The following is a 119,835-nucleotide window of genomic DNA, read 5'->3' on the forward strand; positions in this document are numbered from 1 at the left end:
TTCATAATCTAAATTGCATGAACATGGTTAAATATTACAAATTTCCAAGAATTAAAAGGGGTGATTAATTTTCGTAATTGTTAATTAATTGCAAATTGCGTTTATTTAATTATACGTACGCAGTTTTTCGGCAGTTTCTTCGTTACTCATCCAAATCGAGTGATTTTTGTGTCAATTCCGCATGTAAAAGGCATTCTAAAATTTTGACAAAATTAATATTTTTCGGCCGAACCCAGAATTCTCAAATTCGAAGCCTAACTATGACTTTTCGGAGGTTTTAGTTTTTCGAATGCAAAATTTCGTAAATTTAAGATGTTAAATTAAATATTTGCGATTCTTGTTGATAAATCTTGAATTTTTGATTGACCTACTGTATATGTTTAACAAGTTTGAATGCCTAGCCTTGTTAATTATGCAATCTAATTTGTAATTATGATTAATTTGTTGAAAATTGGAATAATTTAGAATTAATTTGATTTTCATAATTAGTTATAATTTAATTAGATACCTATGATTAAAAACCACCATAAAAATTGTAAATTTATGTTAAAATTTAAATTTTTATGACCTAGACTTGAATCCATGTTAATCGGAAATCAATTAAATAATAAATTTTCGATTTTTTCGCCCTAAAATTATGAAATTAATATTATTTATTAATTTGTCATTAATTTTGAAAATAAATTCTAAATTTTTATGCGATTCGCTCATATAACTTGCACGCACAAAGCAATGGACGCTACGTGTTACCCTTAAGGGGTGTTGTATAGTGCGGGCATGCGACGACGAGCAAGGGAGCTCGTCGCCCATGCGGTACGAATGCAGCGAGCAAGGGCATGGTGCACGAGCACAAGGCAGCAGCCCTGCCTTGTGTCGTGGGCTGTGAGCAATGGGCGCATGGGCAAGGGCGAGAGCAAGGCACGAGCAGTCGCGTGTGTGCAGCAAGCGTGCTGCGCCACAGCGCGCACTGCCTCGCGCAAGCGTGCGGAGCCTCGCGCGCAGCGAGCGCAAGTGCTTCTTGCGACGTGCGACGAGAGTTGCGCCCAGCGATGACGTGCAGCGTGCTTGTTGCGACGTACGACGAGCGCTGCGCCCAGCGATGGCGTGCAGCGTGCTTGTTGCGACGTGCGACGGGCGCTGCGCCCAGCGATGGTCAGCAGGATGCTTGTTGCGACGAGCGTTGGCGCGCACCTTGCGATGGGGAGCAGCAGCGATGCGACGCAGCGCATGGGCTGCGCGCACATGGCCAGCGATGGCTGTGTGCGTGTGGCCCATGGGCGTGCGTTGCGTGGGGTTGTTGCGTTGCGATTAGATCGTTTTGAAATTTTAATTTGAAATTTTCAGTTTACATAATTTTAATTAATTTTAAAATTAATAATTTAAATTATTTTCTTGGATTTTAATTTTGAATATTGTAATTATAATAAATAATTTAATTTTATTTATTCTAATTATTTTACTAAAATTAAAATCATGAATTAATTTAAATACGACTGAAATTAAATTAAATTTATGGATTCAATTATAAATTTATATGAGCTTTAAATTTTAATTAAATTTGTATGTTTCCGGTTAGACTAGAAATACATTTTTATGTTTAAAATTAGTAAAGCATATGAATTTATTGGTTTAAGGGGGAGCCCTTTTAGTCATATACTCTTGATTAGGTCTACAAATCCTTAAGGTTAAAACAACTTGATTAGAATTAATAAGGACTGAATAATTTGTAGATTATTGGTGCCCTTGATTAATTGCTGCAAATGTTTATGTGATGCATAATGTGTTTTACTAACCAGCTATGTGGGCCATTCATGATAATGAATGGGTGAATGGTATATATTGTATATGTACTGTTTTGCAGGTTATGAAGTGACTAGTATGGCCCAAATAGGATAGAAAATATGGTCTGCGTACCATTAATTTGAATATAATTGGTCTAAAGTACCAAAATTGTTTTTCAATTCAAATATGGTCTGCGTACCATCAAATAGTTGTAATTAGTTTTAATTATAGCTTATTCTATTTGAAGAAAATGGTGCCTCCCACAGAGATTTTCAAGACGGACTTTGAAGTTAAAGCTTCAAGATGAAGTCGGGCCATACTAGATCACATTTATCTTATGCATGCTTTAAGTTATTTATTGCTTTAAATATGTCTTAATTATGCATGAGATTATGGCTTGATTATGTTGCATGATTAAGGATTTTAGTTCACTTAAAATCTAACCAACATAGTAAGATCCTTAAGTTCCAAACTTAAAAATTGAGTTAAAAGGTGCCATGCCAAAATAACACTTACTTGGTTATCCTTTACATCGATATTAGTAATAGTTTTCCGCCATAGCGAGGTGTTACTTATCGATACTAAAGGGGTAAGGTACACAAATAATTGTGAGTACATGTTAGTTTTGGTCAAACTCAACGATATAAGTAAGGAGTCCTTTTATGTCGTGGAAAAATCGATAGGTTTACCTAATAAGTTCTTAGACGTGCCTATCAACCAAGAATAGTTTCTAGACTATTAGCAAAAGGTTTTTGCTTACCTAAGATGTTTTAGGATTGAGTCGACAAACTGTGCTTAATTCTTCAATGGTTTTAGGATCTTGGAATCATTTTATTCACACCTGCCGGAACAATAAATTCGAATAAAATGTAATAACTTGTTTGAAATTGCATGATTGCTTTAATTTTCAAGTTATTATTCATGATAAATGTTTAGACTTTGCATGCTTCAATGTATGTTTTAATTATTGTTTATAATTAAATATCTTGCACTGCAGTAAATCCTTTTAGAAAGGTAACAGTAAATTTCCTCGATTGGTAGTGAATCCAAGAACGATTCACGGAAATGAGAGAAAATGAGCTATTTAAAATGTACGTTTCTTTTAGCAACTTTTATGGTTGTTTTCGAGTATCAAAGTCGAATGGCAACCCGATTGGTGCTTGTGAATTTAAAATACAATGTAGTTTTGAGATCATAAAGCATTGAGTTTAAACACTCAGCTTTACCAATGGTTAACAACCTAATATCTTTGTCCATTTAATTCTCGAATGAGTCTAGTCCCTAGACATTCGAATAGATTGATGCTTAAAGAACTTTAGAAGCTTCTGGTAAGATCATCTAGTTGAAACAGAATATTCAACATAAATAAAATGGTAAGAACTCTGTTGGAATGACATCGGACATGTCTAACAAAGTATAAAAGTCAACACTATAGAATTCAATTCTTAAGACTATAAGAAAGGGTACAAGAAATAGGAAAACAAGGAACAAATGAAAGGAATTTACGATTCTGTTTCTACCTATAAGTTTATGCTTAAAGAGAAGTGACCTAGCAATCAAACTTCCTTGGTATCATATACCGCTTGAGGTTCTTACTTCGGTAATAACTCAAACAATGGAAGCTAGGCTACACTAATGACCTACAAGTGGGAAATGAAGCATGGCAATGCTAAATTAGTTGTAGGGTCATCTAGTTTGTTTTAAGTCCTTTCAAGGCTGGAACTTAATGGCTATTTTGTTCCATAATCAGCATACCTAAATTTCTGCTTCAAACACAGAAAGACTCACATTCAGAAGAACAAAAACAATGCTTGTTTGTTTGTTTATTTGAATAAAATGGTCATTTACGGGTTGAGTCAATATGCTTGATTAAAACAAACAACTCTTAAAAGCACTTTACTAGGTTCAAATCAACCCCTTGATTTGAGTTCCACTAATCTTTGGCATTGTTGCTTAGACCATATCAATAAGTTAACATTCAAAAGCTCTATTTTGATGGACTTTTGAAAGTTCATTGATTTCTAAATCAATTTAAGACAACTAGTCTTACTTGTTGAAAGTAACAAAAGATATGAACTATTGTTAGAACGCCTAGACAATAGAGTTCAAAGCTAAAGAATGATTTTATGACTTTATTATTTCACATGGATTTGAGTGAATATAGGTTTATTAACTCAAATGTGATATAAGTTGAATCTGTTTGGCTAGTTCAAAGATTCAGAAGTATAAAATCTACTTGGCAAGAAATCGTAAAGATCTAGGTTAGATCATGTTGATGATTACTTGAGACCAAATATGATCATCAATAATTGTGTGTTGTAATTTCACAATCTAGGTCCATAAGATATGGCATATCTTAGTTGGAATAATCGAAGTCAATTAGTACTTGATTCGATTAATGATGAATCATAAAGACTTTTCCTATAATTTCTAAAACAAAATGCTCAACTACCACCAAACTAAACCAAATTCGTCAAAGCTATTGAAAACTAATTTCAGAATAACTTTTCATAAAATATATCTAGAGAGTTGCAAAACTCAGTGGGAGCTTAGTGTTTGTCATTCGACAAACTAAGGCCCAAGTATAGATATATGTTTCATTGTGATTTATTCAAATGAGACACAAGGGTATTGTTTCTACCACGAATTTTTGAGAACATAATGTTTGTTTTCTCGAAATAATTTCCTTTTGGAGATTCATTTCCAAAATGACAAGTGGGAGAAAATAGACCTCGAAAGTTTTCGAGGTGAACAACAAACATAAACGGACAATCCGGAGGCTTTTCGAAGTTCTTTAGAAAATCCGAACACTTATTCTTTAAGGACTTTAGAAGTGGATTTTAAAGAATAGACATCTCTTAGAAGAATTTACAAGTGCTTCAAGGAGAACAGAATATTCAAAGGACTTTTAAGTGGCTATTGATATTCTATTGTTTGATGTTCTATACCCAAGTAGGCATAGAGTTCGGTCACTGAAGCTATGCGATTCTTCTATTAGATAGCGAAGAAACCTACAACCTGCAGTCAAAATATTATCATGTAGATTAATGAGTTTGTGACCTGTAAGAAAGCTATGACGAAACCCAGATTCCCTAAAATGGTTAGAGGCCATATATAGACTCAAATGTTTTAAATGGTTAGAGGCCATAAAACATACTCAATGTTTTGATGACAAAATTGAAATTTTGTTAATTTGCAAGAATAGTTTCACACCTATTGGTTGCAAGTTTGTTTTAAGGATAAAAACCATCAAACATGAAATTGTGTTCACACACAAAGCTAGATTAGTTGCTAAAGGTTACAAGCAAATTCACGATGTGGATTGTGTTGAAACCTCATGCAAAATCGTAATGCTTAAGTCTATAATTCAAGCAATGATTGCATATTGGTACATATGGCAATTGGATGACAAAACATCTTCCTCAGTCAAATGTTGGAATAAACTATGTACATGGTATGTCATAGGATTTGTGGATCCAAATAAATGCTTGAAAAGAAAAGCTAGTTTATAAAATCTAAGTACAGATTTAAGCAAGCAATTGGGAATTAGAACTATATTTTAGTGAAGCTAATAAGTATTTTAGTTTCATAAAATGTACATGATTCTTATAGATATATAAGAAGTTTAGTGGGAGTACATAAAACTTAATTGGTCCTATTTGTATCACACACATATCTCTCTATTGTGAAATAACATTCAAATGCTAATGACTTAGATTTGAAATTATTCATCAATGATGGACCAAGGCGAAACTTAGTACATACTGGGTATTAAGATCTATTTACAAAGATCTTATATTAATATTTTAGATTAAGTAATGGCATTTACTAAAACACGAAAGACTCCATTGGAGATATTCGACCCATGTGAATAAATCTAAGTAAAGAATGTTTGAACTATGTATAAGCATTTACTAAGTTAAACATCAAAGGATCTAAGTAAGATTCTTAACCTATATTATATGTCAAAGAATTTAGCTGGATTTAGTATCTACTGAAACTAGATGAGCTAAACTTACATGAATAGAATTCAATTGGGAATTATTCTGCAAAAGAATTTATCATGTATGATATAACATGAGGATCGCCAAAAACGTATCGTATGACTTTAGGCATGACGAACATATACCAATCTCTATTGATCTAAGTGAAGATCAACTAGATTGAGATCAAGAATACTTATGGTACTTGAAAAGGTACATAGGAATAGTTCTCGATTCAAGGAAATAAAGATATGCTAAATATTGATGCTACACGCATAAACACTGGCAAAAGATCAAGCAAGACCCTTTGGAGTTAACCATTGATAAGGACGAGCTATAGAGCATCGTGTTTTGAAATGGCAACATGGATTGGAGACCATGAGTTGTTGCGTGGGATATTAAAATATTAATTTCTATGTTCTAAGATACAGCTGGAAAGTCTTCCACGTATCTGTGAACTGCTTGGATAAGTAAATCCAACCAAAGCATAACTAGCAACCTATACAGTTGAAGTAAAAGTAATTATTCCCTAAGAAGCAATGAAACAGGGTTGTTTAAGTTAAAGAGTTCTTCACTGAACTTGTGTAGATCACATGTCTGCTGACTTAATAGTCCTTCATTGGAAAATGCGTAGAACCACTATTGTAGCAAGAAAGACTAGATCACAAAATAAACATACTCAAAAGATCTTATCATCTATCTCGAAGAACATTCGATGAAAAGAATATTAAGATTGGCAAAGCATGATAACTAAACCTATGCAACAAGTGAGAAACAACACTCACATTGTGGCACTGGAAATCAAGCATAGCTTTGAATTCCATGAACTGTTTTAAAGATGGGTTTGAGGCCCATGGTTGTAAAACATTGGGGTTGAACATTTATCATATATGAAATGAATTTTCATATTCCATTTAATCTTGGTTTAGTATTAAATGATGAGTCCCTTCAATTTGACAATATATTCAAGATAGACTGTCAGGACCAGTCCTGTGACTAAGAAATGTCTATCAAGTGAACTTGAATGTCAAAAGTTGAAAATGGTCCATAGTCGGAGTTTTCTATAAAATTGGACGCATAGAAAACGTTAGACGACTAGAATGCAAGATGACTAGTAGTTCTGTTTCTTGAACTATGTGGACATGGCAATGTCATAATTATTTGCATAGATACTTACTTTGGGAAGACTAGTATCGGACAGACCTATGAAACTTTACTGTAAGAGATAAAAATCTGTCATAAGTAAATTTCATTAAAATTATTAGACACTAAATCCTCAATACCTGAGTGATTTGAGATTACTTGTTTGAGAACTGGTTACTTTGACGTTGACCAACCGTCGCACCGTAAAAGGAGGCTATAAAGGCAATGCTCAGGTAATCACCTATCAAACGAAGTCTAATCTCAAGATCGCAAGATTGGGATTGTCCTCCCATGAATCGGGATGAGATGCTTAAAAGTTGTACAAGGCCACTCGGAGAGCTAAAAACTGTGAATGCATGGCCGTGCTCAGATGAATCATAGGTTATGATTATCTGTTTATTTGATCAGTTGAACTCTGAAATAGAGAAACACTTCTGGACATAATAAGGATGACAACTCTTACCTTATGTTCAAGAGCAAGCATCGAGCGACAAAGGAATTAGGAAATGCACACTTGTCCCTAAGGACAAGTGGGAGACTGAAGGAAATAATGCCCTTGGTCCAAGTATGCATTCTATGTTAAGTCTAATAAGTGCGGTTCAGTATTAGTTAACAAGTAAATAATTCAGTGAGATCAAGTGAGCTGAATGCCTAGCTAGAGGCCGCTTCAGTTCAAGTGGAATTAATGATATTAATCCACAGCTTACTCTTGACTGAACCCGTAGGGTCACACAAATAGTACGTAAACGGATCAAGTATTTAATGGCATTAAATACTCTATCTATGGATATTCGGAATCGACGGATCTTGGTTTCAGTGGGAGCTGAGATCGTCACAAGCAAGAAATGAATACTCCGGAAACGATGATATTGCCGGAAACGGAAATATGGATCGTATCGGAAATATAAATATTATCCAAATCGTAGATGTTGCCGGAAACGGAAACATGGTACATATCGGAAAATATTATCGGAAATGGAAATATTGCCGGAATCGGAAATATTGCCGGAAACGGAAATATTGTCAGAATCGGAAATATTATCGGAATCGGAAAATAATTCCGGAAACGGAAATATTAAATATTTGTTCGAAACGGAAATTAATTCCGGAATCGGAAATATTAAATATTGTTCGTATCGGAAATGAATTCCGGAACCGGGAATTTAATCGGAAGCGTATCGTACGAATAAGCATCGGACGAGGCCTGCCGGACGAGGGCCCAACACGAAGCCAGGCCATCGCCCAGCAAGCCAAGCACGCCACACGAACAGCCAAGGCCACGCCAGGCCCAGCGCAAGGCCAGGCCCAGCAGGGCATGGCAGCGCGCACAGCGCGCGCAGCAATGGGCTGCGAGCTGTGCTGCTGCTCGCGTAGGCTTGCAGCTCGCGTGGGCCGAGCGGCCGTGTGGGCTGTGCGCGGGCATGGCCTGCACGCTCGTGGGTCATGCTCGTGTAGAGTTTGTGTTCACATACGAAACCTAAATTGTATAGGATTTGTTTGATGATTAAATTCCTAATCCTAAAAGGATAAAATTAATAAATTAGAGTCCTACTAGGATTCTAGTTTAATTAATTAGTATCCTAATAGGATTCCAGTTCCTTTTCCATACCTCTATAAATAAGGGCCTAGGGTCATTATTTGCAGGTACGATTGAAGTATTCAAAGGGTAAGTTTTTGAAAGAAAAATCAGCCATACACTTGCAAACACATAGCCGAAATTCCTAGTAACCTTAAGGGCGATTCTAGTTGGTCTAACTTGAGGCGGATCCGGACGTACTGTGGACTATCTACGGAGGGACGACATTTGGGGTCCTAAAGACTTGTTCTTGTTCGGTTCGGGCGCAGCTAGGGAAGGCACGCTACAACATGTATGCATCTATTCTATGCTAAATGATTATATGAAAATAATATGCTTTCCTGGCTTTATGGTTTTTCCGCATGATTTATGAATTGTCATATGTATCATAACCTAACAGCATCATGGCATGACCTAATGCTATTTTGCCATAAGGAAGTATATTATGTTATTAACCCTAGAATTCGTCAATGGATTGTTGTTCCACCTCCACCATCCACCAAACCACAAACAGATATGAATTTCAATTTCAAAACTGGGTTGTTGTGTGATTACGATGACCTACAGCAATCCCATATTTTCTCTCCTCCCTCGTTTGTTTCCTTTCACTCCATCAAACAAAAGCGACGAAAGCGATGAAGTCCTTTGTAGAAATCGATCAAACTCGCAGGGTTTCATGAAATTCCTCAACAAAATCGAGCTTTTCAATTTTAATTAGTCTAATTAAGCTACAAATTAGAGACTATTTGAATCAAAATCGAGTGGTATTAAGTTTTATTTCCGGATGCAAGTTAATTAGGTGTTTTTTCCTCCAGATTCGAGTATTATCAGGCATTAATCTCTCTTTCATGGTCGTTTTTTTCTTGCAATTCAATTCTTAGTTTCTTAATTCTTGCTCTTGTTTTGTTGTTGATTGTTCTTCAATTCCTTAAATTCTTGAATTCTTGTTTTCATTGATTGAAGTTACTTTGATTCCTAAAAGGGGTTTGAGACAAGGTGATCCCATGTCACCTTTGCTGTTTGTTATATGCATGGAGTATTTATCCAGCATATTGCATAAGTTGATTGATTTGCCTCAATTTCAGTTTCATCCAAGGTGTAAAGATGTAAATCTCACCCACCTTTGTTTTGCTGATGATCTTATCCTGTGTTGTAAACGGGAATATCCTTCCATTTATTCCTTGCTCCAGGCTTTTGCTTTATTCTCCAAGACTTCTGGTTTGATGGCTAACAAGAGTAAGTCTGCTATTTATTGCCATGGCATGCCTGAGTGTGATGTGAAAAGAGTAGTGGATGCATCTGGTTTTACTAGGAGTACTTTGCCATTCAAGTACCTAGGAGTGTCAATCTGTGCTAAAAGGATCTCAGCAAGTCAGTGTGATGTTTTAGTGGACAAGATGACAGCAAGAATTAAAATATGGAGCACTAGAAATTTGTCCTACACTGCTAGAATGCAACTGGTAAATTCAGTTCTTTTAATCCTGCGTATGTACTGGGCTCAAATTCTCATCCTTCCTAAGAGTGTTCTGCATGATATTGCTAAGATCTGTAGAGCTTTCTTGTGGAGTGGGCAGGCATATAGTTCTAAACCAAGCTCTGTTGCCTGGGATAGAGTTTGTTCACCTAAACAGGTTGGTGGTTTGGGTTTTAGGGATGTGGTCACTTGGAATATTGCTAGTTTGGGGAAATATGTGTGGGCTATCACCACTAAGCAGGATAACATCTGGATTAAGTGGATTAATTCAGTTTACATCAAAGATGGGGACTGGTGGGAGTACCAACCTAATGCCTCTGCAAGTTGGTATTGGAAAAGGATATGTGCAACAAGAGATCAGCTGAAGCAAGTTTTCTCCTATGCTGAATTTAGGAATATAGCTCAATATTCTGTTAAGCAGGTTTACAACAAGTTGGTGGGTGATAAACCTCATGTTCAATGGGATAAGGTGGTTTGGAACAGATTGAATGTGCCAAAGCATAGGTTTATATGCTGGCTTGCAGTACAGAATAGGTTACAGACTACAGCCAAGTTAGCAAAAATAGGGGTGAGCACCTCAGCTGATTGTTTAATTTGTAAGAAAGCTGCTAAAGTTCATGAGCATATGTTCTTCAGCTGTCAGTACAGCCAATTGTGTTTTCAAGATCTGGCAACATGGCTTAACATTAGAAAAACCAATACAGGTCTGCAAAATGTCATCAATACCATCAGGAGAGGGAAGCATTCCAAGTTCAGGAATCAAGTATGCTATGCAGGGGTAGCAGCTCTGGTTTACTTGATTTGGGAAAGTAGGAATCAGAGTTTTTGGGAAGGGTCAGTTCCAACAGTTGATTATGTTATGAGTAATCTGAAACGAATTGTAAAAGATAGAATTAAATCAGTCATGTGTAAGAAAGTAAGTAGAAGAGATAATACTTGGTTCTTGAGTCTGTAGTAGTTTGTGGTTCCTAGAGCCTGCTGGCTGTTAGGTGTTGGTGCTTTCTGCTGTTGGCAGTTAGTAGTAGTGTGTGTTCATCTCTGTGTGAGATGATTAAGCTGTATTGTTTTGGTTGGTAATAATTATAATAGCTTGCTTACCAAAAAAGAAAAATTTACTTTGATTCTCAATTTTCTAGTTGATTGTGCAATTAATTGTTTAATTCTTTGATTCTCTCTTTCCCATCCTTCAATTTCATGCTTGCTAGCCTAGAATTAATGGATTGCTTAATTTCTAGAATGATTAGTGAGTAGAATTAGGTTAGGGAAAGGGGAGAATCTAGGGGCTTAATTAGGGGAAATTGTTGATTGATTGTTGGTTGATTCATGTGATTAAATATGATTTGATGATAGGACATCCATGCTAGTTGAGTGGTAGTTGCAAATGCGATTAGGTTCAATGGGAAGCATAGGTTAGGTTTGGCAAGAGATGGTGGGCCTATCTTGTGTAATCAAATAGTGGTGCCTATTATATGCAAGTTAGTTTAATCTAGGATTAGACGAAAGCTCTTCCGTGGGTTAGACGCTTAGCGTTTCCTATCCGAGAAGTGGCGGGTTCGTCATTAGATGCTATTTGCCTATTCGTCATGTCGTTGCATGATCATCATTTCTAGATAGTTGAATTCATTTCCCCCGATTTCCCTAGCCTATCCCGACTCCCTAACGTTTCCTTTTCTTGATTCAAATTCGCATAATTGTTAGTTTTAGTTTCTTGGTGACAATTCAAACCAAATTCTTGTTCGAACTAGCTTGACATCTAAACTCGATAACCACCGTTTCTTTGGGACGATCCCTTTACTTGCCGCTAGCCGGTTAGTTTAGTGGTTTTATAAATTTTGTTTGATTAGGTTGTTTTCTATCAACGACGGAAAATACACCTATCACGCACGCGCGGGGATATAACCGTATACGGGATTGTTAGATTAATCAGTTTGTACGGTTGAGATCACTTCTCACCTTCTCACGATAAGTGTACTTCTCACCGGATCCCGACCCTGTATATAATGATTAGAGCATCACGTAGCAAATATTATGATTTCGACAAATGAAAAATAAGATTTCTAATTTACTATTGAATTATAAAAGTCGAGTGCCACATAGATAAATAATTAGGTAATAATTAATCTAATCTAATATATATATTATATATATAAAGGAGGCATATTTGCTGAAATATTAGAGTGCCACCTAGGATTACTATTGGTTTCGGCCAATGAAAAATAAGATTTCTAATTTATTTTTGAATTAAAAAAATCAAGTGCCACGTAGATAATTAATTATGTGCCACGTAGATATTTTAATAAATTAATTAATTTAATTAATTACTAATATATATAACTCCATCCAAAACTCTAACAATTAAAAAAAATCTAAAATAAAATAAAATTCAATCTAAAATTATACGTATTCTTATAAGTGGGGTTTATATACAAGTCCATCGAAAATCAAATACTCTAATAATTAAAAAAATAAATCTAAAATAAAATTTAATTCAAAATAAAAAACTAATCTAAAATAAAATTCTATCAAAAATCAAATTACACTAATACAATATTATCATCAATAAATAAATAATAAGCGTTTGAATTGAACTTAATCATAATATGTGGAGGATAGTTTAGGTTTATATATAAACAGGGGACACCAAAAGTTCCATAACCCCAAACCTAAAGTAAGCCCCCAGACCATTAACACTGGGTATACATGGAGATAAAGGCGTGCAAGAAGGCGGCGGCGGCGGCTGAAAGCGAGTCATTGAGCAACGTTCCAGACGAGATTTTAACAGAAGTCCTAATCCGGCTACCCAACAACAAACACACGGTTCGGTGCAAATTGGTATGCAAGCGTTGGAATTCTGTAATCTCAAGCAACTACTTCATTCGCTATTGCTGCGCCTATCATAAACCTCTGAAATCCTTCACCCTACTTGCTCAATGGTTGTCCGAAACACCGAGCGGAAGGGTTTCGCCTATATTCAAAATTTCAAACGGTAGGAAGTTCATTAATAAGTATCATCTTAAATTAGATTACATTCCAGAAGTTTCGCATGATATAGTGAATAATATCGAAGCATCATGCCATGACCTAATGCTATTTTGCCATAAGGAAGTATATTATGTTATTAACCCTAGAATTCGTCAATGGATTGCTGTTCCACCTCCACCATCCACCAAACCACAAACAGATATGAATTTCAATTTCAAAACTGGGTTGTTGTGTGATTACGATGACTATTTTAAGTTAAGGTTGAGTGTGATTCGGGTTGTTTATTATGTTCCAAAAAGTGTGAGTGAAAAAAGGGAGCTTGCTCACCCAATCCCAAGTTCAGATACCGATATCGATATGCAATTAATACAAATATTTAGTTCGGAATCGAATACATGGAGTGAGTATTTTGTTGATTGGTATCAGTTTAAATTATCACATTTTCTGTTGAAATCACAGATAATTCCTCACGATGGAATGCTCAACTGGGTTAGCGGTTCATCTCTTGTGTCGTTGAATCCGTTTAGTATTGTTGTTGAGGACGGGAGACTGAGACCAAACCGGGTTATTGAATTGCCTGTAAAGAAGACGCTTGCCTTTTGTGTTGGTCATAATTCTGACATCACAAATTCTTATTTACAATGGGTGCACAATAAATATTGTACACCGGAGTAAAAGTTGACTCAAAATGCTTAAAAGTTACATTTATATATGTAAAAGTTATCTATTTTTTAATGATAAATTTTTTCATTTGAATAAAAATTATTTCTTCAAAATCACTAATAATGTATAAATTAATCGTTTGACCCTTTAAAATGTTTATCTAACTTTATAATATAAAAGTTACAGAAAAATAGGTTAAAGTTACGAAAATTTGCATAAAAGTTATCTTGGTGTACAATAAATTTATTGTACACCTTGTACGCGCAAGACCTTTTGTTCTGACATCATGTTGGGATTAGGAATTACACAAGGCCACCTTCGTCTGATCACACGCCATTTTAGTGGTGGTGGTAAGATTAAAATCTGGCAACTAAATCATGAAAATGAAAATCTGAATTGGAGTTTGGTGTATAAAATCTCAATTCAAGAGTCTCGATACATAACAAGGTTTGATGGCTCAACATTCATGGCTTTTCATCCCTATTTAGAACATGTCTATTACATCTATATATTGAATTGCATTCGCCGGATAAATTTGCGTACCAAATCATCTCCAGCAATAATAAAACAGAAGCGTACTAAAAATGTACGACCCTTGTGGCTGCACAGTGTCATCCCTCCACTCATGCACCAGTGGTTCCCTACTCAATTAACATTACTGTCTATGTGACCTACTTTACAGTTTTTCGATACAGTTATTTATGTTATATTTCATTGTTATTGGTTATTTTTGAGGAATGTTATATACTTACATATATATTTGTATGGTATTATAATATATATGTTGTTATGATTGTTTATCAACAGAAATCCGAAAAGCTTGGACTTGTACATGGTTTTAGTTTAAGACTTTAAGGGAAGACTACTGAAAATTTATGGGCGTGTTCGGCAGTAGCGTTTGAAGTAGCGGGTAGCGTATTGACCTAGTCAAGACGCTACTTGTAAAATTTGTGAGTGTTTCGCAAGGTAGCGGTTAGCGATAGATGTAGCGTTTGGGTAGCTTTTGTCAAACGTTAAAATTAGTAGTTTTTAAAGTAGCGGGTAGTTTTGAAAATTTTATAATAACACAAATTCTTATTTACATGGGGTGTACGATAAATATTGTACACCGAAATTAAAGTTAACGTAAAATGCTTAAAAGTTACCATTATATATGTAAAAGTTATCTATTTTTTAATGATAAAATGTTTCAATTTAATAAAAAATATTTCTTCAAAATTACTAATAATGTATAAAATTAATCACTTAACACTTTAAAATGTTTATCGATCAACTTTTTCTTTTAATAATATAAAAGTTGGAGAAAACTGGATAAAAGTTAGAGAAAACTGGGTAAAAGTTAGATTGGTGTACAATAAATTTATTGTACACACTACAAGAATTTGTATCTTTAACGACAACCTAATTACGACGGGTTAAAAATCCCGTCGCAAAAGCCTTTTGCGACGGGGCTAACAACCAAACAATGACGGGAATAACCGTCGCAAATGTCTTTTACGACGGGTTTACGACGGATTTACGACGGGATTTTCTATTAACGACGGCCCCCTTTTATGACGGGTTCGCGACAGGAAATTCCGTCGTTAATCAACAATTATTGGCCTTTCGCGACGGGATTTTCCGTCGTTAATATTACAATTTCTTGTAGTGACACCTTGTGCATGCAAGACCTTTTGTTATAACAAAGTGTTAAAAAATATTCTACCTATTATTTTATTTTATTTTAGAATATCAACCGCTACTATTACCGAAACACATATCAGTTAGCCGCTATTTTGACAGCTAACCGTTACCCGCTACCATTCACCTCTACCCGCTACTCAACCGTTAACCGCTACTCGCTACCGCTAATTTTACCGAACAGGGCAATATCTTATATTATATTCTATTTTGATAAGAGCTCAATGGCGCAAATGACCATCTACTATCAATTGTCTTTGTATAAAAAATCTAACCACTAAAGATCTATGCAGCTATTGTACGTCTTTAATTAGATCAAGCTGCTGAACTTTATAGTTTTAGGTTGAGCAACTTGCAGCCGGCAGTAAAGATGGCACTGTAGCTATTGAGTTACATAGAAAGACTACTTTTGTAGTGGCATGCTCTGTAGAAAGCTGGTGCAATGACACAGATATCAATGCTACCCACGACCCACCCAACCCACCATGTTGGCCATCTCTAGGAGCAAGCAACACTAACTCGAAGGACGGAGGGGAAAAACATACGGGTTAGATGATGATTATGATGATGATGATGGGTTATATGGATCGATGTCGTGTTGTACTATGTGTGTAATTTGTTCATTGTTGACATCTCGCGATTTCACAATGCGGAAACAACACGTGGTTTATGTTTATATAAATATATTGGGTGATTTTAATTTGAAATTTGAAGTTTTCGGGAACAATAAAACCTTTGATGTAGATGAAACTAGTCCTTTTAGGATGTCTATTGAGTACTCCCTCCTTCCCTCTTTGTTTACCTGATAGAAAAATGTGATTTATTAGGTTTGGACTAAAAATTTGTAAAGAATAGGATGATATTATATCTTTAACTTTTATGAACGTAGGGTAAATGGAGAAGACGTATTACTATATATATGGAAATGGGACAAACAAATATGAACAAATGCAATATATTTGTAACATCTTGAACAAAGTACATACACTACAAGAAATTGTATTATTAACGACCGGAAATTCCGTCGCGAAAGGCCAATAATCATTGATTAACGACGGGATTTCCTGTCGCGAACCCGTCATAAAAGGGGGCCGTCGTTAATAGAAAATCCCGTCGTAAACCCTTCGTAAAAAACATTTGCGACGGTTATTCCCGTCATTGTTTGGTTGTTAGCCCCGTCGCAAAAGACTTTTGCGACGGGATTTTTGACCCGTCGTAATTAGGTTGTCGTTAAAGATACAAATTCTTGTAGTGATAGTACAATTTTTATATTACGTCAAGGATGTATATGTGATTTATTAGGAGATTGTTTTGTCTTTGGTGAGTGTCTATTTTGTTCTCTTTGTTGGTTTTTTTGTGTGTGAATGGGTCAAAGGGCAATACAAAGTATTAATGGGTGTTAGGAATACGACTGTGAGACCTATCATGTACAAATCCTCAACCTTAGCCAATACACCACGACCTCATTGAGTTGTTTTCTTCGTTTGTAAGTAAAGCGACGTTTGTTTTAAGACTTACGAGGCTTCCTTCTATTTAGAATATTTAAGATTGAAACATTGCTTTATATTGGTGTTGTTAAGGTAAATGTTTTCATGTGCCAAGATCGAGCTATCGAGGATTTGCATCAATGGGAGGTCGTGTAGACATTCTAATTGTTGCATGCATGTCTAAAGTATTGTAAATTAGATGGACTCCCACTACTACAAAAGGCGTGTTTTCTAGACGCCTTGGGCTCGACGCCTGTAATGCAGCGTTAGAGTAAAATTTTCTTGTCCGTGTTTTCTCGACGCTTTTAGGGGTCAAACTAGTTGTAGTCACCTTTCAGCGTCGAGGGATTTAGAAAAATGTCACGTGCAAAGCACATGGTCTCAATTAGCAGGCTCTGTGTTACATTTTGGGGGAAAAAACCCGTCCCACCCCTTTCTTTCTCTCTCTTAATCGTCTTCTGATCTCCCCTCAACCTCAACCTCAACCCTTGCCTCTTCTACTCTCTCACTTCTCATCCTCTAAATTTCTAGATCTACTCCAGCCTTGAAGATTCTGCCCCAATTTCAAGAAATACGACAAAATGTGAACGAAATTTAAAGACTTTGAGGTATTAATTTGTCTCTGATGTTCTGAATTTGTTGGATATTCAGGTTCTTGCCTCAAGTTGAAATTTTTGTTCGATTCTGTGAATTTAATGTCCGTTTTCTGTCAATTCTTTCTCCTGACTTCATATTCGACTCGATTAATGTATGTTTTGATCTGGGTACATTTAGGTTTTCTACACTTACTATTTTTTTTGGTCGTTATCTTTTACTAATATGAATTTCTCCCATTTGTGTTCATTCGAATGATATGTCCAATTAGGGTTTTCAATTTTTTTCCCATTTCGATCTTTTTCAGCTTAGGAAATTTGGGAAAGAAAATATTGTGTAGATTCGAACTTGAAACCCTCCAATTGCCGGTTAGTTTAGGGATAAAATCATGCTTGGATTTGTATGTGATTTGACTCAGGGGCCGTTTTTTTAGTTTCAAGGTCTACCAGGATAACTAGAAGATAGTTTCCCCTTCACACTGTCTCCTTTATTGATCCAGGTCTTACCAATTTCACCATCTCTGTTTGATGAAGATAGGTTGGCAACAGAACATTTGGATGTAAACAGTCTTCTTGTGTCTTCTGAATTCTGGGAGGGGGGGGTGTTAGGCAGCTTTGTCGTGGTCTCATTTGTGGTGAGCTACAAACAGTGGTGGATGGAGGAGTTATGTAGAAGGCCAAAAACAATTAAGACATATACTTGAAGGATTTTGTTTTACTTTATATGGTTTGTGATGGCAGATTTTTTTTTTGTTTTTTTTGCTTAAATGCTTATGGTATCTCATACTCTAAGACCTTTCCTGACGTGGAGATACGTTTAGACCTTTCCCCGCTCTAATAAACAAACTTGTAGTGCATAAAGGGGGGTCAAAGGCTCCAAGCACACACTATAAATTTTTCATATGCTTTTAAAATCATTTGGAAAGGCATTAAAACAGTTTGTCGGTATGCGTTTGATTGGGCTGGATGATGTTGATGTGCAGATTTAGTTGTAGACTTCTTTTAATTTTAGGGGAATTATATGGAACGCCTATTCTTGAATTACATTGACTGATTTCTGAGGTGATTGTAAAAAACTCAGTTTGCAGCTAGATATTTACCGTGCCTTGTTTTTCTTCACTCCATGTGAAGCTGTTTAGAACTTTATTCTGGGCTTTAGGTAATCACTTTTGGCTCTTAGATTAATGTCACTGATTAAGATCCTATGATTATTGTGGTTCTTGGGGGTACTTGATGATTAGTGGCTTTCGGAATTTTGGGTGTTTCAAAGACTTAGTTAATCACTCTTTAAGTTTTTCTTTAGGTTGTAGTATCTTTCAAATCTTATTGAATCCATGCTTATTTTTCATTAGTTAGCATATATGGTGAATTAAATTTCACAAGATATGCTAATATGTTTATTGATTACATTGCTAAAAAATAGTCTGGTTGAATTTTCATTAGTTTAATGTGGTGACTCAGTGAGCAATGTGCAAGTTATGAATGTATATATTCTGGCACTAGTGGAAAAAGGGTCATTTGCATCGCACTTTTAAGCACATTTGCGTCGCACATCGTGCGTGGCAAAAGCTCTCGACGCAAATGACTAAAAGTCATTTGCGTCGCACATTTGTGCGACGCAAATGAACCTTATTTGCGTCGCACATTTAGCAAATGTGCGTTGCAAATGACTTTTCAGCACCATGCCTGAAAAGTCATTTGCAACGCACATTAGCTAAATGTGCGACGCAAATGACTTTTAGGCGAAAAAAAAAGTCATTTGCCACGCACATTAGCTAAATGTGCGTTGCAAATGACTTTTTTTTTTTAAAAAAAAATTCGTTTTTTAATATTTTAGTTACAACCCAATAAAAGGCAAATTCACCATAGATCACCCAACATGTTGATAACCTAACTACACTTTTAACATAAAAGTTTAAGTGAACCATAAACGAATGAGGCCCAAGATATCATTCAAGCAGATGAAAAAGAAAGTGGAGATGGAAACAATAGCCATGAGATGAGTAACTTGAATATGGAGCTGAGTAAAAACAGCAACAATCTCTAGGAAGTTGATGACCAAGTTGCAAAGACAGAGAAACTTGGACTGCAACAGACTGCAGCCATAAAGTTAGTACAAGAAGCACTTAATGCAAATATGATGCAGAGTCATTTCATCAACAGCCAAATCCAGTCCAAGAAATGGCTAATAGTTCTGTCAGAGAGAGAATTTCAACTCCTACAACCTCCATCGAAAAAAATTGCAGCTAAGGTGGTGAAATAGATGGAAAAGTGACTGGTAGATCAGCAGAAAAGCAACAGCAAACAGGTAAAAGATCCTACAAAAAGAACCAGATGAACATAAGAGTTCATGAAAACAAATGTCCAAGAGTTTCAGCAAGCTCAAAAAATTGTTTGTGCGTGCAAAATTCATCAAGGCGATGGAAAAACTGAAGAAAATAAACCCACGCAAACCACAATACTTATCTGATGTACAAACTCATAATTCTAGTTTACAAACTTTTAATAAACTTCGCCCGTATTACATTGGAGTTGTAAGCTCCTACAACAGTTGAAGCAATAGAAACTCACCGAAAGACACCTTAAAACATTCTTCATGATAGCCATAGTACAACCTACGCAACCTGCTCTCTGTTTCATTAGAATAAACAACTTCCCAACTGATCATCACAAACCTCAGGATACTTGCAAGTTTCATTAATAATAAAACAACCATAGCAAGCAGGCATATATACACTTCCCAACTGATCATCACAAAGACTACCAACCAGAAACAACCAAAAATAAAGGTTATCCAACATCCAAGTTAGATATGGTTACATATGAAGCACCCATAATAACCAAGGTTATCCTACGTCTTCCTGACAGTCACAATATATAAAAGGAAAGATATGCCAATACAATCAAACATCCAACACGGTCAGAAAACAAACTTTTCTAGCAAGTAGAGAGCTTACTTATTGATGATTTCAATGAACAGCATAACTAAACCACCACTACCCCGAGTAGCATTAGCCATCTGTTGAGCGGCATTTGCGATTTTTAGAGCCCGCTTTAAGCAAAGTAGAACCCTGCATAAAGGAAAACCAATTAAATACACGATAAGGAATTCCAAACCCCAGATCAACAAAAAACTAACAACTTAAAAAAAAAAATCAAAATCCTCAATTTAAAAGTTCAAAATACTCGAATTGACAAACTAACCAACACGATCAAACCCTATATTTATAATAAAACAACTTCAATCCTGCTGTGAGAAACCGGTTACAGTAATTGGCTAAGCTGAAACTGTCATTCGACAGACCGATAGTAATGCGTTGAATAGAAAAAACATTTCCTTATTTTACTAATTGAATAGAGGCCTCACCTTGGGAGAAAACCAATGGCACTGACCCTCACTCAGTGGAGTATCCGAACTACTATAACTGCAGTTGAAGAATACAAATTGGTTGTATCCTCCTACATTCACTAAATCATATTAGAACAACACAACAAGCATCAAACTGATGTTTAAATTTGTGTGAGCACAATGTAAGCAACAAAAATATCAAAACAACTAAAAATATGAAAGAAAATAGTTTAACTTCCAAAGAACTATTGATTTTAAAAATTGAATACTCACCAAGACCAGGACTATCTCTGAGCTCATACTTGATATGAGGCTGCCTCCCAACAAACCCATCACCCTCTACAATATCAGGCACCATCTGAAATCAAAATCCTCAATCAAAAGTTCAAATAATTGCTAAAAATGTTCGAATTTACAAACTAACTAACACAATTCATCAAAACAATATAAAAAGTAAAAATTAATTGAAGTTGGATTCATGGTAAAGAGGGGGGAAATACCTAAGAAATAAGGTAATCAATGACGGCGGCGACGTTAACCGAAGATCCAGCTCCAACGGTTTGGCGTTTCACCCAACCTTAAAAACCCTAGAAATAGGCTGATAAACAAGAACCCTTGAAATCTTCTATACACCGTAGGCTGATAAACAAGAACCCTAATTAACATAAATTGCACTGTACCTAAATCGCCGACGAACTAATTCGCAGAATTGGATCGGAGACTCGCTAGCAATCGAGCTGCACTGCTTTGAAATGTCTCCTTCTTCGCGGCGGAATCTAGGATTTTTCTCTTCGAGCCGTGTTTTCGCAAATCTTGATTTTTCCGGGTAAATTAAAGGCAAAATACGTATAGTGGTTAGAGGAGATTTCAAATGAATGAAAGATTGAGAGGTATTGACATCTCATGAATGGAGTTCTGGAAAGAAGAAGAGAGAGAAAAAGAGGGGAGAAGGAATAATTAAAAACTTCCGAATTTTTTTTACCTCCTCTGCGTCGCAGAATTACTAATCTGCGACGCAGGTGACTTAAAGAGTCATTTGCGTCGCAGATTAGTAATTCTGCGACGCAAAGGAGGTAATATTTTGCGTCGCATTATTACTAATCTGCGACGCAAATGACTCTGAGAACATTTTAGAGTCATTTGCGTCGTAGATTAATAATTCTGCGACGCAAATGACTAATTTTAAAGCTTAGAACTGTCAATTGCGTCACATGTTTAAATGTGCGAGGCAAATGTGGTGATGCAAATGATTGTTTTTCCACTAGTGTGGTGTCCTACAGTATATGTGAAGTGTTGGCTACTATATTTTTACTATATCTTAGGAGTAATCCTGAATCCTGACTAGGACAAGGCCCCTTGCTTATGTTTTCTGTCATCCGATATGCCGATCTATAACCATGAAAAAGGAAGAGTCAATCTGGAATTTCAACAGAAAGAGGAAGAGGTTTCTCGAAAAGTTGATTTTCAGTTATATGATATCTTTCTTAGTTTCCTAATAGTTTTTTTTTATACATATTCATGGTCTTTTGCTGATTAGGAAGGACCACGAACATTTGTTAGCGTTGGAAGTCTGCCATTACGTCCGGGAGCAGCATCTCCTGCAGTTCAGAAACCTACAATCAGGTCTGTATGATTTTTACGTTTAACACTTTGTAAATACATTGCTTAAAAGGGTCTGTGTTGGTGCTTGTCACTACTACAAAACCATTGGTTTCTGGACGCTGACACCTCGACGCTTGGCTATATGCGTTCCGAGGAAAATGAGTTTCCTCTTATTTAAGACGCATTTTGCCGTCTAGGACTATCTAGACAACCTTGCGCGTCGAAAGTGCACATGCAAGGCACGTGTATTCAAGTTTCGTTGGAATATAATGTTAGTACTCCAGTATGATTTAACAAATGCCCGCTCTTAAAATAAAATCGCCTCCCACGATCTGTCCCTCCTAACTCCCAGCAACCACATCTTCTCTCAAACCCTAGACCATCTCATCTGCAAATCATTCCTGGGAAAGGACTCAATTCACACACTTTCACTTCGCCATTGCCTTCAGGTTTGATGCGCCTTCAGCTTTTACCTTATTTTAGTGAATTTTTGAGGGATTTTTTGGGGTTTAATTTTGTTAATTTGATATAATATTTTCGTTTTTTTCCTTTGAATTCCTCCTCTCACCATCTGCGTTTTCTACTCAATTGCGGACTTGCGATAGAGTGGCAGAAAACCCCGTCAAAGATTCTTCAACTTCACTTCCTTGTGTTGGACGGACTTTCCGAGGTACTCATAAACTCACTTGAAATGTTTTTTCTTACAGATTGTTAATTAAATACGATGAAATATGTGAATTTGCAAATGTTGATTTGATAATTTTGACCCTTTAGTTTTGACATGGTAAGAATTATTATGATAAACATCTGGATATTGATCAATTTGTTAAGAGTTTATTTATATATGCTTGTTCGTATTCTAAAGTTTTGGTATCTCGCTTTTTATTATTTTATCTAATTCATATTCTAATGTCTCGTATATAGAAAGATTATAGAGGGTAATTTGTTTAAATGTTTAGTTAATTGATCTTTTAGAATTGCATAATTACAGAGTATTTAGCTGATGCTTGTTTGGTGTATGGGTTTTAGGCTTGATGTGTGTAACTCTGTTGGCCTCTTGGCTTTGGTGTCTTTTTTAAGTGTTCTGGTGTTTTGGTGGTAAGTTGTAAATTGTTAGCAATTTCTTGTTTGCCGTAACTCTCTTTTTGGTAATATTCTCTTACTTTTTCCCCCATTTTTTTATATTGTATTACCCTCTTATATGTGTAAATAATGTGTTGGGCTAGTTGAGTACTGACTTCTACTAGAAATAAATAACAGAAGAATTGTCACTATCACTACTTATTAGAAGAGAACATACTGAGATACGACTACTGATTAGAGAGAACATACAGATATACCACCACCATTCAGCCATCTCTTAGTCAAACTATAAAAAAGAAATAACCTTGAAGTAACAAGTTAAAAACTAATGTTTTTCTCTCCATTGTCTTCCTGTATACCAGATCAACTAGCCAGAAGCTAGAAGCCACTCCTGTAATCCTTTTCCTGTTCCACAAAGTCACCAAAATTTACCTCAGATTAGAAGATATATATGGCTTTGGTATCTTTTTTAAGTGTTGTGGTGTTTTGGTGATGACTTGTAAATTGTTAGCAATTTCTTGCTTGCCTCAAACTCTCTTTTTGGTAATATTCTCTTACCTCCCCCCCCCCCCCAAAAAAAAGTTATTGTATCACCCTCTTATATGTGTAGTATGATTAATTATAAGAAAATAAGAGACAAATAATGTGCTGGACTAGTTGAGTACTGACTTCTACTAGAAATGAATAAAAGAAGAATTGTTTGAAAATAATAGTCTATAATGTAACAGATCATAGTTATTTTTAGTTAATTAATCTTTTCATCCTGATTTTCCATGTCGTACACCAAATCTTTTCATCCTGTTATTTGTAATATATGCATAAGTTTTGTATAATAGATATGCATATGTTTGTGCAAGGTACTTGACCGAAATGTGTAAACAATATAGTATAACCGGAATGTATTAATATTGCGAGGTAGGTTTAGGTTGCTGATGTTAATTCTTTTGTTTTCTTGATATTTTTCTAGCATAGATTCCTTCAATCATACTCCACGAGCCCATACTAGAATAAATCACTAAAGGATGCTTATTAGGTTTCAGTATTGAACATGTCTCAGACTCCTTTTTTTCTCCACCAGAATTTAGGGCCTGTTTGTACCTCATTTATCTGAAGCAGACATATAAGACTAGACTCTAATTTGCAATATTATGGAACCAAATATGTTGGAAACTCTTATTTCCAATTGTAAAGAGGTAAAGAACTTTAAATAGAAGCCTAGACATTAAGACTAGAACGACAAGATATGGCAAAGGGGGACATTCTTCTAGTTGTTGGTCAAGTATGCAATTTTTCTATGGGTTTTTATGCGATGATTAGTTTAAGTTTTGTGGCTGTGAAGATACGAATTATGGATGTAGCCTCTTCACTGTGATTTTTATCGACGCTTGCAGTTGGGAAGATTAATTTGTAAACTCTTCCAATAAACATAATGGATAAAGCAAAGGACCATTTACACTAAGCTGTATTGTTGGTCTGATCCCCATTATCCTATACCTATTATTTATCTTGATCTCTACTATTAGACCCCTGCAACATTATCTTCATCGTGATCCACGCTCCCTGATTTCTTCAAACTTTCCACAGGTTAAGTAAGATTTATGCAACCAATTGCCAAAAAAAGTTGAAAGATGTAAGATCATGTCAAAGATTAATTATCGTAATATATCAAGAAATTAATAATTTTTTAATTAATCTTAGTTTATGTGACTTTTGTCTAAAACTACTTTTCTCAATCTGTTGTTTATGTGACTTTTGTTTGATGTTGCTTTTCTCAATTAACTTCAAGAATAATTTTCTCCTCCATGTGCTCTACCATATTTGTCTCCCGCGTTCTGAATTTCTTGTATCTTTAGGTTTTTGTGAACTTTTTGTTCTAGATCTTTGAATGGATGGGTCAGTCGACAATGAAACTATTATGTGTTCGTCTCTTCTCTTATTTTCTGTAAGACTAGACTCTCATTTTACTGTAAGATATCTGGGCATGATATTATGACATATTTAAGTGCAGATTCTTCTTTGAAGTTTTTAGACTATGCACTGGATTTATTTCTATTTTTTCTGGATTTGCAGGCTTTACTGTATTAAGTGTGCTAAATGTGCTGAAGGATGAGCCTGGCATCAGTTCTTTGAAAACAGGAACTTCAATTTAAGTTGTTAAATGCCTTTAATGTAAACACATAGTAGAAGTGTGCATAATATTACAATGTTAATGTACGGTACTAATAATTATTTTGTTGTAGTTTATATCAATTTTGAATAAATTCATGTAAGACTCATTTTTTCTTCCACTTATACATAAGTAATGAATATATTTCCTTGTCGTTTATTCATTTTGATCTATAAAGTTTGTTTTACCTTCACCAAATTTTCTTTTTGTGGATAATCTTTTAAGTACATCGTCGGTTGGACCCCCGAAATGATAATTAATAATAACTCTTAATTATCGATGTTATTGTAATTAATATTATACAAATAAATCTGGACGTTTTTTATGGTCGTATTATCGTGCTCATTTACAATTAAAGTTCCCCACAATACAAATTTCTGGACGCATGTAGGTGTCGAGAACATCAAATAGGAAAATGTGGGGCAAAGTGGGAAAAAATCTTGTCCACGCCATAAATCAGATTTATGGACGCTTAAAAGCGTCGATACTGTCGACGCTGAAGAAAAAAGGTAGACGGAAAAAAGCGTCACCATTTTCGACGCTAAATAGCGTCGAGAATAATCTCGTCTTGAATTTTCTCGACGCTTCTCGAAACCGTCGAGGGCTAATATCTCGACGCTTATAGGCATCGAAAAATGGTCTAAAAAGCGTCGCTAACAGGCGCGATTTGTACTAGTGTCCTTACAAGTCCCATGGTTTTTACGCTTCTCCTCGAAGGGGTTTTCCATGTACAATTCGTTTGGTGTTGATTCCATTATATTCTTTCGCATTTGATTATTAGTTGTTGTCTATTATTGGTTGTTTGTTTGGTTATTGTTCGGTGAATTATTTGTGGGATCTTGGAGTAGTATTATTTGGTTGATTGTTGTGGAGGTGATCCTTATGTGTAGTTGATATACTACTTTGGTCCTATCACTTAGATGCTTAATGAGAGTTATTTTTATTAGAGATTGAAAGAAAATTTCTTTTTAATAAGATTTAGTGGCACATTAACATTTTTATGGGAAAAAGAAAAAGAATAAGAAAGAATAAGAGTTGGTTCTTAAGAGATACTGCATTTCCTGTAGGTTCTGTAGGGTCTGTTTCCCCCTTTAAAGTTTGGTTTATCATGAACATAATTAGCCAGGAAGACCCCCTAACCACGTGGGTATGCCTATCTCTACTCTCTTTGTTTCCTCCCTATGGGGTATTTGGCTTAGGAGAAATCTGTCGGTGTTTAAAGAGGAGTCCAATCCAATTAAAAATGTGTGGAATAAACTCAATGGTTAGCCAAAGTGTTCCACTCAGCAGCCCCTGTCAAAAAAAATCAGCCTAACTCTGTCGTCTTGGAATTGATTTCTTCTAACCTTTGTGTCCAGACATGATATACAACAATATACAGGTACTCTGATGGTAAATGGCACTGGCAATTGCTGGGAAAACTACAGCTACGGCTGCTCTTTGTGCGGAAACAATGGCCATCTTCCGCTACCTAAAGTGGTGCCATAAAAACGCATGGAGGGATGTTACTATAATTTCGGACTGCCAGAACGCGGTTCGGGGTATAAACAGCACAAGTAGCCCGCCGGATAGAATGACTAATATTTATGCATTTTTGTAGGGAGAACTTTAGTTTTCATTTTTCACCTCAATATTTAAAATATTAATTTACTCCCCCCTTTTAGTACCCGCAACACTTGTATTTACGTGTAATTTTAGAACTGTTTGTGGGCCAAGTAGTGCATACAATGAATAAATTAATGTGTAAGTGGTGTTAATTAATGACGATATTTTTAATTGCTTATGTGAGAGGGAATAAAAAATGCTTGCAAGTGGAGTAAAAAGGTGAGAAATAATAAAGAATTAGTGAGTCCCATACTAAAGGAGGAAATGTTGCAAGGAAAAGCTCTTTGACTTTTAAGCATAAAATGAGGATTATAGAAGTAAAATATACTAGTAGATTTTAACCGTATTCAGAAACGCTTAAAAGAGTCAAGTGTTGCAAGCACTTAATATACAAATCTTGACGTAGTTCTCTGTTAAGACATTTTCAAGGTCAGAACATCCTAGTTACAATTAGTTGGATCCATGTCGAAAGGAATGGTAATTGCAAGGATATAATGATCATAAATCTAAAAGTCAACTAATGACAAAGTACCAAAGTAATAAGCTAAAACCAAGTTGTAAAATTAATTAAGGAGTTGTTGACTTTTCTCTCTATTAGCTAGGCAAATGATAACATGTCGATCATGATCTAACTAATAAATTCATCCTCTAATTATAAGTCAATAATATCAACTCCAATTCCATTAACAAAATTATCAAAATGAAGAGGCAAAATGTTATGATTATTGTTTTCCAAATCCTCCTCCTTACACTAACCCAAATCGCGTCGGCCGAAACCATAGAACCTCAACTTGATCTAACAGGAGGACAATGCAGAGAAAGTGAAATCATAAACACCACCAGCACATACTACACCAACATCCTCACCGTTTTATCAAACCTCCAATCCTCCTCCTCCGCCGAACACTTCCTCAACACCTCGGTCGGTCTCGGCTCTAACCGCGTCAACGGCTACTACGTATGCCGACCCGACGTCTCTCTCGACACCTGCGAGGCCTGCGTCAACGCCACCATCAGCACCATAGACCAATTCTGCTTCGACAGGAAGGAGGCCACCATTTGGTACGATGAATGTATGATTCGATACACCAACAACTCCGTCTCCGCCACCGAGGGAAACGGGACCGACCCTTGGTATTTCAACTACAGCACTTTTAACGTCTCCGCCACCGATGGTTTCCCCGCCCTGGTGAACACCACCATGCGGGGGTTGATTTCCGAGGCGGTTTCGCCGGATAATGTGCATAAGTTTTTCGCTCATGGGAAGGAGAACTTCACTGCTTTCGAAGGGTTTTTCGGGATGGTGTTGTGTAGGCCTGATATGACTGTCGAGGCTTGTGAAAGTTGCTTGTTGACAGCGTTGGGTAGGATACCTAGTTGTTGTGTCGACAGTTTGTCGACATGGACTACGATTATGTTGCCTTATTGTCAGTTGAGATATGATACTGCGCAGTTTATTTTTGATGATCAGCCGCCGTTGTCGCCGTCGTCAACACTGGCTACTCCGGCTCCTTCTCCTTAATTTGGCTCCATTGGCTACTCTAGCTACTTGTTTTGTCGTACGTTACATCCAGTTTGTCGATTTGTTTGTCGCCTCTTAGAACGAAGAGACGAAAAAAATTTGTTTATTTAGTGTGATGAATTTGATATCTGAGTTATATTATGACGATTGATGAATTGAAGATCTAGCTTTAATTTGGGTTGTTATTTTTCTTTTCTTTTTTGTTTTTTTGGTGTAATTTTCTTCATCCGACATTTTAATTTTCGTGGGTATGTTTCTCTTCTCGATGGTACAAGTTTAATTATGATTCGATCATAATAATTGAGAGGTTAGTTGATCAGTATTCAAAAGTGATAAAAGTTTATTTCGATAATCTTTCGTTCCAAACAATTACTTATAGCACAACCTCAAGTCTTGTATGAGACCGTCCAGGCGTCCACATGCACCATCATTTGATGGTGTGACGTGTTCACACTATATGGACTAAATTCTCATTATATTATCAATTTAAATCCGGCAAATCTCATTCATGTGAAGGCAGAGGCTTCATACTCGTTTATTGAATATTATTCCAATGCCTTTCTTTGTGCTTTTTCACTTTGTCCACCTTACCTCAATTTAAGTTAATAGGTTCTTTAAAAAATAAATTAGTAACCTTTAAATGTAGTGATAGGTAACTTCTCCCACAGAATCATATGTTTATTGAATATTGTGTTGGGTAATCCAAAAAATATCATGAAAGATCTGCTATGATCTTCAAGAATTCGAGTGAGGGGTAACACTCGGTTGGTACAACAAAGGGAAAGAGATGTTACTTTTTTTATACGGAGTAGTTTTAGGGGAGGTGCCTTTTAAGTTTAGGTATGTTATTTTTGTAGTTTAGACATGTTACTTTTTTTATAATTTTAGAGGAGATACTTTTATTGTTTAGGTATGTTACTTCTATAGTTTAGACATGTTACTTTTTTTATAAGAGAGTAGTTTTAGGGGAGGTACCTTTTTAGTTTAGATATGTTACTTCTATAGTTTAGACATCTAAACTATATATGGACCATGGTGCACGGTGAGCATGATGCACCAAAAGAACATATGTGTATAAGAAAAAGAACATGACACTACGACAAAAGAACATGCGTTAAAAAATACAAAAATCAATACAAATAAACTCTTTTTCTCTCTCTAGGATTTTCTCTCGGTGCGCATACTCTACACGCGACACTGTCGCCTTTGCAGGAGAGTCATGGGGAGGAAGAAGGGTGGCAGCAAAGGGAACAGTAACAAGACACGGGGTCCGAAATCCTCGTCGGCGGCCATGAAGCACCGTTCAATGACGGAATTAGCGGGTATTCCAGTTCTGGAGGTGGCGGTTAAGGAGGAGATTTTCACTCCAGTTTCGGGGTTGGCGGAGCTCCGTCGATAATTAGAAGTTAGGCGCCAATGTTCTGAGTGGTTAGGAGTGGTGCGAGGTGCTCCGACCACCGTGGATGCGAAATCCACCAGCTCACGGGAGGTATGCTCTGTTTTTTCTTCAATGTCTGATAAATCAGCTGATATGCCATTAAATGTTGATGCAATGATACATGTTAGTCCTAACTCAGTAAGCAGGCCGGATTTTCATAGACCTAGAGTCAAAATTACACAGGATGATATATGTGATGAAATTCAATTTTGGGAATCATCTGTGGTCTGCTTTGTGTTGGGGGCAAATCCACCATCTCATGTAATTGAGGGTTTTGTTCGACGAATTTGGGGGAAAATGGGTGTAGACAAAGTAGCAGCTCTAGGTAATGGGGTTCATATTGTGCGATTTACTACTCTGCAGAACAGGGACAAGGTGCTCAATCTAGGGTACCAATTTTTTTTGATAAGAAGCCTTTCATTGTGAAGCCATGGGAGAAAACAATGAGTATCAATAAGGATGAAATTCGATCTGTTCCCATTTGGATTCAATTCCCACAGTTGAACTTCATGTATTGGGGTGAGAAGAGCCTGTATAAAATTGCAGGGATGGTGGGGAATCATATGAAAATGGATCAAGCCACCAAGAGAAGAGAGAAGCTGCAATATACTAGGGTCTTGGTGGAGGTGTGCCTATCACAGGAGTTACCAGAGACAGTGGAGTATGAGAATGCTGATGGAGAGGTGGTTAGCCAGAAGGTGGTGTATGAATGGAAGCCAACAATCTGTGATGTGTGTAAGGGTATGGGGCATTCCACTGACCAATGCACCAAGAAAACAAAAGAAGTTTGGAGACCTAAACCTATCCCACAACAAGCACAGGAGGGTGAAGGTGATGGGTTTCAGGTGGGGTGACAAGGTCCCTTAGGCCAATCAAAACCAACAAAGTGCATACACCCACACCTGTTAGAAACTCTTTTGATATACTGGACTGTGAACATGTATCACCAAGGAGCTTAATGGAGGGAGAGTGTGTTGAACAACCAGGAGACCATGTTGTACAGGGGGTGATTTCCCCTAGCCAACAAGGATATATAGCATCCTTTGCTGGAAAATAAGGGGCCTGAACAAAAAATCAAAGCAACATGAAATCAGGAATTTTCTCCTGAAAAACAACATTCAATTGTTCAGCCTCTTAGAAACAAGAGTCAAGGCTTCAAACCTTGGCTCCATGTACATAACTGTTTGTCCTGGTTGGTGTTTTTCTTCTAACATCTCAAAGCATGCAGGGGGAAGGATAGTTATTGGGTGGAACCCAAACTGCTTCACTGCCAATATTGTTTCCATGACTAGCCAGCTCATCCACTGTCAAATCACCACATGCAGTAAGAAAACAAGCTTTGACTGCACCTTTATGTATTCCATGAATGAGGCAAGGGATAGGAGAGTTTTTTGGGAAGATTTAGAGGTGATTGCTAGAAGTGTTGGAGGTGCTTGGATCTGTATGGGGGATTTTAACAATGTTCTAAATCTGACAGATAGAATAGGTAGCCCTGTAAGACTTGGAGAGGTCCAACCTATGAGAGATTGCTTCTCAAACTGTGCCATTGAAGATATAAAGACTGCTGGCTGTTTCTATACCTGGACAAATAAGCAAGAAGGTACCAATAGGGTTATGTCAAAGATTGACAGGGTGGTGGCAAACCAGCTTTGGTTAGACATGTTTAGTGATGCAGTGGAAAATTTCCTTCCTGAGGGGAGTTTTGACCATTGTCCTCTATAATTCGTACCTACAACCATGATGGCTCTCATAAACCTTTCAGGTTCTATTATATGTGGTGTAATTCACCACAGTTTGGTGAAATAGTGCAACATGCTTGGAGAGTAGATATTACTGGTTGTGCAATGTTTAGAGTATGTTAGAGATTGAAGCTGCTGAAAAAAGAGTTTCATAAGTTGAACAAAGAGGGTTTCAGTGAAATCCATGCTAGAGACACTGCTGCTTTGGCTTATCTGGTGGAAATACAACAACAACTCCACCAGAACCCTATGAATGATGACCTTAGAATAAGAGAAAGTGAAGCCAACCTTGTCTACACTTCAGTTCATAAAAATTACTTGGAATTTCTGCAGCAGAAAACCAAGGTGGAATGGTTAGCTACTGGTGATGAAAACACCAGGATGTTCCATCAAATTTTGAAGAAAAGAAGACAAAAAAATGCCATATACTCTATTGTTGATAGCAATGGAGCATGGAGAGATGATCCCATGGAGGTGAAAAATGCTTTCCTGGATTACTACATGCAGCCGTTAGGCACCACTACTCCTTCCAGAACTCATGTGAACCCTAAAAATCATTGCTGTGGGACCTGTACTCAATGAGAATCATCATCTGTTACTTGCTCGAAGTGTAACTACTGAGGAAGTAAAAACTGCAATGTTCTCCATTGGAAATGACAAGTCTCCAGGCATGGATGGATATGGTAGCAAGTTCTACAAACAGGCATGGGGTATTGTAGGGCCTGAAGTAGTGGAAGCAGTGCAAAAAAAATTTGAAAATGGAAAGCTTTTAGGAAGCCTAAATGCCACATCCATTACTCTTGTCCCTAAAACCAACTGTCCTACTACAGTCATGGATTTTAGACCTATTTCCTGTTGCCATGTGGTGTACAAGTGTATTACAAAACTCATGTGCTCAAAATTGCAACTGATTCTTTCAGATATAATTTCTAAGAACCTGGGAGCTTTCATCTCAGGTAGAAGCATCCTCCACAATGTTCTCATCTGTCAGGATTTGGTTAGACATTACACAAGGAAAGCAGGGCCTAAAAGTTGTATGATTAAAATTGATATCAAAAAATCTTATGATGCTATTGATTGGTGCTTTGTGGAAGAGAAGCTTAAGGCCTTAAAATTCCCTGATCACTTTAGTAAACTCATTCTGGTGTGCTTGACTTCCACAAAGTACACTCTTCTCCTCAATGGTAGCCCTCATGGGTTTTTCTCAACCAAGAGAGGAATTAGACAAGGGGATCCTCTCTCCCCCTTTCTTTTTGTTATATGCATGGAGTATCTTTCTCGCACAATGATGTACATAAGCACTTTACAACAATTTCAGTTCCACCTAAGATGTTCTAGTTTGGCTTTAAATCACTTGTGCTTTGCTGATGATGTTCTGTTGTTCTGTAAAGGAGACTAACAGTCTGTTTTTTGCATGATTCAAGGTCTGAATCTGTTTTCCCACACCTTTGGCCTGGTGGCAAGTAAAGAAAAAACTGCTATCTATTGTGTGGGAATGGAAGAAACTGACATTCAGAGGATTGCTTCAGCTTCTGGTTTCTCTTTAGGATCTCTTCCCTTTAGATACCTAGGGGTTCCAATAAGCTCAAGAAAGATTAGAATTGCTGACTGTGAACAATTGGTGGATAAAATTACTGCAAGAATCAGAGTTTGGAAGTGTTGCTCAGAAAGATTGGTGTTAATCAATGCTGTGTTAATGAGTATTCGTGTCTACTGGGGGCAAATCTTTCTCCTCCCCAAAGTTGTCTTTAAACAAATTACTTTCGTCTGTAGAGCTTTCCTATGGTCAGGTGATGCAAACAGCTCAAGGTATGGATATGTGAGTTGGGATAAGATGTGTGAGCCTAAAAAAGCATGTGGGCTTGGTCTTAGAAACATTATACAGTGGAACAAAGCAGCAATTGGGAAATTAGTATGGAATGTTGCTCAGAAACAGGACTTACTGTGGGTTAAATGGGTGCATGAGGTGTATGTGAAGAATGGGGATTGGTGGGGATTTGAAGCTCCAAAGTCTGCAAGTTGGAGTTTCAAATGTATTTTCAAAGTTAAAGCTGAACTTGTGCAATCTGTAGGGTGTAATACTTGGCCTAATGGTCAGTCTTACTCTATTTCTCAAGTGTACAAAAAGCTTCTCCCAGAGGTTATTCCACCTTACTAGTCCACCCTAATCTGGACAAGGAATTTGGTTCCTAAACATAGGTTTATTCTATGGTTGGCTATGATGAAAAGACTCCCCACCTGTGCAAGATTGTTTCATATTGGTATCAATGATTCTGATGCCTGTGTGATCTGTGGAAGTGCATCAGAAACTCAGGACCATATCTTTGGCTTTTGCACCTATGCTGTTGGTTGCTTCTCTGCTGTCATGCAGTGGTTACAGATTCCTTATAGAACTGTTGGTCTGGACACTTTGCGCAGATGGATTAGGAATGGTTACAAAGCCTCACAATGGAGGAGGCATGTTCTCCTTGCTGCAGATGCTGCCACAGTTTACATGATTTGGCAAGTAAGGAACAAAGGTTACTGGGAACACATAATTTGTAGGATTGATAAAACTGTATAGCATATACAATTCCTTGTAAAAAATAGATGCATTCATACTATAGGAAAGAAGATTAGTAGTGTAGATAGGGAGTGGACTAATTCCCTATAGAGTGTTTTTTTATCTTTGTGTGGTGTTTCCCCAAGCTCTTCTTTAGGGTCCCTCCTAGAGGGTTCGTTTTGTAAGAGCTAACCTATGGGGCGTTTGTTTATTTGAGCTTTCTAATATACTTTATTCTTAACAAAAAAAATAAAGAACATGCGTTATAATAATTCACTTTTTTGTTATAAAGAATATTATACTTCCTCCGTTCCGGAAATGTCGCACCATTTGTTTTTTACATTGAATAACCTACGACTTTGCCCATTTTTTGTGATTCGTACGTAATGAAATTTTAGTCATGTGAGGTCATGTTAGATTCGTATCCGATAAATATTTTCTAACTATTATTTTTTTATTATTTTACTTGCACACGATTATAGATATTAAGAGTCAAAGTAATGGTTAAAAGAGTAAAAGTCAACCATGTTGCTATATTTCCGGAACGGATGAAGTATTATTTTCACTATTTATTAAAAATATAAATAAAAGATATATTCATTTTCTTTTCACGTAACCAGATGTTCTTTTGATTATATACTAGCGTTCTTAAGGTGTACCATGCTCACTGTGCACCATGGTCCACCTTCTAAATTGTGTTTCGACATGTTACTTTTTTTATTATTTTAGAAGAGGTACTTTTTTAGTTTAGGTATGTTACTTCTATAGTTTAGACATGTTAATTTTTTTATACGGAGTAGTTTTAGGGGAGGTACCTTTTAAGTTTAGGTATGTTACTTTTATAGTTTAGACATGTTACTCTTTTTAGAATTTGAGAAGTGGTATTTGTTTAGTTTAGGTATGTTAATTCTATAGTTTAGACATGTTACTTTTTTTAGTTTAGGTATGTTACTTCTATAGTTTAGACATGTTACTTTTTTTATACAGAGTAGTTTTAAGGGATGTACCTTTTTAAGTTAGGTATGTTACTTCTATAGTTTAGACATGTTACTTTTTTATATAATTTTAGACGAGATACTTTTTTAGTTTAGGTATGTTACTTCTATAGTTTAGATATGTTACCTTTTTTTATATAGTAATATTAGTAGTAATTACTTTAATAGCTTTAGAAAATATTAGTAGAGTTACTAAGTGATTACTTCTTTTTATAATTTCAGTTACTTCTTTTTATAATCCGCCCTCAGACGTTCCATCCCCAAGAAATTAAAAACAGAACAAGATCGTCGTCATTCAGATGATCAAGTGTTGGAATTATTGCGTCAACACATCAACACCAATAATATGAAGTTTAAAGATGTGAGTGATGCCAAGTTAATCCTAGAAAAGAAACTTACACCTACTGATCTGAAATTAGCAAATATTCAATGTGAATGTATCACACCATCAAGTTGATGGTGTGACCGGTCACACAAGAGACGCGCTGATGATAGCACAAACTCTATAATTTACAACAAGTGTAATTAATCATCGTGGAAGTTGTATGTCTTATTATTAATTTTACCTCATGTCTGTGACCAGCCACATTATCAACTTGATGGTGTGACGTGTTCTCACTTATAAATAAGCCCAACGCGTTGGTTAATGGATTATAAAAGTAACATCAACATAGAAAATAAAGTAACATCAGTCTATACAAGAACCTCTAACATGAAATTGAAGAAACTGCAATAAAACAAGAAAAGTAACAACAAATATAATGTATAAGTAACACCATAGAAAGTCACGTAACATCAGTCTATACAAGGAACCTCTAACATTAAATTGAAAAAACTGCAATAATTAAAAGTAACACCAGCGTAGAAAATCAAGTAACATCAGTCTATACCAGGAACCTCTAACATAAAACTGAAGAACCTGTAGTAAAACAAGAAAATTAACAACACATACAATATATAAGTAACACCAACATATAAAGTCAGGTAACACTAGTCTATACAAGGAAACTCTAACATGAAATTGACGAAACTGTAATAAAAAAAAAAAAGTAACAGCGAATACAATGTAGAAGTAACACCAGTCTATACAAGGAACCTCTAACATGAAATTCACGAAACTGCAGTAAAAAAAAAAAAAGTAACAACGAATACAATGTATAAGTAACACAAGCATAAAAAGTTAAAGAACACCAGTCAACAACCTTCTCCAAACTAGATGCGCGCGAGGGAGTTGCGAACGCGCACTACAACAAACAAGATTAAAGAGGGCGAAAAAAGTCGCCCTCTTTGATCAAAATATCGCCCTTTTAGCTTTTAAGGGCAAAAAAATAATCGCCCTTAACTCGCCCTGTTATGTTCGTCCTATTAGCTTTCCAGGGCAACACTATATATTCGCCCTTTTTTATCAAAATCAAAGAGGGCAAATAATTTTCGCCCTCTTTGTTTGAAAACAAAGAGGGCAACTTAAATCTCGCCCTCTTTGATAGTTTTTCGCCCTCTAAAACAGTTTAAATAGGGCAATTTTGTTTGTCTTGTTTGTTCAAAATCAAAGAGGGCAACTTGATAAAGTCGCCCTCTTTGTTCTATTTTTTATTTTTAAAAAAATAAATCATTGGGGGTCTGGTAAATGAAACTGACACAAGTTATAAGCAAAACAATGCTTCAATATAATCCCTGATAATCTTTTATATTAGCCAGGACAAAAATACAGAACTTCTGCAAGTAAATTTCTTGCAAAAAGTTTTATTCATTCCTCAAGAAAAATGAAGGGGAAAATGATTACAAATGCTAAAACCAGAAAGAGGGAGAAACATTGGTTCTGCCAAAGAAATTTCACTCAAAATATGTGTGATGCCCGTGTCATAATCAAGTATTTACCCCTGGCGATTGGACTCTCAGTCATTTTCCGAAGAAAAAAGCCCCAGTTTCCATGCTTCATCTAGACAATTTATAGCAGATTCATGATTCCTGGGATCCACATATTCTTCAAACAAACTACATATTTACGTTTCAAAGTAATAGCAGAATACAGACGAGGTACTGATATGCTTGCAACCTATTTGTATTTATCCATGATTGTTTTGCATTTTCTATAGCTTCATTTGTAGAACCATGCTTGTCCTACACTCTAGGTCCTTTGTCCTTGTTCAGGGCAAGATAAATGAAATACACAAAGCCCATGAAACCCTGTTTTGCAGTTGATAAACAATAAGTTAGGTTTTGATCAAACATCTTATGAACATTAGTTCTTTATATGCAAAACACGAATAGAAAAATATCACACACTGACCAAAAACTGTATATGGCCAAGTTTGAGGAAGGAGAAATGTACCCCATCACATGCCAAGTTTTTACTGTACCTGAAGTTCTCAGCAAGAAGACAATCGTTAGTGTTCGAGTCATCTCCACCAATAACAACAAGACCATCCAAATCCAATTTCAATGCTGTCTCTAAGCTTGTTTGAACTGAAATCATAAGCAAACAATCAGATCTCAAAGTGAAAATCAAGCCAACAAGGAAGGATAGGGAGAACAAAGAAGAACAAGGAGTTACTTGCCTGTTCTGGAGTTTCAATCTTGTCTCGGCCACTACAGATCATGTCAAACCCACCCTGAACAATAAGTTATGCACTCTGGTTAAAATATAAACAAGAAAATAATTGGAGAGCAATATGGGTATCTGCAAAGGGTGTCCCCATTACCAACTACTTAAGGTTGTGTTCAAGGATAATTTTTCGCAAACACTATGAAACACCAATAAATAGTTCGTATTTCGTAATTGAAATGAACAGGAACAAAGGGAGGAAATCTAATAGTACCTCCCAGACAAATGTTAAAAGAAAAATACTTAGTATTTGGTAACTGAAATGAACAAGAACAAAATAGAACGCAGAAACTAAACAAGCAAGTAAAGATTATTCTTTGACATAGGCTTAATTCAGTATATGTATTCACAAGGGATTGGCAGCGGCTTGAATCATAAAATTCACGGAAGATAGGCACATGAAAACAACAAACCATAACATACTTGCCACTAAACGTCTTCTCATTAAGTTCAACTCGATCACCATTCTTTCAAACTAGGTACATAATTCATTTCACCATTACCGGACAACAAGGATATAACATCAAAAGACTTGCCAACCTCAATGGGAAAGTATTTTTGTAATTGAGAAACCTTGTTATTTATATCATCAGAGTATTCTGGGATCACTACCTTCAACTGTTTGGCTATAGGACACCTTACTCGCCGGGGATTTTTCTTCCCATCCGGAATCACAAGCCACATTGATTTTGCAACCCTTTCATAACAACATAGTAACTCGAGTTGTCTTAGCTTTCCCGGAAAAGTTTCTGTAGCTGCTCTACTAAAATAGAGTATTTTTGGATCAAAATATTTCTCTCAACATTCACATGAACACATTTAAAACTACCAGGATCACACTAGTGGAAAAAGGCTTATTTGCATCCCCGCATTTGCCACGCCATTCTGAACATGTGAAGCAAATAACAAATTTTAGCATAAAATTTAGTCATTTGCGTCGCAGATTTGTTAAACTGCGAGGCAAATGACTCTAGGATGCCCCCCAGAGTCATTTGCCACGCAGTTTAACAAATCTGCGACGCAAATTACTCAATCAAGTGCATCGCAGATTTATAATTCTGCGTGGCAAATGACTCTAGGATGCTCGCAGAATTATAAATCTGCGATGCACTGGCTTTTGATTTTTTTTTTTCGAATTCACGCTCACCCTTAATTGCAAAACGAATTCATTCTGACTTAGGTTATTGCTCGACAAATTACACTGCGCCCTCCCCAACGAAACCACCACCAACACCAACACTAGCTGCTTTGTTCTCACCGGCGGCACTGCCGTCGTTGCTTCGCCGCCTTCCATCGTTGTCGCGCCGGCGTTCCTTCGCTGATTCACGTACTGCGCGCTTCACTACTTCCCCTCACTGCTTCGCTACTTAATTCAATGCCCTGCTCCGTTTTTAGAGCCGCCGCCCACGGCCAAGGAATTCGTCCACGGCACGGCAGCCGCCCACGCCGCCACCCACTCAGCCGCCCTCGTTCATTGTCGTCTCTCCTCTCTTAGGTATTGAATAGTTTTGATATTTATTGAATTTTAATTGTGTATTTTAATTTTAATTGTGGACATTATAATTGAATTTTAATTATGCATTATAATTGAATTTTAATGGTTGATATTATTTGTTGAATTTTAATTGGGTACAATTTAGGATTTAGGTTTTGTTGAATTTTAGTTGTAGGTTTTGTTAAATTTTAGTTGAATTATATTTTAATTGGGTGCATTTTAGGATTTAGGATGAATGGAAAAGGAAACAATTAGTTTAGTTAGGTTGGCTGGGTTGGTTAATGTTAATAACCTTTTTGTTTTTGCTGACTTCAGTCTTGTTTCTTACCTTTTGTTTTCTATTTGTTGGTGAATTTTCAGTCGTGAGAAAGATAACTCTGCTGCTCTATCATCTGCAAACATTGAAATTCCGAAATATCTTGGATCATCTGGTTGTCCTGGTAAGGTGTGTGCTTCAAAACTTCTCGAAAGTTGTTTCATTTCTGTTGTTATTGTGCTCTCTCAAAGCACTCCGTTGTTTGGTCAAGTTGTGCTTCCAAAAATTTCTTAGGTGTTGATCTGTTTTCAAACCTCTTGTTCCTGTTGTCTTTGATGCGCTGGGAGTTGGGGAAGCTAAATATGTTATAATGTTAACAGCATTGCACCGAATTATGTTAGAGCCCATGGACCTCTATTGTCCTCTTTGTTTCAGCACCATTGAACGGAATGGGGATTTGATAGTGTAACTGTTAAGATTCCTTAAGGCTGTTAAAGAGAGTGCTAACTCTGGCCTCCTTTTTCCTTTTCTCAACTTTTATTCAGTGTAATCAGAGAAGTTATCCCATCTGAACTGCAGGGTATAGTACTCTAGTGTGCTTGAGTGAGAAGACTCAGAACAATGTTAAAATGTGGGAAAAGGTGGAGAGAGTAAAAGATGGGTGGAAATAGTATTTCCATTGCGGATATTTGTCGTTCCATTGACTTTAAAATTTTCCCGAGATAAAATTGTTTCTTGAAACTTAAAACAAAATGCATAAGGGTTTTAGGTCGAAATAGACAAGCTTGAAGCACTTGATCTTTTTGACTTCTGTAACTTTCTTAAGGATGTAAACATGCATGGTACATTCCAGTACAGTAACCTTGAAGTTTGATTTTAGGTCATTCAGTGTGTTCGGAAATCAAGTTTTGTGAGAATTCGGGTAAAAGTTTATGAATATGATAATTTTAGTTTTACAATGTTTGGTGGTTGAAAAGGAAAATTATGGAAAAGAAAAACTGATCAAGTATGGGTAAATCTTGTAGTTATACTTGTAATTTGCCTTGTTTGTTTTCTACCGAGTGTAGTTTTGCCTTTAAAATTGATGGAAAACTATGGAAACTAAGAAGTAAGAACTCAATATCTTAATTGAATAATGTTGTACTATCCATGATTATAAAAAAAAAACAGACTAGTAAAAGTTAAATGTTTCCATATCTTGAGTTGCTCTGTGCTTACTTATCTTGTGCTTGAAAGGTAGGTTCAATATTTTAATATGTTGTTGCAGTCTTTTTTGTTTGTATAACTTCGGATGTTTGTGCAGCTGTGTGCTTTTCTTCTTTAGATTTTATAGCATATTTTTGTATATAGGGGTTGGATGATGTTGGCCTGCACCAGGGGCCGCCTCAGTGAGATGAGGCCGAGCTTGAACACAGAGTTTCCTTATCTTTGAAGGTTAATGATCTAGATTTTTGCCTTTGTTGTTCTTGTATATTTATTTACAGCTGCTGATATTTGGTGATACTATCTTGTAAATCTCAATGTAGATAGCAGAACAGGAAATTCTACAAAGACAGGCAAGTCTCAAGGAAATTTTACACCTTGTGTCGATAAAATGAACACTGCTGTTTCTGTCTTTAATGCTAAGCTAAGGACACTTCTGGCAGAGCTTAACCACAAACACCATGATGCTAAATATATCGATAATACAAGTTTTTATTATGTGAGTTACCTAATTTAATATTTTGCCCCTAAATTATATTTTTATGATTGTCTTAACGTTCTTAAACTATATATTATAGGGCTTTGAGTGAGTTGTGTTTTCACGATGATTGTCACCCCAATACTATTGGATTCATGTGCCCGGAGATGATCTCGGCCACCATGTTAAAGACCGATGCAGATCGAATTCTATCGTACATGACGAGGTCCATGAGTGCACTTACTTCTAAGACATTCATCTTATGTCCATACTACGAAAAGTATGAAAATTAATTTGAACTTCGTTTTTAATTGATTGTTATAAATTTAACTTTTTTTTTCTAACTACATATGTTTATTGTTTGTATGTAGGAGTCACTGGATGCTTTTAGTTCTTTGCTTGTCTAAACATGAGGTCTAGAAATTTGATTCTCAACAGAAGAAGAGAAATTTGATGATTAAGGAGCCACTAAACAAGTAAGTAAAGTATGCATATGAAAATGCCATTTTTGCCTAAATTTTTGCCTAAAAATGTCCTAGAACGACCCAATTAGCCTTAAATGTGAAATAATAGATTGTAAAGAGCCTTAGAAAGTTGTAAATATGCATATTAAAGGTTTAATAAGTTTGAAACATTCCTTAGGTTCTTTAGTTCAAAGTTGGGTTCGAAAACTTCATTTTTGCCTAAAAATGACTTAGAACGACCAAATTAGCCTTAAATGTGAAATAATAGATTGTAAAGAGCTTTAGAAAGTTGTAAATATGCATATTAAACGTGTAATAAGTTTGAAAACATTCCTTAGGTTCTTTAGTTCAAAGTTGGGTTCGAAAACGTCATATTTGCCTAAATATGTCATAGAACGACCCAATTAGCCTTAAATGTGAAATAATAGATTGTAAAGAGCCTTAGAAAGTTGTAAATATGCATATTAAACGTGTAATAAGTTTGAAAACATTCCTTAGGTTCTTTAGTTCAAAGTTGGGTTCGAAAACGTCATATTTGCCTAAAAATGTCCTAGAACGACCCAATTAGCCTTAAATGTGAAATAATAGATTGTAAAGAGCCTTAGAAAGTTGTAAATATGCATATTAAAGGTTTAATAAGTTTGAAACATTCCTTAGGTTCTTTAGTTCAAAGTTGGGTTCGAAAACTTCATTTTTGCCTAAAAATGACTTAGAACGACCAAATTAGCCTTAAATGTGAAATAATAGATTGTAAAGAGCTTTAGAAAGTTGTAAATATGCATATTAAACGTGTAATAAGTTTGAAAACATTCCTTAGGTTCTTTAGTTCAAAGTTGGGTTCGAAAACGTCATTTTTGCCTAAAAATGTCCTAGAACGACCCAATTAGCCTTAAATGTGAAATAATAGATTGTAAAGAGCCTTAGAAAGTTGTAAATATGCATATTAAACGTGTAATAAGTTTCAAAACATTCCTTAGGTTCTTTATTTCAAAGTTGGGTTCGAAAACGTCATTTTTGCCTAAAAATGTCCTAGAACGACTCAATTAGCCTTAAATGTGAAATTATAGATTGTAAAGAGCCTTAGAAAGTTGTAAATATGCATATTAAACGTGTACTAAGTTTGAAAACATTCCTTAGGTTCTTTAGTTCAAAGTTGGGTTCAAGAGATTAAGTGGACAATCTAAGGGAACTAAATTAACATGGATTCCAGCACAGGTATAATTAGTTTATTATTTACCACTAGTGGAAAAAGGGTCATTTGCATCGCACTTTTAAGCACATTTGCGTCGCACATCGTGCGTGGCAAAAGCTCTCGACGCAAATGACTAAAAGTCATTTGCGTCGCACATTTGTGCGACGCAAATGAACCTTATTTGCGTCGCACATTTAGCAAATGTGCGTTGCAAATGACTTTTCAGCACCATGCCTGAAAAGTCATTTGCAACGCACATTAGCTAAATGTGCGACGCAAATGACTTTTCAGCACCATGCCTAAAAAGTCATTTGCAACGCACATTAGCTAAATGTGCGACGCAAATGACTTTTAGGCGAAAAAAAAAAAGTCATTTGCCACGCACATTAGCTAAATGTGCGTTGCAAATGACTTTTTTTTTTAAAAAAAAATTCGTTTTTTAATATTTTAGTTACAACCCAATAAAAGGCAAATTCACCATAGATCACCCAACATGTTGATAACCTAACTACACTTTTAACATAAAAGTTTAAGTGAACCATAAACGAATGAGGCCCAAGATATCATTCAAGCAGATGAAAAAAACTCCATTGTCAGACCAAAATCAAACAAATTACAATATGAAATAAAAATAAAAATTTGAACCGAGAAAAAAAAAGCCGAGAAATTAAAATTGAAGCACACTAAATTATGAATTTACAGCGTTCGTGCGACACTAAGACAAACAGGGAGGACTTCTCCTGGACGCTTCAAAATTTCAATTACCAAATCAATTTGAGAGTTGAGATCATGCTTGGATAAGCAACTTCCCATGACACACGTAGCACGCAGCGTCAGCGTCAGCGTATTCAAAGACAAATGAGGGACCGATAAACCTGAATGTCAGCGTCAGCGTAAACCTGAATGTCAAAAAGCTTATCAATTAGTAAAATACTAACCAATACCTGCACGCACCGATAAGCTCTCCCAGAACAGAAAGGGGAAACGACAGCAATGATAAAAGGATAAGATTGCATATACCCATAAAAGAGGGAGACAAATCTGGGATATAAAATTTCAATGTTCAACTAGTAAAGCAGAACTTATCAGGCAATAAAAGTTTCAATGTTCAACTAGTAAAGCAGAACCCATAAAAGTTTCAAATCTGGGATATAAAAGTTTTAATGTTTCAATGTTCAACTATTAAATATAGAAGGATGCCATATTATCAGGCAATCAACAAATCAAATTACATTCATCATTCTCGAATAGAAAATGAAGATGAACAGAGAGGAAATTTAAAACATAAAAGAAATGGACAAGATACCCTGTGAAAAAGCACAATATGTGGAGTCCCAAACTGGCAATAAATTAGATTAAGGCATATTGACCCCAATTCCCCACACTATACCGCCAATATAGTGAACCAAGAAGCTCAAGGGAAATTGATATGTATTAGCGTAGACTTACTAAGAAAAAAAACACCATGTAGCACGAGCTGTTAATTAGTTTTGATGTTCTTTTTGAATGTGATACATTTTGCTTCCATGCTGGTTTTATGTCTATGTCTATGGAGATACTGATCTTTAGGTAAGTATTAAACTAATTATACCTGTGCCGCAATCCAATTCAATTCAATCCAATCCAAAACAACACAAGCATATTCTACCACTAGGCATGCCTCTACCAACTTCAATCCTGTTGTGAAAAACCTAACAGTAATTGGCTAAGCTGAAACTGTCCTATGACAGATCGGCAGTAACCCATTGAACAGAAAAAAAATATTTCCTTATTTTACTGATTGAATAGAGGCCTCACCTTGGGAGAAAACCAATGGCACTAACCCTCATTCAATGGAGTATACCAGAAGCTGAACCCACCCTCAAGCTGCATTGCTGCTTCATGGTGATTCTCTGTTGCTGGTTCTGCGTTGTGACTGGTCAGAAGAAGCACCTGCTGTGAGATATGACTCTGAACTTGATGGCAACCATTCATTGTTTTCCACACATGAACAAGCCTGCAACAAGTTGTAAATTAGTTTCGTATGAGGGCACACGAAAGTGATTTAAATGCATCCTACATAGGCAAATGGCAAACCAATTAATTAGGTACATGCCTCAAAATAGAATGGATCTGTCATTTAGTCACTATATAGGTTCTAAGGACTCTTCAAATGTTCTTTTTTGTTGTTAATCATGAGTTTCCTGGGATTTTGCGATAGCTAAGCTTAGTTTACAAGAACTTCACTCGTTATGGCATCTTGATGTAGTACATATATATTTCACATAGCTTCAATCATAACATTCATGGGCTCATTTTTTCTTCAATTTCGACTCTGTTTAGTAACCTAACTCAGATATAAGAAACCAGGATTTAAATTCCCCGTTGGATTTCGGAAAAATTTATGAAAATTACATTGAACATAATAACCCAGAAAATTTTTAAACAAAAAAATCAACAACAAATAATACGAAATACGAAATATACAATTATAAAATAAAATAAAGGAATGTTGTGAAAAAAAATTAAACAAAAACAATTAATAAATTCAATAAATTAAACAAAAACAATTACTACATAGAAATCGAATTTTAATAAATAATGGATGGATTTTGAAGAACAAATGAATCACCTTTTAAATCTCTTGGTTTTCCGTTGTGCCACAGTTTGGAGAATTGTTTTCTGTTAATGGCATCTCCCCTCTCATGGCTGCTCTCATCGTCGTCCTCGTTGCGGCCTTCCTCCTACTCTTCGACTTCACCGTCATCTCCAAGCTTTGTCGCCGCCGCTCCCACTGTAGAAGAAGCATCAACAATGCTAGGTTCCTCGATTCGGAGACCTCCAATCCCCTCGCCCATCGACTCACTCATCCACGACCCGACCCGGCCTGCTTCCTCCGATCCCCGTGCCGAAACCTAGGGTTTTTCCCTTCTTCCCATTGTCGCAGAGATTGAATTTTTTCAGAATAAAAAGAGAGGTACGGCTTGGTGGTTCAAAGGGAAAAGGTTGATTCTGGATTTTTGAAGGTGAGATGGGAGGAGATGGAGTTCCAGCGATGGAGATTTGGAAAGTAGGATGAGAGAGAAGAGAGAGGGGAGGCAAAGAGTTCTGGAATGTAGGATCTGTGAGAAAAAAAATGAGAAAATAATAAAAGTATGACCTGCGTCGGTCAATTATTGATGTGCGACGCACTTGATGAGTAAATTGCCTCGCTGTTTAACTAATCACCGACGCAAATCATTAAATTGACTTATGAGGTCCATTTTGCGTCATAGATTAGTAAATCACCGACGCAAATGACTTTTGCAAATTAAAATGAGTATTTTTGCGTCGCTCATTAGAATGAGCGAGGCAATTATACCGACGCAATTGAGCGTTTTTGTACTAGTGTACCTAAGAATCAAGTTTCAAAATTATAACATACAATGTGATAGAAATTTTACTTGTGTTATTTATTTTAATGCATGTAGTGTGCTCAACAACCGGGATCACTAGATTGTGGCTACTACGTCATGCGTTTTATGTACAACATAATAATGAATCATGGTAATAGTCAAGATCTTACTAAGGTATGTTCTCATAAACTACGTACTTTATATAATAAATTGAAGTACACAAAACTATTATATTGATCGATCGTTGATAAATTGAATTATTTACACTTTTTTAGGATTTTTCAAGAACATTGCCTTATTCACTGGAGGAGATTAATGAGGTGAAAGATTTTTGGGCAGATTACTTCATGAACAATGTCGACTTTTAGCTTAATTTGTAATATGAACTCGATCTCTAGCTAGATACCTTTGTTGTAGTAATTTTATGTATGTTGTAACATGTTGGTTGATCTATGACGAATTTAATTGCCTTTTATTGGGAACGTTAATTACGTTGTAAACTATTGTGACAGGTATTATTTATAAATGTATTCCCGGTATTGGGAAGCGTCTACTTTCAAAGACGATCATGTCGGAATTTCCAATAAAATATTAAAAAACCAATTTAAAAAAAAAACAAAAAATAAGTCATTTGCCACGCACGTTAGCTTAATGTGCGAGGCAAATGACTTAATTTTTTGGGGCTCAAATTGTCATTTGCATCGCACATTAAGCTATTGTGCGTGGCAAATGACTTTTTTTTCGCGCCTGAAAGTCATTTGCGTCGCACTTTAAGCTAATGTGCGTGGCAAATGACTTTTCAACATGGTGCCTGAAAAGTCATTTGCCACGCACATTTGCTTAATGTGCGACGCAAATAAGGGTCATTTGCATCGAGATCTTTTTCCACGCACAATCTGCGACGCAAATGTGCTTAAAAGTGCGATGCAAATGACCCTTTTTCCACTAGTGTGATCACCCAAACCAAGGGACTTACATAAAAAGCCACATTGATTTCTTCCACAGTATGTCTGATCTTTTTATTTTAAAATATAGAGCTATCAAAATCTATGAATTTGTAGTGCATTTGTTATACTGGTATTTATGCTCATTTGCTAAAATCTGAATAGTATCATTGTCTAATTGGAGCATAAATACGAATTCAAATCTATACATATCACTACATATTAATTTCCTAATTCCTGATTCCTAAACAATGAAAAAAAAACGAATACAAATCATAATTATACAAACAATGCAAAACAATTCGACCAAATAACAGGCAAAAAACGCAAAAACAAAAAAATTATATTGAATTCGAGCAAATAATGATGAACTAGAAATAATCAAACAACATAAACGATACCAGTAATTGTGATTGGAGAAATTCTCGAGATATTATTGATTGATACCAGTAGCTTTTGATGAAATATATAGTTAACGAATCAAAGAAACAAATCAATTTGATCTATTTCAGTAAATTAGGGTTTATGACCAATTTTGAAGGAAGTAGGGCAATTTGAGCGTGAAATTGAAATTTAGGAGAGAGAAAGAGAGAAAAAATGAACCAGTAAGTCTGAATTTGACCTAATTTTAACAAAAATCGAGCAATTTTCTAAAATAAATTATCAAGCTTACCAATTCTGCAGCGAATGAGTTGATCGAACGAGGATTTAGGGGAAAGAGTGAGAGAGAGCCCGAATAATTTTTGAGCTGGGAGTGGATAATCTACAATGACTTTGGGGAAAAATGAATAAGGGATTCTGGGGTTTATCATTTTGCCTATGCTAAAAGAGGACGATTCAGTTAAGTTGTCATCTTATTTGTATCAAGGAGGGCGAAATGTCTCAACTCGCCCTCTTTGGCAGGAATTAATAGGACGATACAATTTCGCCCTATTTGATTAGTTCTACGAAGGCAAAATTAAATTCGCCCTCTTTGTGCAAATATGTCCGCCCTTTTTTATCTCTTTTTTTGTAGTGGCGTGTCACACCATCAACTGGTTACGCAGGAAACACGTTAATTTTATATGAAGTACTACGTAGTATATAGTATATATTTCATCTGAATCAAGTTCAGGGTTCATCCGAACTGGCCTGAAGGCATTTGTATCGTTTGGAGTGTGCCTCAAAGTCCGCAATTGTATCGTGGATCTTAGGCAAATTATAAAGTTCGGCTAAAAAAACTGCAGGATTTCTATATTCCTTCTGCGGCTTCGTATACGTAAGACGTGGAAACTTATTATTTGTTAGATTGTATTTAATTCATACACTATACACACATCATTGTAAATTAGGGTTTGTATTAGGTTGTGCTTGATGTAGTTTTAGAGAGAGAAATTTATGTCTCACGAAATAGATCTTAAACTTAGGGTTTTAAGTGAGAGATCGAGAGTTCAAGGTAGGTGAAACTTACATGGTGATAAAAAAACCTGTAATCTCCTTGTAACTCATAATCATCGTATTACTTCTAGAGGATTGATCGGTTTTTCTCCAGGTACTCGGATTTGCCACGATAAATGTCCTTGCCCCCTTATTGTTAATTTGGTTCACTATAAAATTATGCATGAATTAGTGATGGATTTTGAGACGAATACCATAAACGTCTCAAACTTGAGACTGATTACTAAATAAAATTCTAAATTCGAATTGAGATAGTATTGTATATGAAGTTTAAAAAGTTCGTCTCAAATTTTTTATAGATTTACAAGAATTACGTCTCAAACTTTTTAGAGATGCTCTCTATAGAGATGCCCTATTTCCGTCTCTAAGCATCATTTTTTGAGACGGATTTGGACTATATAGAGACGAAATTCTTCGTCTCTATAAAATGATTATTTTGTAGTGGTTATTTTCTTGATATGATTTTGTTATTGGTAATTGTGAATATAATGATACGGCTTACCCTAATAAGGGTGCCTGGACTCATATATATAATAATATCGTACAGTAGTACAATTACAAGTATACCCTTAGTATCATCTAATCAGCCAATAATCGCAACACAATTAGCATGTACACGTACATACTCCGCTTCTTCCTAAGAGAAGAGGTGAGGGAGTAACGTATTTCTTCTTAGGGCATGTTTGGATTGGGTGTAATGGATTATGGGGGTAATAAAAGTCAAACCACCATAATAAAAGGACAATGAAGGTGAATTGAGGTGGTTGCAAGGAGGTTGGTGTGGTGGTATTGTGATGAGAAGTTGTGGTAGTGGTGGTGTTGTGAGGAGAAGGGAGGAGGGGGGGAGTAATTACCCCAAATGAGGGTAATAATCACCCTAGTGAGATGGTGGGTAATTATTCCCCCCATGATGAGGGTATTTGTTCCCCCTATCCTTTTATTTTCTCCTTGCCAACACTAGCTTGTTCCCTTTGCCACCACTTCATCCCCTCATCATCACCTTCAATTACCTTAGTTTGACTTTTATTACCCCTTTAATACATTACCCTTAATCCAAGCATGCCCTTAAAGTTGACATTTGCTGGTTTCAGAGGAATATAATTAGAGAGAGCTATTTTCTTTAGGCACGTATGATATTCTGACTTTGCTTTGACCCTTCTGAAGGAATGTTTCAAGGAATGTAATCGCTAAAGCGCGAAGACTTTGAGTAACTTGACATTTTTGTTAATAGAAAAATATGGCCCACCGAATAATGGTCAATATGTTTCTAGAGGAGAGTGGCTAACCACCTATATATAAGTACCAATAACTTCGTGCATCCCTCCATAATTATAAGAAGTGGTAAACTTGTATTTAGTATTCTTTGTTACATCCACTAATAAGGAGAAAAGACGATCAACTTCGAGTACAAGAGGATATATACAGTGGCGGACCTTGAACGGTTTTACGAGGAGGGCCGGTAGAAAAAATTAAGCAATATACTATGTAATTATACAATTACATACAAATTTTAGGGGGGGCCGTAACTAAAAATACACTACAAAATTTTCCGACCGGGGGGGCCAGGCAGGCCCGGCCCTTGGGCAGGGCATAAGGGGCACTCGCCCTGGGCCCAAGGGAAAAGGCCTGAAATCAACGCAATCTACCAGATAACATGATCATTTAATTCTTATTGAACATATTAACAAATGCCAAAATTTGATTCACTGGTTAATGCGCATAGAAGTAACTCACTGCAAAGATGGAATATGCGCGTGTTCGATTCCGCAATCGTTACTTTTTTTTCCAAAAGTTTATTAATTTCTTTCACGTTTATACCTGCTATTTTTATTTCTCAATTTGTATCAAACATAATACACCAAAATAAAGTCAGTCATTTTTCATGCACAACGACTTTTCCAGTCCTACTAACTTTTTTTCTTCTTTTGTTTATTTAATATTTTAATTTTAGGATTTAGAAAAAAGAATTGAATTTTTAGTCATAGTATATTTTATCAAATTAATTTAACACATAGCTCGAAAATTTGCATACACTTGCTAAAACTCTTGTACAATACGAACATGCGGAGTAATTATTTTTCCAATACATTTCTTTGATCCAACGTACTTTGCGACCCGTACATATTTCGTTGTTAACTTGTTATTTTCAGATGTTATTTTGATAATTAATGTTTGAGATATATTGGAATTCGTGTTTAATAATACAAGATCGAATGTTTTAAACCTTATAGAAGTACTATTATGTATATTTTTAATAGAGTTAATAAATGGAAAAAAGAGGGAAAAAAAACAAGTTGTATGAGAGTAGTATCATATCACCCTTTTAATAAAAAGCATACCCAATTTACAAATTATTTTTATTGTAAACCTTTAAATATATAGGGCCCCAAATTATTTTTTCGCCCACAGGCCACAAAAAGTTAGGACCGACCCTGGGGCCAGGCCCACCCCAGCCACACCCAAGATCCGCCCTTGGATATATATACAATATATAGCTTCGAGTATTAGATCATGTCAAACTATTACTCTAAGTTAACAAGTTGCTTATTAATAACTATGTAGTATTACGGGATTGCACATTCAACAATTCTGATATAACAAGTTGATTAGTAATAAGTTTTCTCTTAATGAATTGGCCTTATAATGAGCAAGAGTTAAGATCTTTTATTGTCATCAAAATTTAAGAGATGAACCTCCCAATTGAACTCCGAATAATCTTCTTAATTCCCCTTTTCCTAACAATTACACTAGTTTCTTCCCAATTCCATTTTCACAATAATTACTGCATAGATGATGCAGGTAATTACACAACGGGTAGCGCGTACGAAGAAAACATCAGTGGTCTTCTTCCTAACCTCGTAAACAAAGCCTCCTTATCCATCTTCAACAATCAAACAATCGGACGAGGCACGATCGATGAGACATACGGCTTATACATGTGTCGAGGCGATCTCAACGAGGAACAATGTCATGATTGTGTCGAGACCGCGTCCAACACAATCGTCGAAAGTTGTCCTTTCCAAAAAGAAGCCATCGTTTGGTACGAAGAATGCATGGTTCGATACGCAAACCACCCCATATTTTCTTTCAAAGACGAAGGGCAGTTTAGTTATGCTTGGAGTGTACTAAATGTGTCTGATCCTGTACAATTCGGTGACGTAATTTCAGAGACGATCGATGGTTTAATCACACAAACTGCTTATAACAAAACTCGTCGAGGGTACGCTACATCATCTGATCAAGCTGAAAATGTGTATGCTTTTGCGCAATGCACTCCTGATATTCTTGGTAGTCGATGTGAAAGATGTTTAAGAGCGGCGTTTCGAAATATGGGAGGGTGTTGTGGGACGACGAGGGTAGCGATGGAAATGTACTTGCCTAGTTGTTGGCTTCGATATGGTCAAGAGCCTTTTATTGGGGAATTCGACAGTGATCCCACTAACATTACTTTCACAATGTTGTCATCCTGGGAAGGTTCGTCTGAGAACACCAACTCTCTCGGGGATATGATTAAAAATTTACCACCCTCACCACCTTCCTCAGGTAATCAGCTAACAACGTACTACATCCGTTTCAAAATGATTTTTATTCTTTACATTATACTTTATACTATTTCTGGACATGAAAATTTCCTACATTACATTTCTTACCCCATAACATTTATCACTTTCCATTCAATTTCTCTTACGGTTATTCATTTTTTTCCTTACATCCACCCACTTTTAATTTTTACAAATATCTCTTACCTTATCTATATATTTTTAACTTTTTATGTTCACCCATCTTTTTACATATGCTTTTTCTTTTGTCTTAATATTTGTGCAAATACACTACAAGAATTTGTATCTTTAACGACAACCTAATTACGACGGATCAAAAATCCCGTCGTAAAAGGCTTTTGCGACGGGGCTAACAACCAAACAATGACGGGAATAACAGTCGCAAATGTCTTTTACGACGGGATTTTCTATTAACGACGGCCCCCTTTTATGCCGGGTTCGCGACAGAAAATCCCGTCGTTAATCTACGATTATTGGCCTTTCGCGACGGGATTTTCCGTCGTTAATAGTACAATTTCTTGTAGTGATAGTAACTGTAAGGATTTTTTGGTATTTACTACCTTAAAAATACACCACTTTTGTATTTACTACCTTATGAAATTTTTATTATAAATTACTACCTTAAAGTATGATTTTTTTTGCAATCACTACCACTTTACAGTTTTCTCATTTTAAAATTGAGATATCTCATTCGTTTCTTAATCATTTTAAGTGATTCAAAGCCCATTCTTCTCGTTTATGTGTAACGATTCCATAGGGATCTTGCTTTTAACATTTTGTAAAAGGTTAAACATATTAAATATTATCTTTAAAACTTTAAAATATTTATGAATCACCAAACGAATTATTTTGAAATGCCGTTCTCAATTAAATCCTTATAGAAAAAGGAAAATAATGAACTTTGAATCACTTTAAACGGTTAAGAAACGAAAGAAATATCCCAGTTTTAAAATGAGAAAACTGTAAAGTGGTAGTAAATGAAAAAAAATTGGAACTTTAAGGTAGTAATTTAAAATAAAAATTTCATAAGGTAGTAAATACAAAAGTGGTGTATTTTTAAGGTAGTAAATACCAAAATTTCCTAACTGTAAATATCATTTTAAAACGGAAGTAGTACCATAATAGACTTTTTGCGTGAAATGGTAGTGGTAAAAAAATAAAAGTAAAAGGCAGTTGTTTACAAAAATAGAAGTATATATCGGTTGTTCTAACCCTTTAATACTTCGTACTCGAGTATTTGCATTTTAGTTATTTTCATTTTTATGTTAATCTTTGTCGGTAATTAAATCAAATTATTTTCTGAATTTTGGCATTTGCAGAGCGTTCCAAAGCAACAATATCAGCACTTGGTGGCAACAATTTCATGGCTGAGCTTGTAATGACATTGATTGTGTCGATATGTATGGCTTGGTGAATATAATGTTGTATCATGGTCCTTTTTTAGCTGGCCCGGCAATGGTGATTTCGTGTGTCAATTCGAATTTATAAGTGTCTTTCCCTTATTTTCACGACCTGAATAAATTAAGAAAGGTACAAGATCATGAATTGAATACTCTGTTAACTAAGGGGAAAAGGAAGATTATAAAAGTGGAATATAGTATAACAATTTCGTATACAAATACCATTGCATGCTTTCAATATATAATCTACTCATATCATTGTTTCTTATAGAGTACGAAAAAACATAAGTGTGGGAGAACGGTTGTCCTTCTGAGCTTTTCTATTATGTTTGGATGGGTAAATTGTCCTTCAATAACTAGTTCTAGTACGTACTACACGTATTCCCTTCAAAATGAATTGATAAACTTACTATTACATCATCCAATATATGTACATTGCTTTTATTTTGTTTAACATGCACTACAACAAATAGGATCAAACAGGGCGAAAATTTTCATCCTGTTTGATCAAAATATCGCCTCCTAGCCCTTAAGGGCGCCTTAAAAATCTCCCTTGGCTCGCCCTGTTAGATCCATCCTATTAACTCTTCAGGGCAACATGTTTATTTCGCCCTCTTTGATCAAAACCAAATAGGGCAAATAAATTTCGCCTTCTTTGCTTGAAATCAAGGAAATCAACATTTATCTCGCTCTCTTGCATAACATTTTTCCCTCTAAAGTATCTTTACAAGGGCGAATTTATTTTCCCTGTTTGTTCAAAACCAACTGTGGCGAATATCTTTAGTCGCCCTTCTTGTTAAACTTTTTATTTTTAAAAAAAATAAATCTGATGGGGCAACCAGTAACAGGGAAGCTACATTTTACAGGACAAATTCGAATCATGTAGTGAGGTTAATATAGTTGATAAAAACAACAAATGTCAAATAATACCAACTGATAAAGATTCTGCTGGTCTTTTATACATGAGTATAATTTCTGTAAACTTTTACACAAGAAAATCTGATGACAACATATGTCTGTATTACAATGCACACAAACCTTGCTATTACTGGATAAAGAGAATATTTATGAAGATATAAACCAGCGATCAGAATATCTAGCATCAATATCCAGCATCTGCAACCCTTTGAATATCAGAACATCATGCATCTGCAAACATGAGAATATCCAGCATCTGGTCCCTCAAACCAGCGATCCCAGGAGAGTTTTGCAGGCAAGAAAATTTGAGGGGAGAAAACATTTATGAAAATATAAACTTTCCTCTAATAGCAGAACTTGATAGATGATAGATGTTTTACCCCTGTTAAGAAATTATTTTGAAGTCACTCTTTCCATCCATCATAGTTGTTCTTCTAAACAAACTGATGAGTCACATTCATGTCACTCTTAGGGGTAGTTTTTAACTTAATTTCTTAGTTTCTTTTATTTTATATTTTATAGCTTAATTTATGTAATTAGTTATTTTTCTTAGTTTTTAGGTCCTAATTTCGTAACTTATTTATTTTATTGATTTTATAATTTTATAGTTTAGTTATTTTGGCATTTGTTATTAATTTTCTACTTTTATTTTTATTTTTATTATTTATTATTATTATTATTACTATTTATATATTTTTGTTTTATCTTATTTTTGTTTATATATATTTATATACATTTCCGATTCTCTCCTTGTTTTGTATTTAATTGTGTAGGTGAGCTTGTTCGATTCTCGAAATATGAGTTTTAGAGATCAAGTAAATTTGTTAAGATAAGATATAAATAGAGCAGTTAGAGTACAAGTAGTACTCTAATGTGAGTAGAATTATATTATGTATAGGAGTAGTACGTGGAGTTTGAGCAAGGAAACTAAATCTTATGTACAGAGTACTATATATTCTGGGATGCAATATCAATAAGATGATGAATTGAGATTAATTTAACATGGTATCATGAGCCTAGGTTAAGGTTCGTTTTTCCGCAAAATTAAATTTAGGTGGAAAAAAAAATTTTAATTAAACTTGAGAATCAAAACTTCCGAATTGTCGTGAGTCATGGCAAAGGAGGATGGTGAAGAAATCCCACCAAAAGGAGAAGAATTTGTCACCGACTACTCTCTAAGAGCTAGTAATAATCAGGGAAACATTATCGCACCAAATAAATTGTGTTGCATCAGCATTCGTATGATGGGATGCAGTGGCAGCGGCACTAGCTCAACGCACAATCCTAGGCACCAGGAAGAGACTAATGTAGGGGGTATAGCAGATGGTCTCGTGGGAGTGTCTAGTACACAAGTGCAGCAAATTCTGGATATACTGACATCAAAATCCAATGCAAAGCTGCAATGTACCACAAATACTTTACCTTGGATCGTTGATACGGGAGCATCAAATCATGTCACCTATGACTTGTCGATTTTGAAGAATGTGCAGACAGTACAAGATTGTTCCGTTGGACTCCCAGACGGCCAATTCACGAATGCGAATCAAGTTGGTTCGGTGGAATTAGAGGGAGGATTGGTGCTTAGTAATGTGTTGTTTGTGCCTAGATTAAATTGCAATTTAATCTCTGTAACGCAATTAAATGATGAATTAAATTGTTCTGCTCAATTCACTAACAAATTATGTGTTATACAGGACCGATTGACGAGGAAGATGATTCGCTTGGGTGAACGAGCAGATGGACTTTATTTTTTCCGTGGTGTTCCGTCGGTCAAGGTGCGTGCAATTGGGACTAAATGTGTAGTAGATTTGTGGCATCAACGTATGGGACATCCATCAGAGAAAATTATGAGGCTACTTCCTCCGCTACAACGCGCTGTGAGAACGAGTAATAAAGTATGTGATATATGTCATCGTGCAAAACATACTAGAAGTAGTTTTCCTGTTAGTGAGAATAAAGCTAGTAGAATGTTTGAGCTAGTACACTTTGATTTGTGGGGGCCTTACAAGACACGTTTGTCTTGTGGAGCTCGGTATTTTTTAACTATTGTTGATGATTTCTCTAGAGCCGTATGGGTTTATTTGCTCCGTGATAAAACTGAGGTTGAAGACATGTTTATGAATTTTGTTGCAATGAGTAAACGTCAATTTAATTAAGAAATTAAGGTCATACGAAGCGATAATGGGACGGAATTTAATTGTTTACAAGGTTATTTTTTTAAGAATGGAATTTTGTTTGAATCATCTTGTGTTGGTACTCCTCAGCAGAATGGTAGGGTCGAACGAAAACATCAACATCTTTTGAATGTCGCCCGTGCATTACGTTTTCAAGCACATTTACCTAAAAAATTTTGGGGGGAGTGTGTTTTGTCAGCATGTTACTTAATTAATAGAACGCCTACGCCTTTGCTTGATAATAAAACTCCGTATGAGATGTTATTTGGAAAAATTCCGTCGTATGAGTTGATTCGAGTTTTTGGGTGCCTCTGTTATGCTCACAATCAACGGAGTAAAGGGGAAAAATTTGATTCAAGGGGTAGACGATGTATCCTTATTGGCTATCCGTTTGGGAAGAAAGGGTGGCAATTGTTCGACTTAGAAACTCGGGAATTTTTTGTGTCCCGTGATGTTAAATTTCATGAACAAGTATTTCCGTACAATGAGAGTATGAGAGAGGATGTAGTTGGAGATGATAATGAGGTACCTATGATTAATTATGGGAGTGATGATGAGGAGTTACTACGTAGAAATAGTATGAACTTTAGGCAACAAGTACATGACCAACAGCATGCAGGGCCCACATCTTTGAGTGAGGCACATCTTTTTCAAGGGGAGGAGCTACATATAAACGATGATGCGCTACAGGGAGATTTGCGAGTGCAGCACTATGAGCAGGTAGTACAGTCAGACAATACGCAGGGGGTACCTGTTGACATACATATTCGTGAGAATGCTTCAAATGATGTTGGGCAGCGTACAGAAGGTACAGTTGCGGAGCCCGAGGGAGTAAACGAGAGGAGTACACCAATGACGAGTGAGGAAGAGTTAGGGAGAGGAAAGCGATTGAAATATCCATCGGTCAAGTTAAAAGACTGTATATTGCACACGATACGGAAAAATAAAAGTCCATTAGTAAGTTCATCCTCGATATCGTCCTCCTCAGGTACTCCCTATCCTATAACATAAATTGTGAATTATGAACGATTTTCTGCGAAACACAGGAAATTTATTGCAGCAATTACAGAAGGAAATGAACCGAAATCTTTCAAAGAGGCAATGAAACATGCATCTTGGAGAGAAGCTATGGCTGCAGAAATAAGTGCACTTGAAGGACAAGGAACATGGGTTCTACAGACGCTGCCTCCAGGAAAGAGAGCACTTGGGAGCAAATGGGTGTAGACTGAGAAAAGAGATAAAGATGGAAACTTAATTCGTAATAAGGCAAGATTGGTCTGCTTGGGAAATCATCAGGTAGAAGGTATGGACTATAATGAAACTTTTGCTCCAATTGCTAAAATGTCTACCGTACGAACTTTCTTGGCAGTTGCAGCAGTGAAAAATTGGGAGGTTCACCAAATGGATGTACATAATGCCTTTCTACATGGTGACTTAGAAGAAGAAATTTATATGAAAATACCACCTGGTTTTCATAAAGATAATACTGACAAACATTGCAGGATGAAAAAATCGTTATATGGGTTGAAACAGGCTCCCCGGTGTTGGTTTGAAAAATTGTCTACCGCCCTAAAGAAGTATGGGTTCAAGCAATCATATTCAGATTATTCATTATTCACCATTTCAAAGGGAGAGTTGCAGTTGAGTGTGCTAGTATATGTGGATGATATGATTATTGCAGGAAACAATGTTTTTGCATTAAATAGTTTTAAAGCATATTTAAGTCAATGTTTTAAGATGAAGGATCTGGGGAATCTGAAATATTTCCTAGGGCTAGATGTTGCACGTAGCAAGAGCGGATTTTACGTCTGTCAGAGAAAGTATGCACTAGACATCATTTCAGAAACAGGCCTATTAGGAGCTAAGCCTGCAGACTTTCCGATGGAGCAGAATCATAAATTGGCCTTGGCGGAAGGGAAAGAGTTGGCAGATGGTGAGAAATATAGACGTCTGGTTGGTCGTCTGATATATTTGGCCGTGACTAGGCCTGACTTAGCATATTCGGTGCATATTCTGTCACAATTTATGCAGGCACCAAAGGAGGAACATTGGGAAGCTGCATTGAGAGTAGTACGCTATTTGAAAAAGTGTCCGGGCCAGGGAATTTTATTGCGTTCTGATAGCACACTCAGACTAGAGGGGTGGTGTGACTCGGACTGGGCAAGTTGCCCTTTGACTAGACGGTCGTTGACAGGATGGTTTGTGCTACTTGGTCTATCCCCGGTGTCTTGGAAGACTAAGAAGCAACATACAGTTTCTCGCTCTTCTGCAGAAGCAGAGTATCGTTCGATGACGGCGTTGACATGTGAGTTAAAGTGGTTGAAGCAACTCCTTCGAGACTTAGGAGTAGAACACAAACAAGGTATGAGTGTGTTATGTGATAGCCAGTCGGCACTTCACATTGCACAGAATCCCGTTTTTCATGAACAGACGAAACATATTGAGGCAGACTGTCATTTCAAACGAGACGCAATCAAAGAGGGAATTATTTTTCTATCATATGTGTCTACAAAGGTGCAATTAGCAGATATTTTTACTAAGGCGTTAGGAAGGCACAATTTGAGTTTTTTCTTGGCAAGATGGGCATTCAAGATCTACATGCTCCACCTTGAGGGGATGTTAAGATAAGATATAAATAGAGCAGTTAGAGTACAAGTAGTACTCTAATGTGAGTAGAATTATATTATGTATAGGAGTAGTACGTAGAGTTTGAGCAAGGAAACTAAATCTTATGTACAGAGTACTATATATTCTGGGATGCAATATCAATAAGATGATGAATTGAGATTAATTTAACAAAATTGCATTATATGGGTCAAAGAGAGTCAATTTTATTTTCAATAACACCAAAACAAGCAGCCACATTATCTTTGTCTTAACCTACACCACTCCCTTCTTAACCCACACCAAACCTCAAACTCTCTCTCCTCTCCAATCTGCCCAACAACACACAGCAACAACAACCACAACCTTCCATCATCGTCAACCGAGACGCAGCCAGCCTACCACTTTCATCATCGTCATCAACAACAACCGCCGACCACAACCAGTGCCGAAACCGCAACCAAATCAGCCAAAAAGTCATGCAAAACAGAGGAAAAAAAGAGAATTTATGTTTGGTCGAACCCGAATTGTGTCCGACCGAACCCAAGATTTAGAAGTTTCTGACATGGTCGGGTCCGGACGAACCCACCGTATGTTCGCCCAAACCAGAAACGGGTTCGCCCGAACCTCCATTAAAGTTCGGTCAAACTTTTGAGCGCGGAATTGTTATACGGATTAATGAAATTCTATGGCCACGATTCAATTGATGATGGTCGGCTGCGATGAACGATGATTGATGATGGTCCAACATGGACGGTTATGATGATGATCAAGTGACGATTGATAGAACGGTGATGGATGATTGATGATGAGCGGCGGATGAAGATGATGATGAGAAGCGATGACGGTAGATGAATTGATGATAAGGAACGGAGATGCGAAGAATAGAGGAAGACGAAGAACAAGTCTTGCTTGGTTTTGATATTGAAAAAAGGTGGGCTGATTTCATTGGGCCCAAGGGGCTGATTTGTTTTTCATCAAAAAAAAAGAAGCTAAGGGATAACTTATCTCTTCCTTTTTCCTTCTTTTTACTTTTTTTTTCTAATTAATTTAGTTTTAGTTTTTCCTTTTTTTTTTTTTTCCTCTTTTCCTCTTTTCCTTCTTTTCTTTTCTTTTTCTCTTTTTATTTTCTTTCATTAGTGTAGTAGTATAAATAGAAAAGGAGGGCAGAAAATTAGGGGAATGTACATAATTAGTCTTTTTCTTAGGGTTTAGGGTTTATGCTTAGTTTTTTAAGAGAGAGAAAGTGAGGAAAAATCAAGGCAAATTTGGGGCTTTTCAAATTCAAGGGACTACAACTTGTTTTTGATGATCAACCAATTAATCAATGAGCAATTTCTTACTCTCTTTCCTTATTTATTGCTTTTATTTATTATTTTGATTAGTTTAATTGTTTTTGCTTAATTTCATGTTCATGATTTAATTAGTTACTTTATTCTTTAGATTAATGTTTAGTTTCATGTTTCTAGTTGTTAATTTCTTTAAATTTCCGATTTTTATGTTTATGGAGTAGTGTCATTGGTTAAGGTTTGGGTGAAAACTCAACCATGATTGATTTGGGGATTTGAGTTCGAAATTATAGATTTTGCATGATTAAATTATTCCATGTTTGAATGTACTCAAGCTTTGTTGCATATGAATTGATCACTTGTGTGTAGCATTGAAATTGGGGTAGTCGGCCTTGGGAAATCAAGGGATTGTGACTTTGTGTTGACTATTTGTTGGTTGATGTTTAATTTACCTAAGAGTGATAGAGTGTAGGATGGGAGTCCGCATTTTGTCATCCTAAGAAAGGATTCGCCTCGGGAGATGATTGGAGTCCATAATTGAACCAACATTTCATTCATGTAGTGTTTATGCATTATCGTCCCTAGCTAGTTTTGGTCCTCTTATGCTTGTATCATGATTGGTTGGTGTTTGATCCTCATTCCCTAACCTCGTTTGTCTTTAGTAGTTAGTTTAGTTAATTTAGTTTTAGTTGGTTAGTTGACTTTCCAACTCGTTCCGACCTAGCTTGTTGTTCGATTAGCACAATCTAGTGCACCTTAGTCCTTGTGGATTTCGACCCTTACTTATCGCTTTACTTGTGTTTAGTGATTAGTTTAGGTAATTTGTTTGATTAGGAGAGACTAGTAACGACCTAGTTTTCCCCAATTCATCTTTCAAATAGAGAACTTCATTTCATTCTCCTCTTGCAGACTTCTGCTTGTAATTTAAGCCCTCGGTTCACTATGCTCTCACAAGTCTAACTATTTGTAGAGCTCCAGAACTTTCTTTAGTGCAGATCAACTTTGACTCATGACTCATATAAACTTTTCTCTAATCGCAGAATTTTTTAAGCAATCAAGAAATATCAGACAAGCATTATTGAACAAGTAAATGACTAGACAAGCATCTTAAGGATCGGAAAAGAAACAAGAGGTAAGCTACTATGAACTTATGAAGTTGTCAAGCTTCAATATTCACAATAATACTTAATGTTTGAGAAAAAATTTATTGGTTTCTTGAATGGATACACTGATCCAAGGATGAGGATAGGAAAAATGTAGAAAAAAATTAAACAGCTTATGGACATGATTATGATTATATAAGGACATATTGAACTAGATGAATATGGTACATTCCAAGTTTCCACGGACATGATTATGGTACTAAAGAAAGCATTCAAGTTGAACATTTATGATTCATGGGAACTGGATAGCATACCAACATTATCATAATATTCTTATGTCTTTTTATCTCACTTTGATCTGTAGCACAAGGATCAAATTTGGGCTAAGAAGCTCCTGTACAATTGAACTATTATGTAAAGCTAACTCAGGTATATGCTAGCCAACATCTTAAACTCACAAACAACACAACATAGAGCAAAAAAAACCCACAACACATTTCATCATTCATTTCGGCAGCATCTCCCCATAAAAAGCTTGTATTTACCCCACCCCCACAAGTATGTATTCAAAATAATTTCGATTTAACTTCAAATATTAAATATTACCTTTTTATGTCAAGGATTCTAGGCCACTTTTCTCCATGATTAACTTAAGCTTTTGTTCCAGTTCTTCTTATTTCTTCTTAGCTTCATTTTCCTTTCTCAAAGTTTCAGCTTTATGATGCTCAAAATTCAGCTCGCATCGTGTTGTTCTCATTCTGGAGTTGCACTACATTAACTTCCAACTCAGCCCTTCCTTTCTTCCCGTACTTGGACAACACCGGGTGACCTTTACCTAACCCCGTGCATAACCTTGTAACACCCTAATAATTCCTTGCTTTTTATAAAATATTTTCCAACTTAAAACACAGGAATTACCAAGATATTACCGCCACCGTGATAACGGCTAAGGCTATTTACCAGAATTACGCAGCGGAATTAACTAACTTTCAAACACATTAAATAAATATTTAATGGTTGTTAAAACAAGTTGGAACCACTGAGGCCCAATCCAAAGTAATAAACCATTTAAAATCCATTAACTGAAAATAGTAGTCATGACTTTAAAATAAAAATAAAGAGTTTATAAATTACGGAAAAATAAACCCTCACCTCGAATCCCATGATAACTTCTCCCGCAAGTTATCTCTACGAACCTGCTTTATTAGAAATCTACTCCCCAACAATGCAAATGCAATTGATGGATCATCATAGGGTCATTAAGGTGAAGGCCATGGCCGGAAGACATGAAGCACGAAGTCAGCGAAAGCTGAGTACGAACAAGCTAGAATAACATTCGATCCTAACATGCTTCACTCGACAGTTTAAATAATCAATCATGCAAAAGCCATATAATAAACAATTAAACATGGAGACAGACTCGACACATGACACGACTCTTGACTCACAGTTTAATAAAAAGTAGCTTCGAACGGGTAAAGTAAAGTATCCTCAAAAGGAAAGAAAAGGGTGATGGGAGCCCACCATACACCAAATAATAATAAGTCGGACTCCTACCGACAGTCGGATCCTACCGACGGAATTCCAATGCACAACGGCCTAAAAAGAAAGAATGAAACAACGTCTTGTATCATTCGAGGAGTACAAGTTTTCCGGCAAGTCTCCCCCCCATTGTTCATACTCAAGGTATATACGTTCCAAGAGTTTTGAAGCTCTTTTGGGTTATACTTTACATTAATTAATACGTTATGTTCAAGGCAACTCAAGACACAACATACAAACAATTCAACAATTCAACAAAACAACGATCACTCTTCAATATTTTACTTCTTTTAGGACTTGTGATCAAACATAGACTCAAGTGATATTACTCCCATTGTTCCTTCTCAAAAACACTGTTTGAGATAACCCGACATTGCCTATTAACAAGCGGGGTTTGCCCTTAGCACGAATTGTCCTTAATTCAATTCACATAGACTCTTCAACATATTCTACCCCTTGGTAGAATATATGTTGCTCACTGGCAACATTCGATTGACTCAATAATTATGCTAGACGTCCTGTACTATAGCATAACAATAATAACAACTTGCATGCCCACTACTCATACATGCAAACTAACTTGAACAACATGCTTGACATAATTCAACGATTATAAAAGTCCATAACATGATAGTTCAACAGAATCTATAAAGCATAATTCAATTCATAACATGCTCGTTCGCATAGATTCAACAATAACAACAACATGCTCGTTCTCAACATTAAACATGAATTCATAATAACATATTCATTCCCAATCATCAACATGAATGCATAACAACATGTAATTTCACATGATTCGCATTCAATACACTTCATAAAGTCCTCAAGGGATGGGTGGTCACCCTAGTCTTGTACGTACCTGGAATACCTAAGTACGGGGGCCACTGTGCGAATCACGACTCACTAGAAATCAACTCCTATAAACACAATGGAGAAACTTAATTATTAATCATGTTTACTAAATTTCCAGCAACTATTTAAGATTCTAAAACCTTTGTTTTAATTAGAAATTAATCGTTATTAATTAAATTGATAGTCTCAAATAGTCAACTCAAGTCCTAGTTTAAAAACATTGACTTTTGCCCTTAAAATCATTACAAATCAACACTTTAAAGCTTTATAATAAATCTGAAAATTAAGATTGATTCTCATAATTTAAATCATCATTAAATTATGTAAATCAATTGCCTGTACAGTTGGGATTAAAACCCTAGTAATAAACAATCATAAAAACTATGTTTTGGTAATAAAAATTGACACTTTATTATTATATTAAATCTGAAAATAATAACTCTTCTAATTAAAATCAACCTCATGAATTCAAATACGAAAAACATTAAAACACGATGTTCACAACCGTTCCCAACAATTTAAATAATCCAAAACAATAATAATTTAATAATTTAAAAACGGAATTTGGAAAAGGTTAAAAGTATACGGAGTATGAACGATAAACAAAAACAAAACACACACACAACACAATTGTGTTGCGTGTGGGCAGCGGCACAAGGCAGCACTCGTCAAAGGCGGGGCGAGCCAAGCTCGTGGCTTGCTTGCGGCCGAAGACAAGGGCGGAGGGAGGAGAAGAGAGATATTACTGCAGCAGGATTTTAGAACGCTCATAACTTCTAATCTATAACTCGGAATCGATTGATTCTTGAGGAAAAGTTCAATAAATTTTCGAGATCTACAACTTTTAAGAAGAAGCCCTTTTCTGAAAACGGACGGAAGTGGGTGAAAAACGGTCAAACATAAGTTCGACGAAAGAAAGAGAATATAGGGTTAGGGTTTTACTTTTAGGTTTAATGAATAATAGTGAGGGATTTTGAGGGTGAGCACTTATATTTACAGGCTTAGGAAACTCAAAGATGGGCTAGGCTTTAGGATTCCCTTTCGGGCTTCATTAAACATAAGATGGGCTTGCTTAGTTTGTTTGGACTTGAACTTGGAATTGGATTGGGCTAGATTAATTTAAAATCATTTTACTTTTGAAACCCAATTAAATTCCCAATGAAATAATAAATTCGTTTGGTAATTAATTAAAAATAATAAATATTCTAATTAATTAAAAATACATTTAAATAATATTTAAATGTGATTTAAATTCTAAAAATCATAAAAATACTTTATAAATATAATAAAATATATTTATAAATACAGAAAAATACGAGGTATTACAACCTGGACGATATCCAAAAACTTTTTCATAGGCCACATCTACGGAAATATTATATGCACCTTTCTCTCCAACTTCTTTCTCATGCAACTGTTTAAACTCATTGTACTTATTTTCAGCCTCGTCATCAAACTTCCCATTTCGTGCCTATCGATAATATAAAAGTAAGAAGAGAGAAAGCATGCAAATAACGGACAGACAATTGCTTAATGTACAATGCAATGCAGTGGGCAAATTAATACCTCTTTGTCTTGTCCCATAACTTCAAATACATAGGGTCGCCATTAGCTTGTGTTGATGTAGTTGCATTTGAACTAGATGCATTTGTGGCATCGTTCTTCTCTTCACGCTCATTACTACCTGCCTCTGCCTCAAGTTCCATTAGAGGAAAAAACCTTATAAGTTGCTCATCAAAAGTTGCCCTTATACAACAAGAGCAACTTATAATGGTTAAAAAAAAAATTAAATGAATAATAACTTTCCCTCCAATTTGAAACAGGGCAACTTAAGACCTAAGCAGTTCACGCAATTCACATCTTTCCCATCATTTTGCAGCAGTCACGTTCCGTACGTACCTCTCCATACTCACGTCTCCTTCTTCTCTCGTCCACACTCAACCCTCCGGCCACCATCACCGCGCACCATCACCACCGCCTCCAACGTCCGACCGTTCTTCTTTACCGGCCTCCAACCACCGGCGCGGCGCAGTGCTTCTTCACTGTTCTTCTTCCCTGGCCTCCAACTAGGGTTGTTCTTCTTCACCGGCCTAGCTGCGCCACTTCACCGGCGACGAGGCACTGCGCCTCCTCTTCACTGGCCTCCTCTGAGGCTCTGCTTCATCTTCACCGGCGACGAGGCACTGCGCCTCCTCTGAGGCTCTGCTTCATCTTCACCGGCGACGAGGCCCCACACTGTGCCTCCTCTGCTCGGAACCCTAGATTTTCTTCCTGGCCATGGCGACCGATTCCCAAAACTCTCACCGCAAGCACAACTGCTCTCTCACAGATGATGATTCACCGGAAAAATCCAAGCGCCACAAGCACCGCCACCATCGCCGCCATCGTCATCACCACCGCCGTAGCAGCTCCAAGCACAAAAAAGATGAAATCAAGGAAACATCGAGGAAGTAGCGGAGGAGGTGACCAAGCCGCCTCATCTTGTCGATTATGATATGGAGGAAGGTGAGATAGTTGACGATGAAGGTGGTGTTGTTGCCGAAGCTGAAAAGAAGGTTGGTTCGGATGTCGAATCAGGTGAATTTAAGACCGGAGATGATTCTTTCATGGTGTGTTCTCATTTTCCCTCTTTTAAATTTTCTTGCTTAATAAATTGAATTTACTCCTTGATTATGCTAATAATTAGAGTTTAATTTGAAAAATAAATTGAATTCAGGACTATTTTTTAAAAATATTTCTTGGATTGCTTTTATGAGCTAAGCCAATTTAGAATTTTTGATATAGATTTCATTTAGTATATACATTGGATTTGATTAATGGGGCATCCTAGACTCTAGAGGCGACTACGTAAAAAGACCGCCTGCCTTCTAATAGGGCGAATCATGAATCCAGAAGCCAATGGTTGTCACTTGTCAGTTTGTAGAAATACACAGCATGAAATCTTAATTAGTTTGTAGAAATACACAGCATGAAATGCTTACTGTATGGCCTCTGGTTCAGTTCAACCATTTGATATAGCATCCACACATGCGCCCATTGTGGAATCCATATTTTTAATGGTGATAGTTATGAAATAAAATTGAATGGTTCAAGGTATGAGTATAGAGTCTATAGACCTCTCGTGTCCTAGTTTAGTTGTAGTTGAGCTGATAACACCGAATATGTCTTTTGATAATGTAATTTCTCTGTACCCTCAGTTCTCCTATACTCATATAAATCTCATGAGAATGAGACTACGCGAGTTGCTTCTTCATGTCCTCCCCCCCCCTGTTCGTCATGAAACTGAAATTAAAGTGTTTAATCTAGAGAAGTAAAGCCTAAAATCTCATCCTAATCTATCCTAATCTACTGCTCTCTACTGCTGCACTATTCTATCGCTACTGCTTGCTATTCTCTCCCCCAAAAACTGATTGCCTTTCGAACTGGTCAACCCAGGTCAACTTTGGCCAAGTTATTGCTGGCAGTCAGTCTGGTCTGGTGTTGGCTTTTTCTGTAGTCCAGGTCATAGGGATATGGGTGGGTTTCCAGTTCAGGTCTGCTTTGGAATGGGTTATATTTCAGGTCTGCTTGGTCAACTTGTCCTAAGTTGACTTTTGATGTTTTTGCTTTTCTTGCCAAGTTTTGTTTTTTTCTCTCTGTTTTGTACTTGTTTTGACAGGAGAGCAGAGAATGCAGCACACAAACATAGTTGAAAGCTTCAACAAGTGATTATCAACAAAACAACAGTAGGGATTATTACAACTTTTAAGTACTTCATACGCTCCAAGTCTTCTTTGTTTACAACTTCTTCTGCTAAGGTAATAATTTTTAAATTTTAAATGCAAATATATAGAATGTGCAGTTGGAGGAATAATAGATGTGCAATATTACACAGAACCCTAATTGGGTATCCCAATATTCGCATGTCATATACTCGAAGTCCGCGAACCAAGACATATATGCTTAATTATTCACTACTACATAAACGAGCAAACGCAACGGTTTAATGCAACAGTCAAAGCTAATGTAACGGTCTGTTGCAACGGTTATGGCTAATGCAACGATATTGACAACGGTTTAATCTATTGCGACGGCATTATGCAACAGTTAGGTAGAACCGTCGCATTAGACAGTCAAATGCGACGGGTGTCTTGGCTATTACAACGGTTATTGTTTACCGTTGAATTAGTTCTTTTTCCCTCAGTCTTCCCCAATTTTCCTCAAAATTGAAACCCTAGTCATTTCATTTGCACGCAGCAGTGTCTCTCTCTCTCTCTCTCTTTCCTCAAAATCTAAGGGTACTAGTACCACTACCTGAATTCCGATGGTCGAAGTTCACTTCTTCCCCTAAAAATTTCAGATCTGCCCAAGCTCGATTTCAAATTACTTTTCCATTAAAGAAGAAGGGTGAAAATTAACAAAGAAACGAGGGTGAATTCAATTAAGAACTCAATTCTCAATCAGTACAAGGTTCTTTTCCATATCTTTCCCTCTTAGTTTTCTTAATAATCATATTTTATGCTTAATGTTTTTAGAAATCTACGGATATGTTGGCATATATATGACATTCTATGTAGATTGGTTCGTTTTTTCTTCGGTATTTTTTCTACCTTTAACTGATTTTGTTTGATTGTTGATGAATTCGTGTAGTTTTGGATGCATTGTTGCTGGTTTTATATAGATTAGACATAGGATTAACTATAAATTCCAAACAATTGAATTGCAGTTTTATTGCGCTCTTCCAAATGTTTCTTCTGTTGGATTAATTGTCGTTGTAAATTAATATTAGGAAATACTCAAAATAAATTGTTGAATTAGGTTCAACCATCTAGTTAACGGACATTGTTTACTGGGACTTTGGAGATAATTACACTTACATGTATCATGTAGGAAACATATGGGGCATATTTTAATTGATTGAGTGGACACTAGTCATACAGTTTTAGGGAAGTACTAAATTTGTTTATTTAGTTCATTTTGGGACTAAGGCTTTGTTGTTGTTGTTGTTGTTGTAGTTGTCAGAAATGCGTTGAAATATTAACTATGTTTATTAGTGAAATGTAAGACAACAATCCAACAAACATCCGTATAGACCATAAGTCAGTGTTTGGATAAATGTATGGTTGTCTTAAATTACAGTGTAAGTGCCTGAGAATATTGCAGTTGAGAACTTTCTCAACAACATAATGGAATCTATATCCGAGATGTTAAAAAACAGAAGTCTGGTTTCTTTTTTGAGGAGGATGTATCCAATCTTCTCTTTTCTCAATTTAAGTTTCTTTTTGGACGTCATGGTTTTATTTTTCCATTCAGATTGCAGGACATTAATAAAGAGATCAATGAGTTGAAACTGTTAATAAACAATCGTGGCATGCTTGTTGGCTATTTAGTTCCTTAAGAGGTTTTGAATGACAACTTGAACTTATTGGAGTTTGGTAGGTTTTTACCTCAGCTCAGTCAGCTAGAGAAGTGGAGCCAATTAGTGCAGTGCAACTTTCTGTTATTAGCAAGAAAATGAAGTTAAACATGGAATTTGCATTATTAAAAAGGGAATTGAATTCTCGCTACCTTAATGGGGCGTTGGATTGTGATTTTGGTATTTTATAGTAAGCGGTTGAACATAATTTTCGAGTATTAGATGTAGATGTTTATGATATCTGGGTAATTCTCGTGACTTGCAGTGTGGATATAAAAGGTAAAGAATGATGAGAAGTTGTTGAATTCTAGGAATAAGTTCTACTGTATAGACTACAAAGTACTAATATACAAACAAAACAAGATGATTAGGTAAACTTGCTTGAATGATCTATTATTGACCTCTTCCTAGAACGTTCTTGAGCTTTCATATCTCTTGGAGAGTTGGATGGACCTTAATTCTCACTTTAGGTTCTTAGTGATATTGTGGGGTTATTTTTTTAGTTTTGTCGGTTTTGTTTAGGGAATTGTGATTAGCTTAAGCATTTCACTAGTGTCATGGTTGATATTTTTATTACTAAAAATGATCTCTTTGCAACACTAACTTCTGGATTAAACTCTGACTCTCCTTATTATATAATTTCTAGGCATGTATTAGAAAAAGAAAGCAACTTAACTTCAAAATTATACTAGCCGTTAGACTTGCAGTTATCATTTCCACATGTGAATGGTAACATGGTTCAAGAAAATTTCTGCTAGCTGAACATAATGAAAAATTGTAATACTTTTCACATAGGTAACCATCTATAGAACATGTGCCTTAAAATGTTGTACAAGTAGCAACTCATCTAAATTGCAATACTGAAATGATACTATTGAGCACTCCGTGATTGGAAAATAATAGAAGGGACTCATTATAGTTTTATTATGTTCTATAAAACATCCAGGTGTAAGGTTTTGCTAGATCTTATAACTAAATTGTGTACTTTTATTGTAACTTTGCTTTCTTGAAGTATGAGTTTGTCTTCGTGTCCAGGTTACTTGTTAGATGGTTATTTACCGAAGAGTTTGTTATCATTGGTTTTTCAATTCGCGTGCACAGTTGCTTCAAGTCCGATAAAGAAGTTCAGCCAAAAGAATTATTATAGCTTGAGAAAACGTGGTCGAGAGAAATTGAATTAGTTTCGAGTATTGAGCTGCACGTACTAGTATTGGAGTGAAAGTTTCAAATTATTAGTAAGTTATTCCTATCTATTTTACTAACTATTGTAAATAAATGTCATATTTCATATTTTCTTTTGTTCAACTATGCATTCTTTAGTTTGTCATTTTTTTCTCATTCCAAAGATTCTCACTTGTGATTTTTTCTCTCCCCTCTTTTTTTTTTTTAGGATTTTATGGACAAAGTTTTTTTTATTCGTTGTAGTGGTTAATTGGTACGTTTCTTTGGGACAGGAACTGCCTAGTCTTTGTAAGGCTTGAATGGCTTTTACTCTAAAATAAGTTGTCTAGTGTGGAACACGTCCTCGATTCATAGTCACAGCTCACAGAACATTCATGGTGATGAATTAACCTGAATAGATAGATGTAAAATTAATAGGCTATGGTTCGGTTTCTTCTTCCAACAATGTACCTAATTTGAAAGATGTTGTCGAAGAAGAAACAAAATATGCGCCATCACGGGGAATGTAGATATATCTATGAATGAAATGACACCTTTTCTAGCATATTGATGTTACTGTATAATGTAGATATTTCTTCCTTGTTTTAAATTCCATGATTTACGTACCTAGGTTTTGAACTTTTGATCATGTTATTGTGGATTTGTGGTACTCAGCCTAAGCCTTCAAAATGTGATATTTAGTATTTAAACTAACTCATGGGAATTGGATATTCTTGCAGTCATTATGAGCAAATTTTCCTCCAACAAAAGAAATATCCGTGTTGAGATATGAGTAGATATCATTTTTATCGTAGTGATTGAATGAGAAGATTTCATTCTTGAGGGCTTAATTTGTGGATTACACAATTGTTTGTTCGGGTTGTAACTTATCGTATGGAACCCACTATAGACGCACTTCAAGCCGACGCGTGTTTATTATCATTTTTATCTTCTGGAGATAGTTTTATCTAATTTTCTAATTTTTTTTAAAATACAGGTTATTGAAGAACAGACGGGGATTGGACAAAGAAGAAATATCACTTTTGGTGGTGGGTCTCATCTGTGTAATTGCTTTACTACTCCGTACTTTGTATATTGAAACAGTTGTACAACTATGTAAATATGTGTGGTTCTTTTAAATGAAATTTTCATCATTTGTTTGGGTTATCATTTTAGCAAATTATAATAAACATTAGATTAAAAATGCAGGGATATAATACCCGTTGCATTCTCACAAAAGAGTCAATGCTTTATCTAATGCAACGATTGCTAATAATGGTCATATATTATTGTTGCATTAGGTATAAATGGCCGTTTCATTTGACCTAGTGCAACGGTTCTTGATTAGTAGTGAGGACAGTTGCATTAGCTCTACTAGGCTGTTGCAATAGAACCTATTGCAACGGTTTAATGGTGGAGTCGGGTAACCGTTGTATTAGCCTTTATAAACTGTTGCATTAGGCCTAGTGCAACGGCGGCAACAACAACGGTTGAAGAACCGTTGTAATAGGCCAGTTGCAACGGTTTTTGGCCTTTTTGCAACGGTTTTCGGGCGTTGCATTTGATCGTTTATGTAGTAGTGATTAGTGGGTAAGAAGAAAGGACTATATTGAACCAACACATCTCACAAGAAACCAACCCAACTATGCAAGACAATATTAATTTGAGCCACTCTCAAACATTTTTCAACCGATGACACTCGATCCCGTGACCACTAATTCAAAATGTGAGTACCCCACCAACTTGTGTTAGTTAATCATGAGGAGTGCATAGTATGTCCAACTAGACAAGTAGATCAGTATTTGAAGTACATGTCCATCACATAAAAGTCAATATGCTATAAGAAAGAACAATGAAGTATACTAAACCAATTCATTAATACAACTAATACAAGTTAGTTAATGACTAATTACCCACTAATAATTAAGCATATATACTAAGCTAGAAACTTCGTGCATCCCTCAACAATTATAAGAAAAAGAAGACTTTAACAAAGAAGGATATAGTAACAATAGTTGATCTTGTCAAACTATTAATCTAAGTGTACTACTTACTTAATTAAACATTATCGATTGTATGTACAACAACTTTTAACGGATCAACCAAACTTCTATCGATAGATTTCTACAAGTTTTCTTCTCAACAATTAGCAAGAGTTTACAGTTTTTTGTCATCTAAAATTAAGACCGAGACGATGAAGCTCCAAATCGATCCTCGAATACTCTTCTTAATCCCCTTTTTCCTGTCCATAACACCAATTTCCTCTCAACAATTCCATTTTCACAATGATTACTGCTTAGATAATGTTGGTAATTACACAACGGGTAGCACGTACGAAGAAAACATAATCGGCCTTCTTCCTAACCTCGTAAAAAAAGCCTCCTTATCCCTTTTCAACAATCAAACAATCGGACGAGGCACGATCGACCAGACGTACGGCTTATACATGTGTCGAGGCGATCTCAACGTCGAGCAATGCCATGATTGCGTCGAGACCGCGTCAAAAACAATCATCGAAAAATGCCCCGTACAAAAAGAAGCCATCGTTTGGTACCAAGAATGTATGGTTCGATACGCAAATCGCCCCATTTTTTCCCAAGAAGAAGAGGGGCAAATGAGTTTTATTTGGAGTATACTAAACGTGGCCGAGCCCGATGAATTCGGGAAAATAATATCAACGACAATGGACGGTATAATCACGCAGGCGGCGTATAACGAAACTCGTCGAGGTTATGCTGTCGATCAAGTTAATTTGACGTTGTTAGAGAATGTTTACGCGTTCGGACAATGCACTCCTGATATTCTCGGTAGTCGATGTGAACGGTGTTTAAGAGCGGCGTTTAGGAATATGGGAGGGTGTTGTGGTACGGCGAGGGTATCGTTGGAAATGTACTTGCCTAGTTGTTGGCTTCGTTATGGTCACGTACCTTTCATTGGGGAATTTAGCAACAACGACAATAACACTGATACTAGCCCTGGTGGCGCTCTTGCCCCTACATCTTCGTCGGAATCAGAACCATTACCGAACTTTGACTTTCTCCCGCCAAACGATACCTCCGTTGTGCCGCCTCCAGCACGTTCAGGAAGTAGTCAGCTAACAAGCATAACAAACTACTTGATAGCGATGATGGCATTGACTGTTTCGTTTTTATGGATGGCTTGGTAAATTTTGATCTAAAGGCGTTTTTCGGGAGTGATGGTGTTCTGTACGTGTCAATTCAAATTTACGAGTGTATTTCCCTTGTTTATTTGTTTTTCGTGGCCATGGTAAATACCATGAACTAAATATATAGGGTGGTCCTATGATGGAAGGTAGAAACTTTTTACTTGGATCAATATTTTGTTGAGGAAGTGAAATGGATGAACTCATTCTGTAACAAATTTTATGTTACTTGTATTTATTTTTTTATTACAAAAATTATTTATTTTTGTGCTCCTTGAGAGCTTTTGTACTCGTTGTTTTGGTTGTTAAACTTTAAAATCTAGGACCAATAATATTGTTATGCATATGATAGGACGCATACTAAGCTAGAACAGATTAAACCCAAAGTGTATGAGCTATTCATGAGGCTATTTCATCTCCCCTAAATTAACAAGGTAGCATAACCTAGCTAACAAGCCTAACAAACTACTACGTATTTGATAGCGATGATGGTGTTGACTGTTTGTTTTTATGTATGACTTGGTAAATTTTGTGTAAAAGGTGTTTCCTGGGAGTGGTGCAGGCCCGGCTAATGGGCGGTCTAACCGGAGTCACATCACGGGGCCACAAAATTTTGGGGCCGAAATTGATGGTTAAACCCCAATATATTTTTAGCTTCTTTATTAAACAACAAAAGCATTTTGTCCCAGTTGGTAGGGAGGCAAAAGCAAGGAACTTGAGACCCAACAACCTTTCTCCCTTTTTTTTCTTTTCACTTTATTCTAGCTTTCCTTACTAAAAAATCACATTTTTGTCAAACATTTTCATTCTTTTCTGAAACTAACCCTTATAAAACGTAAATAAATTATTAATTTATTCTAGAATTTGTATAAACAAAAAAAATCAATATAATAGTTATGTATTTTACATTAAATAATTGTCTGTAAAAGTTTATAGGGGCCCAATATTTATGTTTAGCACAGGACCACCAAATAGCCGGAAACGACCCTGGAGTGGTGGTTTCGTGTATTAATTAGTATATATGAGTGTATTTTCCTGATTAATTGTTTTTCGTGGTCGTTTTGATGAAATTGGCAAGGCGGCCGTGGTAAATACGATGAACTGAATATGGTGCTTCTATTGATGGAAGGTAGACAATTTCTACTTCGATCAATATATTGATCGTGTTGTGGGAATGAAATTGATCAACTCATTTAATTTTGTAACAAATTTTACTGTATGTTACTTGTATTATTTACAAAATTTCTGTACTTTTGTGTTCCTTGAGAGATTCGTACTCGTTTTTTTGGTTGTTAAACTTTAAAAGCTATGACGAAAAATGTAGTTATGTGCGCCGCGCATATGATAGAACGCATACTAAGCTAGAACATAAATATATGTATTGTCACTGTAAAAAGTGATTCGTTCCAGTCATTGTTATCAGTTGAAAGGAGAGAAGCGGTAGACGTACTTGTGCTAATTAACTAGTTTATGATTACGCAACAGTTAATACTAATGGAGAAATTAAGCAAACAAACCAAGCATAAAGGGAACAAGGAAATTACTGTGGGAAACCCGACCACCAGAACAAAAACCCACCATTTCAATTGTAGTATTATGATGATGAATTGCAAGGGGATTTCAAGCTTTTATGTATTGTGGATGTCCATTAACACCTCTGACATTTTTATCCTATATAATACATATATGTGTTCACATTATGTTAATGGGAATAAGATCAAAATCACTCGTTTCTCTCTTCCTCTCTCTCCCTTTCTCTCTATTTTCATAATATCCACAACATTTTCCTATTTCTCCCATTTCTATTTCGGATGAGCGTTTGGTCAACGGACAAGCTAGCCTTATGTTCTATTTTGATCACCTTATTTCAAGAAAATTGAGTTCAGATAGATTCAAATAATTAAGTTTAAATAACTAAATTCATGTAAGTTCGGATAAAATGATTTTATAAAAAAAAAAAAAAACAAAAATCGGGTAAATAAAATGCACTATAATTCGACAATTCATGTGTTGGGTGCAACCATGCAAGTGAGCTTTAATCATATGAATATGCAATTTAATATTATGAATATGAATATGAATATGTCATCAAGAATGTCACCTTCGACCTAATAGATGGTTGACTTAACTATTTGCAACATCATCATCACTCGTACTCCGTACAATATAATATCAGAACATTCTCTTAATTACGTTTTATTAACATTTTGTTTATTCACGTACGAAAGCAAGAAATTGAAGATCATAATATTAGACCAAGTTAATCAATCCACTTATATAAATTATACTATTTCTAGTTTCTGATATCTGTAATAATTTATATGTAATGAATTATTCTCTTTGAATAATTCAACTTTAACGTTTAAATTAAACGATAGAATGTTAACAATTACGTAATATGAAGTACCGGCTATTAGTTTTTTTTTTTTGAAAAATTTGTAATTATTAATCCAACATTTACCCGATTTTCTTTAATTAAGCCTACCTATGCGATATTTCTAAATAATCCAACCTTTATGATCCAATTACTATTATTAAGCCTAACAAGTTACTAACCTGCTATAGGCGGTATTCACCCTTACGTGGCATATAACAATTATTATTTTTTTATTTTTTTCCCCTTATTTTCTTTAATTGCTATTTTAATTTTCGTTCCTCTCCCCTCTGCGATTTTTAGCTTCATCTCTGCATTTCTTTCCATTATTTCTCTTCTACCTCTTCTCCACCATTGTCGATCCCTCATACGGTCATACCTCTCCATTCGAAGTTCATCAAAAATAATCAGCAATTGCTATGGTTGGGGTAAAGCAATTGCCTGTTGGATCTGGATCTTCTTCAAATTCAAGGTTTTTTTTCTTTCTAAATTTTCAACAAGACCACAATAACCAACATCCCACAACATAAAAAAAAAAACTATATTATTGCAACAACTCGGGTTTTTACGAACTGGCCATCAAGGAAGCCCAAAATTCAAAATTTACCAAAAAAGGAACAAAAACGCTATGATTTGTAAGTTCACCTTCAATTGTACGATTTTGGAGACGAAATTTGAATGCGCGTGGGTGAAGTCACCTATTTCCACAAGAAAATCGATGATGATGTCATGAACTAGTACAATTGTGGTTGAAGCAGCAGTAATGGAGGAGAGAGGAATTGAAACACGGTACAGAGAAGAGAAGGGTTAAGGGTTTTTTGAAAAAAAAATGAAATCCTTGTTTAGGTGGCAAGTCATGATGACGTGTCCAATATTTTATGAGGGAAACCAACTTTAGGTTGTCAACGTTTTTAACATTGACTTTGTAGCAGGTAACCGGTCATCTAAGCTTAATAATAGTAGTTGGGTCATAAAGGTTGGATTATTTAGAAATATCGCATAGGTAGGCTTAATTGAAGAAAATTGGGCAAAGGTTGGATTAATAATTACAAATTTTCCTTGACTTTGTAGCAGGTAACCGATCATCCAGGCTTAATAATAGTAGTTGGGTCATAAAGGTTGGATTATTTAGAAATATCGCATAGGTAGGCTTAATTAAAGAAAACCGGGCAAAGGTTGGATTAATAATTACAAATTTTCCTTTTTTAAAAAAAAATTAGAAACAATATATGTTGATAATAATGTTTAAGGTATATTAGAACAACTCCAATGGCGAGTTACAATGTGGTGTGGCTAAGTTTGCCACATCAAAATTTCTAGCTACAGTTGATTTAAGCTACAAATTTTCACATTGATGGGCTACAATACCTTGTAGCCCCTATAACATTTAATTTAAACAATTTATTTATTTGAGCTACCCCTTTCTTGAGCTAGCTACCTACCCAAAATAGCTACTTAACTGCTGCTTATGTATTGTTGTACCAATTGTGAGCTACACGCTCACATCTTTTTTTTTTCTTTTTTTTTTGTGAGCAAGTCATTTTTTAACCATTGAAGTTGCTCTTGGATGTATAAGAAGACAAATTATTTTATATTAGAGCCAGATCAACTTGATGAACTAGAACTTGCTTTACTCGAACTATATAGAACTTGCGTGTGGATGCTAGCTAACTTAGTTGGTAAAGTTTAGGGTATGATACCCAAGACCTGAAATCACATCCCATCTACGCCATTTGTCGTCTTACGTTTAGTGGGCCTCTCTCCACCCTCCCAAAAATAAAAGTTGCGTGTCCCTACACACCTAATATATCCCCAAGTTATATACCAAGTAACTTGTAACCTCAACTGCTCAAATTCATGACTAAATCGAGAAAAATAGCCTCTTCTTTCCTCCTTAAAATGAAACTCGCCCTTTTTATCATCATTTCATCCTTTCTTATTATCTCCAAAGCTCAACTTACCTATATCCACCAAGATTGTTACGATAACTATGGAAGATACGGCCTTTTAAGCAACTATAGAGCCAACCTCGAAAGAGCCATCACCGAACTCACAACAACTGCAACAACCACCTACTTCAGCAACTACACCACCGGCATCGGCCAAGACAGAGTTAACGCCCTATATTCCTGTCGATACGATGTCTCCCCTCAAGTTTGCCAAAACTGCTTCGCTAGTACCACCAGAAACATTTCCTGGTGTTTTTCTAGTGTCGAAGGCCTCATCGCTTACGAGGAATGCACCTTACATTACTCGAACCGATCAATCTCCGGTCTCATGGAAGATCTACCCCGGTTATATCATTACAGTACCGGAGTAGAAGAAACTACCCGTTTTACCCTCGTATTAGAAAATACAGTTACTGATCTGATCACCACCGCCGCCTCTGAATTTCTTATATCGTCGCGGTACTTTGCCACCGCGACTGTGAGATATTCCGGTAGCGAAACCATTTACGCGCTAGCGCAGTGTAATCCGGATATTACCTCGTTTGAGTGTAGAACATGTTTGCGAACTGGTTTCGATGGGTTTACAAGTAATTTTACTGGCGCAAATTATGGACAGATTTTTATGACAAGCTGTAGGTTGAGTTATATATTGTCTAGTGAGGTGCCGAGTCGACCGTGGAGATTTGCGCAAACTTTTCTACAATTAAATCAACCGAGGTTTACTCCTCGATACTTCTCTTCGATAGGTATGATCAATTCGTCCATTTGAATTTAAATAGTGTTTATGGTGTGATGTTTGACTCTAATACGGTACTTTATTATGCTTGTTTTAGCCCTAGAGAATGTGTTATTGATTATCACACCACTTAGACTCCATTTTGTTCGACGACTTATTTCTACTTATTTCAAATAAAATGAGTTCACATAAGTTAAAATAACTTCATAAAATTTAAGTTTTTTTTCGGATACTTTCACACTATTAAGTTTATTTGAGACAAAATAAGTCGAATAGAACGGAGCCTCAATCAGTCCTTATACTAGATTGACTAGTCTTTATACATGGGATACGTGTTTGGGATTTTATCACGGTTATAAGCCTAATAAAACCATGTGGTCAACAAAGTAAATCATTAACATAAGCGGATTATTGATCAAAGGAAACCACTTATTAGAGTTGGGCATGGGACGGACCAGCTCGCAGCTAGTGGCCAGAGCCCCACCCATGCCCGAGAAAAATTGGTCTAGCACCGCACAAGAGGCATGTCGATGTGCCATGAAAGGTGCATAGACATTACTTTAGAAATTTGGCACGACCATGACAAGACGGCTCGCACGTTGGCGCGCTTAATTTTAAACAATAATGAAAATTCTAAAATTTAGTAAGAGAGCCCAGTAGCACGACACAATCAGACCCGAAAAGACATATGAGATGGGCATATGTAGCTTAATGCATAAATTAAGGAAAAACATTAAAGGATAGTTTATCGAACAATTACAAGCAAGTTTTGTTTTTTTAATTTTTCTTTTAACAAAGTAAACATCGATTGATGGAAGGAGAAATTGACAATTTATGTAACATCAAAAAATTTCAGGAGTTGACTATTGAAATAGAGGTTGATTTTTTTAATAATCAACTAGAATATTGAATTTTTCAATTGGCTGAGATTTAATAAGTTCTGTTCGATCATTCCATGACATCTTTGTTGAATGTGAACTATGACTTTGATAATCTTTATCCATCACCTCTTGAAGCCTCTACATTTGGATGCAGGAACACGAAGAAGTTCAATCGTTGGTGCAATAATAGCAACTATTATGAGTGTGGCATTATCTTTAAAGCTTCTGCAATAAGGAAGTAATAGTCAATCATGATCTTATGCTTCATTGTGCAAATGTATATGGCTAGCTTTGCCCCTACTTTTCGGGTGTGCTTTAATTTGTATCGTCTGCTTGATTGCTTATCCAATGTTTTTCTTCATATTCATATACTCAATATGCATGCAGCTTGTGTAGTGTATTTGCTTGGAATACTATCTTGTTTTCATTTATGATGTTTGTAAACTTGAATATTTCACTACAAGAATTTGTATCTTTAACGACAACTTAATTACGACGGGTCAAAAATCCCGTCGCAAAAGCCTTATGCGACGGGGCTAGCAACCAAACAAAGACGGGAACAACCGTAGCAAATGTCTTTTACGACAGGTTAACGACGAGATTTTTCATAAACGACAGCCCTCTTTTATGACGGATTCGCGACAGGAAATCCCGTCATTAATCAACGATTATTGGCCTTTAGTGACAGAATTTCCGATCTGTTGTTCCTAGGTTTTGGTTGATGACACACACACATATTGCAAACTTCCTGATTGTGATTGCTAATGACTTTAGACAGGTAAGTGCCTAAGTTCCTATTAGGATAGGAACTTGAATCAGATGTTGAAGTTCCTGATTTTACACTTGAAACAGCCACTGGAGTTCCTGAGCTGGAAGTTGTATCTGTTCCAGTTCGAAGTCACAAGAGGAGCAACACATTTTACATATCAAGAGTTTTACATGCCCACAAGAACAATTACAGACTCATGGCCACGAGTTCCTATGATAGCCAGAGAGTAACTCATCATTGTTCTAGAGCTGGAACGTCTGAAGCTTCTGAGTTGCAAGTTCCAGACAAAGGAAGAGATAAAAGTGTAGGTAGTCTACTGTACTTAGAATTTTATGTAAATATTAATTATGCTTAAGGTATATAGGGTACTCAAGGAACTTGTGATTTAATTAGGCCACTTATTTTACTGGAAGATATTTTTATGGAAAACAAGTAATTAAATAAAAATAAGTTTTTAAAAATAGAATCACGTTTTATTTTATTAAAACTTATTTTCCTAAAAATTCTCCTTAGTTTTTGTAAATAAATAAAATCTATTTTAAGGGAAATCTTTAGGGTTTGATTGAGTCAAACCACTAACTGCTTTTTAGCTAAAACGTGGGAAGTGGTCTTCCCCTTGTTCCTCAAGTCAAGGGACGTGGAGACCAAAGTGCTGGCAGTTAGCAGTTGAGGTTTTGAAGGGAACTAACCCTAGGGATAAACCTATAAAAGGGAAAATACATTTTCTGGAAAAATACACAAACATTCTAAGAGTTTGTGCTTTCCTAAACACGTATTATCAAAGATTTTCTAAAACAGTTTGTGTCCTAGTTAATTCAAAGTTCCTCAGTTCCTTATATTTATACCAAAGCATCATTAATATCTAGAGTTATCTAAACACGAATTGTATTTTGTATTAGTGAGGATAGAGTTATCCTGTAAAGACTTAGAGTTTAAGTCTGAGAGAGAGTGAAAGAGATAGAGTTGTAATCTGAGTAGATTACTGTGAGGAACACAAGTTAGAGAGAAACTTGTGTTGGAGAGTTATTGTAATCGAGGCATTACTATAATAAAAGAAATTCTCTTCTTGATTAGTGTCAAGAAGTTCTCACATTTGTTATTTTAATCTTTCTTGCTCTCAGTTTCCTTACTGTTCCTTAGTTTCAAAAGAAACTCTATCAAAGTTCGAATTACAATTCACCCCCCCTCTTGTGTGTGTTCCTACTGGAATATCAATTGGTATCAGAGCCAGTACTCACTCTACTACAAAAACCATGGTTTTTGGACGCCATGAGCTCGACGCTAGACTATGAGCGTTGGTGGAAAAAATTAGTTTCCGCTAATTGACGACGCTTTTTTTCGTCCAGTATACTCTAGCATTAAGCATCGCATAAACACGTGCAATCCACGTGATGTTGGCTAATTAGCAACTTTTTACTCCGCAGCTTCATCGTCACCTATTTCTTTGCCCGCAAATTCTCTTTTCTGGAAAAGAAAAACCAGCCACCTCATTGAATTTCCCCCACCCACCGCCCCTCATCTCCTGCTTAAGAATCTCAGATCTACTCTCTGTTAGGTTATGATACATATGACAATTCATAAATCATGCGGAAAAACCATTAAGCCAGGAAAACATATTATTTACACATAATCATTTAGCATAGTTTAGATGCATAATCTTTGTTGCGTGCCTTCCCTAGCTGCGCCCGAACCGAACAAGAACAAGTCTTTAGGACTCCAAATGTCGTCCCTCCGTAGATAGTCCACAGCACGTCCGGATCCGCCTTAAGATTGACCAACTAGAATCGCCCTTAAGGTACTATTATTTTCGGCACTTTATAGGCAATTGTATGACTGAATTTTGCTCTCAAAACTCACTTTGAATACTTTAATTCTCTATGTAAATATGTGACCCTAGGCACCTATTTATAGAGTTATGGAAAAGGATTTGGAATCCTATTATGATACTAATTTATTTAATTATAATCCTACTAGGACTCTAATTAAATAAACTAAATCTTTTAGGATTAGATTTAATCATATGACAAATCCCGGTAGCTTTAGGATTCGAGTAGCACACAAACACACACGCACGCACAGCAGCCCGCGAGCTCGCAGCCCACTACCGCAAGCCCACACGCTGCCGTAGCCTTGGCGCGCGCTGGGCCTGCCTTGCGGTGGGCCTGGCGCAGCCTTGGCTTGTGCGTTTGTGGCGCGCTGGCTTGCTGGGCGATGGCCCGGCTTCGTGCTGGGCCTTCGTCTGGCAGGCCTCGTCCGATACTAATTCGTACGATACGCTTCCGATTAATTTCCCGTTTCCGGAATTCATTTCCGATACGAACAATATTCAATATTTCCGATTCCGGAATCAATTTCCGTTTCGAACAAATATTTAATACTTCCGTTTCCGGAATTATTTTCCGATTCCGATAATATTTCCGATTCTGACAATATTTCCGTTTCCGGCAATATTTCCGATTCCGGCAATATTTCCATTTCCGATAATATTTTCCGATACGTACCATGTTTCCGTTTCCGGCAACATCTACGACTTGGATAATATTTATATTTCCGATACGATCCATATTTCCGTTTCCGGCAATATCATCGTTTCCGGAGTATTCATTTCTTGCCTGTAACGATCTCAGTTCCCACTGAAACCAAGATCCGTCGATTCCGAATATCCATAGATGGAGTATTTAATGCCATTAAATACTTGATCCGTTTACGTACTATTTGTGTGACCCTACGGGTTCAGTCAAGAGTAAGCTGTGGATTAATATCATTAATTCCACTTGAACTGAAGCGGCCTCTAGCTAGGCATTCAGCTCACTTGATCTCACTGAATTATTAACTTGTTAATTAATACTGAACCGCATTTATTAGACTTAACATAGAATGCATACTTGGACCAAGGGCATTATTTCCTTCAGTCTCCCACTTGTCCTTAGGGACAAGTGTGCATTTCCTAATTCCTTTGTCGCTCGATGCTTGCTCTTGAACATAAGGTAAGAGTTGTCATCCTTATTATGTCCAGAGGTGTTTCTCGGTTTCAGAGTTCAACTGATCAAATAAACAGATAATCATAGCCTATGATTCATCCGAGCACGGCCATGCATTTCACAGTTTCTAGCTCTCCGAGTGGCCTTGTACAACTTTTAAGCATCTCATCCCGATTTATGGGAGGACAATCCCAATCTTGCGATCTTGAGATTAGACTTCGTTTGATAGGTGATTACCTGAGCGTTGCCTTTATAGCCTCCTTTTACGGTGCGACGGTTGGTCAACGTCAAAGCAACCAGTTCTCAAACAAGTAATCTCAAATCACTCAGGTATTGAGGATTTAGTGTCTAGTAATTTTAATGAAATTTACTTATGACAGATTTTCATCTCTTACAGTAAAGTTTCATAGGTCTTGTCCGATACTAGTCTTCCCAAAGTAAGTATCTATGCAAATGATTATGACATTGCCATGTCCGCATAGTTCAAGAAACAGAACTACTAGTCATCTTGCATTCTAATCGTCTAACGTTTTCTATGCGTCCAATTTTATAGAAAACTCCGACTAGGGACCATTTTCAACCTTTGACATTCAAGTTCACTTGATAGACATTTCTTAGTCACAGGACTGGTCCTGACAGTTTATCTTGAATATATCGCCAAATTGAAGGGACTCATCATTTAATAAACCACAAATTAAATGGAAAAATGAATTCTTTTCATTTATTGTGAATGATTAACCAATAATGTTTTACAAAGATTTGAACTCTAAAACTTTAAAACATTAAACAGGGTCATCAAAGCCATTCTCCAATATGTTTGATTCCCATAGCTGCAGTGTGCGAGTTGCGCTTCGCCTGCGGCAGAGGTTTAGTCAATGGATCTGATATGTTGTCATCAGTTCCAATCTTTTTTATCTCGACTTCTTTTCTTTCAACGAACTCTCGTAGAAGGTGAAATCTACGAAGTACATGCTTGACTCTCTGGTGGTGTCTAGGTTCCTTTGCCTGTGCAATAGCTCCGTTATTATCACAATACAGGGCTATTGGTCCTTTAATGGAGGGGACTACACCAAGTTCACCTATGAACTTCCTTAGCCATATAGCTTCCTTTGCTGCTTCATGTGCAACAATGTACTCCGCTTCAGTTGTAGAATCCGCAATGGTGCTTTGCTTAGCACTTTTCCAGCTTACTGCACCTCCGTTGAGGCAGAAGACAAACCCAGACTGTGATCTGAAATCATCTTTGTCGGTTTGGAAACTTGCGTCCGTATAGCCTTTAACAATTAATTCATCATCTCCACCATAGACCAGGAAGTCATCTTTGTGCCTTTTCAGGTACTTCAGAATATTCTTGGCAGCAGTCCAATGCGCCTCTCCTGGGTCTGACTGGTATCTGCTCGTAGCACTGAGTGCGTACGCAACATCCGGGCGTGTACATATCATAGCATACATTATTGAACCAATCAATGATGCATATGGAATCCCATTCATTCGTCTACGCTCATCAAGTGTTTTTGGGCACTGAGTCTTGCTTAGAGTTATTCCATGAGACATGGGTAGGTAGCCTCGCTTGGAGTCCGCCATCTTGAACCTATCAAGCACCTTATTGATATAAGTGCTTTGACTAAGTCCAATCATCTTTTTAGATCTATCTCTGTAAATCTTGATGCCCAATATGTACTGTGCTTCTCCTAGATCTTTCATCGAAAAACATTTCCCAAGCCAAATCTTGACAGAGTTCAACATAGGAATGTCATTTCCGATAAGTAATATGTCGTCGACATATAATACTAGGAAAGCAATTTTGCTCCCACTGACCTTCTTGTATACACAAGATTCGTCTGCGTTCTTGATGAAACCAAAGTCACTGACTGCTTCATCAAAACGTATATTCCAGCTCCTGGATGCCTGCTTCAATCCGTAGATTGACTTCTTTAGCTTGCATACCTTTTTAGCATTCTTTGGATCCTCAAAACCTTCAGGTTGTATCATAAACACAGTTTCTGTTAAAACGCCGTTTAAGAAAGCAGTTTTGACATCCATCTGCCATATTTCGTAATCGTAATATGCAGCGATTGCTAACATTATCCGAATAGACTTTAGCATTGCAACAGGTGAAAAGGTTTCATCGTAATCCACACCGTGGACTTGCCTGTAACCTTTTGCAACCAATCTAGCTTTGAAAACTTCAAGTTTCCCATCCTTGTCCTTTTTCAGTTTGAAAACCCATTTGCTTCCAATGGCTTGGTAGCCATCTGGCAAATCGACCAAATCCCATACTTGGTTTTCAGACATGGAGTCTAATTCAGATTGCATGGCTTCTTGCCATTGCTTGGAGCTAGGGCTCGTCATAGCTTGTTTGTAAGTCGCAGGTTCATCACTTTCAAGTAATAGAACGTCATAGCTCTCGTTCGTCAAAATACCTAAGTACCTTTCCGGTTGAGATCTATATCTTTGCGATCTACGCGGGGTAACATTTCTAGGTTGACCATGATTCTCACCAGATTCTTCTAAAGATCTCTGAGTTTCATCCTGAATGTCATCTTGAGCATTCTCTAGAGTTTGTTGTTCGACTCGAATTTCTTCGAGGTCTACTTTTCTCCCACTTGTCATTTTGGAAATGTGATCTTTCTCCAAAAAGACACCATCTCGAGCAACAAACACCTTGTTCTCAGATGTATTGTAGAAGTAATACCCCTTTGTTTCCTTTGGGTAGCCCACAAGGATACATTTGTCAGATTTTGGATGAAGTTTGTCTGAAATTAATCGTTTGACGTATACTTCACATCCCCAAATCTTAAGAAAAGACACATTTGGAGGCTTTCCAAACCATAATTCGTATGGAGTCTTTTCGACAGCTTTAGACGGAGCTCTATTTATAGTGAGTCCAGCTGTATTTAGTGCATGTCCCCGAAATTCTAATGGAAGTTTGGCCTGACCCATCATTGACCTGACCATGTCTAGCAAGGTTCTGTTCCTCCGTTCCGACACACCGTTCCATTGTGGTGTTCCAGGAGGAGTCAATTCTGATAGAATTCCGATCCATATTCTTTCAGATGGTCATCAAATTCATAGCTCAGATATTCGATCACCGCCTCTATCAGACCGCAGTGCCTTAATCTTCTTGCCTAATAGATTCTCTACTTCACTCTGAAATTCCTTGAATTTGTCAAAGGATTCAGACTTATGCTTCATTAGGTAGACATAACCATATCTACTGAAGTCATCAGTGAAAGTGATAAAGTAGCTGAAACCACCTCTAGCATTTGTACTCATTGGTCCACATACATCTGTATGGATTAAACCCAATAGTTTATTTGCTCTTTCTCCAACTTTAGAGAAAGGTTGCTTTGTCATTTTGCCAAGTAAACATGATTCGCATTTACCATAATCCTCTAAATCAAATGGTTCTAGAATTCCTTCCTTTTGAAGTCTTTCTAAGCGTTTCAAGTTTATATGGCCTAATCGACAATGCCACAGATAGGTGACATCTGAATCATCCTTTTTGGCCTTTTTGGTATTTATGTTATAAACTTGTTTGTCGTGATCTAATAAATAAATTCCATTGACTAATCTAGCAGATCCATAAAACATCTCTTTAAAATAAAACGAACAACTATTGTCTTTTATTAAAAAGGAAAATCCCTTAGCATCTAAGCAAGAAACTGAAATGATGTTTTTAGTAAGACTTGGAACATGGAAACATTCTTCCAGTTCCTAAACTAGCCCGGAGGGCAACGACAAATAGTAAGGTCCTACAGCTAATGCAGCAATCCGTGCTCCATTTCCCACTCGTAGGTCGACTTCACCCTTGCTTAACTTTCTACTTCTTCTTAGTCCCTGTGGATTGGAACACAAGTGTGAGCCACAACCTGTATCTAATACCCAAGAAGTTGAATTAGCAAGTATACAGTCTATAACGAAAATACCTGAAGATGGAACGACTGTTCCGTTCTTCTGATCTTCCTTTAGCTTCAAGAAATCCCTCTTCCAATGCCCCTTGTTCTTGCAGTAGAAGCATTCGGATTCAGAAGTGGGTTGACTGACCTTCCTCTTTACAGATTTGGCGCCAGTTTGCTTAGTTGGGCTGGCCTTGTTGCCACCTTTCTTAGCATTCCTCTTCTTTCCAGATTTCTTGAACTTGCCCCCACGCACCATAAGCACATCCTGCTTATCACTTTTGAGCGTCTTTTCAGCGGTCTTCAGCATACCGTGAAGCTCAGTGAGCGTTTTGTCCAGACTATTCATACTGTAGTTCAGTTTGAACTGATCATACCCGCTATGAAGAGAATGGAGGATGGTGTCTATAGCCATTTCCTGAGAAAATTGCTGATCCAACCGACTCATATTCTCAATGAGTCCAATCATTTTGAGAACATGTGGACTTACGGGCTCGCCTTTCTTAAGCTTGGTCTCAAGAATTTGCCTATGAGTCTCGAATCTTTCGACTCGAGCCAGATCTTGGAACATGTTCTTCAACTCACTGATGATTGTGAAAGCATCTGAGTTGATGAACGTTTTCTGCAGATCTGCACTCATGGTGGCGAGCATTAGACATTTCACATCCTTGTTGGCATCAATCCAACGATTGAGGGCTGCCTGAGTGACCCCGTCTCCTGTGGCTTCGGGCATCGCCTCTTCTAGGACATACTCCTTTCCTTCCTGCATAAGAACTATTTGCAAGTTCCTTTGCCAGTCAAGGAAGTTCTTCCCGTTCAACTTCTCCTTTTCGAGAATTGATCGAATGTTGAATGAATTATTGTTTGCCATATTTAAAACTACAATTGAAAAGAATAAACAAATAAATAACCATTCACAGTTTCTCTTAATAAACTTAAATTCTAGCATACATGCATAATTCAATGTTTATTAAGCATTTTATTCAAGTTATGTGTTCCGGCAGGTGTGAATAAAATGATTCCAAGATCCTAAAATCATTGAAGAACTAAGCACAGTTTGTCGACTTAATCCTAAAACATCCTAGGTAAGCAAAAGCCTTTTGCTAATAGTCTAGAAACTATTCTTGGTTGATAGGTACGTCTAAGAACTTATTAGGTAAACCTATCGATTTTGCCACGACATAAAAGGACTCCTTACTTATATCGTTGAGTTTCACCAAAACTAACATGTACTCACAATTATTTGTGTACCTTGCCCCTTTAGGACCAATAAGTAACACCTCGCTGAGCGAAAACTATTACTAGATTGATGTAAAGGATATCCAAGTAAGTGTATATTTTGGCATGGCACCTTATAACTCAATTTTTAAGTTTGGAACTTAAGGCTCTTACTATGTTGGTTAGATTTTAAGTAAACTAAAATCCTTAATCATGCAACATAATCAAGCCATAATCTCATGCATAATTAAGACATATTTAAAGCAATAAATAACTTAAAGCATGCATAAGATAAATGTGATCTAGTATGGCCCGACTTCATCTTGAAGCTTTTACTTCAAAGTCCGCCTTGAAAATCTCTGTGGGAGGCACCTTTTTCTTCAAATAGGATAAACTATAATTAAAACTAATTACAACTATTTGATGGTACGCAGACCATATTTGAATTGAAAAACAACTTTGGTACTTTAGACCAATTACATTCAAATTAATGGTACGCAGACCATATTTTCTATCCTATTTGGGCCATACTAGTCACTTCATAACCTGCAAAACAGTACATATACAATATATACCATTCACCCATTCATTATCATGAATGGCCCACATAGCTGGTTAGTAAAACACATTATGCATCACGTAAACATTTGCAGCAATTAATCAAGGGCATCAATAATCTACCAATTATTCAGTCCTTATTAATTCTAATCAAGTTGTTTTAACCTTAAGGATTTGTAGACCTAATCAAGAGTTTATGACTAAAAGGGCTCCCACTTAAACCAATAAATTCATATGCTTTACTAATTTTAAACATAAAAATGTATTTCTAGTCTAACCGGAAACATACAAATTTAATTAAAATTTAAAGTCATATAAATTTATAATTGAATCCAAAAAGTTTAATTTAATTTCAGTCGTATTTAAATTAATTCATGATTTTAATTTTAGTAAAATAATTAGAATAAATAAAATTTATTATAATTACAATATTCAAAATTAAAATCCAAGAAAATAATTTAAATTATTAATTTTAAAATTAATTAAAATTACGTAAACTGAAAATTTCAAATTAAAATTTCAAAACGATCTAATCGTAACGCAACAACCCCACACAACGCACGCCCATGGGCCACACGCACACAGCCATCGCTGGCCATGTGCACGCAGCCCATGCGCTGCGTCGCATCGCTGCTGCTGCTCTCCTTCGCAAGGCATCACGCGAGCTGGTGCTCGCTGCGCGCGCCAACATTTGATGCACGCGAGCCATCGCTCGCTGCGCTTGCTCGCCAGCGCTCGCTGCACGCGCTCGCCAGCGCTCGCTTAATGCGGGCCATTGCTCGCTGCGCGCGCTCGCCAGTGCACGATCCTGCGAGCCATCGCTCGCTGCGCGAGGCATCGACGCTGGGCGTTGCACTCGTGGCACGCGAGCTTGCGCTCGCTGCGCGCGAGGCTCCGCACGCTTGCGCGAGGCAGTGCGCGCTATGGCGCAGCTCGCTTGCTGCCCACACGCGACTGCTGTGCCTTGCTTTCGCCCTTGCCCATTCGTCCATTGCTCACAGCCCACGACACAAGGCAGGGCTGCTGCCTTGTGCTCGTGCACCATGGCCTTGCTCATTGCATTCGTGCCGCTTGGGCGACGAGCTCCCTTGCTCGTCGTCACACGCCCGCACTATACAACACCCCTTAAGGGTAACACGTAGCGTCCATTGCTTTGTGCGTGCAAGTTATATGAGCGAGTCGCATAAAAATTAAAATTTATATTCAAAATTAATGACAAATTAATCAATAATATTAATTTCATAATTTTAGGGCGAAAAATCGAAAATTTATTATTCAATTGATTTCCGATTAACATGGATTCAAGTCTAGGTCATAAAAATTTAAAATTTAACACAAATTTACAATTTTTATGGTGGTTTTTAATCATAGGTATCTAATTAAATTATAACTAATTATGAAAATCAAATTAATTCTAGATTATTCTAATTTTCAACAAATTAATCATAATTATAAATTAGATTGTATAATTAACAAGGCTAGGCATTCAAACTTGTTAAACATATACAGTAGGTCAATCAAAAATTCAAGATTTATCAACAAGAATCGCAAATATTTAATTTAACATCTTAAAGTTACGAAATTTTGCATTCGAAAAACTAAAACCTCCGAAAAGTCATAGTTAGGCTTCGAATTTGAGAATTCTGGGTTCGACCGAAAAATACTACTTTTGTCAAAATTTTAGAATGCCTTTTACATGCGGAATTGACACAAAAATCACTCGATTTGGATGAGTAACGAAGAAACTGCCGAAAAAACTGCGTACGTATAATTAAATAAACGCAATTTGCAATTAATTAACAATTACGAAAATTAATCACCCCTTTTAATTCTTGCAAATTTGTAATATTTAACCATGTTCATGCAATTTAGATTATGAAAATAATAAGAGGCTCGTGATACCACTGTTAGGTTATGATACATATGACAATTCATAAATCATGCGGAAAAACCATAAAGCCAGGAAAACATATTATTTACACATAATCATTTAGCATAGTTTAGATGCATACTCTTTGTTGCGTGCCTTCCCTAGCTGCGCCCGAACCGAACAAGAACAAGTCTTTAGGACTCCAAATGTCTTCCCTCCGTAGATAGTCCACAGCACGTCCGGATCCGCCTTAAGATTGACCAACTAGAATCGCCCTTAAGGTACTATTATTTTAGGCACTTTATAGGCAATTGTATGACTGAATTTTGCTCTCAAAACTCACTTTGAATACTTTAATTCTCTATGTAAATATGTGATCCTAGGCACCTATTTATAGAGTTATGGAAAAGGATTTGGAATCCTATTAGGATACTAATTTATTTAATTATAATCCTACTAGGACTCTAATTAAATAAACTAAATCTTTTAGGATTAGATTTAATCATATGACAAATCCCGGTAGCTTTAGGATTCGAGTAGCACACAAACACACACGCACGCACAGCAGCCCACGAGGGGCGCCATGCGCGCGCGCGCAGCACGCGAGCTCGCAGCCCACTGCCGCAAGCCCACACGCTGCCGTAGCCTTGGCGCGCGCTGGGCCTGCCTTGCGGTGGGCCTGGTGCAGCCTTGGCTTGTGCGTTTGTGGCGCGCTGGCTTGCTGGGCGATGGCCCGGCTTTGTGCTGGGCCTTCGTCTGGCAGGCCTCGTCCGTTGCTAATTCGTAAGATACGCTTCCGATTAATTTCCCGTTTCCGGAATTCATTTCCGATACGAACAATATTCAATATTTCCGATTCCGGAATCAATTTCCGTTTCGAACAAATATTTAATACTTCCGTTTCCGGAATTATTTTCCGATTCCGATAATATTTCCGATTCTGACAATATTTCTGTTTCCGGCAATATTTCCGATTCCGGCAATATTTCCATTTCCGATAATATTTTCTGATACGTACCATGTTTCCGTTTCCGGGAACATCTACGACTTGGATAATATTTATATTACCGATACTATCCATATTTCCGTTTCCGGCAACATCATCGTTTCCGGAGTATTCATTTCTTGCCTGTGACGATCTCAGCTCCCACTGAAACCAAGATCCGTCGATTCCGAATATCCATAGATGGAGTATTTAATGCCATTAAATACTTGATCCGTTTACGTACTATTTGTGTGACCCTACGGGTTCAGTCAAGAGTAAGCTGTGGATTAATATCATTAATTCCACTTGAACTGAAGCGGCCTCTAGCTAGGCATTCAGCTCACTTGATCTCACTGAATTATTAACTTGTTAATTAATACTGAACCGCATTTATTAGACTTAACATAGAATGCATACTTGGACCAAGGGCATTATTTCCTTCACTCTCCCACTTGTCCTTAGGGACAAGTGTGCATTTCCTAATTCCTTTGTCGCTCGATGCTTGCTCTTGAACATAAGGTAAGAGTTGTCATCCTTATTATGTCCAGAGGTGTTTCTCGGTTTCAGAGTTCAACTGATCAAATAAACAGATAATCATAGCCTATGATTCATCCGAGCACGGCCATGCATTTCACAGTTTCTAGCTCTCCGAGTGGCCCTGTACAACTTTTAAGCATCTCATCCCGATTTATGGGAGGACAATCCCAATCTTGCGATCTTGAGATTAGACTTCGTTTGATAGGTGATTACCTGAGCGTTGCCTTTATAGCCTCCTTTTACGGTGCGACGGTTGGTCAACGTCAAAGCAACCAGTTCTCAAACAAGTAATCTCAAATCACTCAGGTATTGAGGATTTAGTGTCTAATAATTTTAATGAAATTTACTTATGACAGATTTTCATCTCTTACAGTAAAGTTTCATAGGTCTTGTCCGATACTAGTCTTCCCAAAGTAAGTATGTATGCAAATGATTATGACATTGCCATGTCCACATAGTTCAAGAAACAGAACTACTAGTCATCTTGCATTCTAATCGTCTAACGTTTTCTATGCGTCCAATTTTATAGAAAACTCCGACTAGGGACCATTTTCAACCTTTGACATTCAAGTTCACTTGATAGACATTTCTTAGTCACAGGACTGGTCCTGACAGTTTATCTTGAATATATCGCCAAATTGAAGGGACTCATCATTTAATAAACCACAATTTAAATGGAAAAATGAATTCTTTTCATTTATTGTGAATGATTAACCAATAATGTTTTACAAAGATTTAAACTCTAAAACTTTAAAACATTAAACAGGGTCATCAAAGCCATTCTCCAATATGTTTGATTCCCATAGCTGCAGTGTGCGAGTTGTGCTTCGCCTGCGGCAGAGGTTTAGTCAATGGATCTGATATGTTGTCATCAGTTCCAATCTTTTTTATCTCGACTTCTTTTCTTTCAACGAACTCTCGTAGAAGGTGAAATCTACGAAGTACATGCTTGACTCTCTGGTGGTGTCTAGGTTCCTTTGCCTGTGCAATAGCTCCGTTATTATCACAATACAGGGCTATTGGTCCTTTAATGGAGGGGACTACACCAAGTTCACCTATGAACTTCCTTAGCCATATAGCTTCCTTTGCTGCTTCATGTGCAGCAATGTACTCCGCTTCAGTTGTAGAATCCGCAATGGTGCTTTGCTTAGCACTTTTCCAGCTTACTGCACCTCCGTTGAGGTAGAAGACAAACCCAGACTGTGATCTGAAATCATCTTTGTCGGTTTGGAAACTTGCGTCCGTATAGCCTTTAACAATTAATTCATCATCTCCACCATAGACCAGGAAGTCATCTTTGTGCCTTTTCAGGTACTTCAGAATATTCTTGGCAGCAGTCCAATGCGCCTCTCCTGGGTCTGACTGGTATCTGCTCGTAGCACTGAGTGCGTACGCAACATCCGGGCGTGTACATATCATAGCATACATTATTGAACCAATCAATGATGCATATGGAATCCCATTCATTCGTCTACGCTCATCAAGTGTTTTTGGGCACTGAGTCTTGCTTAGAGTTATTCCATGAGACATGGGTAGGTAGCCTCGCTTGGAGTCCGCCATCTTGAACCTATCAAGCACCTTATTGATATAAGTGCTTTGACTAAGTCCAATCATCTTTTTAGATCTATCTCTGTAAATCTTGATGCCCAATATGTACTGTGCTTCTCCTAGATCTTTCATCGAAAAACATTTCCCAAGCCAAATCTTGACAGAGTTCAACATAGGAATGTCATTTCCGATAAGTAATATGTCGTCGACATATAATACTAGGAAAGCAATTTTGCTCCCACTGACCTTCTTGTATACACAAGATTCGTCTGCGTTCTTGATGAAACCAAAGTCACTGACTGCTTCATCAAAATGTATATTCCAGCTCCTGGATGCCTGCTTCAATCCGTAGATTGACTTCTTTAGCTTGCATACCTTTTTAGCATTCTTTGGATCCTCAAAACCTTCCGGTTGTGTCATAAACACAGTTTCTGTTAAAATGCCGTTTAAGAAAGCAGTTTTGACATCCATCTGCCATATTTCGTAATCGTAATATGCAGCGATTGCTAACATTATCCGAATAGACTTTAGCATTGAAACAGGTGAAAAGGTTTCATCGTAATCCACACCGTGGACTTGCCTGTAACCTTTTGCAACCAATCTAGCTTTAAAAACTTCAAGTTTCTCATCCTTGTCGTTTTTCAGTTTGAAAACCCATTTGCTTCCAATGGCTTGGTAGCCATCTGGCAAATCGACCAAATCCCATACTTGGTTTTCAGACATGGAGTCTAATTCAGATTGCATGGCTTCTTGCCATTGCTTGGAGCTAGGGCTCGTCATAGCTTGTTTGTAAGTCGCAGGTTCATCACTTTCAAGTAATAGAACGTCGTAGCTCTCGTTCGTCAAAATACCTAAGTACCTTTCCGGTTGAGATCTATATCTTTGCGATCTACGCGGGGTAACATTTCTAGATTGACCATGATTCTCACCAGATTCTTCTAAAGATCTCTGAGTTTCATCCTGAATGTCATCTTGAGCATTCTCTAGAGTTTGTTGTTTGACTCGAATTTCTTCGAGGTCTAGTTTTCTCCCACTTGTCATTTTGGAAATGTGATCTTTCTCCAAAAAGACACCATCTCGAGCAACAAACACCTTGTTCTCAGATGTATTGTAGAAGTAATACCCCTTTGTTTCCTTGGGTAGCCCACAAGGATACATTTGTCAGATTTTGGATGAAGTTTGTCTGAAATTAATCGTTTGACGTATACTTCACATCCCCAAATCTTAAGAAAAGACACATTTGGAGGCTTTCCAAACCATAATTCGTATGGAGTCTTTTCGACAGCTTTAGACGGAGCTCTATTTATAGTGAGTGCAGCTGTATTTAGTGCATGTCCCCAAAATTCTAATGGAAGTTTGGCCTGACCCATCATTGACCTGACCATGTCTAGCAAGGTTCTGTTCCTTCGTTCCGACACACCGTTCCATTGTAGTGTTCCAGGAGGAGTCAATTCTGATAGAATTCCACATTCTTTCAGATGGTCATCAAATTCATAGCTCAGATATTCACCGCCTGTATCAGACCGCAGTGCCTTAATCTTCTTGCCTAATTGATTCTCTACTTCACTCTGAAATTCCTTGAATTTGTCAAAGGATTCAGACTTATGCTTCATTAGGTAGACATAACCATATCTACTGAAGTCATCAGTGAAAGTGATAAAGTAGCTGAAACCACCTCTAGCATTTGTACTCATTGGTCCACATACATCTGTATGGATTAAACCCAATAGTTTATTTGCTCTTTCTCCAACTTTAGAGAAAGGTTGCTTTGTCATTTTGCCAAGTAAACATGATTCGCATTTACCATAATCCTCTAAGTCAAATGGTTCTAGAATTCCTTCCTTTTGAAGTCTTTCTAAGCGTTTCAAGTTTATATGGCCTAATCGACAATGCCACAGATAGGTGACATCTGAATCATCCTTTTTGGCCTTTTTGGTATTTATGTTATAAACTTGTTTGTCGTGATCTAATAAATAAAGTCCATTGACTAATCTAGTAGATCCATGAAACATCTCTTTAAAATAAAACGAACAACTATTGTCTTTTATTAAAAAGGAAAATCCCTTAGCATCTAAGCAAGAAACTGAAATGATGTTTTTAGTAAGACTTGGAACATGGAAACATTCTTCCAGTTCCAAAACTAGCCCGGAGGGCAACGACAAATAGTAAGTTCCTACAGCTAATGCAGCAATCCGTGCTCCATTTCCCATTCGTAGGTCGACTTCACCCTTGCTTAACTTTCTACTTCTTCTTAGTCCCTATGGATTGGAACATAAGTGTGAGCCACAACCTGTATCTAATACCCAAGAAGTTGAATTAGCAAGTATACAGTCAATAACAAAAATACCTGAAGATGGAACGAATGTTCCGTTCTTCTGATCTTCCTTTAGCTTCAAGCAATCCCTCTTCCAATGCCCCTTCTTCTTGCAGTAGAAGCATTCGGATTCAGAAGTGGGTTGACTAACCTTCCTCTTTACAGATTTGGCGCCAGTTTTCTTAGTTGGGCTGGCCTTGTTGCCACCTTTCTTAGCATTCCTCTTCTTTCCAGATTTCTTGAACTTGCCCCCACGCACCATAAGCACATCCTGCTTATCACTTTTGAGCGTCTTTTCAGCGGTCTTCAGCATACCGTGAAGCTCAGTGAGCGTTTTGTCCAGACTATTCATACTGTAGTTCAGTTTGAACTGATCATACCCGCTATGAAGAGAATGGAGGATGGTGTCTATAGCCATTTCCTGAGAAAATTGCTGATCCAGCCGACTCATATTCTCAATGAGTCCAATCATTTTGAGAACATGTGGACTTACGGGCTCGCCTTTCTTAAGCTTGGTCTCAAGAATTTGCCTATGAGTCTCGAATCTTTCGACTCGAGCCAGATCTTGGAACATGTTCTTCAACTCACTGATGATTGTGAAAGCATCTGAGTTGATGAACGTTTTCTGCAGATCTGCACTCATGGTGGCGAGCATTAGACATTTCACATCCTTGTTGGCATTAATCCAACGATTGAGGGCTGCCTGAGTGACCCCGTCGCCTGTGGCTTCGGGCATCGCCTCTTCTAGGACATACTCCTTTCCTTCCTGCATAAGAACTATTTGCAAGTTCCTTTGCCAGTCAAGGAAGTTCTTCCCGTTCAACTTCTCCTTTTCGAGAATTGATCGAATGTTGAATGAATTGTTGTTTGCCATATTTAAAACTACAATTGAAAAGAATAAACAAATAAATAACCATTCACAGTTTCTCTTAATAAACTTAAATTCTAGCATACATGCATAATTCAATGTTTATTAAGCATTTTATTCAAGTTATGTGTTCCGGCAGGTGTGAATAAAATGATTCCAAGATCCTAAAATCATTGAAGAACTAAGCACAGTTTGTCGACTTAATCCTAAAACATCTTAGGTAAGCAAAAGCCTTTTGCTAATAGTCTAGAAACTATTCTTGGTTGATAGGTACGTCTAAGAACTTATTAGGTAAACCTATCGATTTTGCCACGACATAAAAGGACTCCTTACTTATATCGTTGAGTTTCACCAAAACTAACATGTACTCACAATTATTTGTGTACCTTGCCCCTTTAGGACCAATAAGTAACACCTCGCTGAGCGAAAACTATTACTAGATTGATGTAAAGGATATCCAAGCAAGTGTATATTTTGGCATGGCACCTTATAACTCAATTTTTAAGTTTGGAACTTAAGGCTCTTACTATGTTGGTTAGATTTTAAGTGAACTAAAATCCTTAATCATGCAACATAATCAAGCCATAATCTCATGCATAATTAAGACATATTTAAAGCAATAAATAACTTAAAGCATGCATAAGATAAATGTGATCTAGTATGGCCCGACTTCATCTTGAAGCTTTTACTTCAAAGTCCGCCTTAAAAATCTCCGTGGGAGGCACCTTTTTCTTCAAATAGGATAAGCTATAATTAAAACTAATTACAACTATTTGATGGTACGCAGACCATATTTGAATTGAAAAACAACTTTGGTACTTTAGACCAATTACATTCAAATTAATGGTACGCAGACCATATTTTCTATCCTATTTGGGCCATACTAGTCACTTCATAACCTGCAAAACAGTACATATACAATATATACCATTCACCCATTCATTATCATGAATGGCCCACATAGCTGGTTAGTAAAACACATTATGCATCACGTAAACATTTGCAGCAATTAATCAAGGGCATCAATAATCTACCAATTATTCAGTCCTTATTAATTCTAATCAAGTTGTTTTAACCTTAAGGATTTGTAGACCTAATCAAGAGCTTATGACTAAAAGGGCTCCCACTTAAACCAATAAATTCATATGCTTTACTAATTTTAAACATAAAAATGTATTTCTTGTCTAACCGGAAACATACAAATTTAATTAAAATTTAAAGTCATATAAATTTATAATTGAATCCAAAAAGTTTAATTTAATTTCAGTCGTATTTAAATTAATTCATGATTTTAATTTTAGTAAAATAATTAGAATAAATAAAATTTATTATAATTACAATATTCAAAATTAAAATCCAAGAAAATAATTTAAATTATTAATTTTAAAATTAATTAAAATTACGTAAACTGAAAATTTCAAATTAAAATTTCAAAACGATCTAATCGTAACGCAACAACCCCACGCAACGCACGCCCATGGGCCACACGCACACAGCCATCGCTGGCCATGTGCGCGCAGCCCATGCGCTGCGTCGCATCGCTGCTGCTGCTCTCCTTCGCAAGGCATCACGCGAGCTGGTGCTCGCTGCGCGCGCCAGCATTCGATGCACGCGAGCCATCCCTCGCTGCGCTCGCTCGCCAGCGCTCGCTGCACGCGCTCGCCAGCGCTCGCTTAATGCGGGCCATTGCTCGCTGCGCGCGCTCGCCAGCGCACGATCCTGCGAGCCATCGCTCACTGCGCGAGGCATCGACGCTGGGCGTTGCATTCGTGGCACGCGAGCTTGCGCTCGCTGCGCGCGAGGCTCCGCACGCTTGCGCGAGGCAGTGCGCACTGTGGCGCAGCTCGCTTGCTGCCCACACGCGACTGCTGTGCCTTGCTTTCGCCCTTGCCCATTCGTCCATTGCTCACAGCCCACGACACAAGGCAGGGCTGCTGCCTTGTGCTCGTGCACCATGGCCTTGCTCATTGCATTCGTGCCGCATGGGCGACGAGCTCCCTTGCTCGTCGTCACACGCCCGCACTATACAACACCCCTTAAGGGTAACACGTAGCGTCCATTGCTTTGTGCGTGCAAGTTATATGAGCGAATCGCATAAAATTTAAAATTTATATTCAAAATTAATGACAAATTAATCAATAATATTAATTTCATAATTTTAGGGCGAAAAATCGAAAATTTACTATTCAATTGATTTCCGATTAACATGGATTCAAGTCTAGGTCATAAAAATTTAAAATTTAACACAAATTTACAATTTTTATGGTGGTTTTTAATCATAGGTATCTAATTAAATTATAACTAATTATGAAAATCAAATTAATTCTAGATTATTCCAATTTTCAACAAATTAATCATAATTATAAATTAGATTGTATAATTAACAAGGCTAGGCATTCAAACTTGTTAAACATATACAGTAGGTCAATCAAAAATTCAAGATTTATCAACAAGAATCGCAAATATTTAATTTAACATCTTAAATTTACGAAATTTTGCATTCGAAAAACTAAAACCTCCGAAAAGTCATAGTTAGGCTCCGAATTTGAGAATTCTGGATTCGGCCGAAAAATACTACTTTTGTCAAAATTTTAGAATGCCTTTTACATGCGGAATTGACACAAAAATCACTCGATTTGGATGAGTAACGAAGAAACTGCCGAAAAACTGCGTACGTATAATTAAATAAACGGATTTTTCATGAAATACCCCCGAGTTTTGGCGGAATTCACCAAATGCCCCTCGACTTTCAGAAATACATAAATTACCCCTGTTTCAAAACATAATACACCAAATACCCTTATGACGTCATCAACCCTAATTAACCAATTTAACTCACCCATTAACCAATGTTTTACCAATTAATCCACTAAACTCCTAATTAACCCTTTTTTTTCTTTTTCTTTTTTCTCTTCTCTCTCCCCCCTTGTTCTTCATGTTTCTTCCATGGATCTCCATCTCCACCAAGATTGTTGACTTGCCAGCCGCCACCGTCGCCGCCAAGCAACACTAACAACATTAACAACGACGGTAGAAGCAGGCCGGCAACATCACCACCAACTCATTTTCTCTCCTTTTGTTGCGACAAGTCCAACTCCATCAACCTCATCTCCCTCGGCAACTCCGACATCTCCATCAACAACTCCGACATAGCCATCAACAACTCCGACATCTCCCTCAACAACTCCGACATAGCCATCAACAACTCCGACATCTCCCTCAGCAACTCCATTAACAACCAGCTCTCCAAGAATGCAAATTAAGATCCGAAAATCGCATAGAAGAAAATCAAATACTAGAATCGCATAGAAGCAAAATCAATCAATTTTTTGGGCGAAATTCACTAGCGTCTACTGTCGCTGCGCTGATTCCCCCGATAGAAGAAGAATCAGCCGAAGAAGTCGTAACCCTATGCATAGGCGGAGGCAGGAGAGGTGGGGAAGAAGGTGGTGGTGATTTGAGGAGAGAGAAATCGAAGTTGGTGGTGGAGGAAGTGGCGTTGGCTGGTGGTGGTGCAACGAGGAGGCACAAGAAGACGGACGGGAGAGAGGAGGGAACTGCAAGGTGGGGAGCAACGCTGCTTGAGGAGTAGAGGAGAAGAGCGACGAAAGCAGGGGAAGAGGGAGGATGAGTGGCTGAGTTTTGGCTCACTTTCTTTGAAGTTCTTCGTTCTTCAATTTTCGTTGATTCTCTTCAAATTTCTTCGAATTTGTTCAACTGCTTTGATTTTTTTTTTTTTTTTTGCTTGGTTTGGCTTCAATGGAAGTGGTGTTTGCTTGGTGAGCTGATGGAAGGAGGAAGGAGGAAGGAGAGAGAGAAAAGAAAAAAAATGGGTGGGTTAGTGGGTTAATGGGTGGGTTAGTTAGGTTTGTTAATGGGTGGGTTGATTAGGGTGTTAATTAGGGATTAGATTGGTTAATTAGACGTTAATTGGTCGATTATAGGTTTGATGACGTCATTAAAGATATTTGTTGTATTAAGTTTTGAAATAAGGGTATTTGGTGTATTATGTTTTGAAACAGGGGTAATTTATGTATTTCTGAAAGTCGAGGGGCATTTGGTGAATTCCGCCAAAACTCGGGGGTATTTCATGAAAAATCCGTTAAATAAATGCAATTTGCAATTAATTAACAATTACGAAAATTAATCACCCCTTTTAATTCTTGCAAATTTGTAATATTTAACCATGTTCATGCAATTTAGATTATGAAAATAATAAGAGGCTCGTGATACCACTGTTAGGTTATGATACATATGACAATTCATAAATCATGCGGAAAAACCATAAAGCCAGGAAAACATATTATTTACACATAATCATTTAGCATAGTTTAGATGCATACTCTTTGTTGCGTGCCTTCCCTAGCTGCGCCCGAACCGAACAAGAACAAGTCTTTAGGACTCCAAATGTCGTCCCTCCGTAGATAGTCCACAGCACGTCCGGATCCGCCTTAAGATTGACCAACTAGAATCGCCCTTAAGGTACTATTATTTTCGGCACTTTATAGGCAATTGTATGACTGAATTTGCTCTCAAAACTCACTTTGAATACTTTAATTCTCTATGTAAATATGTGACCCTAGGCACCTATTTATAGAGTTATGGAAAAGGATTTGGAATCCTATTAGGATACTAATTTATTTAATTATAATCCTACTAGGACTCTAATTAAATAAACTAAATCTTTTAGGATTAGATTTAATCATATGACAAATCCCGGTAGCTTTAGGATTCGAGTAGCACACAAACACACACGCACGCACAGCAGCCCACGAGGGGCGCCATGCGCGCGCGCGCAGCCCGCGAGCTCGCGGCCCACTGCCGCAAGCCCACACGCTGCCGTAGCCTTGGCGCGCGCTGGGCCTGCCTTGCGGAGGGCCTGGCGCAGCCTTGGCTTGTGCGTTTGTGGCGCGCTGGCTTGTTGGGCGATGGCCCCGCTTCGTGCTGGGCCTTCGTCTGGCAGGCCTCGTCCGATGCTAATTCGTACGATACGCTTTCGATTAATTTCCCGTTTCCGGAATTCATTTCCGATACGAACAATATTCAATATTTCTGATTCCGGAATCAATTTCCGTTTCGAACAAATATTTAATACTTCCGTTTCCGGAATTACTTTCGATTCCGATAATATTTCCGATTCTGACAATATTTCCGTTTTCGGCAATATTTCCGATTCCGACAATATTTCCATTTCCGATAATATTTTCCGATACATACCATGTTTCCGTTTCCGGCAACATCTACGACTTGGATAATATTTATATTTCCGATACGATCCATATTTCCGTTTCCGGCAATATCATCGTTTCCGGAGTATTCATTTCTTGCCTGTGACGATCTCAGCTCCCACTGAAACCAAGATCCGTCGATTCCGAATATCCATAGATGGAGTATTTAATGCCATTAAATACTTGATCCGTTTACGTACTATTTGTGTGACCCTACGGGTTCAGTCAAGAGTAAGCTGTGGATTAATATCATTAATTCCACTTGAACTGAAGTGGCCTCTAGCTAGGCATTCAGCTCACTTGATCTCACTGAATTATTAACTTGTTAATTAATACTGAACCGCATTTATTAGACTTAACATATAATGCATACTGGGACCAAGGGCATTATTTCCTTCACTCTCCTCCCATTGAAATTATAACCTCTTTCACGTAGCTTCCTCAATTGTCTTCTCATAGGGTTGTACTTCTCTGTCTAACCTCTCCAAAAATTTTAAATTTCATTTTCTAAACTTGTAGATCTTGTTCGGCGTGTCAATGGTTTATCATCTTCTACCTTGTCGGCCTTGTGAAAGGTAACATAATTTTCTGTTTCGTTTCGTTTTTCAACTTTCGTTTTGTATTGAAATCTGAATTTCTAGGGTTTTTAGGTATTTGTTTGGAGTTTAATCATATAGTTTGATTTCGTTCTTCTCATATAACTGGTTTAGACGCGAGTAATTTTGCGTTCACTCTTTAAATTGGGTTTTATTTGTCTATGTTGAGTAGAAATTTGCGATTCTAGCCGTAATTTGTGTTAGTTTTTTATCGTTTCTGAGTGGTGTTGAAATGTTTGTTCTTTTCATCTTGGTATTATGTCATGACTGAAATGTAAAGTGTGTTGGATTTCAGCTGGGTATTCTCTCTTGTAGTTGATTTGATGTTGCAAGTAATGACTATGGTGTTAATTTGCGATATAATTAGTTGGCATGATTGATTTCGTTTTTTATTTGGGTAATTTATGGGTTCTTTTTATACTTTTGTTGTTACTACTAGATTGAAGAATCGGAAGGTAGCTCGGGCTCTGTCTAGGTAATGCGATTTATTCTTTATTTTTGGTTGATGCTCGTTCATATCCATTCGAGTTGTGGCAGTTGCCTGTTCGTCTCTATTCGATTTTAATTCAGACTTGTGTATTTAGTGTTTATCTTTGAATTTGGGTAAATTGGTGATTACAGAGGATTCGAATAGTTAGATTTAATTGTGAAATTTTGGAAAATTGATATTTGGTGCCTCCAATTAGAAAAAGTTGACATTCGATTGATTGATAACATGTAAATACACACACTTGTCTGCTCTTAAAGTAAGAACTAAGATGTGTAGTTTATTCCTATTTTACTCTATAATTGTTATTTCTTTTGAAAGTGTATGATTTCATGTGTGGAAATTAACTAGAGGGAACAATAAACTCATCCTGTCTATTAGTGGTGATAGTTTTGTCCTCTATTATGTCCTGAATATAGTATACATCTTAATTTTAGCTACTACTTCATACTATTATTTCAGACCTTTCTTGTTAGCAACTTACTGCACTTCATACGCTTGTGTTTCAACAATTGATAGTGCTTGGGTAATTGATTGAGTTGGCTTGCTTTGTTGGAGAATCAGATTAGTTTAAAGTGCACTTTTATATTTAGTTTGTAGCTGTGTTGTTATTCTGATCCATAAGGACTAGGATAGCCCTTCCCCTGTATCTGAAACATGTATTATTATTTACTGTGCGGTATCAGATGTACGTTAAAACGTTACAACAGGTAGTGATGGGAATAGTTGTAATAAAAAGAAAATCGTGCTTTGTTTAACCTGAAACATATAATGGAATCATAGGATTTTGAATATATAGTTTGTTGGGTATTAAAAACAACAGGTAGTAATAGGACACTGGGTCATGGTCGACCCTTTTTCCCCATAAGTATTGTGTGCCTTGCTTGATTTGCTTTGGTTTTGAATTGTTTTAACTTGAATATTTTCTTTTCTTTTTCACTGGATGATTAACTCACTGTATTTTTATATGTAGAGTGTGCTTCTTTACCAAGCATATGCTCCATCATTTGCCTTACCGGGTCAAATTGTTGTCTCAATTTCAAGATATACGACAGGTTGGAAGTGTATCCAGAGACTTTGAGGTATTCATTTCTCTTCCACGTTCTGAATTTCATGGATTTTTATGTTTTTATTTCAAGTGAAATTTTTTGTTCTAGATCTTTGAATTGAGGTCGTCGGTAGTGCAACTGTTCGTCTTTTCTCTCATTCAGTTCTTCTAGTTGTTGTTTGGTATGTGATTAATTCTATGTTTTGATTTGTGTACCTTTTAGGTTTTCTATCCTAAAACCTAAAGGGCGATTCACTGTGCAGTGTTTTTGGAAGCTAAAGGGCGATAATTGATGCTCAGAGAGTGAATCTTATGTGGATTTCAAGGTCTTTTCTCTCTCATAATATCCCGTCTACATCACACCGCCTGTTGTTGCTTCTTTTACTCTAAAAATAATTAACTTGTTATATTCTGTATTTGTGAGATTGTAGGAATGCTAAGACTTTTGAAAGCCTGAAGAATGCGCACGCATTATTTCTTGATAGGATGTCAGTTATACATAAGACATGTTCTATTCATCAGGTAAACTTGTCATATTTATTGACTCAAATTGCTTTCACAACTTCGCTTTTATACTATTAAATTGCTACTTCAATTTGCATAGACTTGGATCCTGGAGGCATGGGTCTGTTCAGAAAAGAACAAAGATTTTTCTTTGTTAACATTAATGTCATGTCCCGGTTGTTCCATGCTTGATTTTTTAGGTTTCCTGCATCCTTAGAATTCTTTGCCTCATCAATATCTATGTTAATTGGATTTTGGAATTCATAGTAGGCATAAATATTTGTCCAATAAGTGTCAGACTCGGGTTTATGATAAGTTTCAATGTTTTTGGTCCAAAAAAGGTGTTGAGAATGATTGTTTTCTTGAGGTAAAATGATGTGAGTCACATAGACTGATAGTTCAATCACCCATGTGTCTTTACTGCCACTGAATTTTGTTATCATGCTTCTATTTTCATCTCTTGTTCTGTTAGTATCACTTGCTATCTGCTAAATCTCTCTTCTCACACGACCAGTTTTCAATAATCATCATAAAGTTAAGTAAATTTCCTAGTATTGTATACTTTTATAGTCCTCAAAGTGTAAATCTTTAAGGTTCTATCATGGTCATCTTCATTTTTCTGCCAAAATCTTAATTTAAAAAGCTTTTGGTGTGTTTAAGAGTTGATGAGTTTCATATAAGTACTTATCGTATTTCCAGAATGTTGGTAGAGTCACAGAGAAGCTTGGAGAGACTCTTGTGAACCTGTGGTCGGCTTCGCCCATCAATGAAGTTTTGCAGAATACTTTTCCACATTTAAGTGAAATACGATGTGATTATAATTTTTTGTTTGTTTCCTAATTAGTGCCAATATCTTTATTACATTATGAGTAAATTTATCAAAATTTTCTTTCCATGTTGAACTCTGAAAAAGGACTTGATTTTCTTTTCAAATAAAATCCTTTTAGAAGACTGCATTGCAACTATAATTGTTGAATTCAAAATTCACTTAAATTAGTTGAAATGTAGCAATTAAAGTAATCCCCTTGCATAGTTATCTTACTGTCTTTTTTCCCATGTTGGAGATGCCTTCTTATATCTTCTAGTTGTGGTTTCAAGCAGTTTAGAATATCGGAAAGTTTGCGAATTAAATATCATGAGAATGTGATTTGTGCTGGTGGATAAGTCTGACTTTATTTCACGCTATTTAACCCGTATATGTATTCTTAGTGAATTATCTATTGTGTGATAACTTATGCATCCCTCTCTTATTTTAATTAGTGATTTTGTAGCTGAACTTTATTGTATTCTATTCATTCGGTGAATGACAACTACTTCCAGAACCTATGTCAACTATGTTATGGATATTGCTTTCAAAAGGACTCTCAATTTCTGGTTGTTGGTATATATATATTAGCATATAGGAAGGTAGGTCTTAACGTACTGCTCTACTGTAGGTCTCCCCTCTTTTTGAATTTCAATTATGTATAGGTTAAGGAAAATTATATTTAGATATTTGTCTATTGGTAACCAGACTTCTGCATATTATTGTTTTACAGTATTGTCTCTGTTCTGCTTAACATCCATGTTAGAGATCACCAATCACCATGCTTCTCCTGTCTTGCAGGATATAGTCCTATGTAGTTTCTGCGTTAAGAGGAGTGTAACGTATGTTTAGGACAATTGTTTTAATTAGGTATTTGTTTCTTGGTTCTGCAATCTTTTATTGTTCAGTTTTTTCTTATAATATTTATTCGATGAGTGAGGATACTAGTATATTGATCGATGCTGCTCCTAAGAATTTTGATGTTTCTTTTTATTTATTTATTAATGTTACTGATATATAGATTACTGGTATATACACATTAAAAAATTCAACTGCTTTCTGTTTTGTTAGAGCCAGTTTTGAACTTTCCCCATTGATATTATCCTTCATAAACAGAACTAACAGAAGAAGTTTTTTCCATGCTCTTTGATGTTGACAATGTTCAGAACCTCGGCTTGGCAGATTTTCCTAATAGTGGATTTTGGCTTTCAATTAAGAAGACATATATATAGATGTCTCTGTCGGGGAAGCCAAGGCTGAGGCAAATGCGAGTTTTCATGAAATTCGAGCTATTTTTCGAATGCGAAATTCAGAAGGGAAACGCTGATATATCAGAAAGCCAAAGCTAGGGGTCATCCGGAAGATCACTATCTGTTGGAGAAGACTTTCAGAGTATTATCTTTGGAATTCAGGTCTGATTTCATGCTTGCAATAATATTTTTTGATGTTTTTTTATTCTGAATGTCTGTGACATAGTTATCGTTCTTCTCATTTGAAGCTTTCTCACGAACTCACAATATGTTGACTGTAGTGGTACACTGGTTCACCCTATGTTGATTAATATTGCTTTAGAGAAATACTTTTCTAAACTAGAATTACTCTAAACATTACCTTATTATTTTGAGTAATTATATTTAATTTGTACTGATTACATTTTATATTATTCTTTGAAGATTGTCCAACGTGATGAAGGTGCACTGGGAGAATGAAGACTGGACACTCGAGCTTCATATACTAGTATTTTTATGATTTAGTTTCTTTTGGCTTTAGTTTTTCTTAGGTTTGGTAGTTACAATTTGTATTTAAAATGATCTTTTGAATTCTTTGGATAGGAGTTTGGTTAGTAAGTATTGTCTATATGGATTTTTGTTAGTAATGTGCATGTACAATGTATTTTAAGTACGGCTTGTAAGTTAATTTAAAGTATGATTGAAGATATTCATTCTAAATTCAAGTTTAAAAGTTGCTTTAATTTTAAATTTATAATAAATTTTACTTAAATATGTTTGTATTGTATGAGTTAAAGAAGGCTTACGAATAATTTTGAATGCAACAATAAAATATAATTTTTTTTGCCAGGGCAGTTTGGTGCCAAAAATGTTATCGATAAAAATACTTGGACACCAGAAAGCGTCTAGATAAGGGATGCAGAACGCGTCAATCACTATGCAAAAGGGAGGGTAATCTAGCATTTGTCGACGCCTAGTACAACATTTTGGGCGCATAAAAGCGTCAGGATTCTCGACGCCAGACTAGGATGAAGACGCAGTCAGGCGTCGCGCTTTTCGACGCATTGGGGCGTCGAGAATTCTCGACGCTTAGGTAGAGGCGTCGAGGGAATTTTTAGCAACGCCTTTATGCGTCGAAAATCAGCTTAAAAAGCGTAGCTAAAACACGGAAATTGTAGTAGTGTCACTAAAAACACAGGAAACCCTGTTTGAGTCAAGTTCCTGATAGTATGAACTCACAAGAGAAACTGGAAGAAGGCTATTCCACACAAAGGCCACCTATGTTCAATGGCAAGTTCTACTCATATTGGAAGAACAAAATGGAGATATTCATCAAAGCTGAAAATTACCAAGTTTGGCGTGTAATTGAAGTTGGAGACTTCGAGGTAACAAAGACCAATGCAGAAAACGAGGTAGTTCCTAAACCAATGTCTAAATTTTCTAAAGAAGACTTTGATAAATATGAGATGAATGCTATGGCTGTCAAAATCTTGCATTGTGGACTTGGACCTCATGAACACAATAGGGTTATGGGGTGCAAGAACGCAAACCAGATTTGGGAATTACTACAAGTAACCCACGAAGGAACTAATCAAGTTAAGCGTTCCAAAATTGACCTTTTGATGTCTAAATATGAAAGATTTGAAATGCTTCCAAAAGAAACTATTCAAGAAACGTTCACTAGATTTACTAACATAACCAATGAATTAGTTTCTCTTAGTAGAATCATTCCCACAGATGAACAGGTAAGAAAGATACTAAGAACCATGCCCCAAGATTATCGTTGGAGAACAAAGGTCACTGCACTATTTGAAACCAAGGACTTTACCAAGTTCAACATTGAACAACTTGCTGGTTCCTTGATGACACATGAATTGCATCTTGGAGCTGCTGTTCCTGAGAACTCCAGAAATCGAGGACTTGCTCTATAAGCTGAGGAACTCGACGAATCTGAGCCAGATGAAGAAGAGGCTGCCATGCTGGTTAGAAGAATGAGAAAGCTCTACAGGAACTTCAAACCAGGAAACCAGAAAGGAAGGAACTTTGCTAAGAAAACCACTAGTTCCAAAACTGAGCAAGGTTGCTTCAAATGTGGAGAAACTGATCATCAAATTCGTGAATGCCCTCTGTGGGAAAACGACAAAGCCAAAGGAAAAGGGAAGGAACAGGTCAAGGAACGCTATAACAAGTCTACCTTCAACAGGCCAAACTTCAAGAAGGCCATGATAGCTGCATGGGGCGAAGCAACAGACTCAGAACACGATGAGGAACAACCAAATGAAGAAACCGCAAATCTCTGCCTTATGGCCAGAGCAGAAGGAACTGATCAAGTTCCATCAGAAGAAGTAAGTTCCTCCACTCTTCAGTGCCTTTCAAAGTCAAAACTAATTGAACTGTTGCTAGAAACTCTAGATGATTACAAAAAGCTAAGTATGTTAAAAGCACAAAGTGATAGAGCCTTGGAACTCAGTAAAGATCACATAAATTATCTGAACAATATTAGATCTGATGTTCAAGGAAGGTTCTTTGAATTGCTAGATAAAAATACCTCTATTAATGAGTCATTCGAGAAAATTAGAAATGAAAACATCCTTCTACAAGTACAACTCAGTCAATCTAAGTTTAGATCTACAACTCAGTCAAAATGTTTAATCTAAGTTTAGATCCCACAAAATCCTTGGAGATCAACATGGGAGTTTTTAACATTGACTTAGAAAGATTAAACAAAGATCTGATTACCACTAAGGAACAGAAAGAGAAACTAGAAAGGGAACTAGCCATGGCCAGGGCACAGAGACAACCACCTAAAGTTCCTCCCAAATGGATTGAGAATGCTCAATCTAAGAGAACAGAAGGATTGGGTTTTAATCATAAAACTAGTCATAAGAAAAAGTATGTGGATCTTCCAAGTGTAAAAGTTTGTTTCTCATGTGGAAGTCGAAGTCATGTAAGTACTGAGTGTTCCAAGATGAAGGAACAGGATCAAAGAAACGTAAATTATGTAAAACAAAAATGGGTTAAGAAGTTAGATGTTGTAGTTGAAAAGGAACTCGAGGAAACTCGAGTTCCTGTAACTAACCTCTGATCTCTTTACAGGTTCTAGTGAAGAGGAACAGCTCGTGGTATCTCGACAGCGGGAGTTCCAAACACATGACATGAGACAAATCTAAATTCCTCTCACTAGAAGCCTACACTGGAGGAACTGTGACCTTTGGAGACAACATGAAAGGAGAAATTGTCGGAATTGGAAAAGTTGGAAGGTCAAATTCCTATGCCATTGAAAATGTATTTTTAGTCGAGGGTTTAATGCACAGTCTACTAAGTATTTCTCAATTTTGTGACAAAGGAAACTCTGTAAGTTTTACTTCTGAAAATTGCCAAATCATTAATAATAACACTGGGAAGGTTATTTTGGAAGGAACTCGTAAAGGGAACACATATTCTATGGATGTCAATACAGTTCCCAGGAACAATTTAACCTGCCTCAGTGCCTTTGAAGAAGATCCCCTACTATGGCACAGGAGGTTTGGACATGCTAGCTTCTCACTTCTTGACAAACTAAGATCAAAGGAACTGGTTCGAGGACTTCCCTCAATCAAGTTCCTAAATGATAAAGTATGTGATGCATGTGCAAAAGGCAAGCATGTCCGAAGTTCCTTTAAGCCTAAGAAATTGGTAAGCACCACAAAACCATTGGAACTCATCCATATGGACTTGTGTGGCCCAATGAGAATTCAAAGCAGAAGTGGGAAAAAATATGTTTTAGTTATTGTTGATGATTACTCTCGCTTTACTTGGGTCATATTTCTAACAAGCAAAGATGAAACGTTTGATGAGTTTGTTGCATTTTCAAAGAAAATCCAGAAAACTACAGGTCATCAACTGATCCATATAAGATCTGATCATGGAACAGAATTTGAAAACTACAAATTTGATGAATACTGCAAGGAACAAGGTATGGACCACAATTTCTCAGCTCCCAGAACTCCACAACAAAATGGAGTTGTTGAGAGGAAAAATAGAACCTTAGAGGACATGGCAAGAACCATGTTAATAGCCAGTTCCCTGCCTAGGAACTTCTGGGCTGAAGCAGTCAACACAGCTTGTTATATTGTAAATAGAGTTATGATTCGAGCAATTCTAAACAAAACCCCCTATGAAATACTAAAAGGTATAAAACCCAACATCTCCTACTTTAGAGCTTTTGGTAGTAAATGTTTAGTCCACAACAATGGAAAGGAACTTGGGGAAGTTTGATGAAAGAAGCGATGAGGCAGTGTTCCTAGGATATGCTTTAAATAGCAAAGCTTACAGAGTCTATAACAAAAGGTCTATGTGTGTTGAGGAAAGTGTACATATAATATTTGATGAATCTAACAAAACTGATACAGTACAGGAACAAGAACATTTCGAGATTGGTTTATCTCGTGCTGCAGAAAATGATGAGGAGTTCCAACCAAGCAAACACACAGCCAGAGGAACTGCTCAACAAAATCAGGAAGTTCCCGTACAAGAGGAACACGAAGAAATCCAAGAAGATCCAGAAACAACACCAGAACCTGAGGAACCCCACAATGACCAACAAGGAACTCGGGTCAAAGAAGGAACTGACGAAAATACCACAACACCAGTAGCTCAGTTCCAACCTAGACCTTGGAAGCATAAAAAGTCTCACCCAATGGAACTCATTATGAGTGACATTAGAAAAGGAACTCAGACAAGGTCACAGCTAAGGAACTTTTGTGCATTCCATGCGTTCCTCTCCATATTTGAGCCAAGAAACCACATTGAGGCTCTAGAGGATGCTGACTGGATCATAGCCATGCAAGAAGAATTAAATGAATTCAAAAGAAACAAGGTGTGGCACTTGGAACCCAAACCAAAGCACCAGAAGGTGATAGGGCTGAAATGGGTGTTCCGGAACAAGAAAGATGAACATGCAACAATCATAAGGAACAAGGCAAGGTTAGTGGTCAAAGGGTATAACCAACAGGAAGGTATAGACTTCGAAGAAACTTTTGCACCTGTTGCTAGATTAGAAGCCATTAGAATTTTAATTGCTTTTGCTGCATTTATGGGTTTTAAACTTTATCAAATGGATGTTAAATGTGCTTTCTTAAATGGTTTTTTGGAAGAAAATGTTTATGTGGAACAACCCCCTGGATTTGAAAATGCCGAATTTCCAAACCACATTTACAAACTAGATAAGGCTCTCTATGGACTAAAACAAGCCCCTAGATCTTGGTATGAGAGATTATCAAAGTTCCTCCTTCAAAATGATTTTAAAAGAGGTAGATTAGACAAAACTTTATTTTTAAAATCTAGAGGAACTGACTTGTTAGTAGTTCAAATTTATGTTGATGATATATTATTTGGAGCAACTAATGAGAACTTGTGCAAGGATTTTGCAAACTTGATGAGCAGTGAATTTGAAATGAGCATGATGGGGGAACTCAACTTCTTCCCTGGTTTACAAATCAAGCAAACTGAGGAGGGAATCATGATACACCAACAAAAGTATGTGAAGGAACTCCTAAAGAAATATGAGCTAGAATCAGCCAAAGTAAATCACACTCCCATGGGAACAGCTACATGATTAGACACTGATCCAAGTGGGAAAAGTGTGAATCAAACAAAATACAGAGGTATGATTGGATCACTATTCTATTTAACAACTAGTAGACCTGACATTTCTTTTAGTGTAGGACTATGTGCAAGATTTCAATCCAATCCAAAGGAGTCCCACTTAACTATTGTGAAAAGAATACTAAGATATCTCAAAGGAACTGATGACCTATGCCTATACTATCCAAGAAGTGGATCATTCGAGCTAAAAGGATATGCTGATTATGCAGGTGACTTAGTGAATAGAAAAAGCACATCAGGTATGGTACAGTTCCTAGGTCCATGCATGGTTTCTTGGGGTTCCAAGAAACAAAACACTGTTGCTCTATCCACAGCTGGAGCTGAGTACGTAGCTGCTGCAGCTTGTTGCTCACAAATACTATGGATAAAACAACAGTTAAGAGAGTTTGGTATTATCTATGATTGTGTTCCTATCTATTGTGATAACACAAGTGCTATTTGTATTTCAAAAGATTCGGTTCATCATTCCCGGGTCAAACACATCCACATTAGACACCATTTCCTCAAAGATAATGTTGAGAAAGGTTTGATTAAATTAGATTTTTGTCAAACTGATCACCAAATTGCTGACATTTTAACTAAGCCTTTGAACAGGGAGAAACATGAGAAAATGAGAATGGAACTCGGAATGATCAAGCTAAGGTAATTGCTAAATTGAAGTTCCCCTAAGGTAAAGGCAAAATCCATAGTACATATAGACTATTACAAACACAAAATCTTGTGTGCAAACATAGTTGAAGCTTACCATCGTGGCTAACAAACTCACACTTCAAATGTGCAAGGTAAGCAGTTCCTTTCAAATTAGTTAATTCAGAGATACAAAATTAAGCAAGTCAATACCAAGTCAAACACAGTTTTATTTTAATTTATTCTTATACTCTTCTTTTAAAAACTTTTTAAAAAAATTTTAAAATTCAAAAAACGAATACCCATATTCAAAGAATGTTTGGAACGGTTCCATTGGCAATAAATAGGAGAAACTCTTCACTTTCCACATTTAATCCATGAAACCCGCTTTTCTCTCTCTCTCACACGCCTTCTCCACTGGCACCACCTCTCCTTCCACCTATAAAAAACCTTCACCATGGTTCTCACAAGCAACAACACTGATCTCACTTCCCTCAAACGAAAAAGAAATCCATCCTCTCCAATTCCCATGGATACCTCACCCATACAATCACCAATTCCCCTTCGATCTCACAATCCAATACTCGCAATTACTCAGGGGGAACAAATAGACACTGATATTGAAATGAAATCCCCAATCTCAAACCCTAGATCTTCCACAAGGAAATCCAAAATGCGTCGAGTAGAAATTTCGGGTGAACAACTCGAGGAAACTGGGGAACCACAGGAGGATGCTCACACTCAGGGGGAAGGAAAAAGCGTCAAAAAACTCACTGCTAAGGAGAGCAATCTGGTGGAAGGATTTGCGATCAATTCAACATGGTGTGAAGCTACGAAGTTCAATGAATTGATGGAGATCCTCGAACACCAAAAGTGTGTAAGCTTGCTAAGTACTTATGCCAAATCACCCCTAATTCCCGAAGCCATGAAAGAATTTTGCAAAAACTTTACTTGTGTTGATGATGTGTGTTCAAGTAAAGTAAATGGAACTCGCATAGAATTTGATGCCTCCTATCTGGAACAGCTATTTGGTACACCCAATAGGGGTTTTGATATGTGGCTGAAAGGTCAGATTACAGTGACCATTGATAATGTCAATGAAGATGATATTGTTGGTTCAATTGGAGGAAACTCCAAAGTGTCCACCTCCACAACACATAACTGTTTTTCACCCCTTCAAAAACTGCTATTCAATATTGTGTGGAGAGGTGTAGTTCCTCGAACCCAGAAAAGGAACATAGCCAGTTTGTTTGATGCATGCCTCATGTATTGTCAAGAAAGAAAAATACCCATAAATTTTCCAGCTATTATGATCAAACATCTATCCACCTGCATCCCAAAATTCAAAATCCCTTACTCTTCACTTCTCACTGAAATCTTCAAAAGCTTCTCAGTTGACCTCACTCCCTACTATGTCATCCCTCTAAAATCAACCCAAATCCTACAACTTGAAATGCTCACTTTGCTAAACCTTAAAGTAGTTCAGGGCAAAGTTGTAATACCTCGTATTTTTATAATATTTATAAATATATTTTATTATATTTATAAAGCATTTTACGATTTATTAGCATTTAAATAATATTTAAATGTATTTAATGTATTTTAATTAGTTAGAATATTTATTATTTTAATTAAATACGAAATGAATTTAATTCTTGCGTCGGGAAATTAAATGAGTTGCAAATGATTTTTAAAGCTTCGGGTTTTAAATAAAAAGTCCAGTTCGTTTTATTAATCAAGCCCAATCCAAACGGTTTAATTTAAATCCTAAGCTAGCCCAATTCATTTAATTCCTAAGCCCAACTCAAATATCCTAAGCCTAGCCCATCAAGGGATTAGGGAGCCTATAAATAGGACTCCCCATCATTAAATAAACCCCTAAAAATTCATAAAGCCCCTCTTTGATTTCTTGCCCAACACTCCTCTCTCTCTCCTCTTTGGTTCGGTCCGCCCGCACGCACAGCACGAGCACGGTCGTGCCTCGTGTGCTGCTCGTGTGTTGCTCGCCCCTTGTTGCTCGCCCCTTGTTGCTCGCACACTCCCTCTCTTCCTCTCTCGTCCCGCGCCCAGTAGTGCTGCACGCGGCTGCGTGCCTCGCATCCTCTCGCCCGCTCCCTCGCGCCAAGTGCGCCGTGCCCTCGCCTTCCCTCGGGCACAGCACCGAGCACCCCCTCTCGCTCACTCGCTCTCTCCCTCGCGTTGCGCCCAGCCCGCGCGCGCGCGACCCTACTGTGCCCCTCTCCTCGCTCGCGCTCGTCGCCCTTGCTGCGCACACGCACGTTTGTGTGTGTGTGTGTGTGTTCGTATTCGATTTCTTTTCGCCCAATCACAATTAATTCGTGGTTGTTCCATGCTATAGGCCGGATTGGTATAATTCTCTTCTTCCTTACCTATTCTATTTAAATTCAGTATTTTAAATTATTATATTAATATTGTTTTGAGTAATTAAAATGCTGGGAACCGGTTATGAATACCGTGGTTTGAGGATTTGTGTGTTGTGATTCATTAGGTTTGTTTTAATTATTAAAGGATGAATTTTCAGATTTGTTTATTTAATAAAGCATGGATTTTATGATATTAAACTAGTGTTATTGGGATTTTCAAGTTAGGGTTTTAACCTAGACCTAATTAGTCAATTGATTAGCATAATTAGGTGATGATTTTAATTATGATAATCAATTATATTTTCAGATTTGAATAAAGGTTTAAAGTGTTGATTTTTATTGATTTTAAAGGCGGAAAAAGTATGCTTTTGTACTAGGGATTGATTTTGCAAATTGAGACGACTTTATTATTGAAAAACGATTGAATTCTAAAGTCTAAAGGAAGTTTTAAATTTTATAAAGTTGCTGGAAATTTAATGAACATGGAAATAATTTAAGTTTCATTATGTTGATGATAGGAGGTGATTTCTAGTTGAGTGCTCGTTATTGCAAAGTGGCCCCTACGCTTAGGTATTCAAGGTACGTACAAGTCTAGGGCGACCACACCTTTTTGTCAATGACATTACAAGATTGTTGATGATGTGAATTACATTATGTGGAATCATGTTTATTTTGGTGAACGAGCATGTGTTTTGTGATGTTGGATTTATTGAATTAATTATTGAACAAGCATGTTGTGATTATTATGAGTATGGATTTCATTGTCAATCATGTTGTTCAATATTTATGCATGTATGGTTCAATTCACATGCAAGGGATGGATTAATTATTTGTATGCCATTGTACGGGATGTCTAGCATACTTTGAGCCATTTATTTGTACCTCGTTGTACTATTTATTTTACCACATGTGAAGGGTTAGCTCACGTAAGCCACCGCACATGTAGGGTTCAGTTGGGAGTATTATATTAGAAATGAATTAGGATTTGTCGTGCAAGGGCACAACCCTCATGTTAATATGCATGATGTGGAGTCTCACTTTGGTGAGGAGGAACATGGTAGTAATATCACAAGTGTCTTGCTTGGTTGATCACAAGTCTTAAAGAATTAAAATAAGATTGTTTTGGTTGTTGTTTATTAATTGTATGTATGCATGTTATCGAGTCTTGAGTTCGCCTTTATTAAAATATTAATAAACGTAAAGTGCAACCGGAACAAGCTTCAAAACTCTTGGAACGTATATACCTTGAGTATGAACAATGGGGGGAGTCTTGCCGGAAAGCTCGTACTCCTACTAATGATACAAGACGTTGTTTCATTTATATTATGCGCAGGAATTCCGTCGGTATGGCCCGACACTCGGTATGGCCCGATTTTATTATTATTATATTTGGTGTTTGGTTGCCTCCCATCACCTGTCTCCCTTTGTGGATTATTCTTTTGCCCCGTTCAAAGCTTATTCTAATTAAATTGTGAGTCAAGAGTCGAGTCAAGAGTCGAGTCTTGTATCTCATGATTGTTTGATGTGTTATTATATGGCTTTTGCATGTCGATTAGTATTTAGTGAGTGATGCATGCTTTAGTTCCATTACTCTATGCTTGTAAGTACTCAGCTTTTGCTGACTACGTGCTTTGTGTGTTTCCGGTCATGACCTTTGCCTTAATGACCCTATGATGATCCATCAATTGCACTTGCATTGTTGGGGAGTAGAATAATATAGCAGGTTGGTAGATCAAGTACGATCGAAATCATGTGGCTTGGGATGATTGAGAGAGTTGCATGTTTTCGTCTTTTAAAACTATTTTCTTTAATATTTTAATTATGTTTGAAATGTTTGGATTATTTATATTTTGGGTTTTGGGCCCATTATGGTTCCAAATTGTAGGAGGCCTCGATATTTTATTAATTATGGTTTTTAAAAGTTAGTTGACATTTAATTCCGCTGCGTAATTCTTGTAATAGCCTTAACCGTTATCACGGTGGCGGTAATGCTTTAGTAATTCCTTTATTTTAAGTTGGAAAATGGTTTTATAAAAGCAAGGAATTATTAGGGTGTTACAAAGTGGTATTTGCAGAGCTCTAGTTTGAGAGCTGCTTTGCATTAATTAATAGTGCAAAGTGGTAAATCCTTAAACTACGATTGCGGAACTTTAGGATTTTCGAAAATTACTTTTCCTAAAGTCAAAACGTATTATTTTGAGTACTCAATATTTTAAAGGTCAAATACCAATTATTTTGGGTCGTTTGAAATAAGTTGAAAAGTTTGGATTATTATTTAATTTAATTAATCTTTCCGAATCTATTTTTCTTATTTATTCGAAAATTTCGAATTAAATTCGAATTTATTTCTTAATTTCGGAAATTAATTTATTTAATTATCCGAATTATTTTAATTATTTATTATTCTATTTATTTTATTCGAATATTTTTTTTTCTTTCGAATTTACATTTTAAATTTTTCGGATTTCTTTTATTTTATTTTTTATCCGAAAATTATTCATTTATTTATTTAATTAATCGATAATTTTTATTAATTTTCGATTTTAATTTAAATAATTTCAACTAAGTTAGGAGTTATTTCTTAATTAATTTCGAAAATTAATATTATTTTCAAGTGAGAAATGGGTAGACTAAGAAGGGCATATTAGTCTAAGAATGCATATTATGTGACAATGTGATTATTAAGTGCCATGTATATGTTTTAACCATGTTTTATCTTGCTTTATGTGATTAATTGCATCATATTTCATGTTGAGCATATATTTGTGCATTGAAATTGTATGGCTCCACGAACTATTTATTGTATCCTTTTGGGGTTGGAATTTCTATGGAAACGCGTTAGTAAGACTTTTGAGTTGTGAATTTTCAGGAATTAAGGATGCTACCTTCTAAGTTCACCAGTTTAGGATACTTAGAGAAGATGGATAATGAGACTCCTCGCACGTATGTTCAGAAGATCGTGTTTGCTTGTGACTATTTGGCTTCGACCAAGAACATGCCCCACCTTAGGCACAAAGATATGATGGCTAGTATGATTATACATTGTTTACCCCATAAGAACCCCTACATAGACCTCAAGAATAGGTTCAGTGACATGCATTATGGTGATGGTACCCCTAATTGGTACAAATATGGGACTAGTGATGGTAGGTGGAAGTATGATTCTGAGGTTCTTGCTACTATACTAGAGGTTGCGGAAATTAGTTATGAGGATGGAAAGTATTCTGCGGGTATAGGTATGGGCTATGGAGGAATAGAAAGTGATGGTGAGGATGATATGATCCATGATGAGCAAGCTAGTGATGTTGAGGAGGATAGTGATGATGATGTGGTAGAGATTGAGAATCCTAACCCTATAGTTCCTGAACCAACCATTGAGATATCCAGTGGATCTGAGGATGAGCTTGAAGAGAATAATGTGGTTGATAGTGAGCCACAGCAAAATAATGAGGCTATGGATGAAGACCCGGATCCGGAAGAAGACTTGGATGATCCTAATGATCAAGACTTTACTCCAGAGCAATACAAGGAAAGAAATGATCGTCGTGATGACGTTAGTCTCTAGAGAAATGTAATCCTTAGTTTTATTTCTTTTGTTTCTTTCTTTTCGTTGAAGTAATAAAGTAGCAAAGCTACTATTTATGGTTTTAGTCTATTATAGTTGGAAAATAAATGTTATGGAATTAGTGGATGTAAGACTTATTCATTGGAGTTTTAATAAAAGAATAGAATTTCCTTTTCGTTATCCTTTAAGTTTAATTCTCAATTATAAGTCGT

The 119,835-nt window shown here is 36.7% G+C and overlaps 3 protein-coding genes and 4 long non-coding RNA genes across 11 annotated transcripts; 4 read left to right on the forward strand and 3 right to left on the reverse strand.

The window, feature by feature from the left end:
* Positions 1-19,283: 19,283 nt before the first annotated feature.
* Positions 19,284-20,805, reverse strand: LOC130462727 (uncharacterized). Its single transcript, XR_008923434.1, has 3 exons — positions 20,731-20,805; positions 20,321-20,434; positions 19,284-19,681 (listed from the first exon to the last, which is right to left on the reverse strand). It is a non-coding gene; the product is annotated as an uncharacterized lncRNA (long non-coding RNA).
* A 20-nt stretch (positions 20,806-20,825) lies between these two features.
* LOC130462728 (uncharacterized) lies at positions 20,826-21,774 on the reverse strand. Its single transcript, XR_008923435.1, has 3 exons — positions 21,393-21,774; positions 21,213-21,310; positions 20,826-21,070 (listed from the first exon to the last, which is right to left on the reverse strand). It is a non-coding gene; the product is annotated as an uncharacterized lncRNA (long non-coding RNA).
* Positions 21,775-27,869: 6,095 nt separating this feature from the next.
* LOC110775941 (cysteine-rich repeat secretory protein 4-like) lies at positions 27,870-28,691 on the forward strand. The gene has a single exon (XM_021980536.2). The coding sequence runs from the start codon at positions 27,870-27,872 to the stop codon at positions 28,689-28,691; it is 822 nt and encodes a 273-aa protein (XP_021836228.2).
* Positions 28,692-43,647: 14,956 nt separating this feature from the next.
* LOC130463728 (uncharacterized) lies at positions 43,648-46,212 on the reverse strand. Its single transcript, XR_008923870.1, has 3 exons — positions 45,710-46,212; positions 44,896-45,094; positions 43,648-43,997 (listed from the first exon to the last, which is right to left on the reverse strand). It is a non-coding gene; the product is annotated as an uncharacterized lncRNA (long non-coding RNA).
* Positions 46,213-51,379: 5,167 nt separating this feature from the next.
* Positions 51,380-54,087, forward strand: LOC130464247 (putative cysteine-rich repeat secretory protein 7). Its single transcript, XM_056833719.1, has 2 exons — positions 51,380-52,396; positions 53,733-54,087. Exons 1-2 carry the CDS (start codon positions 51,541-51,543, stop codon positions 53,825-53,827), a joined length of 951 nt encoding a protein of 316 aa, XP_056689697.1. The 5' UTR covers positions 51,380-51,540; the 3' UTR covers positions 53,828-54,087.
* A 5,506-nt stretch (positions 54,088-59,593) lies between these two features.
* On the forward strand, positions 59,594-72,021 carry LOC110775936 (uncharacterized). Of its 5 annotated transcripts, none has more exons than XR_008923823.1 (6): positions 59,594-60,443; positions 61,839-61,930; positions 66,122-68,095; positions 68,638-68,747; positions 70,729-70,928; positions 71,852-72,021. It is a non-coding gene; the product is annotated as an uncharacterized lncRNA (long non-coding RNA). The 5 variants fall into 5 exon arrangements; XR_008923824.1 differs by having other exon boundaries at positions 70,795-70,928; XR_002529914.2 differs by lacking the exon at positions 68,638-68,747 and having other exon boundaries at positions 59,595-60,443.
* Positions 72,022-78,220: 6,199 nt separating this feature from the next.
* LOC110775937 (putative cysteine-rich repeat secretory protein 5) lies at positions 78,221-80,388 on the forward strand. The gene is made up of 2 exons (XM_021980534.2): positions 78,221-79,086; positions 80,112-80,388. The coding sequence occupies exons 1-2, from the start codon at positions 78,249-78,251 to the stop codon at positions 80,189-80,191; spliced, it is 918 nt and encodes a 305-aa protein (XP_021836226.2). The 5' UTR covers positions 78,221-78,248; the 3' UTR covers positions 80,192-80,388.
* The last annotated feature ends 39,447 nt before the right edge of the window (positions 80,389-119,835 follow it).

The sequence above is a fragment of the Spinacia oleracea genome, chromosome 6 (genome assembly GCF_020520425.1).
Source record: "Spinacia oleracea cultivar Varoflay chromosome 6, BTI_SOV_V1, whole genome shotgun sequence".
NCBI classification, from domain to species: domain Eukaryota; kingdom Viridiplantae; phylum Streptophyta; class Magnoliopsida; order Caryophyllales; family Amaranthaceae; genus Spinacia; species Spinacia oleracea.

Coding starts and splice junctions, on each gene's coding strand:
- LOC110775941 (XM_021980536.2), top strand. CDS start 27,870: ATGAAGAGGCAAAATGTTATGATTATTGTTTTCCAAATCCTCCTCCTT.
- LOC130464247 (XM_056833719.1), top strand. CDS start 51,541: ATGAACCTCCCAATTGAACTCCGAATAATCTTCTTAATTCCCCTTTTC. Junction 52,397..53,732: donor ACCCTCACCACCTTCCTCAG/GTAATCAGCTAA, acceptor TGGCATTTGCAG/AGCGTTCCAAAGCAACAATA.
- LOC110775937 (XM_021980534.2), top strand. CDS start 78,249: ATGACTAAATCGAGAAAAATAGCCTCTTCTTTCCTCCTTAAAATGAAA. Junction 79,087..80,111: donor TCGATACTTCTCTTCGATAG/GTATGATCAATT, acceptor ATTTGGATGCAG/GAACACGAAGAAGTTCAATC.